This window comes from Pristiophorus japonicus, chromosome 2, assembly GCF_044704955.1.
Source record: "Pristiophorus japonicus isolate sPriJap1 chromosome 2, sPriJap1.hap1, whole genome shotgun sequence".
NCBI classification, from domain to species: Eukaryota; Metazoa; Chordata; class Chondrichthyes; family Pristiophoridae; genus Pristiophorus; species Pristiophorus japonicus.
In genome coordinates, this window is record NC_091978.1 from 98,272,403 (window position 1) to 98,416,581 (window position 144,179).

Below are 144,179 nucleotides of genomic sequence, written 5' to 3' on the forward strand. Positions count from 1 at the left end.
CTATTCAATTCAGATCGCTTTTTAGATTTGAAGTAATCATGCATCTTATCATATGTTAAGGATAATTTATTTTAATTACTTGTTAATATATATAAAGTTGTCTGTTTTATTTTGATCATCTGTAACTCAGTTTCAGTCTGCATATCAATACTCCATTATTGAGATTCGAATTAAATAGTGGCCAATATTGAAGTACTGGAGCTGTATCATCAGTCAATATTCATAAGACCTTGCTGTCTACAATCCCTCTGTAATAAAAACCTGAATATTTGTAACGTAAACTAATACAGTTAAAGAAAAACCAAGAGCAAATTGAACCAGTAAATCAAAACGTTCAATAGCGTTTCGTGAAACAAATTTACCTCGCTGATTGAGTAATATAATTTTCACGATCATTTCAAAAGAATTGTTTCATGTAGCCAATTCTACGCAATAATATGAGTGCCTTAGCTCATTAATTCAAAAGAGAAGATAAATGAATTCTGCCCTGGACTTTGGGGAGGTATGTGATTTCTGTTCCTGCAGGAATTTACCATTACAGAAGTGTTTTTTTACTAAAAATCTTACAAAGCAACCTTAAGATAGTTCTCAATTTGCTACCATCCAATCTAATAATGAGGCTCCGATCAATATTATATTATTAGTTTATAACTATTTCACATGGGTTTCTTACTGTGAGTTTCCCAATGTCCAGGCCATTCTTTCATATTCGATAACTCAAGGGTATCACTCCCGTTTTAGTAGAGGGGACATATATCTCCAGTACTTTACTATGTTTTATTTTAATTATTAACGCGAAGCACAAACATAGACTCAAGTTAACAAATAGATGCTTCACCAATCTGTGTCTAAGAAGTTATTGCCTGAACAATAATTTGAGGAGTTTTATCTCTTTGGGTGTGACATTTATTTGTTAACTTGCCAAGGGCATTCTCCACTCACCCATCTGTCAGAATGAATGAGGTATTGTTGGACTCAGATCAAAACATGCTTTCACATACAGTCTGCTCTATTGAAGTTGTACTGAATAGTATTTTATTGGTATGTTTGAGCTTCTTTTCTTAGATTCGTTTATATAGTGTCCTCTTGAGGATTCTCCTGTGATATATGGTACTGTGAGATATCGACTTAAAATTTCAGCTGGATTAATTTTGGCATGCATCGAGCAAATTGAGTGGGGTTGACATGATGTTGTTTGTGCTGCAAAGTTCCGAATCAGTGCAAAACCATTTATGCAATCTTAAAGAATAATAAGACTCACATTAGACTTGGTCATGTTGTTTTTTTAATGAAATTAATGCTTTACTCTGTGGATTAACCTTGTTGCAGAATGTGTTTACTTTGTGGTAAGTTGAGTTGAATTTTAAGTCTGCTTCTTCAACCTTACTTAATGCAGGGTAGTAAGCTGAAGAGAATGTTTTACGAAAATGCTGTTCTACACAGTAGTACTGCAAAATCAAGTTTGGACAGGGAATTACCATAGAAGTATCGGCTTCTCGAAACAAAGTCTAATAATGTTAAAGTGGCACTGTCCTTGTGAAAAAATGTTTGGCAAATCTTTTCCTATTTGTGTGTAAACATGTGGGAGCAGACAATCAGCAGCTCTTCTGGTACACTCCTGCCATTACACTGGTAGGAAGCCAGAAACTAGGCCAAGTTCCAGACACACCAAATCCCTGCTAGCTTTTGTGGGATCTTGTTTGCGGCAGAGCCTTTGGCCAACTCAAAGGTCACCCTCACCAGACGGGGTAAGGCCAGGAGGAAGAAACTCCCACGCCAGGGGTTTCTTCATCCCTGATCTCCAAAGCCACTGGCGGCTGGTGCTCCCATTAGGGGTCCAGGCCTGTGTCGAGGCCTGAATCGACTGGGAACCTTTGCCTGACCTTGAAGAGTCTGCCATGGTCAGGAGCAGATATTCCCAGTAGCCCAAGCCCAGCACTTACACTGGGCCTATGGATATTTGAGGCTATGATGCAGAGTGAAGGGAAATTATCAATGCATTGCTGTGCATGGAATATTTGGAAGAATATAAGGTATATTTTAAGGTCTTGAAACAGAAACGGAGCGGCAGCATCACAAATATTACAGGGAATGGCCCGATCCCAATGTCGCTGTGGCTGCTGCAATCTTCCCCAACAATAACAACAACTTGTATTTCTATTCCCCAGGGCCTACAGCTCGATGGCTGTAGAACCCGCCTGAACCAGGCAGTCAGCTCCTTTAAAATAACAGACACAGCACCCTGATTGTGATCTTAGAACAGTACTGGGTGGAGCGAAGCATGGCGTAAGCTCCACCCACTTTCAGCTGGTGGCCCAACCGAAGAGGAGCTCAGGAGGTAAGTTTTAATTTATTCAGAGTGAATATTGACATCACTGTGTCAGCCAATGAGTTGGAGGTGGTGCGGGATTTGTGGCTTTACTTAACAGAGTCTCTGGGCTAGATTTTCAGCTTTGATGATTTCGGGGCGGTAATGACAGCGGGGCGGTAATGTTTGCGCCCGGGTACAGTTTGCGCCTCAGTCATCAAAATTGGGCAGCTGGGCCCTGAGTCGGGGATGCAGCGCTAAGGGAGGCGTTGTGCACCTCTCTTGGGCGTTAGCATGGGAAAATCCAGAGCTGAAGAGCCGGGCCGGGAGCACTCCGAGAGATGCCTAGGGAGAAAAAAAACTCCACAAAAATATTCCCAATACATAGCCCACGCCACCACAACATAAATCGCAAAACAAATTAACAGAAGAAACAAACACACTTAGCTTAGGACTGCATTACTTACCTCTCTGCAGTCAGTATAGTGGGACCTACCGATTTCCCAGGGCATTCATTGCAGGCGTGCTGCGGGGCATAATGGCCGGGCGGGAGTCAAAAAGTGCACCGCTGACGCAACTGTGGGTGTTGCACACCGGCGTAGCTCTTCCGGGCAGTGCTGTTCCGCACCGCCGCAAAACCAGCCCCGAAAACCCCCTCAGGCCCCTGGAGGCTGACCACCCACCCAGAAGACCTCATCGCCGCCATTACCGCCGCTCCGGGGCAATAAAAGGAGCGCAATGAACCGGAAAATGTGCCCCTTTGAACTTATCACCAAAACTACAGCAAATAAAGTCTCCAGAGTACAGCAGGGTTATGTCCCCAACAAAATACAGCAGTAGAAGATAGTTACATAATACAAATTATGTGCATAAAATTAATCCCAGTCACTTATAGTAGTGGGGGAGGGGGGAGGGGGATAACATCTACACCTATGATTCACGGCTCTTCTGACTCCTTTCCATCACTAAACAATAACATTTTGGCAAAACCTATCTGTGCCCCTTTAAGAAAGTGAAATTAACATAGATGAGGCAAATCAGAGAAAGTGGCACTTGTAGGGGAGGATGAAAACCCCCTCATTTTACCAGAAGGAAAAGGGCTGTGGGATCAGTCTGTGCTGTGAATTGAAACCGATACGGTTTGACCTTGGCAGAGCAGTGATTGGACGGGGGAGGACACTGGAGGGCCAATGGTGGGACAGAGTCAGCCCGAAGCATGGGGCTTTCAAGCCAATGGGAGAGCACTTGCTCGAAAACTGTGGGACTGACTCACAGCCATTATCGGACTATTGTCTTCCCCATGTTTACACTATGGAAGGAAATTATGCAGACCTTTTGAAAACTAGGGAACCCAAAACAAACCAAGGGTCTACACAATGGCTACAGGAGGCCAACCCAATTAACACCTACTCAAACCTTGAGTAGGTTAGAAAACCTGAATTGGAGAAAAATTATGCAGACCTTCAGAAACCAGGGAACCCAAAACAACCCAATGGCCTACACAATGGCTACAGGAGGCCAACGCAATCAACACCCACTCAAACCTTGAGTAGGTTAACATCAGTGTAAAAAACCCACAATAATCTAAAACTGCTGCATTTTTCAAAATCACAAGGCCCACCAATGGGAAGAATCAATTTCAGCAGGAGAGGCGGACTGGATAATCTGGCTATAAAAAGGGGTTTCTGACGTAGTGTATGTGGTTCCCTGCCCTCGTGATCCAACAACCAGCAAGCCCCTCGACACTGAAGGAAAACCAGTGTCCGAAGACACCGAAGATAGAAGAAACAAACCACCAGACTGCAGAAGGCACAGTAGTGAGTATAACCTCTGGTCCCCAGAACTCCGACCTCAGTTAGGCCAGGAAAGGTGGGAGGTTGGGCATTGTACTGCTAAACTTGTGTGAAGATTTTCGTTGTGTCCGTTTAGTGGGATTTAGGGGGATTGTTTTGTTGGTGAATTGCTGTTTGTTGAGATGCACCTTGTCAAATAAATTGGAAGCTGAAGTTCCTCTTGGAATCACCTTGTCTCAGTTCTATTGTATTACATCTCCTGATCGTGAGTCTTATGTCAGAACAGTGTAAGGGAAGCTAGGAGCGCCTCGAAAATGCTCAACTGTGTGTCACAGGCTAGGGAAGAAGGAGTTAGGAATGTTTGACACTCACAGGCTAGGCATAAGCTGTGGGGACGCACGAGTCTCAAAGCCCCCTTCATAAGCTGTGGACACAGTCTCTCCAGGGGTGCTCTTGCAGCACTCAGGGTACCTCACAGGCCAGGCATAAGCTGTGAGGGCAGAAGCCCAGAGAGAGACACCCAAGGCACAACAACACTCCCTGAGAACCCCTTACAGAACATGGTGACCGCGGCAGGACATAAGCAAACAGGAGATGTTAATATAACAGATGAGGTGATAAGAGAGAAAACTAAAATGGAGGAGAGAATTTCCTCATACATTTTTGGCAAAGTGAATCTCACCAAACCTTGGGTGCAAGCCCTCACACGGGCAGAGCGCCCAGTGGATGCTGCTGCTCAGTGGACAGCAGGGAAGGACCACAACCACAGGGTGGAAAAGGCCATCTGGCTTATCTGCCTCACCCACCAAGTCCGAAAGCTCGACCAGCGGGTGAAGGACTTCGAACAGAGTCTTCAGAAATCAGAGGAGCTCTCTGCTATCTGGGCTGCAGTTGGGGACAACCTGCTGGCCGAAATAGCTGTGGAGCAGCAAGGGAAGAGACAGTTGGAGGAGACCTTCCGAAATAGCCGGGACTATCTTCAGTGTCAGGTCACTGAGGCCAAGGATAGTGAGGGGTCCCTCCGGGAACAGAACTCTCGGTACACCCAGAAAATTTGGGAACGAGAGAATAAATGAAAAGACGTACAGGCAGCCGATAAAGTGGCCAGTAGCAGTGAGTTTGCAGATCACGGTCCCTGCCAGGAGAGGATTAAAATTCTCACCCACGCTCTATCCCAGGCAAAGGGGATGGTCGCCCTGATAGGACCCAGAGGGTCCACAGGGGACAAAGGAGAGTATTGCGGGGTAGAGGAGAATCCAAAGGCAAGAGACGCCCGACCACCTCCTGAGGCACCGGTGGTTTGTCCGGTGGGGTACCAGGAGGAGCGGGGCGCGCAGGTAGTAGCATACCAAGGGCTGGGGGCAGGAGCAATGTATCGCGCTTGGCAGCAGGGATGTGAGGCTCCAGCCGAGGGTCAGTTAAAGGCTGGATCAGGCGACCAGGCACTGTCTGCTGCACCGGGTATGGTGGGACAGCCGGAGGTAGAGGGACCAGCGCAGAAAGATCCTGAACCAGGACAGATGTGCCCGGTCAGGCAGCGCAAGTACGGTCCTCCACAGGCAGGTGGCCAAGGTCGGGGAGCGCTGGAGAGCGACTTTATTATTCCCCATGGAGTTCAATCACTCAGGGCCATGGTGGCCCATTTGGCCAAACTCACTCGCAGCGGGGACCCGTCTATCCATTTCATGGAGGTGGTGCAGGCAGGGGAAATTAATGGGTGCAACGAGGAAGAGACAGCCAAGCTGATGCTCTTCTCTCTGGACAGAAAATTGTACCAGGCCCGACCGGCAGAATGCCGGAGAGGACAGCGTACATTTACTGAGGTCCAGAGGGCCGTCCTTGAGGCTATGGGCTTTGATGACGGCAGTCCTTTCAAACGGGTCGAAAGGACAAGGCAGCTCACAGGGGAAACCTTGCAGACGTTTGCGGACAGGCTGTGGGTGGTATACCACGCAGCCTGTGGGGAGCTCCTCGACCGGGCGAATCTGTCCACGGTACAGACTGGCCACTGGCTGAGGATGCTGGTGGCAAACTGCTTGCCCCAGCTCAAGGCCAGGGCAGAACTGTGGTTCGATTCCCGGGACCACAACCTCACCGAGGAAGCAGTGGTCAGGCAACTGGCACTAGTCCAACGGAATGGAGGCGGGGAGGAGGAGAAAACCTCCAAAGGTCGGGTAAATGAAGTAAAATCCAACTCGATTCCCAAAAGGGAAAGGCACCAGGAGGGTGGCCGCTCGTCTGATAAGGAGGGAGTGTGCTACGGGTGCGGGAAAGCTGGGCATTTTAAAAGGGATTGCAGGAGCCCAGTAAAGAGATATGGGGGGAGAAGTCCTTCAGGAGCCGCCCAGAGTGGGGGAAGTGGAGGGAGCTCCTCACCATCCCTTGACGAGATAGTAGCTGCAGTGAGGACAGCGCTGGAGGGGACTGGGAAGGTAGCCACGGCAACAGACAGGGAAGCACCAGCAACCCTGCCAGTACAGAGGCCGTGACTAGCCCAGACCCAGCCTGCATACCTGTGCCCACTAGAATACGACCCCTGGGGACGACCCTGGGTCAAGATGGAGGTTGAGGGTGTATTGGGTACTTACCTTTTGGACACTGGTGCTTCCAGCACGATAGTCCATTCGGAGGACCTCGCAACCTCACTTCTATCAAACGGGGTGCCATATCAACTAGTTGGGTTCACAGGAAATGAGAAGGCTGGGTTTTTCTCAGTCCCGCTCACAGTTCGTTTAGGAGCACTCCAAACACAATGGAAGTGCGTCCTGATGAACTGGGAGCAGGTGGGAAAAGGGATCTTGGGGGCTGATTTCGTCATCGCTCGCCAGATCCTAGTAGACTTGAGGAATCACTGTCTATGGGGCACAGTGGGCACGGGAGTAGAGGGAGAAGTCATGGTTATTGGTAAGAAACAGGGAAAAGGGACTCTGTGTACAATGAAGCCAAAAGTGGGTTACGACCTGGAGGTTCTGGTCAGTAACACCCTGGCCGAGTACCGGGTCTATGTGCAAGCAAATCTTGCAGCATTTGCCACCCATAAACACAATTGTGGGAGAGTCACAGGAGTGGAGGTTAGAATAGATGGGGATCCCATGTCCCGCCCGCAAAAGCAGTATGGCTTTCCCCGAAAGACAGAAGCAGACTTGGAGACAGCTTTAAGCTCACTTGTCGAGCAGGGTGTTTTGAGACCCATAGCCACCCATGTCAACTCCCCGCTTTGGCCGGTTAGGAAACCGGACAATTCTTGGAGGGCTACGGTGGATTATAGGGTGCTCAATAAAAACATCCCAGCTTGTGCTCCCACAGTAGCGGCGGTTGCGGATCTGATAGGGGAAATCCCTGCATCTGCAACCACGTTCACAGTGTTGGACATATCCAACGGGTTCTGGTCTATCCCTGTACGGAGGGAAGACCAGTACAAGTTTGCCTTCACCTTCCGGGAACAGCAGTATACATGGAGCTGCCTCCCACAGGGCTTTCATAATAGTCCCAGCATCTTTCACCAATGCATGACGAACTGCTTAAAAGGCTTCAGCCAACCACACCAGCTGGTCCAGTATGTGGACGACCTGTTGTTGTTCACAGACAGCAGTGAGGAACACGGTCCACTGCTGGCCGAACTGCTGGTCTTACTGAAGGAAGAGGGTTTTAAAGTTAACCCCAAGAAAGCCCAGATAGGTCTAGGAGAGGTAAAATTCCTGGGCCTGACGATAAGGGCAGGAGAAAGGGCCATTGATGAGGCTAGAAGAAAGACAGTGCAGGAACTCCCTGTCCCTAGGGATGTGTCGGGGGTAAGGTCTTTCCTGGGAATCACTGGCTACTGTAGGGACTACATCGAGGACTATGCAGCCACTGCCGCCCCTCTGCTCAGACTCCTACATAAGGGGGTCGAGTGGGAATGGGACGAGGGCTGTGAGGCAGCATTTGTCCGATTTAAGGGAGACCTGCAGGTAGCACCAGCCCTAGGGGCAATTGATGGTGGGGGAGGAATTCTTCCTGGAGGTGGCAGCCAGTGGTGACAGCTTAAGTGCAGTGTTGCTCCAGGAGCGAAACGGTCAGCAGAGCCCAGTGTTGTACTCCTCCAGGGTCTTCACGGAGGTAGAAAAGGGATACTCCGATTGTGAGAGGCACTTGCTTGCCACCCATTGGGCAGTAAAGAGAGCTCAGATCTTTACCGGAATATCCCCCATTACACTCCTCACCCATCATACCCCGACGCAGATGCTGTTGGACGGGAGGATTAAGGACGGGACAGTGAGCAGTGCTAGAATCACTCGCTGGACCCTCCTCCTCTCCCAAATGACTTTAAAGGTCAAGGGCCTCTGCGAGCCCAGGCTCGCAGCAAATTTAATCTATCTAGGGCAGCTGCATAGATGCTCTGTGGAGGGGGTATGGGACATCAACTTTGGATTTCGGGCAGGGATACACTCCACAGGCCGCGAGATCTACGTTGATGGCTCCAGTTCAGTGTCCGCGGGTACAAGACTCACGGGCTGCGGAGTTTGGGATCCCAAGGCAGGGATTGCCTTGGCTCTTAAACTCCCATGCACCCTGAACGCCCAGCAGGCGGAACTCTCAGCGGTGATGGATGTGGTCACACACCCCGAGGAATTCCCTACCCCATACACAATTTGCTCGGACAGCATGTTCACTTGCAATTCGTGTACAGAGTATCTGGCGACTTGGTCACGCCGGGAGTACACCTCTGCTGGTGGGAAGCCCCTTGTGACCAAACCCCTGCTAGAAAAGATCGTGGCTGTAGTGGGAGAAACCGGGGATGTATATATCCATAAGGTAAAGGCCCACTCCAAAACTGAGCCACGGGGGGAAGGTAAGGGAAGGTGCTCGTACAGGTCGCCCATGGGACCCATACGAGGCAGGCAGGATAGCAGCAGCAAGAAACAAGCCAGGGACACAAGGGAGCGTCGGGGCGGCTGCGGCCCCGGACCTTAAAGTAGTCCAGATGCAGGATCCGATCCTGAAGGCTGCCTTGGCTGCTATCAAAAAGGGGGAAAAGGCGGAGGGCCCATACAGTGCTGCAAATATTGCTGTGCAAGAAGGCATGTTGTTTAAAGGGGACAAATGGGTAGTGCCGCCACAACACCGGAGGGAATTCCTTCAGCTGGCCCATGAGGGTCAAGGTGCGGGACACCCTGGGCCAGAATCTACCTGGCAACGGGTAGAAAAGGCAGGGTGGTGGCCAGGCCTCCAGGAAGACGTCCGCAACTTCTGTGTGGGTTGTCTGGTTTGTGCTGCAAACAACCCAGACCCTCAGAAAAGGAAGGTGTCTATGGGACATGTCAGGCGGGTAGAGGGACCATGGCAGTCGATCCAGATCGACTACATCGGACCCCTACCGGCCGCCCAGGGAGGTTATAAATACTGCCTCGTCCTGGTGGATGTGTTTTCCAAGTGGGTGGAAGCCTTCCCTTGCCGAACAGCTATCGCGGTGGGGACTGCAAAAATCCTGGTGAGGGAGGTGTTCTCTCGGTGGGGTCTACCTCAAATCGTGGAGTCCGACCGGGGAAGCCACTTCACCGGCCAGGTGATGCAGGCCACCCTAAAGGTGCTGGGGATAAGAGCCAAATGGCATGTCGCCTACAACCCTCAGTCCTCAGGCCCCGTAGAACGCCTGAACCGGACCCTAAAGGAAAGGCTGCGCAAGGAGACGGGAGACTCACCGAACAAGTGGATGGAGGTCTTACTGTTGGTCCTCATGGGAATCCGGGCCAGTCAGTCAAAGAGCACAGGGTACTCACCCCATGAGCTGATGACGGGCCAGATCATGAGAACCCCAGTGCATGTGTTGGCGCCGGTTCTCGCCGAAGGGCAGCTTCGAGAGGTGAACCGGGACCGCTTCGTCAGGAATCTGTTTGAACAGCTTCAACAGATTCACTGGCAGGCGGCCAACAACATGGGTAAACAGCACCGTGCCAATCGGCTGCTGCTGGAACCCCGCAGTCACCATAATTGGGAGGTGGGCGACCAGGTGATGGTGAGAAGCTTCGCCCGGGTCGGGGTATTTGAACCACTGTATATGGGACCATACAGCATAGTCGACAAGGCTAGCCCTATGGTCTATGCGGTTCGATTGCCTCGCCGGGTGAAGTGGTATCACATTAATCAGTGTAAATTGTTTGACCCCAAAAGAGGTAAAAAACAGAGGGGATGAGCAAGGGAAGGGAATCAGGCACTGGGGGAAGAACAGGCCCTGGTGGATTTGGAGGCTCTGGGGGAGGCAGCGGGCCCCGAAGGTCTACAGCCAGGGCTGGTTCACTGCTCCTGTAAGGCTATCCCACCACTGGGTAGAGGTTCCCAGCCCACTAACAGAAGTAAGGAGAAAGGCTCTACCATTAGCAAGCTCCGAGGGGAAGTTGAACCTCTCATGGTGGATCAGCTGGGGCTAGCCCAAGAGGTGGAGGAGATAGCATTGCAGCCCATAACGTGGGACTCTGCGCCGACAGTAAGGAGGAGTAACAGAGTGCCACAGCCCAGGGCGCCATGGTCCCCTGTTTACTTAGCTTCCCGCCCCAGACCGAGAAGGCGAAAAACAACAGGGAAGATGCTCTGTTGTGCTAGCAAGGGTCTCCCACCGATTATCCGGGGCTCGGGACGGCCTTGGAGGGCAGCACAAGACTCATTAAGGGGGACTATAAGAGCCCCTCAGCGGAGGGCGTCGACGACGCCTGTACAGTGACAGAATGTAGCCTGGCCACCCGGGGACGGGTAGCGGTGTATATATTTTCCCTTCCTGTTTTGTTACTTTATGTTGTGTGCATATGTGTTTAGGTAAGGCAGTGACGGTTGGGTACAGCATTTTTGTGTTCAGAAATGTTACACGGGCCGAGCCTGGAGAGATCTCTCAAGGCAAGGCCATGTTCTTCTTGCCTTTCAGATGTCAACACCTCCCTACTGGACGTTAGTGATGCTGGTATCGCTAAGGATCTGCACCGGGCACCGAGGGGACACCGAGGACTCCCTGGTTTTCGGATGCTCCGGGGGCAGAGCGCTGACAGTGACCACAGGAGAAGGGACTCCGGCGGTGGATGGCCGGGTCACCTACTCCCACGAGGAGAGATGGCCTGGGTGTTGGGATCGAACTCCACCAAGTACTCCAACCACGAGGGTTTCACCTACGGAGAGGTCTCCATCACCTGCCCGGAGATCACTGTGGCCACTTCCAGAGTGAGAGTGATAGACTTGTATAAACAGTAGGATAGGGCCGAACCGGGCAGGCAGAGGCGTGGCACTTTAAATGACATTTTCACGGGGTTTAACACCGGGGCGTCCGCCATAAACAGTTTGGATAACATGCAGCTGGCCCTCCAGATAAATGGGTTAAAGAATCAGCAGCGCAAAATCCTGGGGGACGAGAATACCGTAGTGGGATCTGCGCTCCACAAAGAGGTGGCAATGACAGTTCACTTAAAGGAGATTATCTCTCAATTGGAGGCACAGGCCAGGGCTGTAAACGCCTTGATTCGGGAGGATAGAAACCCCTCCGATCAAGCCGCCCAAAATGAGGTGTGCGTGCTGTATGGGGCCTGGTTGCTGGGAGAGGGACGGAGTAACCTCGAGGATCTGAGACAGGGACAGGTCCCCTCCTGGATCAGCAACCAGCACTTAGCAGCACTGCACCCTTATGATAATGTTTTGAGTCCTTGCCAACTTCGTGTAGCGTCAGAAGCCTACCCGGTACCGGTGGACTGTGGAAAGTCAAACCATACCATCATGGGTGTGGTGGTCAGGATGCCCGTGATGGGGGCGTCCCCACAACCAGCACCCCTGTACTGAGTGGAGAATGTGGGAGTCATTCGTGGAGGGGTGCATGTTCGATTCCAAGAGGTCCCACCTTATGGCACAATGTGGGAGCACACTGTGACAGGTACAGACCTCTCGGGTTGTCGGAGCAGGGGAGCACAGGTAATCCTGTGCCCCCAGCACTTGAACGCTTTTGCAAGGCCACAATGCGGGTTCAGCACTGCTGGGGCAGAGCCTATCAATTGCACAATGGAGGTAATGGCCCCTAACCACATGCCTCCACAGGTAGCATATGTAGGCGGTGGGACATATTGTGTCACCACAAGTGCCCAATGGTATGAACACGGACCGGGAAGGTGGTGTCCAATACTGTACAGCAGCTTTTGCTTTAAACCAAGGGCAGAGGTTCAAGTGGCACACACGAGAATCACACCCATACCTGAACCTTCTACGATTCACCTCACGGTACAAAACAACCTCAGCCACCTACAACAATATGTCGCCCATTTTGGCTATCCCATTGCCCCACTACCTGAGAAACTTACGGCCTCCTCCAGGCAGTGGATTTGTCTCAAAAACATTTTTACACCATGGAGCAGAAAATTTAAATTCTAGCAGGGGAGATTGCCCAGATTAAACCCCCAGCATGGTGGGATTTGGGGATACGGGCAGACATACCTGCGTGGATCCGGGTGGGATCGCATGCCTTAGTAATCGGCCAACTCCTGATTGTAGCATATCTGCTAGTTACAAGCTGTAAGCTCAGGAGAAAAAGAAAAAGAAAGCAGTTCCTCAGGCTGCTACACAGACAGGAGAGCCGTTGCTAAACACTCAAGGCGTGTAACAAAGCTTGACCGCGACACTTAGGCGGTTTTGTTATTCCCAGGGATGACTGCCTTTTCATACATGGCCCCTGGGGAGTTTGCAGGGCAGGTTTCTTTCTTTTACGGTTAAGACTAAAATGAGACTCAATGTACAATTGCTGTTGTAACCTTAAGAACATATATGTATATTGCTGTCGTATATTGTAACCTGTTGGATTCTGTGTTTTGTACCGCATTAAAAGGAATTACGCTATATATCGACGGGATCAGTTTAGAGTTAAACTGGGGAAAGTTGGGCAATTTGGGAGACCTAGGGTTTTCTCACCACCCTGAACTTTGACACACTCGAGTGGTGTCTGACTGTGTCAGATGGGGGATTATGTAGGGGAGGACGAAAACCCCCTCATTTTACCCAGAAGGAAAAGGGCTGTGGGATCAGTCTGTGCTGTGAATTGAAACCGATACAGTTTGACCTTGGCAGAGCAGTGATTGGACGGGAGAGGACACCGGAGGGCCAATGGTAGGACAGAGTCAGCCCGAAACATAGAAACATAGAAACATAGAAAATAGGTGCAGGAGCAGGCCATTCAGCCCTTCTAGCCTGCACCGCCATTCAATGAGTTCATGGCTGAACATGAAACTTCAGTACCCCCTTCCTGCTTTCTCGCCATAACCCTTGATCCCCCTAGTAGTGAGGACTTCATCTAACTCCCTTTTGAATATATTTAGTGAATTGGCCTCAACTACTTTCTGTGGTAGAGAATTCCACAGGTTCACCACTCTCTGGGTGAAGAAGTTTCTCCTCATCTCGGTCCTAAATGGCTTACCCCTTATCCTCAGACTGTGACCCCTGGTTCTGGACTTCCCCAACATTGGGAACATTCTTTCTGCATCTAACCTGTCTAAACCCGTCAGAATTTTAAACGTTTCTATAAGGTCCCCTCTCATTCTTCTGAACTCCAGTGAATACAAGCCCAGTTGATCCAATCTTTCTTGATAGGTCAGTCCCGCCATCCCGGGAATCAGTCTGGTGAACCTTCGCTGCACTCCCTCAATAGCAAGAATGTCCTTCCTCAAGTTAGGAGACCAAAACTGTACACAATACTCCAGGTGTGGCCTCACCAAGGCCCTGTACAACTGTAGCAACACCTCCCTGCCCCTGTATTCAAATCCCCTCGCTTATGAAGGCCAACATGCCATTTGCTTTCTTAACCGCCTGCTGTACCTGCATGCTAACCTTCAATGACTGATGTACCATGACACCCAGGTCTCGTTGCACCTTCCCTTTTCCTAATCTGTCACCATTCAGATAATAGTCTGTCTCTCTGTTTTTACCACCAAAGTGGATAACCTCACATTTATCCACATTATACTTCATCTGCCATGCATTTGCCCACTCACCTAACCTATCCAAGTCACTCTGCAGCCTAATAGCATCCTCCTCGCAGCTCACACTGCCACCCAACTTAGTATCATCCGCAAATTTGGAGATACTGCATTTAATCCCCTCGTCTAAATCATTAATGTACAATGTAAACAGCTGGGGCCCCAGCACAGAACCTTGCGGCACTCCACTAGTCACTGCCTGCCATTCTGAAAAGTACCCGTTTACTCCTACTCTTTGCTTCCTGTCTGACAACCAGTTCTCAATCCACGTCAGCACACTACCCCCAATCCCATGTGCTTTAACTTTGCACATTAATCTCTTGTGTGGGACCTTGTCGAAAGCCTTCTGAAAGTCCAAATATACCACATCAACTGGTTCTCCTTTGTCCACTTTATTGGAAACATCCTCAAAAAATTCCAGAAGATTTGTCAAGCATGATTTCCCTTTCACAAATCCATGCTGACTTGGACCTATCATGTCACCATTTTCCAGATGCACTGCTATGACATCCTTAATAATTGATTCCATCATTTTACCCACTACTGAGGTCAGGCTGACCAGTCTATAATTCCCTGTTTTCTCTCTCCCTCCTTTTTTAAAAAGTGCGATTACATTGGCTACCCTCCACTCGATAGGAACTGATCCAGAGTCAATGGAATGTTGGAAAATGACTGTCAATGCATCCGCTATTTCCAAGGCCACCTCCTTAAGTACTCTAGGATGCAGTCCATCAGGCCCTGGGGATTTATCGGCCTTCAATCCCATCAATTTCCCCAACACAATTTCCCGACTAATAAAGATTTCCCTCAGTTCCCCCTCCTTACTAGACCCTCTGACCCCTTTTATATCCGGAAGGTTGTTTGTATCCTCCTTAGTGAATACCGAACCAAAGTACTTGTTCAAATGGTCTGCCATTTCTTTGTTCCCCGTTATGACTTCCCCTGATTCTGACTGCAGGGGACCTACGTTTGTCTTCACCAACCTTTTTCTCTTTACATACCGATAGAAACTTTTGCAATCCGCCTTAATGTTCCCTGCAAGCTTCTTCTCGTACTCCATTTTCCCTGCCCAAATCAAACCCTTTGTCCTCCTCTGCTGAGTTCTAAATTTCTCCCAGTCCCCAGGTTCGCTGCTATTTCTGGCCAATTTGTATGCCACTTCCTTGGCTTTAATACTATCCCTGATTTCCCTAGATAGCCACGGTTGAGCCACCTTCCCTTTTTTATTTTTACGCCAGACAGGAATGTACAATTGTTGTAATTCATCCATGCGGTCTCTAAATGTCTGCCATTGCCCATCCACAGTCAACCCCCTAAGTATCATTCGCCAATCTATCCTAGCCAATTCACGCCTCATACCTTCAAAGTTACCCTTCTTTAAGTTCTGGACCATGGTCTCTGAAATTACTGTTTCATTCTCCATCCTAATGCAGAATTCCACCATATTATGGTCACTCTTCCCCAAGGGGCCTCGCACAATCAGAAGCATGGGGCTTTCAAGCCAATGGGAGAGCACTTGCTCGAAAACTGTGGGACTGACCCATAGCCATTATCGGGCTATTGTCTTCCCCATGTTTACACTATGGAAGGAAATTATGCAGACCTTTTGAAAACTAGGGAACCCAAAACAAACCAAGGGTCTACACAATGGCTACAGGAGGCCAACCCAATTAACACCTACTCAAACCTTGAGTAGGTTAGAAAACCTGAATTGGAGGAAAATTATGCAGACCTTCAGAAACCAGGGAACACAAAACAAGCCAAGGGCCTACACAATGGCTACAGGAGGCCAACGCAATCAACACCCACTCAAACCTTGAGTAGGTTAACATCAGTGGAAAAAACCCACAATAATCTAAAACTGCTGCATTTTTCAAAATCACAAAGCCTACCAATGGGAAGAATCAATTTCAGCAGGAGAGGCGGACTGGATAATCTGGCTATAAAAAGAGGTTTCTGACGTAGTGTGTGTGGTTCCCTGCCCTCGTGATCCAACAACCAGCAAGCCTCTTGACACTGAAGGAAAACCAGTGTCCGAAGACACCGAAGATAGAAGAAACAAACCACCAAACTGCAGAAGGCACAGTAGTGAGTACCTCTGGTCCCCACAACTCCCAACTCAGTTAGGTCAGGAAAGGTGGGAGGTTGGGCATTGTACTGCTAAACTTGTGTAAAGATTTTCGTTGTGTCCGTTTAGTGGGATTTAGGGGGATTGTTTTGTTGGTGTATTCCTGTTTGTTGAGATACACCTCGTCAAATAAATTGGAAGCTGAAGTTCCTCTTGGAATCACCTTGTCTCAGTTCTATTGTATTACATCTCCTGATCGTGAGTCTTATGTCAGAACAGTGTAAGGGAAGCTAGGAGCGCCTCGAAAATGCTCAACTGTGTGTCACAGACTAGGGAAGAAGGGATTAGGAGTGTTTGACACTCACAGGTGCCTCACAGGCTAGGCTTAAGCTGTGGGGACGCACGAGTCTCAAATCCCCCTTCATAAGCTGTGGACACAGTCTCTCCAGGGGTGCTCTTGCAGCACTCAGGGTACCTCACAGGCCAGGCATAAGCTGTGAGGGCAGAAGCCCAGAGAGAGACACCCAAGGCACAACAACACTCCCTGAGAACCCCTTACACACTGATACATTAGAGATTATTCCCAAAGCACCCTGGGGCTATTTGTGCCACAATCACGCTGGAGGACCAGGTGTCTGACGGCTGGTGACGAGTACCGTTGACCATGCCAGGAGAAATTTCCTCACTCAGAGGGTGGTGACTCTTTGGAATTCTCTACCCCAGAGGGCTGTGGAGGCTCAGTCGTTGAGTATGTTCAAGATAGAGATCGATAGAATTTTGGATATTAAGGGAACCAAGGGATATGGGGATAGTGCAGGAAAGTGGAGTTGAGGCAGAAGTTTGGCCATGATCTTATTGAATAGCAAGCTCGAGGGGCCAAATGGCCTAATCCTGCTCCTGTTTTTTAGGTTCTTACATGGTGAATGGCGAGCCACAAGCGCAAATCCCATGTGAAATGGGAGTAAAGTGATGGGAAGGAGTTGCAAACATGATTGAAATGCCTGCAGCAAGTTAAAAAGGCAGCAGCTTCCTGGATTGCAAGTGGTTTCTTCTGTGACATTTGTTAAACTACATTGAATTGTTCCCAGGGAATTCCTATGCTTTCCCAAATCAACTTTGATACAGGTATCTGGGCAGAGGAACCAGGAAATGACACTCCCAATACTGTTGCATTATATCCTCTCTGGGTCACATTATAAAGCACGGACCAGGATCCAAACAGCTGAAGTGTTGCTGCAGCATGTCAAATGTCTATGCTGAGTAAGAGTAGCTGTCAGTGTGGCTGATCACTGCTGGTGTATGGGTTTTAGGGAGCTATGGTAGCTCATAACTTTGAGGAGACAACTGATCTTCCTAGGTCCTCCTTAGAAGAACAGTGTGATATTTAAATGCCTCAGAATTAAAGCATTATGAGGTTGATAGTACATGACCTACTCGGAGTGTGCCCAGTTTGTGGAGACCAAATTTGGGGCCCCAGGAGCACTGGCCCCGAAAGCGGAAAGGACCATTTTGGGAGAAGGGTAGGAACACAGCAGTAAAATTTAAATTAATTGATCTTTTAAAGCCCAAAGAATGTAATCTTGGGTGGACCTTATACGTGGCCAGGGCAGACTAGGCCAAATTTATGTTTTAATTTGGGCCTCCCCTACTCAAGTGCTCCAGCTACATTATGGGAAGTAGCCCTAAATGGGGCTTAAATACACTGTTAGTCTGCAAGGTTCCAGCCTACTATGTACTGGCCAGCTTCATTGAGGCACACTAGGCACATCGGGTGAAGTAAACCCTCGGCTTGTCAACTTGATAATATGGGATGCGCTTCATCACAATGGCAGCCAGCCATTGCATTATCAACAACTAGATATATTCCCCAGATAGCATATATTAATTTACATTTTCTGGTGAGGGTTGCATATCATTTGCACATTGATGGAATTGTAAGGGGGTGGTCCCGGGGGTCAAGTTCACCTCTGACCTACTTGAGCGGTTCGAATCACTCCAACTCCCTTGGGTTCTAGACTCTGGGTTTATTTGGGGTAGTGTGACAAAGGGCAAAGGACAACTGGTTTGATGCAAAAGAACATTGACTTTATTACAGACAAGAAAATACAATGTCAAACTTATAATCACTCAAATAAAGAACAACACATTACACATTCAAAGGGGGTTACAGTAAAAATTACACCTCCCACCTCCCAATACCTAATTCTAGACTCCAGGGCAGGCAGGGACTATGTTTACCAATTCTTTCTGGTCAGTTAGCGGTAGTTCACGATTTTGGGGTTCGTTGAGTTCTGTAGGTTCTGCTTGCCGTACCCCGAACATCGGAGAAGACTTCTTACTGCGCAGTCTTCAGTTGGGTTGAATCCACTGATGCAGTAAGGCGCGTTTTGGATCTAGGGGGTAAGTACCCGGTTTTTTTCATTAGAAATAGAGTCAAAGTCTCTTTAGTTAATGTTTTCACCGATTGGTAGTCAGGCCTTAGATTGTAGACTTGAAACTTTCGATTCTTCGGTTTCTTCCTGTTGAAGTTTTGTTTTGAGTTTGGTCCATCGCGGTGGTTTTTCGTTGGTACCATGTTGTCTGTGGTCGGTTGCTGCCGCGATGGTAATGTTCTTCCTTCTTTCAGGACTTCAGGACTTCGAGGCTGGAGAAGTTAGTTTTCAACTGTCGCATTGGTTTCTCTCCCTTCTTGATGGAATAGTCGTAGTAAAGCACGAACAATATGGCATACAGTGTATCCTGAGGTAGTTGCAACCTTGTAGCTACCTAGCAACCTAATCTCTGTTAAAAACAGGGGCAAGTTATATGGTTTGAGCTGTTCTAATCTTGGCGCCAAATCAGTTCAGAATTCTTTGTTTAAATTTAGCAGGCTTGATTTGCTTTGTAATATTTTGGCAGGGTCGTTAAAGTTAATGGGCTAGACTTGCCACTTTCAGGCTCAGGCCGAAAAAAATGGGCCTCGTTCCAGCGATGATGGACCTATCGCCCGTGCTGATCGTCAGCTCAAGGCCCATTTTTATTTGCGATTTTCCACTCGGCCTTAGCCCAGCGATGTCAAATAGGCGATGTCATTTCTCGGCGATCTCCTGATCGCCCAAAGAAAACGGAAGTGAATGGGAAAAAAAAGCTTCCCTAGCAACGCATTACTGCGCATTTGTAGGTTGATTTTTTTTTCAGGTTGATGCTTTCTCCCACGTTTTGAGAGGTCAAGGGTCTTCACACATGCTCAGAAGCTCTGGGTGGGTCTGGAAGAGAGAGAGAGAGAGAGAGGAGAAAGGAAGCAGGTCAGAAAGTCTTATCCAAATTACAGATAAATTTAAAGAATGGAGGGAGGTGCAGGAAAGAGAAGGGCCAAACCCTTCAGTGAAGAGGCAAATGAGACCCTCGTAAATGCTGTCAGCTCCAGCTGGGAGGATCTGACACGGGGTGGGCAGGGGAAACCTCCACCCCGTGCACATCGAAGGAATTGGAGGACAAAGGGTTTGATTAGGGCAGGGAAAATGGAGTACAAGAAGAAGCTTGCAGGGAACATTAAGGCGGATTGCAAAAGTTTCTATAGCTATGTAAAGAGAAAAAGGTTAGTAAAGACAAACGTAGGTCCCCTGCAGTCAGAATCAGGGGAAGTCATAATTGGGAACAAAGAAATGGCAGACCAATTGAACAAGTACTTTGGTTCGGCATTCACTAAGGAGGACACCAAGAACCTTCCGGATATAAAAGGGGTCAGAGGGTCTAGTAAGGAGGAGGAACTGAGGGAAATCTTTATTAGTCGGGAAATTGTGTTGGGGAAATTGATGGGATTGAAGGCCGATAAATCCCCAGGGCCTGATGGACTGCATCCCAGAGTACTTAAGGAGGTCGCCTTGGAAATAGTGGATGCATTGACAGTCATTTTCCAACATTCCATTGACTCTGGATCAGTTCCTATCGAGTGGAGGGTAGCCAATGTAACCCTACTTTTTAAAAAAGGAGGGAGAGAGAAAACAGGGAATTATAGACCGGTCAGCCTGACCTCAGTAGTGGGTAAAATGATGGAATCAATTATTAAGGATGTCATAGCAGTGCATTTGGAAAATGGTGACATGATAGGTCCAAGTCAGCATGGATTTGTGAAAGGGAAATCATGCTTGACAAACCTTCTGGAATTTTTTGAGGATGTTTCCAGTAAAGTGGACAAGGGAGAACCAGTTGATGTGGTATATTTGGACTTTCAGAAGGCTTTCGACAAGGTCCCACACAAGAGATTAATGTGCAAAGTTAAAGCACATGGGATTGGGGGTAGTGTGCTGACGTGGATTGAAAACTGGTTGTCAGACAGGAAGCAAAGAGTAGGAGTAAATGGGTACTTTTCAGAATGGCAGGCAGTGACTAGTGGGGTACCGCAAGGTTCTGTGCTGGGGCCCCAGCTGTTTACATTGTACATTAATGATTTAGACGAGGGGATTAAATGTAGTATCTCCAAATTTGCGGATGACACTAAGTTAGGTGGCAGTGTGAGCTGCGAGGAGGATGCTATGAGGCTGCAGAGTGACTTGGATAGGTTAGGTGAGTGGGCAAATGCATGGCAGATGCAGTATAATGTAAATAAATGTGAGCTTATCCACTTTGGTGGTAAAAACAGAGAGACAGACTATTATCTGAATGGTGACAGATTAGGAAAAGGGGAGGTGCAAAGAGACCTGGGTGTCATGGTACATCAGTCATTGAAGGTTGGCATGCAGGTACAGCAGGCGGTTAAGAAAGCAAATGGCATGTTGGCCTTCATAGTGAGGGGATTTGAGTACAGGGGCAGGGAGGTGTTGCTACAGTTGTACAGGGCCTTGGTGAGGCCACACCTGGAGTATTGTGTACAGTTTTGGTCTCCTAACTTGAGGAAGGACATTCTTGCTATTGAGGGAGTGCAGCGAAGATTCACCAGACTGATTCCCGGGATGGTGGGACTGACCTATCAAGAAAGACTGGATCAACTGGGCTTGTATTCACTGGAGTTCAGAAGAATGAGAGGGGACCTCATAGAAACGTTTAAAATTCTGACGGCTTTAGACAGGTTAGATGCAGGAAGAATGTTCCCAATGTTGGGGAAGACCAGAACCAGGGGTCACAGTCTAAGGATAAGGGGTAAGCCATTTAGGACCGAGATGAGGAGAAACTTCTTCACCCAGAGAGTGGTGAACCTGTGGAATTCTCTACCACAGAAAGTAGTTGAGGCAATTCACTAAATATATTCAAAAGGGAGTTAGATGAAGTCCTTACTACTCGGGGGATCAAGGGGTATGGCGAGAAAGCAGGAAGGGGGTACTGAAGTGCATGTTCAGCCATGAACTCAATGAATGGCGGTGCAGGCTAGAAGGGCTGAATGGCCTACTCTTGCACCTATTTTCTATGTTTCTATGAAATAGCCGATGTAGTCACATCGGCCTCCAATGAAATGCGCACACCGGACCAGTGCCTCCAACGGTGGAACAGCCTACTGGCAGCTGCGAGAGTAGTTGAAATTTATATTTATGTATTATTTAATTATTTTAATTGTAACTAGAATCTGCAATGTTATTGGGTTACATTTAAGCATAACGAAATTTTACACAACCCAGCATAAAGTTAAATGTTCACTTGTTCACTTGTTATCATTATTTAACTGTTCCCTTTCCAATCTTTCTGAAATGGTCACTTGCTGTCATGACTGAAATGGTCACTTGTTATCATGACTGAAATGATCACTCGTTGTCATGACTGAAATGGTCACTTGTTAGCGTGACTGAAATGGTCACTTGTTGGCATGACTGAAATGGCCACTGTTATCATCACTGTAATTGTCACTTGTTATCATCACTGAAATGGTCACTTGTTGGCATGACTGAAATGGTCACTTGTTGTCAGCACTGAAATGTTCACTTGTTGTTATGACTGAAATGGTCACTTGTTATCATCACTGTAATGGTCACTTGTTGTCATCACTGAAATGGTCACTTGTTATCATTACTTAAATGGCCACTTGTTTTATAAAATTTTCATTTCTTCTTCTTGTAACGTTTTGGGGATTTTGAGGGTAGGGTGGGTTGGTGCGGGGGGTGGGGGGTTGGAGGGAGGGTGTTGTTCATTAGTTATTTGTTTGTTAATTTAAAAAAAAGTTTCTACAACTTTTGAACCTTCTCTCTTACTTGCATAAGTTTTACAACGTACAGTTCTTCATGCAGATTTGTTTGTTTATATCATTAAATAACTTCACTATGTAAAAGCTATTTAATAAATAATTCCAATATATGCATAAATAAGGTGATAATACCGATTTATATTCCCTGTTCCAAATTTCTGAGTACAATTTGCATCAATTTTACTCTCTAAATAACTCAGAACAATTCTCTACCCTTCCTCAGAGGCTAAAAATGGCGTCCATAGTGCCCATTCCCCTCTCTAAGGCCCTGAAATAGCAACTATTTTTGAGCAATCTTTTGGGCCTTGCATCAGCCCAGCGAGGTGCATGCTAAGTGCTGAAACTTGGGATGGGCCTTGTGTGGGCGATCATTTGGGCGATCATCTCAGCGATCAAAGTGGAAACTTGGGGGCTTATTTTTCTGGCGATATTTTGGGCCTAGTTTCCACTTTTTGCTCAAAATGGGCGATAGAGGTCCATCTTGGGCCATTGATGGGCCTTAGATGGGCGATGTGAAGTGGAAAGTCTAGCCCAATATGTCTTGGGTGGGTTGCATTTTCTTGATGTTTCTTGATGGAAATATTAGCTTGGTAATCGCAATGTCCTTTTGTGCTTGGTTTATCGCATACAAGCTATAGTGGGCCCTTTGTTCTTATTCATGTTGGAGATGGCTTTTCTCGGTTTGGTTCGATGGCTGGTCATCTCTGAGTTATTGTTGTAATGTAAGTGTCTCTTGTGGAGAAGGGTTTTCGAATGTCCATTCCTCCAGACAAGTTAATTTATTCCCAACACCCAGACAGCTCTAATAATCAAGTGGGCTTCTTTTGTTCCCTAGGCCTGCCCATAGGCTTGAATTTGTCTTGTAAAAATCCAAAATTCGATTAAAGTTTGTAGTTTCTTCCATAAGCATTTTAGGATTTCAAACTTTCCAGTAGATAGTTCCAAATTAAATTTCCTTTCGAATGAGCCCAAACACTGGAGGTGGGGGGGGATTCTCGTGAATTTTGCACCCTTCAGAATAATAGCACTAACTATTGAGGTATGCTATAGGATTGTTAGTCGGCACATGAATGATTAAAGGATACAGTCAATGATGCCCTGCACCTTCGGAAAGCCACCAATGTTGGCAAATGCGTAATTGTCTCTGCTACTGCTATCCCTGCGATTGCTGTTGAGGTGCATGTAAATGGATGTAAGATGATAGAAGGTTTCATTATCTTTCTAAATGCAGTAGTGATATCAAAATAACTGACTCCTGCGGTATTCTCTGTGGCTTCCTAGAAGGAGTCTGTGACTTAAAAGTTCTGGTTCATTCATACGTCTCCCTACACAGTCTCAGGATAGGCCTTTAAAAAGCTCTTTAAAGAGTAAATTTTTTTCTGCTAATTTCCTTTCATGCATTTTTAGATAAGGAGAAAGATTTAGACCAGCGGTAATAACAGACACAATGTCCTTTACCGCTTTCTGCTGCTTGTTTGTTTACTCACGTCTGTTTTTTCGTTAAAATTAACAACCAGAGAAAATAGCTCCCTAGTGGTTAAAGAAACACATTAGGAGGAAATTGTCAGTTGCTGATGATAGATTATTGTGACCAGTGGGGAAACTCACATTATTGAGGAAGCAATCCAACTAATTAATGCGATATGGTGTAAAAACAAGTGTTCATAAAAAAACACAGCAGCTCCTCTTTTATCCGCACTTCAGTTGGCAATAATATCCACCTGTCGAATATAACTCTACAGGGAAAGATTTAATTTAATTGATATTGTTTGTACTGTACTTGGATTCATTCCTGCCCCTAGGGTAGTGCTGTACCATATTATACACAAGACCAAAGGTTCGATTATCTGTCAATTTTCATTACCCACCGGGTGCCCTCCATTATGGTAGGTAATGGAGGTTTCACTGTAAACGGTAGTAGCCAATGGTGAACATGCAGATACTATTGAGGAAGGACTAGCTGGCCTCTAGCTAAACTATTCCAGTGCAATTATGCCACTGGCATCACCTGATAATCTGTATAATTATCCAGGTATATCATATTCACAAAAAGCAGGACAAATATAACATGGCTAATTACCACCCTATCAGCCTTCTCCCAATCATCAACAAAATTAAGGTAGAAATCATCAATAATGCCATTGAGTGATATCAATTCACCAATAGCCTTCTTGCTGATGCTCAGTTTGGTATCTGCCAAAATCACTTGGCTCCAAACCTCATCAGGACTTTGATCCAGAAATGGATAAAAGAGAAGAGGTGGGCATAATTGCCCTCAACAATATCACTGCTTGAGTTAACAAATAGCAAGTAAACTTCACACCACTTAAGTACTGGAGAATGACCATCTCCAATTGAAGGAAGGTCTAACTGTTATATATTCCTCACGACCTCACAAACACACACAAACTCCAAAGATGGTTGTTAACTCAGGAACTTGTCAGTTGACCTGTCACCTGATGTCTTTATTGGATTTACAGCAATGAATGCATTACCACAGTAATCCACGAGATGGAACTATATATTACACTTCTCCCTCCTTAATGAAGAAATAGTTATAACAAACAATCATCATACAAAACTTGCATGGTTACACATAACAAAAGATATGGACCTATTTTGCCATATTTACAAATCAAACTTAACCACTGGTTTTCTGTTTTGAAGAGGATACCTTCATTCTTGAACAGAACCTTCCAAACATGGTGTCGAACTTAGACTCATTCTAGGCTGATCCTGAGGAGAATTTGTCTCCAAGGAATGCCCTTGAGTTATATTTGAACTCTCTATAACTTTAGACTGTTTGTCTGCCCTGACTCGGACTCAGAGTGTGTGACCACCAACATAGGATCCTGGCAGTTGATGCGATATACCCAAGCAGCAGCCATGATTCATTCATGCTGTACCAGACCAATGTACCCGCCCTCTTCACCGGCCCAAATCAGGATTGTGGTTGGCTGCTTGGCGACAAGGGATATCCCCTGTCCACTTGGCTGATTACTCCACTTTGGAACATCAGGACAGCGGCCGAGCATGCCTACAATGACGCTCATTCTGGCACCAGGTGCATCATCGAGCACTGCATTGGGATCCTCAAGCAGAAGTTCTGTTGCCTGGACCAGTCTGGTGGCACCTTGCAGTACTCTCCTGAATGGGTCTCCATATTCGTGGTGGTCTGCTGCATGCTGCACAACTTGTCCCTCATGAGGGGCCAGCTGCAGGAAGTCGAGCCAGCAATACCACCTGATGAGGAGGAGGCACAGAAAGAGAAGGAGGTGCAGGAAGAAAAGGAGGATGAGGATCCCTGTCGCCACCCAGCCAGGAGGCGTCGTCGCTATCGCAACCCTGCAAGGGAGGTGCAGCTATGTCTGATTGCTGCTCAATTCACATAATCTCATCCAGATATGACCCTTCAACTCCTACTTTCCATGGCCATCCCAGTGAGTGCCTTTACACAGAATTGCCCACTCCAAAATGAAACACCTGGCGAGATATTTCTGCAAAAAATAAAAATTTATCAAATGATACAAGTCAGTGCAAAAACACAACAGACCCAATACCACTACCACAAACTAACACAAAGGAACCAACTAGAGGGCTGGCCATCCGTGACTGGGTGATGTGTAATGAGAAAGGACTAATGAACAATCTTGTTGTGCGAGGCCTCTTGGGGAAGAGTGACCATAATATGGTAGAATTCTTTATTAAGATGAAGAGTGACACAGTTAATTCAGAGACTAGGGTCCTGAACTTGGGGAAAGTTAACTTCGATGGTATGAGACGTGAATTGGCTAGGATAGACAGGCAAGTGATACTTGACGGTGGATATGCAATGGCAAACATTTAGCGATCACAAGGATGAACTTCAACAATTGTACATCCCTGTCTGGAGTAAAAATAAAGCGGGAAAGGTGGCTCAACTGTGGCTAACAAGGGAAATTAAGGATAGTGTTAAATCCAAGGAAGAGGCACATAAATTGGCCAGAAAAAGCAGCAAACCTGAGGACTGGGAGAATTTTGTAATACAGCAAAGGAGGACAAAGGGTTTAATTAGGAGGAGGAAAATAGAGTAGGAGAGGAAGCTTGCTGGGAACATAAAAATTGACTGAAAAAGCTTCTATAGATATGTGAAGAGAAAAAGATTAGTGAAAACAAACAGAGGTCCCTTGCAGTCAGATTCAGATGAATTTATAATGGGGAACAAAGAAATGGCGGACCAGTTAAACAAATATTTTGGTTCTGTTTTCACGAAGGAAGACACAAATCACCTTCCAGAAATACTCGGGGACCGAGGGTGTAGTGAGAAGGAGGAACTGAAGGATATACTTATAAAGCGAGAAATTGTGTTCGGGAAATTGATTGAATTGAAGGCCGATAAATCCCCGGGGCCTGATAGTCTGCATCCCAGAGTATTTAAGGAAGTGGCCCTAGAAATAGTGGATGCATTGGTGATCATTTTCCAACAGTCTATCGACACTGGATCAGTTACTATGGACTAGGGGGGGGTGGGTAGCTAATGTAACACCACTTTTTAAGAAAGGAGGGAGAGAGAAAATGGGTAATTATAGACCAGTTAGCCTGACATCAGTTGTGGGGAAAGTGTTGGAATCAATTATTAAAGATGAAATTGCGCGCATTTGGAAAGCAGTGACAGGATCGGTCCAAGTCAGCATGGATTTATGAAAGGGAAATCATGCTTGATAAAACTTCTGGAACTTTTTGAGGATGAAACTAGCAGAATGGACAAGGGAGAACCAGTGGATGTGGTATATTTGGACTTTCAAAAGGCTTTTGACAAGGTCCCACACAAGAGATTGGTGTGCAAAATCAAAGCACATGGTATTGGGGTTAATGTACTGACGTGGATAGAGAACTGGTTGGCAGACAGGAAACAGAGAGTCGGGATAAATGGGTCCTTTTCAGAATGGCAGGCAGTGACTAGTGGAGTGCCACGGGGCTCAGTGCTGGGACCCCAGTTCTTTGCAATATACATTAATGATTTAGATGAAGGAATTGAGTGTAATATCTCCAAGTTTGCAGATGACACTAAACTGGGTGGCGGTGTGAGCTGTGAGGAGGACGCTAAAAGGCTGCAGGGTGACTTGGACAGGTTGGGTGAGTGGGCAAATGCATGGCAGATGCAGTATAATGTGGATAAATGTGAGGTTATCAACTTAGGGGGCAAAAACACGAAGGCAGAATATTATCTGAATGGCGGCAGATTAGGAAAAGAGGAGGTGCAACGAGAACTGGGTGTCATGGTACAACAGTCATTGAAAGTTGGCATGCAGGTACAGCAGGCGGTGAAGAAGGCAAATGGTATGTTGGCCTTCATAGCTAGGGGATTTGAGTATAGGAGCAGGGAGGTCTTACTGCAGTTGTACAGGGCCTTGGTGAGGCCTCACCTGGAATATTGTGTTCAGTTTTGTAATCCTAATCTGAGGAAGGACATTCTTGCTATTGAGGGAGTGCAGCGAAGGCTCACCAGACTGATTCCTGGGATGGTAGGACTAACATATGAGGAGAGACTGGACCAACTGGGCCTTTATACACTGGAGTTTAGAAGGATGAGAGGGGATCTCATAGAAACTTATAAGATTCTGACGGGACTGGACAGGTTAGATGCGGGAAGAATGTTCCCGATGATGGGGAAGTCCAGAACCAGGGACACAGTCTTAGGATAAGGGGTCGGCCATTTAGGACTGAGATGAGGAGAAACTTCTTCACTCAGAGAGTTGTTAACCTGTGGAATTCCCTACCGCAGAGAGTTGTTGATGCCAGTTCATTCGATATATTCAAGATGGAGTTAAATATGGCCCTTACGACTAAAGGGATCAAGGGGTATGGAGTGAAAGCAGGAAAGGGGTACTGAGGGAATGATCAGCCATGATCTTATTGAATGGTGGTGCAGGGTCGAAGGGCCAAATGGCCTACTCCTGCACCTATGTTCTATGTTTCTATGTTTCTAAATACATCATTTTTTTACCCCTGTGCATCTCCTTATAACACCTCTTAGGCATGCCTATCCTAACACTACGCCTAAGTGCCTCACATGTGGCTGCATTATGGGTCTGGGTAGGCTGCTGTAGTTGTTGTGTTGGAACTACAGATTTCCTTGTTGGATGCCCTCAAACACCTCTCGGCCTGGAAGGGCTGGGTGCAGACTGGGCAGCCCCCTCCTGGGAGGGTTCAATCTGGCTTGGCTCAGGTGGAACCATGCATGGAGACACTGGCGAAGTGCCAGGTCTGGGGCCAGGAATGTTGTGATCCTGAGAGAGCACATTATCAGGATCCTGGTCCGAGGAGCCTGAGTCACTCCCTGGGGGCGGCACACTACCACCACCATCAAGCTGAGGGAGGTCAGGTCGGTGGCATGGCGCGACACCAGAAGATCCCCCATGGACTGTGGTGGACCCAGCTGCGAACACAACACTGAGGTGTCAGGTGGCATCAAGCTGAGACTGCATGAGAGCAGCCAGAGTCTCAAAGCCAGCAGGCATGCAGCAGTTTGACACTCCATGGCAACAGCAAGACGCTCTGTGGCCTGTAGCCCAGAGTGAATGAAAGCATTCTGAGCTTCCATGGCCATGGCCATCCTCTCTAATCCAGCACCGATGCGATCGTTCCCTCCCACCTGTGCTGAAATGGCAGCTGCCATATCACCTGCAAGTTCCAGAATCACAGCTCGACCCACGCGGTCTCTCTGGGCGTCCACCATCGCCTGCACACTGGCAATGATGGACTCCATGGTGTGTGCAGAGTTTTCGACTATGCGGGAGGCGGACTCCTCCACACTTCTGACCACTTCTGACAGCTTCTCTGGCACCCTTGTCAGTGCCCCCAACATCTTTCATAAGCCGCTACATCGATGGCATCATCTGAGTCCTCGTCGGCAGAATTCCAGTGCGGACTCGCCCGCTGGAGAGATGACACATGAGGTTGCCTAGCCCCATCACCATGCTGCAGCCCGCTAGGCTCCGGTGCAGCACCCAGTGCAGACCTCTGTACTACCTCAACTAGATCAGATCACGCACTCCCAGTATCTGAGCTGGCGCGTGTGGGTGGAAGCAGTGACGTGTTGGTGCCATCAGTGTACTTCTCTTCCTCTTTCTTCTCAGTGGCATCCCCAAACGATAGAGTGCTGTGGATGCTCTCAGCAGGGCTTGACCCCTCAATGTCCTCACTGCTGCGCTTATGTGGAGAAGGGTCTCATGCAGGCCTCCAGCTGGTCTGCAACATCTCTCATGAGCGACTGTGCTGGGTGTGCTGCCACTCGGTCTGCCATCTACAAGCATAAATGCGAGAAGGACTGCCATGAAGGGGAGGTGGGGGATTGAAGCATTGCACCTACAAAGAGCAGACTTCCAGAAGGAACGGCACAGTAGGAGCTGGCGCATTCAGGTTGAGAGCACATTAAAGGACATCCTCATTTACCCATGCTGCCTGAAGCCTCCTCTGCAACTCCCCCTGCTGGATTAGCGAATGTCTCATGACTCTCCGGCTCACCCTATCCTGAAACCAGTGCGCCACAGTTATCAGTGCATCGGCCCCAACACTCAACGCAACAGATGAGACCAAAGAGGTATTCTACTCCATCCCATTCAAACTCGAACAATCCCTGTCCTGAGTCCTGACAGATGACAAACTGATCCTCCTCGGCGACTTCAATGCCAGAGTCGGTAAGGACTCAGACCTCTGGGGAGGCGTGATCAGCAGAGAGAGTGTAGGGAAAACCAACTCCAGCAGTACCCTGCTCCTGCCAAAATGCCTAGAACATGACCTTGTCATCACCACCACATTGTTCCATCAGAGGGACAAGTACAAGACATCATGGCAACACTCTCGCTCCAACTACTGGCACCTGCTCGACTACGTCATCGTCCGAGCAAGGGACCGTAAGTATGTGCACATCACCTGCGCCATGACAGGAGCCGACGACTGCTGGACGGACCACCGCCTAATCTGCTCTGTCATTAACTTCAATATAGCCCCAAAGCAACGATGGCAACAGAAACAATGCCGCAGAAAAATCAATGGCGGGACACTCTAAGACCCAGTTAAGAAAGCCCTATACAGCCAGCGCCCATTGCCAAACTGGCGACCCTTGATGACCCCAAGACGCAGAGTGCCCACAGCACCTGGTCTGCCCTGAAAGCCACCATAACCAATGCCTGCGAAGAGATGCTCGGTCACTCAACCAGGAACCACCAAGACTGGGTTGACGAGAATGACCAGGAGATCCAGGAGCTAATAAGCCACAAGTGCAAGGCACTTCTGAAATTAAAGCAGCAACCCAATTCGGGAGCAGTAAAGCAGCTCTACAGGTGGCTGAAGGCCGCGGTCCAACAAAAAACCCGTGATCTAAAGAATAGATGGTGGGTGGAGAAAGCACAGGAGATCCAGCAGTTGGATGACAACCACAATTTGCAAGGTTTCTACACCGCAATTAAGACCATCTACAGCCGAAGCACCCAAGGCCCCACCCCACTGCTGGCCAAGAATGGAGAGGCACTCATTAAGGACACCAAGGTAGTCAGGCACCTGGCTGAGGGCATGCATTGGAATGGCCAGAGGTCCACTTCGTGGAAGGAGGAGAGGTCAGAGTGACCACTGCCATTGTGCGCACCACATGCTCGCCAGGGGCTCCGCAGTTGAGTGGGACCATGGCCCGGCATATCCTTCACTCTATCATTACCATCAAGACAGGGGACCAACCCTGGTTCAATTAGGAGTACAGAAAAGCATGCCAGGAGCAGCACCAGGTGTACCTATAAATGAGGTGCCAACCTGGGGAAGCTGCAGCACAGGACTACATACATTCCAAACAGTGGAAGCAGCATGCTATAGACAGGGCTAAGCGATCCCACAATCAATGGATCAGATCATTGCTCTGCAGTCCTGACACATCCAGTCGTGAATAGTGGTGGGCCAGTAAACAACTAACGAGAGGAGGAGGATCCATGAATATCCCCATCTTCAAAGATGGCAGAGCCCAGCACATGAGTGGAAAAGACAAGACTGAAGCATTTGCAACCATCTTCAGCCAGAGGTGCCAAGTGGATGATCTATACCTGCCTCTGCTGACAACCCCACCATCATAGAAGCCAGTCTTTAGCCAATTTGATTCACTCTACCTGATATCAAGATACGGCTGAGTGCACTGGAAACAGCAAACATCCCAGCTGTCATGCTGAAGACTTGTGCTCCAGAACTAGCCCTGCCTCTAGCCAAGCTGTTCCAGTACAGATATAACATTGGCAGCTATCGGAGAATGTGGTATACTGCCCAGATATGTCCTGCCAACAAAAAGCAGGAAAAATCCAACGTGGCAATTTGCTGCCCCATCAGTCTACTCTGAATCATCAGCAAAGTGATGGAAGGTGTTGTCGACAGTGCTATGAAGCATCACTTACTCACCAATAACCTGCTCACGGATGCTCAGTTTGTGTTCTGCCAGGACCATTCGGCTCCAGGCCTCATTACAGCCTTGGTTCAAACATGGATGAAAAAGCTAAATTCCAGAGGTGAGGTGAGAGTGACTGCCCTTGACATCATGGCAGCATTTGACTGAGAATGGCATCAAGGAGCCCAAGTAAAACTGAAGTCAATGGGAATCAGCGGGGAAACTCTCCACTGGCTGGAGTCATACCTAGCACAAAGGAAGATGGGTGTGGTTGTTGGACTCCAACCAGCTCAGCCCCAAGACATCACTGCAGGAGTTCCCCAGAGCAATGTCTTAGGCCCAACTACCATCAGCTGCTTCATCAATGACCTTCCATCCATCATAAGGTCAAAAGTGGGGATGTTTGCTGATGGTTGCACTGTGTTCAGTTACATTTGCAACTCCTCAGATAATGAAGCAGTCCATGCCCACATGCAGGAAGACCTGGACAACATTCAGGCTTGGGCTGATAAGTGGCAAGTAACATTTGCACCATACAAGTGCCAGGCAATGACTATCTCCAACAAACGAGAGTTTAACCACCTCCCATTGATATTCAACGGCATTACCATCACTGAATCCCCCACCAACCATTGACCAGAAACTTAACTGGACCAGCCACATAAATACTGTAGCTACAAGAGCAGGTCAGAGTCTGGGTATTCTGTGGCGAGTGACTCACCTCCTGACTTTCCAAAGCCTTTAGACCATTCACAAGGCACAAGTCAGGAGTGTGATGGAATACTTTCCACTTGCCTGGATGAGTGCAGCTCCAACAACACTCAAGAAAATGAACACCATCCACGACAAAGCAGCCCACTTGATTGGCACCCCATCCACCACCTTCAACATTCACTCCCTGCACCATCGGCGCACTGTGGCTGCAGTATGTACCATCTACAAGATGCACTGCAGCAACTCGCCAAGGCTTCTTCGGCAGCACATTTCAAACCCTTGACCTCTACCACCTAGAAGGACAAGGACAGCAGGTGCATGGGAGCACCGTCACCTGCAAGTTCCCCTCCAATTTACACATCATCGCTAGGTCCAAAACCTAAACTCCCTCCCTATTAGCATTGTGGGAGTACCTTCACCACAAGGACAGCAGTGGTTCAAGAGAGCAGCTCACCCCCACCACCTCCTCAAGTGCAATTATGGATGGGCAATAAATACTGGCCTTGCCAGCAATGCCCACATCCCAGGAACAAATAAATAAAGATGTAAAAACTTGGTACCATCCAGGTTAAAGCAGTGCTATTGATTGCTTCCCCTACACTGAACTGAATATCTACCTTCTCCATGATTGGTTCACTGTGGCTGAAGTATGTAAGATCTGCAATTTACCAAGCTTACTTCAACATCACCTCAGACCAAGAAAGACAAGAGCAATATTAAGATATAATTCCTCCAAGTCGCACATCATCCTTACTTAGACATATATTACCATTCATTGATCGTCCCTTGAATTGCCTACGTAACACCATCATGGAGTACTACCACCACAAGGCTGCAGCATGCAAACAGAATTTCTACCACCACCAGGCCAACCAGGAATGGGCAATAAATGCGGCCTTGTCAGCATCACCCACGTCTCAAGAATAAAATTTAAAACATTTTTTATATAAACTTTTGCAACATTCCACAGCTGCACAATCAAAGTGAAAAGTGAGTCTAGGTCAGACTTCCATAGAACATAGGAACATAAGAGATAGCAGCAGGACTAGGCCATTTGAACCCTCGAGCCTGCTCCGCCATTTAATAAGATCATGGCTGATCTGGAGTTAGTTAGTTGAACAAACAAGAAAATTTGGAATTATCAGCATATCTGTGACAGAAAAAAATAGTGCACAGAGGGTTTTCTTTTGTTGGAGAGCATGGCCATCGGAGCGACAATCGGAAATGCCACCCTGCCAAAAATCCACCCCAAAGAGGAAAGCCCAGGTTAAAGTCTCAGTGCAATATCCAGGGAAGGTGCTCTTTCTCCAGTGATACTTTAAACCAAGACACTGTTCACCAATTCAAGATGCTATAAAAGAACCCACAACACTTTTTGAAGCAGAACAGGGAATTTTCTTGGGGCTAGACTTTCCACTTTGCTGGCCATCGCCCAAAAAATGGGTGATGTTCCAGCGATGTACAAAGTCTCAGCCTTACAGATCGCTGGAACGTCGCCCATTTTTTTGGAGCAATTTTCCACTCAGCGATAGTCCAGCGATGTGAAATGGCCAATCCGAAATGTACGCGATGTGACATTTGCCCACCGAACAGCCAGCGATGTGGAAGGCAAAAGCTCCCCTAGCAACGGGCTTCTGCGCATGTGTGGGGTTTTTTTCGGCCGACTAGCTTTTCCCGCGTTTCGGGAAGTCAGGGGTCAGAGAGGATAGAGAGAGAGGAGGAAGGCAGAGACAGAGAGGAGAGAGGAGAGATCATTGTTCATTGTATGTTAAATTGTTTAAAATGTTTATTCATAGTTGGGGTTGGATGGGTGGGGAGGAGGGTGTTTGAAAAGAATTCTGTTTGCAATAAATTTTGTTAATGATTTTAACAATTGTTGTGCATTCTTTGATAAGGTTAGTTAAATTAGGCATTTTGAATAATTTAACATCTTTATTCTCTTGTGATAACATTACTTAAGTTAAGCATGAATGCAAATGCTGCACTACAAAGGCCAGGCCAGTGCAGGCAAGGCTAAAACGTAACTCAATGTAACTCAACGCAAATGCAACTTTTGTATAAACGTAATTGTTAATCTAAATGTAAATGTGATGATCCCCAATGTAAGTTCATGCAAAGCGTTCCTTGATCAGCTGCTGACTCAACAGCTTTGCAGCTGCGTAACTCCCACGGGTGGGGGGGGGGGTGATGTGGTAGGACCATGGCTACATCGCTAGGCTGATCCTCCCCGATATCCTCACCGGCCTCCTCTTCCTCCTGCTCCTCCTCCTCCTCGCCGGCTGGCTCTTCCATCTCCCCTCCTTCTGGAGGTGGACATGCAGCCCCATCAGACATTTGCTGTCCTCTCCTTATTGCTAGGTTATGTATCATGCAACACACCACAATAAACTCAGCGATCTGGTCAGGGTAGTACTGTAGGCTGCTACCAGAGTGGTCCAGTCATCTGAAGCACTGCTATAAGACTCCAATTGTCTTCTCGACGATGTCCCATGTCGCAATGTGGCTTTCGTTGTAAGGTTTCTCTGCTTCAGTGACAGGATTACGTAGTGGGGACATCAGCCACCTGGCAAGGCCATATCCCTTATCCCCCAGCATCCAACCGTGACCTTCTGGCTGATTGACAAACAGGTCAGGGATCGCACTCTCACGTAGGATGTGCGCATCATGGATGCTGCCAGGAAATTGAAACATAGAAACATAGAAAATAGATGCAGGAGTAGGCCATGGCTGATCATTCACCTCAGTACCCCTTTCCTACTTTCTCTCCATACCCCTTGATCCCTTTAGCCGTAAGGGCCACATCTAACACCCTCTTGAATATATCCAATGAACTGGCATCAACAACTCTCTGCGGTAGGGAATTCCACAGGTTAACAACTCTCTGAGTGAAGAAGTTTCTCCTCATCTCAGTCCTAAATGGCTTACCCCTTATCCTTAGACTGTGTCCCCTGGTTCTGGACTTCCCCAACATCTGAAACCTTCTTCCTGCATCTAACCTGTCTAATTCCGTCAGAATTTTATATGTTTCCAAGAGATCCCCTCTCATCCTTCTAAACTCCAGTGAATACAGGCCCAGTCGATCCAGTCTCTCCTCATATATCAGTCCTGCCATCCCTGGAATCAGTCTGGTGAACCTTCGCTGCAATCCCTCAATAGCAAGACTGTCCTTCCTCATATTAGGAGACCAAAACTGAACACAATATTCCAGGTGAGGCCTCACCAAGGCCCTGTACAACTGCAGTAAGACCTCCCTGCTCCTATACTCAAATCCTCTCGCTATGAAGGCCAACATACCATTTGCCTTCTTCACCGCCTGCTGTACCTGCATGCCAACTTTCAATAACTGATGTACCATGGCACCCAGGTCTCGTTGCACCTCCCGTTTTCCTAATCTGCCGCCATTCAGATAATATTCTGTCTGCGTGTTTTTTCCACCAAAGTGGATAACCTCACATTTATCCACATTATACTGCATCTGCCATGCATTTGCCCACTCACTTAACAACAACAAGCTGCACATTTAGGTAGTGGGATCCCTTTCTGTTACGAAACACCGCATTCTGTGAAGGCGCTTTCAGGGCAATGTGCGTGCAGTCTATTGCTCCCTGCACTTTGGGAAAGTTTGCTATTCTGGAGAAACCCAAAGCCTTCCTGATCTGTGCCTCCCTGGTCATAGGGAAGCTTATAAAGTTCATTCTGTGAGCGTAAAGGGCTTCAGTCACCTGCCGAATGCAGCAGTGTGTGACGTGCTGAGAGATACGACAGATGTCGCCAGCTGAAGCCTGAAAGGATCCCGATGCATAGAAGGCTAGTGCTGCAGTAACCTTTATCTCAACGGACAGTGCGGTTCTGATGGTGCTGGAAGGCTGCAAATCCCCCTTGACGAGCTCGCAAATCTCATCGATTACCTCCTTCCAGAGCCTCCTAAGACATGTGTTTTCAGACAAGTTGAGGTAAGATTGCTTTTCCAAGCACTTTTGTTGGTTGTATGCTCGCCTCCTCTGTCTCCTCTGTCTCTGTCTCCATATTACTCTGCCACCTGTTCGATTGATCCTTTCAGAAACCAGCGTGTGAACAGTTACGAGTAATGGCATAGAAAGCATAGGCCCCAACACTAACAATAATTTTTTTCACTTGTTATAAATGCACTTTTCAGTTAAAAAATGCCTAATGTACAAAGCTACAATTGTACAATGAAATATAAGTATAAATCTGAGTCGATCTATCTGTAAAATAGCCATAAATGACTAGCAAATATCTCAGCTGAAGTTTTTTTGCTGCCACCTCCCTTCCTCTGAAATTCAAATTAGCGTCTGTAGTGCCCATTTCGATGAGGAAGGCCCAGGAAAAGCAACTATTATCTAGCAATGTTCTCGGCGAACGATGAGCCCAGCGAAATGCCGGCGATGTGCCGAAAGTTGGGATGGATGATGTGCGGGCGATCACCTCAGTGATCAGTTCGGCGAAGTGAGCCGAAACTTGAGGGCTTAATTTTCCGACGATGTTTCTGGCCTAGTTTCCACTTTTTGGTCAAAATGGGCGCTAGACGTCCATTTTAGGTGATATATGGGTGCCATATGGGCACCAAGTGGAAAGTCTAGCCCTTGGTATTCTGGCCAGCACCATGCCTCAACCAATGTCACCAAAACTGATAAACTGGTCATTCATCTCTTCTGTTTGTGCATAAATTCCTTGCCACATTTGCTGGCTTAATGATGACTACATTTCAAAAATAATTCTTTGTCTGTGAAGGTGTCATTGTAGCCATAGCTATGGCTACTCAGAAATTTCTATTGCACAACATTGACAGAAATGTATCATCATAGGCAGTCCCTCGGAATCGAGGAAGACTTGCTTCTACTCCCAAAGTGAGTTCTTTGATGGCTGAACAGTCCGACACAAGAGCCACAGACCCTGTTACAGGTGGGACAGACATTCGTCGAGGGAAGGAGTCAGTGGAGTCAGTTTGCCGCACGCTCCTTCCGCTGCCTGCGCTTGGCCTCCTCACGCTCTTTGCATTGAGACTTGAAGAGCTCAATGACTTCCCGGATGTACTTTTTCCACCTTGGGTGGTCTTCGGCCAGGGTCTCCCAGGTGTCTGTGGTAATGTCGCATCTTACCAGGGAGGCTTTGAGGGTGTCCTTATAACGCTTCCGCTGTCCTCCTTTGGCTTGATTACCATGAAGGGGCTCCGCATAAAGCATTTGCTTAGGGAGTCTCATACCTGGCCTGCGAACTATGTGGCTTGCCCAATGAAGCTGATCGAATGTAGTCAGTGCTTCAATACTGGGGATGTTGGCCTGGTCGAGGACACTGATGTTGGTGCGCCTGTCCTCCCAGGGGATTTGCAGGATCTTGCGGAGACATCGTTGGTGATATATCTCCAGCGACTTGAGGTGCCTTCTATACATCGTCCATGCCTCAGATCCATACAGGAGGGCGGGTATTACTGCAGCCCTGTCTTGGTGGTAGATTTGAGGGCCTGGTCTACGAACGCTCTTTTCCTCAGATGGCCGAAGGCTGCTCTGGCGCACTGGAGATGATGTTGAATCTCCACATCAATGTCTGCCTTTGTTGATAAGAGGCTCCCGAGATATGGGAAATGGTCCACGTTGTCCAGGGCCACACCGTGGATCTTGATGATTGGGGGGCAGTGCTGAGCGGCGGTGGCAGGCTGGTGGAGAACCTTTGTCTTATGGATGTTAAACATAAGGCCCATGCTTTCATATGCCTCAGTGAATACATTGACTATATCCTGGAGTTCAGCCTCTGAATGTGCGCAGACGCAGGTGTCGTCCGCATACTGCAGCTCAACGACAGAGGTCGGGGTGATCTTGGATCTGACCTGGAGATGGTGTGGGTTAAACAGCTTCCCACTGGTTCTGTAGTTTAGTTTCACTCCGCTTGTTGATTGTGATGTGGGGCATGGCGGCGAGGAAGATTGCGAAGAGGGTTGGAGCGATGATGCAGCCCTGTTTGACCCCGGTCCGGACGTGAATTGGGTCTGTAATGGATCCGTTGGTAAAGATCACGGCCTGCATGTCATCGTGAAGCAGGCGAAGGATGTTGACAAACTTTTGGGAGTATCCGAAACAGAGGAGGACGTTCCATAGACCCTCACGGTTGACAGTGTCAAAGGGCTTTGTAAGATCGAAAAAGACCATATATAAGGGCTGGCGCTGCTCCCTGCATTTTCCTGCAATCGTCGTGCTGCAAAGATCATGTCTGTTGTACCCCGTAGAGGACGAAATCCGCATTGTGATTCCGGGAGGAGCTCCTCGGCCACAGGGAGAAGGTGACGGAGGAGAACTCTAGCGACAACTTTCCCAGCGGCTGATAGCAGGGAGATTCCCCTGTAATTGCCGCAGTCAGACTTGTCCCCTTTTTAAAAAATGGTCACAATCATTGCATCTCTGAGATCTCCCGGCATGCTCTCCTCCCTCCAGATGAAAGAGATGAGGTCATGTATCCGCACCATCAATGCCTCTCCGCCATACTTTAGCGCCTCAACAGCGATTCCATCCGCACCTGTAGCCTTGTTATTCTTGAGCTTTGCCTACCTCATGCAACGTTGGAGTTTCACTGAGTTGTTGGTGGGTCGCGTGCTGCGGGATAGAGTCGAGAACACTTGAGTCAAAGGCAGAGTCTCGATTGAGGAGATCTTCAAAGTGCTCCTTCCATCGGGCCCTGACAGCTTCAGTGTCCTTGATGAGTGTTTCCCCGTTCTTGGCCAGGAGTGGGGTGGGGCCTTGGGAGTTTGTACCGTAGGTGGCCTTGACTGCAGCGAAGAATCCTCGCATATCGTGGCTGTCAGCCAGTTGTTGTATCGCCCGTGCTTTCTCCATCCACCACCTGTTCTTTAGGTCCCGGGTTTTTTGTTGGACCCGAGCCTTGAGCCCTCTGTAATGGTGTTTTGCAGCTCCTGAGTTGGGTTGTTGCTTGAGGCTCAGAAATGCTTTGCGCTTTTGATCTATTAGTTCTTCGATCTCCTGATCATTTTCATCAAACCAGTCCTGATGTTTCCTGGTTGAGTGACCAAGTGTCTCTTCACAGGCACTGGTTATAGAGGCCTGGAGAGCAGACTAAGCGCGATGGGCATTCAGCATCTCAGGGTCATCAAGGCACACCAGATTGGCTGTGAGGCGCTGGCTGTATAGGGCTCTCTTAGCTGGGTCTCTAAGTGCCCCGGCATTAACTTTTTTGCGGAACTGCTTCTGCTGTCCCCTCTGCTTTGGGGCAATGTTAACGTTGATGATGGATCGGATTAGGCGGTGGTCCGTCCAGCAGTCGTTAGCTCCTGTCATGGCGCGGGCGATGCGCATATCCTTGCGATCCCTGGCTCGGACGATGACATAGTCAAGCAGGTGCCAGTGTTTGGAGCGAGGGTGTTGCCATGATGCCTTGTATTTGTCCCTCTGGCGGAACAGGGTGTTGGTGATGAGGAGATCATGGTCGAGACATTTAGTCAGGAGTAGGGTACCGCTGGAGTTGGCTTTCCTAACCCCCTCTCTCCCAATCACGCCTCCCCAGAGGGCTGTGTCTTTGCCGACCCTGGCATTAAAGTCACCCAGGAGAATCAGTTTGTTGCCCGTGGGGACGCAGGACAGGGATGTCTCGAGGTTGGAATAAAAATCCTCTTTAGCCTCATTCATTGCATCGAGTGTGGGGGCGTACACACTGATGACTGTGGCACATTGGTTCCGGGATAGGGTAATACGAAGAGTCATGAGGCGTTCGTTAACCCCTCAGGAGTAGTCTTTGAGGCAGTCAACCAGCTCATTCTTGACAGCAAAGCCGACTCCATGAAGACGGCATTCTGCCTCTCTTTCCCTTTCCAGAAGAAGGTGTAACCTCCAACATGTTCCTTCAACTGGCCTTCCCCTGCCCGCCGGGTCTCACTTAGGGCGGCGATGTAAATGTCAAAGCGTCTGAGTTCCCGGGCAACTATGGCGGTGCGGCATTCCGGCCTGTTGCTGTTGGGATTGTCCATGAGGGTCCTGACATTCCAGGTCCCGAACTTCATACTGACGAAGTGGAAGATGCCTATGCATGAGTTCTTTTAACAGGGGGGTGGCCGCTGCACACCGGCAACCACACGGGCTTAGCTGAACAAGGTCTAAGGCAACTGGCAAGGGGGTCTAAGACAACTGGAGACAAGACATAAATGTAAATGTTGTGAATCTGTAAAGCATGCACTCTCATGTTCCGCCACCAGGGAGCTCATCCCCTGAAGTCCCAAGGGATCCCAGCATCCCTTGGGAACACTGTATATAAGCTGGCCCCTAAGGCCTGTTCCTCACTCTGGAGTGTCTTATTAAAGACTGAGGTCACTGTTTCTTTAACCTCCCTGTGTGCAGCCTCATCTGTGTTAGGAACACAATAACTGGCGACGAGAATACGAATCCAACGCAAAGATGCAGCAAACTGTGGGCATCCTGGAGAAGTTCTTGGAGGGTGAGGACTGGGAAGCCTATATCGAACGGCTAGACCAGTACTTTGTAGCCAACGAGCTGGACGGAGAAGGAAGCGCTGCAAAAAGGAGAGCGATCCTCCTCACGGTCTGCGGGGCACCGACCTACAGCCTGATGAAGAATCTTCTGGCTCCAGTGAAACCCACAGATAAGTCGTATGAGGAGCTGTGTACACTGGTTCGGGGGCATCTTAACCCGAGGGAGAGCGTGCTGATGGCGAGGTATCGGTTCTACACGTGCCAGCGATCTGAAGGTCAGGAAGTGGCGAGCTACGTCGCCAAGCTAAGGCGACTTGCAGAACAATGTGAGTTTGATGGCTACCTGGAGCAAATGCTCAGAGACTTTTTTGTACTGAGCATTGGCCACGAGACTATCCTACGAAAACATTTGACTGTAGAGACACCGACCCTCAGTAAGGCCATTGCGATAGCACAGGCGTTTATGTCCACCAGTGATAACACCAAACAAATCTCTCAGCACACAAGTGCCAGCAATGTTCATAAATTAACTGGAACTGTGTTTGCAAACAGAAATGTACAGGGCAGAACCCACGAGTCTGCAACTGCCAGCAGACCTCAGGTGACCCAGATGACTCAGAGTCCCCAACAAAGGATAAATGCAAGGCAATTCACACCTTGTTGGCGTTGTGGAGGCTTCCATTCAGTCTATTCATGCCGCTTCAAAGGGTATGTTTGCAAGAGCAGTGGAACAATGGGGCACCTCCAACGAGCTTGCAAACAAGCAGCAAGCTCTGCAAAACCTGCTAACCACCATGTGGCAGAGGAAGATCGGTCCATGGTCGATCAAAGCAATTTCGAGCATCAGAGAGAGGAGGCTGATGCTGAAGTACACGGGGTGCACATATTTTCAACGAAATGTCCACCTATAATGCTTAATGTAAAATTGAATGGCTTACCCGTAGCGATGAAACTGGACACTGGCGCTAGCCAATCCATCATGAGTAAAAAGATGTTTGAGAGACTGTGGTGCAACAAGGCATTCAGACCAGCCCTGAGCCCCATTCACACGAAACTGAAAACGTACACCAAAGAGCTTATCACTGTCCTGGGCAGCGCCATGGTCAAGGTCACCTACGAGGGCGTGGTGCACGAACTGCCACTCTGGGTTGACCCGGGCGATGGCCCCACACTGCTTGGAAGGAGCTGGCTGGGCAAAATCCTCTGGAACTGGGATGACATCCGAGCACTATCACATGTCGATGAGGCCTCATGTACCCAGGTTCTTCACAAATTTCCTTTCCTCTTTGAGCCAGGCATTGGAAACTTTTCCGGGGTGAAGGTGCAGATCCACTTGGTCCCAGAGGCATGACCCATTCACCACAAGGTGCGAGCGGTACCTCACATGATGAGGGAGAGAGTGGAAATCGAGCTGGACAGGCTGCAACTCAGGGGCATCATCTCCCCAGTGGAATTCAGTGAGTGGGCCAGCCCGATTGTTCCAATATTCAAAAGTGATGGCACGGTCAGGATTTGCGGCAATTATAAAGTAACTATTAATCGTTTCTCGCTGCAGGACCAATACCCGCTACCTAAGGCAGGCAACCTATTCGTGACGCTGGCAGGAGGCAAGACGTTCACCAAGCTTGACCTGACTTCGGCCTACATGACGCAGGAGCTGGAGGAGTCTTTGAAGGGCCTCACCTGCATCAACCCGCACAAGGGACTGTTCATCTAAAACAGATGCCCGTTTGGAATTCGGTCGGCTGCAGCGATCTTCCAGAGAAACATGGAGAGCCTACTCAAGTCGGTACCACACACGGTGGTCTTTCAGGACGACATATTGGTCATAGAAACATAGAAACATAGAAAATAGGTGCAGGAGTAGGCCAAACGGCCCTTCTAGCCTGCACCGCCATTCAATGAGTTCATGGCTGAACATTCAACTTCAGTACCCCATTCCTGCTTTCTCGCCATACCCCTTGATCCCCCTAGTAGTAAGGACCTCATCTAACTCCTTTTTGAATATATTTAGTGAATTGGCCTCGACAACTTTCTGTGGTAGAGAATTCCACAGGTTCACCACTCTCTGGGTGAAGAAGTTCCTCCGCATCTCGGTCCTAAATGGCTTACCCCTTATCCTTAGACTGTGACCTCTGGTTCTGGACTTCCCCAACATTGGGAACATTCTTCCTGCATCTAACCTGTCTAACCCCGTCAGAATTTTAAATGTTTCTATGAAGTCCCCTCTCATTCTTCTGAACTCCAGTGAATACAAGCCCAGTTGATCCAGTCTTTCTTGATAGGTCAGTCCCGCCATCCCGGGAATCAGTCTGGTGAACCTTCGCTGCACTCCCTCAATAGCAAGAATGTCCTTCCTCAGGTTAGGAGACCAAAACTGTACACAATACTCCAGGTGTGGCCTCACCAATGCCCTGTACAACTGTAGCAACACCTCCCTGCCCCTGTACTCAAATCCCCTTGCTATGAAGGCCAACATGCCATTTGCTTTCTTAACCGCCTGCTGCACCTGCATGCCAACCTTCAATGACTGATGTACCACGACACCCGGGTCTCTTTGCACCTCCCCTTTTCCTAATCTGTCACCATTCAGATAATAGCCTGTCTCTCTGTTTTTACCACCAAAGTGGATAACCTCACATTTATCCACATTATACTTCATCTGCCATGCATTTGCCCACTCACCTAACCTATCCAAGTCACTCTGCAGCCTCACAGCATCCTCCTCGCAGCTCACACTGCCACCCAACTTAGTGTCATCCGCAAATTTGGAGATACTACATTTAATTCCCTCATCTAAATCATTAATGTACAGTGTAAACAGCTGGGGCCCCAGCACAGAACCTTGCGGTACCCCACTAGTCACTGCCTGCCATTCTGAAAAGTACCCATTTACTCCTACACTTTGCTTCCTGTCTGACAACCAGTTCTCAATCCATGTCAGCACACTACCCCCAATCCCATGTGCTCTAACTTTGCACATCAATCTCTTGTGTGGGACCTTGTCGAACGCCTTCTGAAAGTCCAAATATACCACATCAACTGGTTCTCCCTTGTCCACGCGACTGGAAACATCCTCAAAAAATTCCAGAAGATTTGTCAAGCATGATTTCCCTTTCACAAATCCATGCTGACTTGGACCTATCATGTCACCTCTTTCCAAATGCACTGCTATGACATCCTTAATAATTGATTCCATCATTTTACCCACTACCGATGTCAGGCTGACCGGTCTATAATTCCCTGTTTTCTCTCTCCCTCCTTTTTTAAAAAGTGGGGTTACATTGGCTACCCTCCACTCTATAGGAACTGATCCAGAGTCAATGGAATGTTGGAAAATGACTGTCAATGCATCCACTATTTCCAAGGCCACCTCCTTAAGTACTCTGGGATGCAGTCCATCAGGCCCTGGGGATTTATCGGCCTTCAATCCCATCAATTTCCCCAACACAATTTCCCGGCTAATAAGGATTTCCCTCAGTTCCTCCTCCTTACTAGACCCCCCGATCCCTTTTATAACCGGAAGGTTGTTTGTGTCCTCCTTCGTGAATACCAAACCAAAGTACTTGTTCAATTGGTCCGCCATTTCTTTGTTCCCCGTTATGACTTCCCCTGATTCTGACTGCAGGGGACCTACGTTTGTCTTTACTAATCTTTTTCTCTTTACATATCTATAGAAAGTTTTGCAATCCGTCTTAATGTTCCCTGCAAGCTTCTTCTCATACTCCATTTTCCCTGCCCTAATCAAACCCTTTGTCCTCCTCTGCTGAGTTCTAAATTTCTCCCAGTCCCCAGGTTCGCTGCTATTTCTGGCCAATTTGTATGCCACTTCCTTGGCTTTAATACTATCCCTGATTTCCCTTGATAGCCACGGTTGAGCCACCTTCCCTTTTTTTATTTTTATGCCAGACAGGAATGTACAATTGTTGTACTTCATCCATGCGGTCTCTAAATGTCTGCCATTGCCCATCCACAGTCAACCCCTTAAGTATCATTCGCCAATCCATCCCAGCCAATTCACGCCTCATACCTTCAAAGTTACCCTTCTTTAAGTTCTGGACCATGGTCTCTGAATTAACTGTTTCATTCTCCATCCTAATGCAGAATTCCACCATATTATGGTCACTCTTCCCCAAGGGGCCTCGCACAACGAGATTGCTAATTAATCCTCTCTCATTACATAACACCCACTCTAAGATGGCCTCCTACCTAGTTGGTTCCTCGACATATTGGTCTAAAAAACCATCCCTTATGCACTCCAGGAAATCCTCCTCCACCTTATTGCTTCCAGTTTGGTTCGCCCAATCTATGTGCATATTAAAGTCACCCATTATAACTGCTGCACCTTTATTGCATGCACCCCTAATTTCCTGTTTGATGCCCTCCCGAACATCACTACTACTGTTTGGAGGTCTGTACACAACTCCCATTAACGTTTTTTGCCCTTTGGTGTTCTGTAGCTCTACCCATATAGATTCCACATCATCCAAGCTAATGTCCTTCCTAACTATTGCATTAATCTCCTCCTTAACCATCAATGCTACCCCACCTCCTTTTCCTTTTATTCTATCCTTCCTGAATGTTGAATACCCCTGGATGTTGAGTTCCCAGCCCTGATCATCCTGGGGCCACGTCTCCGTAATCCCAATCACATCATATTTGTTAACATCTATTTGCACAGTTAAGTCATGGGTCAAGACACCGCAGAGCACCTACAAAACATGGAGGAGGTCCTCCAGCGACTGGATCGCGTAGGGCTGCGGCTGAAGAGGTCGAAATGCGTCTTCGTGGCAACAGAAGTGGAGTTTTTGGGGAGAAAGATCGCGGCGGATGGTATTCGGCCCACAGACGCCAAGACAGAGGCTATCAGGAACGCGCTCAGGCCACAGAATGTCACGGAGCTACGGTCATTCCTGGAACTCCTCAACTATTTTGGTAGCTTCCTACCGGGGTTAAGCACCTTTTTAAAGCCCCTGCATGTGTTATTGCGCAAAGGTGTGAACTGGGTATGGGGAAAAAAACAAGTAATCGCTTTTGAGAAAGCCAGAAACATTTTATACTCCAACAAGCTGCTTGTATTGTAAAACCAGTGTAAAAGTCTTGTGCTAGCATGTGACGCATCGTCGTACAGAGTCGGGTGTGTATTATAACAAGGTAACTTTGTGGGGAAGTTGCAACCTGTCGCCTATGCTTCCAGGAGCTTGTCTAAGGCCGAGAGGGCCTACAGCATGATTGAGAAAGAAGCATTAGCGTGTGTGTTCGGGGTAAAGAAAATGCATCAGTGCCTGTTTGACCTCAAATTTGAGCTGGAAACAGATTACAAGCCCCTCACATCCCGGTTCACTGAAAACAAGGGGATAAATACTAATGCCTCACACCGCATACAAAGGTGGACACATGCACTATCAGCATATAACTATACCATCCACCACAGGCCAGGCACCAAGAACTGTGCGGATGCTCTCAGTCGGCTACCATTGCCCACCACGGGGGCTGGAAATGGTGCAGCCTGCAAACTTGTTGATGGTGCCGTAGCCCGCAGACTTTTTGATGGTCATGGAAGCGTTTAAAAATGATAAATCACCTGTCACGGCCCGCCAGATTAGGACTTTGACCAGCCAAGATCCTTTGCTGTCCCTAGTAAAAAACTGTGTACTGCATGGGAGCTGGGCCAGCATCACCATTGAAATGCAAGAGCCAATCAAGCCGTTCCAGCGGCAAAAGGACGAGCTCTCCATTCAGGCAGACTGCCTGTTGTGGGGTAACCGCATAGTACTACCAAAAAAGGGCAGGGAGACATTCATCTCGGATCTCCACAGCACACACCCAGGTCGAGTAATGATGAAAGTGATAGCCAGATCCCATGTGTGGTGGCCCGGTGTCGACTCTGACTTAGCGTCCTGTGTACGGCAATGCAGCGTATGTGCTCAGTTGAGCAACACGCCCAGAGAGGCACCACTAAGTTTGTGGTCCTGGCCCTCCAGACCATGGTCGAGGATCCATGTCAACTATGCAGGCCCGTTTCTCGGTAAAATGTTCCTGGTGGTGGTGGATGCTTTTTCAAAATGGATTGAATGTGAAATAATATCGGGAAGCACTGCCACCGCCACCATTGAAAGCCTGAGGGCCATGTTTGCTACCCACAGCCTGCCTGACATACTGGTCAGTGACAACGGGCCATGTTTCACCAGTGCCGAATTTAAAGGATTCATGACCCGCAATGGGATCAAACATGTTACCTCGGAACCATTTAAACCAGCCTCCAATGGGCAGGCAGAGCGGGCAGTACAAACCATCAAACAGAGCCTTAAACGAGTCACAGAAGGCTCACTCCAAATCCACCTGTCCCGAGTACTGCTCAGCTACTGCACAAGACTCCATTCACTCACAGGGGTGCCCCTGGCTGGGCTATGCATGAAAAGGACACTTAAAACCAGACTCTCGCTGGTTCACCCCATGATCAGGTAGAGAGCAGACGGCAGCAACAAAATGTAAACGATGGTCGCGCCACTGTATCACGGGAAATTGATCTGAATGTCCCTGTATATGTGCTAAACTATGGACATAGTCCCAAGTGGATCGCAGGCACGGTGATAGCTAAAGAAGGGAATAGGGTGTTTGCAGTTGAACTAGACAATGGACAAATTTGCAGAAAGCACCTGGACCAAACGAGGCTGCGGTTCACAGACTGCCCTGAACAACCCACAGCAGACACCACCTTTTTCGAGCCCACAACACACACCCCAAAGAATCAACGACACCAAGCCGGATCAGGAAATTGAACCCATCATGCCCAACAGCCCAGCAAGGCCAGGCTCACCTAACAGCCCTGCAGGGCCAACAACACGCCAGCCCAGCGAGGGCACAGCCAACACAACAGAACAGACATTTGTAACGAGGTGGTCCACCAGGGAAAGTAATGCTCCCGACCGCCTCACCTTGTAAATAATTTTCACTTTGGCTTTGAAGGGGGAGTGATGTTGTGTATCTGTAAAGCATGCACTCCCATGTTCCGCCACCAGGGAGCTCATCCCTTGAAGTCCCAAGTGATCACAGCATCCCTTGCGAGCACTGTATATAAGCCGGCCCCTAAGGCCTGTTCCTCAATCTGGAGTACCTTATTAAAGACTGAGGTCACTGTTACTTTAACCTCCCTGTGTGCAGCCTCATCTGTGTTAGGAACACAATAGTAAGTCTTTCTTTATATATCTTTAACAAATATAAATTTCCTTCATTTGCACTTACGTCCAACGCTGCTACTTTACAATAATGTTTTTATCTTACCTTTGTGCTATTTTTAAATTGTACATATTTTTCAAAACCTTTTGCCTGGTACTTTGAGTCACTGACATGAAATGTATTCTATCTGCGGCTTCCTGTGTGCTTCTTGCCTTCTTGCTCAGAGCACATCCTTCCCAACAAGAAATTTGCTCACATCAATCCTTTACAGAGGTGACAGGTGCTAGTCTGTAAAATGGGTTTCTAATAATTGACATTAATCCATTTCTCACAAAACACGAAGGCAGAATATTATCTGAATGGCGGCAGATTAGGAAAAGAGGAGGTGCAACGAGACCTGGGTGTCATGGTACATCAGTCATTGAAAGTTGCCATGCAGGTGCAGCAGGCAGTGAAGAAGGCAAATGGTATGTTGGCCTTTATAGCGAGAGGATTTGAGTATAGGAGCAGGGAGTCTTACTGCAGTTGTACAGGGCCTTGGTGAGGCCTCACCTGGAATATTGTGTTTAGTTTTGGTCTCCTAATATGAGGAAGGACAGTCTTGCTATTGAGGGAGTGCAGCGAAGGTTCACCAGACTGATTCCAGGGATGGCAGGACTGATATATGAGGAGAGACTGGATCGACTGGGCCTGTATTCACTGGAGTTTAGAAGGATGAGAGGGGATCTCATAGAAACATATAAAATTCTGACGGGACTGGACAGGTTAGATGCAGGAAGAATGTTCCCGATGTTGGGGAAGTCCAGAACCAGGGGACATAATCTAAGGATAAGGGGTAAGCCATTTAGGACTGAGATGAGGAGAAACTTCTTCACTCAGAGAGTTGTTAACCTGTGGAATTCCCTACTGCAAAGAGTTGTGATGCCAGTTGATTGGATATATTCAAGAGGGAGTTAAATATGGCCCTTATGGCTAAGGATAAGGGGGAAAGGGGTACTGAGGTGAATGATCAGCCATGATCTTATTGAATGGTGGTGCAGGCTCGAAGGGCCGAATGGCCTACTCCTGCACCTATTTTCTTTGTTTCTATGTTTCTACCCTGCAATCAATATTTATGCTTCCAAAATGCTAATAGGTCTTTATTGCATGGGCATTGCCATTGGCTGTTTGTTATGCCTTGCTGTGAAATTGCAGTCTCAGGAATTGTGCATCTCTACACCATGTATTGTCACAATTGTGTTCGTGAGTCATATGTTTCCACTAACAACAGCCATCGCTGCTGCTTTTTCTCAAGAGGAAAACTTAGCCCATCATTTTTTGCTATATTTTGGTTTGGACATAAATATGCCTTTTAATGGTATATGTTGTGAATATGGATGAGATCACAGATCAAATTAGATAAAAATATGTTCTTCATAAGTGAAGGCCTGCTCTTGCACTGTCCCAATTATATCTACTGGACTTACTTGTGAGCTTTGGCAGCAGCTAAATCGGTTAGGCCTTGGCAGGTGAGATGTGTCATGGTGCTTTATTGGCGCCTGCAATTTGCCTGAATTATGATGATGAAGTCGGAGGACGAACTTCAGATGGTCCTTGCGCTTTTCCGTTGCTGCATGCTGCCGAATCACACATGGCTTCGAACACTAATTTTGGCCCCATTTACTTTAGCCCGTGTCCTCAGTTGGAAGGATAGCAGGTAGCAGCACTCTCCCTTTATATGGTTTCTTTACTAGCTTCCTTACACTCTTCCTTCTCACATTGCTCCTCCCGTTGGCGGGTAAACATAGTGCAAAAGGCCAGCAAGTTTTCATGAGAAGCCACACAAAAATCGCTCCTGCCAAACCTCTTCACAGAGTGCAGAAAAACAAAGCTCAAAATATACATGGTGAGAATACCATGGCCTTTTCAATATATTTTAAATTTGAAATATCTTTCTTCCATCTGCAAATGCCTAAGTTTTATGTGTGTAATAAGGAACTCGGGCAATCACGGTGCAAATAACATAAAATCGTGCTGACATTACTTTCTGCTAATTATAATATGCTTCTGAAGCCCCCACCCATTTCAGACAAGAGCTTCCGAACCCCACTCCAAACTCCAGCAGTAAATCCCAAAAGCACAAGGATTGGACAGAGTTCAGGCGGGAATGATCTGCCAAATTTAATGTTCCATTACATCCCATCTGCATCCGGTTCCAGGATATAATGAAGATTATATTAGTCCCATTCCATGTAAAAACATGGCTTGTCCAATAAAGGTTTTTTATCTGTCTGAATAAACTGAAACAGGGACAGAAGCCACCAACGAGTGAGAAAGCACTTCAATCTGCTTCTTCTCTAAACATGTGACCACTTTGCCCTTTCTATTACAAAGACTGCATTGTTCCTGCATGAACTTTTAGTGACACGTCCTGTTACCTGTGCCTGTTCCTTTCTCAGGTTTCATCAAGTTTCTTTCTCCAAGAATGGAATGAAAATTTAAATACCATCCAAAACCTTTCATACGACACAATAACACATTACCTTGGTAAAAAATGTCTTCTCTTTTTTTCCTTCTTCAAGAGGAACCAGCCACCAGTGCTGAAGACACTCCTTGTATTGTATAATGATTTTTTTCTGTTTATTTTAAAAAATATTTCTCAGCTGTTTCTTGTTTCTCAAGTCTGATGTCATACATGCAAAACCATAAAACTAATAAAAGCTGACTGTTACAAATTCAGGTCGTATGTACCTTCTCGGTTTCAGTGGTGACAGAAATTTCCATAAAGGGTGTAAGCACCTCAATTTTTTGGGAGCTGGTTCACACTGACCTATATCTACTTGCATGATAGAGTAACCCAGGGACATAACACTCGCATCTTCTTGTGATCGGCACTGGATGCTTGTGCCTTTTGCACGTGTGGACCAAGGCGGACTGAGTAGACGGGTAGGCCCTGATATTGGTGGCCTCACCACCCACTGCCGGCAACTGCCGCCGAGTTTTGCTACTGTTTTCCTCTCCTTGCCATTTTCCACTTGGGCTGGAGCAGGCGGGAGGGGAGTACTGACGGGAACCACCCGCTGAAGTCCTCCAGCGGCCAATTCACGTAAGTGGCATCTCGCCCACCGAGCTGCCAGATTGGTGCGGGCGGGAGTCAGCGCCAGCAGGGGAAAGGACTGCTGCAGGGAGGCTGGTCTAACCCTGACAGTAGGTATGAAGACCTGCAAGAAAAGGTTAGTGAACATCTTTAAAAACATTTTTTACAGTGACTTACCTGGATGGGGGTCCCCTGAGGTGTTCCGGTGTTTTTTTGGTAATGTTTTTTACTTTTACGGTCTTCCACCCTCCCTGGGCCCGACTCTATTCTCGGCGGCACTTGGGCAGCAAGCTCATTTGCGGCCAAGATTGAGAGCTCCCGCCTGCTGTTGCCCAGATTGATGGTGTAAGCCATTATTTAGCTGCCGAGCGGTACTGCTACCTCTTTTGGAGGAATCTCTCAGGCAATGTACCGCCTGGTCTCTCAGCGGCCATCAGCGATCCTTTGGTAGAAATGGGTGGGCCTTGCAGCTCATGAAAACCGGGGCCTTTGTGAGGCACTTAGTGAGGCTTGACACAAATCGTTAAGCTGCTTTATTTCACAGCGGGCAAATGACCAGAGCAACTGTTGTGATCAGATTCACTTCATTTACTTGGAACAGCTAGGGGTCGATATCAACCCTACCTGCCTGTCGGAAGCTAGGTGGGAATGAACCTCACATCAACCTGGTGACTTACCCACCGATGTCCCACCAGTATCTCACCATTTTGATCTTAACCTGCTACTTTTGAGCAAGCGGTAAAGGTACCTATTTGAAGCCAGTCCAACTTTAAATATACATTGGAAAATTGCAAATGTCTCGATTGTTTAAGAAAGGAGGAAGAAACCAGGTAATCACAGACCCATCAGTTGTGGGGAAGTTACGAAAATATATCATCAGAGAGAGAGTGACTGAGTACTTTGACAAGTATGATCTGATCAAGGAGAGTCAGCATAGATTTGTGAAGGGTAGTTCCGAGTAGAGCGTTTGCTTGGGGAGTCTCGTGTCAGACAGGCAGACGATGTGGCCCGCCTAACGGAGCTGGTAGAGCGTGGTCAGGGCAATCAAGCCCCAGGTGGGCAGAGGAAACGTTTCAAGGACACCCACAAAGCATCCTTGATAAAGTACAACATCCCCACCGACACCTGGGAATCCCTGGCCCAAGACCGCCCAAATTGGAAGAAGAGCATCTGTGAGGGCGTTGAGCACCTTGAGTCTCGTCGCCAAGAGCTTGCAGAAATCAAGCGCAGACAGCGGATGGGGCGTGCGGCAAACCAGGCTCCCCACCACCCTTTCCTTCAATCACTATCTGCCCCATCTGTGACAGAGACTGTAATTCCCACATTGGACTGTACAGCCACCTGAGAATTCACTTTTGGAGTGGAAGCAAGTCTTCCTCGATTCCGAGGGACTGCCTATGAGGATGATGTGAAGGGTAGATCATGTCTGACGAATCTACTTGATTTTTTTGAGGAGGCCTTTGCAATGATGGAAAGGAGGGTGTCTATGCATGTTGTCTTTCAGAAGCATCTGGACTTTCAGAAAGCATTCGAAAAGTTTCCGCACAAGAGATTTTTATCAAAAAAGAAAGCACACGAAATTGGAGGTAAACTTGTGACATGTGTTAGTAATTGGTTGGGAGATAGGAGACAGATATTATGGATAAAGGGAACAGTCTTTGATTGGTGGGACATGACAAGTGGTGTCCCCTGGCATCTCAGCTTTTCACCATATATGTTAATGATTTGGACGAAGGAATAGAGAGCTGTATATCCAAGGTTGCAGACAGCACTAAGTCAGGAGGCATAGTAAGTTGTGTAGATCGGAGCAGGAAGTTACTGAGGGACAAAGACAGACTAAGTGAGTAGGCAAAACTGTGGTAGATGGAAATCAATGAGGGAAGTGTGAGGTCATCCACTTTGGATTCAAGAAAGAAAAATTAGAATATCTTCACAATGAGAAGAGACTAAGAGCTGTGGAAAAGCAAAGGGATTTAGGTGTCCATGTGCACAGCTACAAAAAGCAACAAAAAAGGCGAATGGAATATTGGCCTTTACTCAAGGGAGTTGGAATACAAAGTGGAGGAAATGATGCTTCGGTTGTACAGAGCACTGGTCAGATCTCATCTGGAGTACTGTGTTCAGTTTTGAGCAATGCACCTCAGGAAATAAGAATTGGCCTTAAAGAGGGTACAGCGTACTTTCACCTGACTCATACCAGGGCTTAAAGGGTTAAGTTATGAGGACCGGTCGTATAATCTTGGATTGTATTCCTTTGAGTTTAGATGGTTGAGGGGCGATTTAATTGAGTTCTTTAAAATGATAAAGGGATTAATTAGGGTAGATACAGAGAAACTATTTCCTCTTGTAAGGAATCCAAACAAGGGGTCGCAATCTTAAAATTAGAGCTAGGCCTGTTAGCAGTGAATTCAGGAAGAACTTTCTCACAGAAAGTGTCATGTATCCTACATGGTTACTGATTATACTATTACAAGATGTGCCACCTGAGGGCACTGCAGTGGGAGACTTGTAGGTTATTTGTACAGGTGTGCCAAGCCTAGTATAAAAGGCAGGCCACCATCTGTGATCCTCACTCTGGAGTTACATTAAATGGACTAAGGTCACTACAGTTCAAGCACAACACATTGTCTCGTGGAGTCATTATTAGAGCATCTGAAGACATAACAATTGGCGACGAGATTACAGACCTTCACACAATAATGGCTAACTTTGGTGCATTGCAGCAGTTCACCGATGACGATGATTGGGAAGCCTTTGTGGAGTGGCTCGACCATTTCTTCACAGCAAACAATCTAGCAGGCGACAATCCGGCCACACTGGCTGATAAGCGCAGAGCTATCCTGCTCACCAGTTGTGGGCCCACCGTCTATGGCCTCGTCAGGGACTTGCTGGCACCAGCAAAGACAACGCCCAAGACGTACGAGGAGCTTGTAACGCTGATTCAGGAACAACTCAAGCCCAAAGAGAGCATCCTCACAGCCAGACACCGGTTTTATACACACCGACGGCCCGAAGGCCAGGAGATCGCAAAATATGCTGCAGACCTCAGGAGGCTGGCAGCACCGTGTGATTTCGGCGACCACCTCACCGAAGCGCTGCGGGATATCTTTGTCATCGGAATCGGCCATGAGGTCCTTCTTCATAAGCTACTATCTGTGATACCACAGTCACATTGCAGAAGGCCATCTCCGTGAGTCAAGCATTCATGACCTCGACCTGCTGCTCTAGGCGGATGACTCAATCTCAGGACTCAAACCCGACAAGTACTGTGCACAGAGTGGCGCCTTTCAGAGGCTGGACTGCAGAACGTGAATCTTCTCAGGGGAGAGAGAACAGGCCTCTGAGTCCATTAACTCAGAGTCGGCCGAGGGGGGTTAATCGAGTAGCACCATCCTGGTGTTGCGGAGGGACTCACAGGGCTCACCAGTGCCGTTTTAAAGACTATGTATGTAAAGGCTGCAGCACCAAGGGCCACCTCCAGCGAATGTGTAAGAGAAATATGACTCATTGTGTTGATGAAGGGTCTGCAGATGGCCATGAATCCAGCGTGGATTATGAAACAATAGTCAGAGAGGCAGCTCAGCCCCACGATGAGGTGCATGGCATGTTTACCTGCACCACCAAATGTTCTCCGTTGAGGATGGAAGTCAAGATAAATGGCGGTCCAGTCTTCACGGAAGTGGACATGGGGGCGAGCCAGCCAGTAATGAATCAAGAAGCCTTTGAGAGGCTATGGGACAATCAGGCTCAATGACCCAAGTTGGTCCCGGTTCAGGCAAAGCTGCGCACCTACACCAATTAACTTATCCCAGTCATTGGTAATGCTGATGTAAAGGTACTCCATGATGGCGTGGTGCACAAGTTACCCCTGTGGATTGTTGCAGGGGATGGACCAACGCTAGTCGGAAGAAGGTGGATGGAGAAGATCCATTGGAGCTGGGAAGATTTCATCCCTCCTGCAATCGATGTCCCCCGCGCTCAGAGGCAAAGCAAAACCCACTTGAGGTTGGATCCGGCACCAGAGAGCAGCACTCGAGGCACAGACCGCTCAGCACGACTGCGTGGAGATGATCCAGCTGAGACGACCCGAACACACCTTCCTGGCTCCAGTGGCAGGACTGCGGAGAAAGAAAATCAGACCCAGAGGCGACTTCCCAACTTCGGTGGCAGAACCCGGGGAGAAGAGGATCACCGCAGTCGACATCGTGGATGGAAGAAAGATGGCGCCCAAACCACGAGGTGTGGCGCTGAAGAAAAAGATGGTGGCGGCCGGACCACGAGGTGCAGTGCTGATGGAGCAACACGTGGCACCAAGCGAAGAAGAGGATTGGGGTAAAGATAGCAAGGCTCTCTTAAAGGAGGCCCACAACTCACCACACTTAAAGGGACAGTTCCACACTCTCAATCAATGTAACAGCAACTGTGAGTTAGATGTAAAATGTGTAATTGATGATCAGAGTTGTGTACATGTAATAAGCAAGGTAAAGTCGCGCGATTGCGATCGGAGCTACAGGTTATTTAAATAAGTAATGAAACGTTGTGCAATGTAGGATTTCAACTGCATACTGTCAATGCAGCGGGCAAACACCCATCGGGAGCACACAGGTCCAGTGAGCTATCCAATGTAGTAGCCTGCATCCCTGGGAGCAGAGTGATGCACCACGGAGTGTGGCCACAAGCAGCTAATATATAAAAGCTGCAGAGCAAGCGATCTCAGGAGGGCAACGGCAACGGTATCGATACCCTGTCCCCGATCGGCTCCACCTCTCAAGCACCCGATGGCACCAACCGCCACGAGCCTGGAGCAAACCACACTAAGGCGCAGCCCCCAGACCCTACCGCCACCAAGGCTACATCCGTGAACGAAGGATCACCCGCAACGTTTCTCCCAAATGGGACTGGGACCAGCCAGGATCCCAAACCAAATAATGCCCAGGTAAGCGAGTCAGCAGTTCCCTGTGCACTGCTGGACGACTGTTCCTCAGGGAGCAGCAGTGACCCGGGGCGCAAGGAGAGGACAGGGAAGTCACAGGCATCTGTGAACCTGCCCGATGCTAGAAGCAACGGCAAAAGCCCTGAGAGCAGGCAACTCGAGCCAACCGGGTTCCCACTGCCAGCACTGGGCACCGCGCCACCAGACTCCTGGACACCATCCAGCAGTTCTGGCACTAGTTTGTCCTCATGCATCAGTGCTGACCCCAGCACTGACTCCAAGTATATTCCAAGCATGTACCTCGCCATTCTAATGTACTTACCTCACCACGGTACCACGAATGCAATACTGTAAATGCTATTTTTTGGGGGACTTGAATGTATATGAATGTAATGAGCCAATGGCACAATCTGTATGTGGGGGGATGGGGGAGAATGGAGTGGCCATGGACACACAAATAGAAACCACCAGCAACTCTACTGCCAACGAAACACTGCCTACTCACCCGAGATGGAAACAACCCTCCAAGGGTTAACCAGATAGAGCTAAGCCCAGAGCACAGTCAATGCAAAGGCAATTTGCACTAAGGACTTGGGGGGGAGTGACTTCATGTATCCTACATGGTTACTACTTGTACTATTACAAGGTGTGCCACCAGATGGCACTGCAGTAGGAGACCTGTAGGTTACCTGTACAGGTGTGCCAGGCCTACTATAAAAGGCAGGTCACCATGTATGATCCTCACTCTGGAGTTACATTAAATGGACTAAGGTCACTGCAGTTCAAGCACAATACATTGTCTCGTGGAGTCATTATTAGAGCATCTGAAGACATAACAGAAAGGATAGTGGAAATCTGAAACATGCTCCCTCAAAAGGCTGTGGATACTGAGTCAATTGACATTGTCAAGAGAGCGATCATTAGGATATCGAGGGATATGGAGAAAAGTTGGGTAAATAGAGGTGAGGTACAGATCAAATAAAATGGCAGAACAAGCTCGAGAGGATTAATGGCCTACTCATGTTCCTATGTTCCCATGCAAATGGATCTCATTGGGCCCCAACCACTATTTTAACTCTGACCTGAGTTGGGATTCCCGCCTGGTCAACTGCAGTCAGAAGAGGATTGGAAGAAGAAGAGGCAAGTCAAGGCAAGGTTTTTATTTTCATTTGCGCGGCGGGAAATCGCTGGCAGCATCCTATTGAGATGTGGCAATTAAAATCGCTATGGCCTCATTCCGTTGCAGGCGGACAGGAAACCTGTTGGTTGTTAAACCTCCCCCCTTTTTCGTCTTCGCAGAATAATACTACAATAATGAACATGCTACTCTTCCATAAATTAGAGGGTTGTTTGCTTGACTTAAACAAAATCATTTCTCGCTTTCTCTGCATTATATCCTTTCCTACATTACAATAATGACTACACTTCAAAAAACACTTCATTGGCTGTAAAGTGCTTTGGGACGTCCTGAACTCATGAAAGGTGCTATATAAATGCAAGTCTTCCTTTCTTTTTCTCAACCTTTTCCTAGGCCTCACATGGCTTTGTGTTTAAAAAAGCCGAACTGCCTGTAGAGCAAGCTTATTTCAACAACAATTTGCATTTATATTATATAGCGCCTTTGACATAGTAAATTTAAAAGGCCTTCCTGCCAGTCTGTGTCCCTAACTTTATCTTATTTTCCTCTGCTCATAGCCAAAAAATGGATTAAATATTTTCCAATGCAATTTATCGAAAATAAAAATAGAAAATGCTTGCAACACTCAGCAGGTCAGGCAGCATCTGTGGAGAGTTAGAAAGGTAGGGTTAATGTTTCGTCAGTGTGAGTGAAATGCTTTTTGATTGTCGAGACAGTCTAATAAATTGCTTATTTACAGTTTATGGGAAAACAATTTCAAAACTAGCTCATTAACATCGTAGCTATCTATCATTCCATCTTTTTTAAGATTGTTTGAATACACTTTGCTTCTAAAAACCCAACATTAAAAATGACTCATATTCAAATCAATCCTGTGGGAAAGAATGGTCAATAACTCAAGACATGGCACTGACCAACAGCTCAGAAATGCTTACACAGCTCCTAAAATGTTGACAGCTCTGAATATAAGGCTATGATGTGTGTGAAAAACAATAATTACATGCTTTATAACTTCAACTGTAGGTATACTCAATATTCCTTCACGTGGTGTAAAAGGAATATAAGTACATGAATGCCTGAGGGGAAACTTCAAATGTTGAAAGCACACAATTGGTGATGCATTGCTATGGGGGAGGTGAGGAGTCCAAAAGCATGGTCCCTGGAAAATATAGAATTTCTGTGTTAGAAATGGTGCACTCTGATTCATTTTAACTGCTTTTACAACAAAAATTGCTAACTTTTTAAGTTGAAATAAAGGAAAAACAAAGTGACATTTGAATTCTCAACAAATTCACCTCCTTAGAGTTTCATCATCATAGGCGGTCCCTCGAACGAGGATGGCTTGCTTCCACAAGAGTTCACAGATGTTTCAATGAAGGACCCGATGTTACAGTCCTGAACTCCAATTGAGGGAATGGAAGATGCCTGTGCGTGGATTTTTTTTTAACATGTGGTGAGCATTGCACATCAGCCACCACACAGGTTCAATAGGGCTAGGCCTTTATCCAGTGGCAAGGGTTGAACCAGGACGACTGGAGACCTGCTCTGCTGCACGGACCTAGTGCGCACACATATCGCAGTGTGGGCAGGCCCGTGCTGCCCCTGGGCCCTCGGCTCTTCTGGGCCCCGTACCCTCATTCGCCGCACCTTCGCCCATGATGTTCCAGGGCCCGGCGCTCCAGCTCTATTTATAGCCCCGACTTGCGGTGGTGTTCTCACACAGGTCGGGGTGGCACACAATGTTCCAGGGCCCGGCACTCCAGCTCTTTATACTCCCGACCTGAGGTGGTGTCCTCACACAGGTCGGGTGGCCCACAATGTTTGGGCGTGTTTACGTAAACTCAGAGTTTACGTCAACAGTCACACTCTCGTGTAGGTGCACAATAACCAGACTAACCATAAAAATGGCCAATTCTTCTGAAGCATTTAAATCATTTAATGTCATACTTTCTGCATGAAAGAAGTATGTCAAGGTAATCAAAGTCAGTATAGCCTGAATGAACATATCCATCATGATACCTGCAGAAATTCGTGCACCTGCGTGACAATAACCACGGGGACCTGTCTTCCACGGCTACAAGTCAGCAGAGCTGTGGCATCTGCTGCAAACACATCTGCTGCTAACATGTAACATAGGACTATCGGAGTGAATAAGAGTCAGCTACAGCCTTCAACCTGTCTCCAGCTCACTTCAGGCATATTGCAATGCTTACCTATGGGGATGGCACCATGGAGTGGAAAACAGGGTCACCATCCTTTCAACCATCTCATGCACCATCACTTCCACTTCAGCAGACATCAAAGACAGGATCAGGTGTTGGCCTGCTCCATAACTAGTGTCCACACTCATGCCTGGATATTGGGTTTCATTTTCCTTGATGATTGCCGAACACTTCTCAGTCACCTACCCCTTCAAACGTGGCAAAGGCTGCCAATAGTTGCAATGCTTTTCAAAAGCTGTAATAAATATTGTCCACCTATGCTGCCACTTTCCTTGAATTGTCTGTAACCCTTTACATTTCATCTGCAGACACATCCCACTCCCAGCAATAGTCCTAACATCCACCTGGAGCTACGAAAAATGATGCCCATGAACTGACCCACAGAAATGGAGTGCTATTAATTACTGCCATAATAAAAACAGAGAATGCTGGAAATCTCAGTGGGTCAGGCAGCATCTGTGGAGAGAAAAACAGAGTTAACGTTTTGGGTCGATGACCCTTCGTCAGAACTGCCAAATGTTTCAAAAAAGAGCACATTCTTAAGCACTGAAAGGGGGAGGGGAGGAAAGAACAAAATGGAAGGTCTGTGATCGGGTGGAAGGCAGGACAGATCAGAGAGACAAAGTGCTTAAGAATGTGCTCTTTTCAAACATTCGCCAGTTCTGACAAAGGTTCATCGACCCGAAACGTTAACTCTGTTTTTCTCTTTACAAATGCTGCCTGACCCACTGAGATTGCCAGCATTCTCTGTTTTTAGTTCAGATTCCAGCATCCGCAGTATTTTGCTTTTGTATTAATTACTACCATTCTGGCAGGATTAAAACCAGTTTTTAACTATTTAGAACTGATTGACAGCAATACACAAAATCTGAGGCCCATGTCCTGTGCGTCCAACAAATGAAAAGGCATGCAAATAATACTTAAAGCACTGGAAAACAGCAGAGAAAATGCTTCACACCAAAGAATACAACTTAAAAATGGCAACAAGTAGGAAGGACATGTTCGGAAAAGAATTTTACACTGATTACAAGCTGGATTTCCTCATAAAGAAAATCATTAAAAGCAAAAATGGGACAGTCTCCAAGCTATCCAAAGCAGCTGAAAGTGCCAAGTCAAAAATTATAACAGAAATTCATTCTGACCACAAAGTTAAGAGCACAGTCCAACAGTCCAATGCTGCCACATAAGTTGGAGAGCCATGAAAAGAACAAAGTAATGAACGGATAGATCAAAAAGTAGATGACGTCCGCAATACTATGCCAATTAATGCAAAGAAACTGAGAACCATGAACTATTTAAGTAATTACACAGAGAAGGAGAAAAGCCTGGAAGCCACCAACACTTTTTAGGATAAATCAAATCGGCCTTCACCAATCCAAACCAAAGCCATAATATTATGAGGGAAAGAAAGTGAAAAAGGCTGTCGGAATCCAGCCTGCTAGTCCACAGTCAGCATTCAATGTAAATGATAAAGCATTAGCAATGTCCAGGAGATAAATTAATACACATGCAGAAAGAGTAACACACTTCTCCAGGGAGCCAGAACCTTTAACTAACCAGTGCTATGATGATCTGGGTGAGCCATACTATACACGTTTTTCATGAAAATATTTTACTTTATGCTACTTGTTTGGACTATAAACTGGTTGGGTATTCTCATTAATATAGCACTACCATGGTCTGCAACCACTCCAATTTCCAACACCAATCTGCATTACTACATCTCCAGGCCTTCCTCCCCAATAGTGCATCTGCTCTGAATTACTAAAGAATTGCCGTTTCAAACACAGTAATAATGATGTGAAAGTACTACACAGATGTGTGGTGAAATGCACATTTTGTGAGAACTACAGTATGAAAAACACACCAATCATTATGTGAGTCTAAAGCCCTCTAATTCCTGTGGTGTTTGTGGTTTCATAGGCACAATGACAATTGATGGTATTTCTTTGATATGGTATGGTTTTCCTTTATATATCCTGTATGTATAGTGTGAGAGAAAAAAGAACTTGCATTTGTATAGTGTCTTATCAGTTTCTCAAAAACATCCCAGCCTTTTTTTAATGTGGGCAAAAGTAGTCACTTATGACTTACGAGTGACATGCAGAGTTTGTCTGCAGAGTATAGAACTTAAATCGACTTGGAGCACAGCCAAAAGGATAAGCACATGAAAGGCTAAGATGAAGTACTGTGCTTAATGTTTATTTACCTCCATTTCTCATGTGCATCCAGCCCGTTGGCAGAACAGGGTTCTCCTTATTTACTCTAGGTTACATTTTGTCCTCAAGTTGAGTGACAGTGGATCAGCAGAGTTGAATATTATACCACACTTATAGCACTTCCAATAGTGAGTTAAGTTTGAAAATTAGCAAATCTTCCCTGTCACTGCTATTAAAATTATTCTAAGATATTTGCGTGCCTTTTCCTTTTAACAGTGCATTCTTATCTGCCATTTTTTATCCATCAGTCTCTTGTCTGACTTTTCTCTTTTTTATGATCTTTCTGTGCCTGACAATTATCCATCTCAAAGTCTACTTTTTTCAACTTGCTATCCCTCTAAGGCCTTGTATTTCTCATTATTCTCGCTCTCCTCTTATTACTCCCTTTCTAGATGTTCTTCATCTGTCTCTCGCAATCTCAGGCGTCAGCCTTGACTCAGTGGCAGCACTCTTGCTTCTGAGTCAGAGGTTGTGGGTTCAAGTCCAACTCCAGTGACTTGAACATGAAATCTAAGCTGATGCTCCAGTGTAGTACTGTGGGAGTGCTGTACTGTCAGAGGTGCTGTCGTTTGGGTGAGATCTTAAACCAAGGTCTTCTCAGGTGCATGCAAAAGGTCTAATGGCACCATTTCGAAGAATGGAAGAGGCGTTTTCACTGGAGTCCTGGCCAATTTTTCTTCCTTAACCAACATCTCTAAAACAGATTTTCTGGTCATTCATCATCATCATAGGCAGTCCCTCGGAATCGAGGAAGACTTGCTTCCACTCCTGAAGTGAGTTCTTTGGTGGCTGAACAGTCCAATACAAGAGCCACAGACTCTGTCACAGGTGGGACAGATAGTTGTTGAGGGAGGGGTGGGTGGGACTGGTTTCCCGCACGCTCTTTGCGCTGCCTGTGGTTGATTTCTGCATGCTCTCGGCATTGAGACTCGAGGTGCTCGGCACCGTCCCGGATGCACTTTCTCCACTTAGAGAGGTCTTTGGCCAGGGGCTCCCAGGTGTCAGTGGGGATGTCGCACTTTATCATGGAGGCTTTGAGGGTGTCCTTGTAACGTTTCCACTGCTCACCTTTGGCTCGTTTGCCGTGAAGGAGCACCGCAGAAAGCACTTGCTTTGGGAGTTTCGTGTCTGTCATGTGAACTATGTGGCCTGTCCAGCGTAGCTGATCGAGTGTGATCAGTGCTTCAATGCTGGGGATGTTAGCCTGGACGAGGACGCTGATGTTGGTGCACCTGTCCTCCCAGGGGATTTGTCGGATCTTGCAGAGACATTGTTGGTGATATATCTCTAGCAACTTGAGGTATCTACTGTACATGGTCTATGCCTCTGAGCCGTCTGCCATCTGGTCATTATCGCACTGCTGTCAGATCTTTGCTGTGCGTATATTGTCTGCTGCATTTCCAAGTGACTACACTTCAAAAGGTGACTATAAATGGAACGTCCTGAGTTTGTGAAAAGTGCTACCTAAATGAAAGTATTTATTTTTTTAAATAGTTCTCTGTTACTGATAGAGAATTCAAACAGGCTGCATTTAGACAGGCTGTGAAAATTCACAGACAACAAGTCAGAGATGCTATGTGAGTGGTAGCATGTTGCATTAAGGCATCAATCAACTTGACATTTTAGGACCCTTGGGTAGCGAGCTAATTAAAAGGTTAAAAGACTATTAATTGAGCCAATAAGGTCAAAGAAGGCGAGTTATTTTCTGTAAATTGATCCAGGTATAAGTACAATCATTTTGACCATGTGGTGCCAGAAGAACAAAGACCTGGCTTAAAGCCAAGAACTTGTTATTGCTCTCTGCCAAGATTAAAAAGTTAAAACTACAATCAGAGTTCGTATTTCATTGGAAATTAAGAGATCTAACAATTTTGGCATTGTTACAATCGCTGAGGAAAGAAACTGAATTTTGGACATCGGACCTACATACGGAGGTAAGGACACCTCTTTTTAAAAGTCCTCGGTCAAAAGTCTAAATTCGCCTCTCCTTCGACATGATTCTGAAAGCCTCCGGTTTGCGAACCCTCCGGTTGGTAGTCGGCTCGAGATCCCATAGACGTCTAAACTTCGGCGGTGTGTTAGTTAATTAATCACCGACCTATTGATCGGCTAGAAAGCCTACGACTTGAGACCCCAGTAAAGAAATCAGTATTATGGCAGCAGGAGATAAGAGCAAAGAATTGCCTACAACTGTTAAAGGTGGGCAAGCACCAGCTGAAGTTTCGCTACATTTAATTCTCCAACAGTTGAAAGAATACATAGAGCAACAATTCAACTTATCTAAAACCTGTATTAAGATCGAACAAAAGTACGGAACCTCCAAAGGACAATGGTCCTTGGACGAGATTAAAAGGGTCTGGGGAAAAACGACCCATATGAAAAATAAAGAACGAACTAGATGGTCCCTAGCCGTTATGGGCCAGATTCGAAAGCGGAATGAAATTATAATGCGTTCCCAACATGATCGAGAACTGACCAGTACAAAGGATCAATTGCAAGCAGTTTGTGCGCAGCTGCGACAGAAAAAGCTTGAACTTGAAAAGCTGGAAGCGGAAGTTAAAGATCTTAAAGATGAAATTAAAGAATGGAAAAAATCATTAGGTCAAGAGACAGTAATAGGAAAAGGAAAATGTATTGGTCAATTCCCAGGGTACCCATGTTTGGATAAATTAAAAGCGCAAACCCGAAGACACGACCGAGGAATAGATACGGATTCTGAATCCTCCAACAATACAGTGTCGGAGGATGAAGAATTAGGGGTGCGCTTTGCCCCATTTAAAAAAAGACGAGTTGCAGTCAAATCAGAAGAGACTGCGGATGAGGGCGGAACCAAAAAAACAAAGAAAAGGCTGTATGAGAAATACTTAGTTCATGATCCGGCAGACCCAGAGAAAATTGATAAATGATCCAAGGAATTGCCCAATCCAAAGAAAGGGGGAGTAAAAACGTGGGACCAATTGAACCGCGTAAGAAATATATATCAACTTCATCCCTGGGACGGAGTGCAAATTTTGACCATAATGGTGCCAAAAACACAGGGAAGAAAATTGCACGACAAGGTAGAAGAAGCTTTGGGACAGGATGAGCAAGAATTAGATGCAGGATAGAAGGCGATGAAACACTGGCTGCAAGCCTTCAGTCCAGCTAAGACAGACTGGGGAAAAATTGCAGCCTGCCAACAGAAAGGAACAGAGGAGGTCCTGGAGTATGACGAGCGGTTTAGATGCACGTGGCTAGAACATTCGGGTATGAATAATACGGATGAGGAAATGGATGAACAAGTGTTTGGACCCCTGAAAGCAGCTTTCATGGCAGGTCTAAAGCCAGAACTGTCCAAAATGCTTAAGGTAGTGTTACCGGACTGGGAAGATAGAGGAACTACCTTTGCAGCATTGGTGGATCGATGTAACCAATTAGATCGGGATATGGGAGCTAAAGTCCGAGCTGTACAGGCTATGGGATGGAAATCCCAGGATTCCGAAAAACATTTACTAGGAAAATTACCCAGAAAATGTCATTATTGTGGGAAAGAAGGTCACTGGGCCAAGACGTGCAGGGCAAAACAGCAAGGTCGTGGCTGGGGAAGAGGACGCAGCCAGGGATACAATTCAGCCAACAAACCAGGCTTGTCACAAGATAACGACCTCACAGAAGCATTTAAGCGACTGACAATACAACAACAGAAGGAGTTACTTGGAATAGCAAAAAACGATTAGAGCCCACCCTGGCCCACCTCCTCGCACTAATACAACCGAGGGGAGATGGGCTATATATAACTGTGAGGGTGGGCAATAAGGATGTGGACTGTCTTTTAGACACAGGGGCGGAATTAACATGCTTACCCCTACAATATAGAGACTTTTTGCCGTTGGATGGTAGGGCACGTACAGCCTATGGAGTTGGGGGCCATAAAATGGAAATTAAAAGGACAACACTGGTACTTATCGGGCTGGGTCCACATGAACTAACCACGCCGGTCTGGATAGGCCCAGTAGATCAACCCCTTTTGGGAATGGACGTTCTAATCAAAGTAGATTCATCGTTGCATTTTGAGGATGGTCGGGTGACATGGTCAATTAAAACTTTGAAGAAAGAAGAATTTAAGGAACACCCGATATGGGCTAAAGATAAGAACGATTGTGGCCTACTCCAGATGGAGCCTGCGTCATTTACAGGGACCAAGCCTCCATGTACTAAAGAGTATCCCATCAATCCAACTGACATCGCGGGAATCTTACCGGTTATTCAGCAATTGGAGAACAAGGGGTGCTTATTAAAACGCATCGCTCCTCCAATAGCCCCGTGTGGCCGGTACAGAAATCTAATGAGACTTGGCGTTTGACTGTCGATTATAGGAAAGCTAACCAGTGTATTGATCAAAAAGCTCCTTTGGTCGCAGATCCCTCCACCATTTTTAATGCCCTCAAACCGGAACATAAATATTTTTCGGTTATAGATATGGCCAACGGATTTTGGTCGGTGCCTCTGGCACCAGAGGTTCGACAGTGGTTTGCTTTCACTGTCCAAGGACAACAGTATACTTGGACCCGGTTACTGCAGGGTTTCCACAACAGCCCTACGGTATTCCACATGGCTTTACAAAGCCACTTGCGAGAATTACCTCCCCTGTCATCCACAGTCATCCAATATGTAGACGATATCCTGCTAGCTTCAAACACGGAAGAACAGCATGAACAAGATTTACGAGCTTTGCTGGATCACCTTCGGCTGAAAGGACATAAAGCCAGCATCGACAAAGCACAAATATCCCAAGAAGAGGTTGTATACCTGGGACAAAAGATTTCACAAGGAAAGAGAAAACTTACCCAGGATAGAACTGCAGCCATTCGGGCTGCTAAAAAACCCACCACTATTCAGGAACTAAGGTCTTTTTTGGGATTGTGTAACTTTAACAGAAATTGGATTGACTTCTTCACCCAGCTGGCTCAGCCATTGAATGATATTTTAAAGGGGAAACGTGCCTCTAAAGAAGCCATCACCCTCACTAAAGAACAGCAAGTGGCCTTCCTGAGTTTGAAAAAGGCTTTGTGGTAAGCCATTTACCCTGTTTGTCCATGAGAAAGAAGGATATATGACAGCTATACTGACACAAGAACATGGGGATCGGCAAAGACCTATTGGCTATTATTCAGCAAAACTGGATGCGGTAGCCCTCGGATGGGGAAGTTGCCTAAGGGCCATGGAAGCTACATGTCGAGCGGTAATGATCACTGCGGGTCTTGTCCTCGACCAAAAGCTGATTGTCAAGTGTCCCCACACCGTACATGCTTTGCTGTCCATGAATAGAATGTCTCAGGTGACGGCAGCAAGATGGACCCGCTGGACAGCAGTTTTGGAAGCTCCTAATCTCCATATCGTCCGGGCCAGCCCGGTTAATCCCGCAACTATGCTCCCGATGTCAGAATCGAGGGAGCAAGAAGGAGGAGAATGTGAAGAGCATGACTGCGTGGAGATTTTAAAAGAAACAGAAGAAGCAGCCTTAGCAGCAGAGGAGCCTCGACACAACCCAGACCTCATCCTGTTTACAGATGGTTCCTCCTTTGTTGACAATGGTACCAGAAAAGCAGGATGGGCAGTTACAACCTTATATGAGGTAGTGGCAAAAGGATGTTTACCCTCAGGAACGTCAGCACAACAGGCCAAGTTACGGGCCCTGTCAGAAGCATGTCGAATAGCAGAAGGACAGACAGCTAATGTCTACACAGATTCGCGTTATGCTTTTGGAGTCGCTCACGACTTTGGTCTGTTATGGCGGAAAAGAGTATTCCTCACTGCTGCTGGTACACCTATCCGAAATGGAAAAGACGTCAGAGACTTACTGGAGGCAATACAATTACCTCAGGAAGTGTCCATCCTGAAGTGTAAGGCCCATACCAAGGAAAATACCACAGAAGCACAGGGAAATGCCCGAGCCGACCAGGCAGCTAAAGGTGCCGCCTCACAAGGCGTTCCTCCAGAAGAACCAACACAGATGTGCAGATTGAAAGCACTCAGGACTCTGACACGAGACCTTCAAACAATGCAAGGCGAGTGCTCCCGAGAGGAAAAATGGACATGGATTGAGGCAGGAATTAAGCTTTGTGAAGATGGTGTCTGGAGACAAAGAGTTACCGACAAGCCAGTCGCGCCACAAGCGCTTATGCCGTTTTTAGCCCAACAGATCCACTCGTGGGGACACTTGGCCTCACAACAGATGACGGCATGGTTCCAGGAAAGCTGGTGGGGTCGGGGATTTAAAAAACATGCCCAGCTGGTAACAGACCGCAGTGTGGTCTGCCAGAAAAATAATTCTGGACCCATCACGGTAATGTCCCAACTGAGGCCCCCTGCCCCTGTCGGACCATTCCAGCATCTGCAGGTTGATTATATATCTCTCCCTCCATGCCAAGGATACACTAACATTCTTGTCATGGTCGACAGATTCTCTTGATGGGTAGAAGCTGTCCCAACTAAAAGAGCCACAGTCAATCACACTGCAAAGATCTTGTGTAAGGATTACATTCCCCGATGGGGAGTCCCGAGTAGCATTGACTCAGATCAGGGAACACACTTCACAGGTCCTGTCTGCTAAGAAGTCTGTAGGTTACTGATCATTACGTGGGATTTACACTGTCCTTATCATCCACAATCATCAGGACAAGTAGAACGAATGAATCGAACTCTGAAACAACGGCTTACCAAATATCACCAAGAAGGAACACCATGGCCCCAGGCACTACCAATAGTGCTATGTAGCATTAGGGCAACCCCGAACGGAACTACAGGTCTAAGCCCATTTGAAATTATAACAGGAAGACCCATGTCGCTGCCAGGAACTATCCATTTACGGAAAGCTGACGTTCACTTAATGAGTGACACTTTGTTATCATACTGTCAGAACTTAACCAATGCTATTAGTTCTGTTTCCCGACAGATATCGGCAGCTTGGGGTAATCCACCCGAAGGAGGACACGACATCATCCCGGGAGTCTCGGTGTATGTGAAAAAGTTGCATAAAGAACCTTTGGGTGCCAAATGGGAGGGACCTTATCAAGTGTTATTGACCACCCAGGCAGTTGTTAAAGTCCAAGGAAAGAAAGCCTGGATCCACGCTTCACACGTTAAACGAGCACCCGTAACTGAAGCTGAAATCTAATAAGGACAATTACTTTTTGCGAAAATGTATAAATTTACGGTATTATTGATTGCAGGTATCCTAGGCATAGGCCTACTTCTTACTAGCCGACCTTCTGCACCAAAGGGAAATAGTAGGGTAGCAAGGGAATTACATGTAAATACCTTTTTATATAGGTAACATTTCTAGTTGTTGGGTGTGTGCGCATATTCCTATTCACTCAAAGGGAGGGATTCCCTTGAGGCTAGTTCCCTTGAATATCTCGGAAATGGCTGAGTGGATAATTAATCAAAACAAAACAGGCAATGCATTTCAGGATACGGAAAACTGAGCACGTAAATGGAAGTCAGCAGGTTACAATCTGACTACCTTTGAAGGGGGATACCAACCGTGCTACAATAATTCCAAACGGCCTCCATTTTTTGTTATCACTAATACAACGGGAATAGGAAGACCGGGGGAATCGGTCTGTCTGATTAGAAACATCAAAGAAGGCCAAAATATGGGATATAGTAACTGCTCCCAGAATTATAATATAATCAAGCCACGGAAGCGTCCAAACTGGGCCGATGTGGGAATTTTTAACGTAACCGGGATTCTGAATAAAACAGATGGAAAAGCCTGGACAGGCCCCGGAGTGCTGCTGACAAAGAAACAGCTAACATTCATTGCATATAATGGCACCTATTGGGTGTGTGGCCACAAGGCCTACCCTTGGCTGCCCCAGAATTGGATGGGATCCTGCTATTTAGCCTACATTGTGCCTTATATGTATCATATAAAGTCACTGTCGGAACATTTACACCGTCCTAAGAGAGCTATCACAGAAACAGAGAGGTTCTTTGCCATTCTGATCCATGGGTATGGGACCGCCAAACCGGCAAGGGAATCCATTCACATGGCATCCGTTGTGGAACGAGTAGCCAATGACACCTCAGAGGCCCTAGTTAAAATCAATGCAGAAATGGTAGCAATCCGCACAGTAGCCCTACAGAATAGACTGGCCCTTGTCTACATCCTGGCTGAAAAGGGAGGTACTTGCACCCTACTCGGAACTGAGTGTTGCACATATATCCCAGATAGCTCTGAAGAAATTACCCAATTAGCGGAGCATATCCAAAAGGAGGTAGAAAAACTTAAGCAACCCCCATCATTCACTTTGTGGAGTGGAGCAACTGAATGGCTAGGTTCAATAGGAACTCCATTGGTGGAAGGTTTAATTCTATTTGTTGTAATTGTTTTACTTTTATATTGTTTGTTTATGTTGATTAAATGTTGTTGCGACCAGGCGGCTGTAGCTGCTGTCCCGCAAGTGAGACACCTTGCAGGTCCCAGCAGACCGTCTGTACGTGGCACAGGGGTATGTTATGCTTAAGGGAAGGTTGGTTACTAGTTGAATTAAGATATTGATTTGGATTAAATTGGAATAAGGTTAATTAACCTACTAAAACCAGACTTCCATTGTGGCCACGATGGAATTCGGGTTGGTGTAAATTTGTGTGGAAGCTACGAGTCCGGACATGTGGCAAAACACATCAACAAATTTTAGAAGGAAACTCTATTAACATGTATGAAATTATTTTGTAGAATGTTTAACCAGTGATACCTGATGTTTTATGATTCAGTTTGTGAAAGAATCAAAGGGGGGATTGAAAGAGAATTCAAACAGGTTGCATTTAGACAGGCTGTGAAATTTCACAGACAACAAGTCAGAGATGCTACGTGAGTGGTAGCATGTTGCATTAAGGCATCAATCAACTTGACATTTTAGGACCCTTGGGTAGCGAGCCAATTAAAAGGTTAAAAGACTATTAATTGAGCCAATAAGGTCAAAGAAGGTGTGTTCTTTTCTGTAAATTGTTCCAGGTATAAGTACAACCATTTTGACCATGTGGTGCCAGAAGAACAAAGACCTGGCTTAAAGCCAAGAACTTGTTATTGCTCTCTGCCAAGATTAAAAAGTTAAAACTACAATCGGAGTTCGTATTTCATTGGCAATTAAGAGATCTAACAGTAACTAATTTTATTGATCTTTCTCATACCTATGGAGTTCTTTGACCATATACTGATTATGAACCATTTCAACTTGGCAAAGCCAAGAACCATAAACATCACAGACTTGAATATGAAAATACATGAAATCACTGATTGTATTTATAACTGACCAGCTTTACATGATTGGAGTAGGATCCATACCTAATGCACTGAAGGAACAGCAAAAATTCAAGAAAGGTTTAATAAAACTGAAGAATACAATTGGTAGCAACAAAAAGACCAATAAAACACAACAGAGACCAAAGAAAGACATAAAACAATTAACTTCTCATTTATTTCACAGTATTCCTCTTGAGCATTACCATGGGAGATCCACAAGCTGAAAATAAACACAGGATATTTTGGAATTAGCCAGCAAATCAATCAGCATCTGAAAGAGAAAGGTTATTTTGTACAGCCTTTGTCAAACCCAGTAAAGGAAGGCAGAAGAGTCATTTTATAGAATGGACAAATATGGCAACAGCCTTGATTTAAAACATATTTGACCACATAGTGAAAATGTAGCATTCTGATTGACTGAATTCTAAACATTCAAGCTCTGTCAGGGCTCGTCAGGCCTGTTTCAAATGGCCTCATAGGGTCGTGTGATTATCTTCTTCAGTAAATCAACCATTAAAATCCCAGGCAGCAGTTGCAAAGGAATTGAAAAGCAAAGAAAATCGATTAACCAGTAACAATGGCTGACATAAACCTTTACTGTACCAAGAATTCAGGACTCATTGACGGACAAAATTACAGGCCAAACCCTCAATTTCAATAGTACAGTATGTCATGTTTTACCTATTTATTTTCCATATGAGATGATCACAAGTTAACTATAGATAAGGAAGGCATTTAATCTATTTTAATATAACCATCTACAGAAATTGAAACATCCACCCATTGTATTTCTCAGGAAGTTTAATCCATATTTTTCTTCATGAGCAGAAGAATTTATTGATATCAGTCCTAGAAGTAGCCATCTCTAATTTGAACATGTGTGCCCTAGTTTTACTCCCACAGTTTAAAGTAATGTTCTGAATTTCTGTTGCTATCTTCTCTTTCTCCATCATAACCATCACCTTAAATTCAACCTAATATTGTTTGTAAATGGTAGGCTAACTGTAACCTCATCTGAAAAACCTTGGTCACTACATACTATCGATTCTGGTGCTGCCCCTCCCTGCATGGGTCCCTTAAGCAGAGGGTTGGCGCTAGGATCCTGCAACCGCAGAGAGCCCCGAGCTAGTCAGGGTCACGAGCTAGTCAGGGTAACGAGCTAGTCAGGGGCACGAGCTAGTCAGGACCCAGAGCTAGTCAGGCGCACGAGCTAGTAAGGGGCACGAGCTAGTCACGGATATGAGCTAGTCACGGGGCATGAGTTAGTCAGAGGTACGAGCTAGTTAGGGGCGTGAGTTAGTCAGGGGCACGAGCTAGTCAGGGGCACAAGCTAGTTGTTATGTATTGTCCGTAAATCTGAGTTTGGTTTGGTCCAAATGTTTCCTGCAGGTGAGTCTATTTGAGAGTTTGACCACAAACTCTCGACTCCCCTCTTTGGCCACGACAGTGCCAGGAAGCCACTTGGGACCTTATCCATAGTTCAACACAAATACAGGATCATTGATCTCAATTTTGCGTGACACATTTGCGCAAACATGATATGTATTCTGTTGAAGCCGCCTGCTCTCTACCTGTTCATGTAGATCAAGGTGGACTAACGAGAGCCTTGTCTTAAGTGGCCTTTTCATGAGCAGTTCAGTGGGAGGGACCCCAGTGAGCAAGTGGGGTCTTGTGCGGTAACTAAGCAGGACTCGGGACAAGCGAGTCTGCAGTGAGCCTTCAGTTACCCTCTTCAAGCTCTGCTTGATTGTTTGAACTGCTCGTTCTGCCTGACTGTTGGAGGCTGGTTTAAATGGGGCAGATGTGACATGTTTGTTCCCATTGCGGGTCATGAACTCCTTGAACTTGGTTCTGGTAAAGCACGGCCCATTGTCACTTACAAGGGCATCAGGCAGGCCGTGCATGGCAAACATGGCCAATAGGCTTTCAATGGTGGCAGCGGACGTGCTTGCCAACATTATCACACATTTGATCCATTTGGAGTACTCATCTACAACCACTAAGAACATTTTTCCCAAGAATGGGCCTGCATAGTCGACATGGACCCTGGACCGTGGTTTGGAGTGCCAAGACCATAAACTTAGTGGCGCCTCCCTGGGTGCATTGCTTAACTGTGAACATGTATTACAATTGTGTACGCAGGACTCTAAGTCTGCATCAATACCGGACCACCACACGTGGGATCTGGCTATCGCTTTCATCATTACAATGCCTGGGTGGGTACTGTGGAGATCACTAATGAAAGTGTCCCTGCCCTTTTTTGGCACAACTACCCGATTACCCCATTGGAGGCAGTCTTCCTGTATAGACATTTCATCTTTGCGCCGCTGGTACGGCTTTATTTCTTCCTGCATCTCTAACGGGACACTCGACCAACTCCCGTGGAGCACACAGTTTTTTACTAAGGACAGTAAGGGGTCCTGGCTCATCCAGGTTCTAATCTGTCGGGCGGTAATGGGTGATTGCTCACTCTTGAATGCTTCCATTACCATGACTAAATCTGCAGGCTGTGCCATCTCCACCCCTGTGGTGGGCAATGGCAGCCTAATGAGAGCATCGGCACAGTTTTCTGTGCCTGGCCTGTGGTGGATGGCGTAGTTGTATGCGGACAATGTGAGCGCCCATCTCTGGATGCGGGCCGATGCATGCGTATTTATCCGCTTGCTTTCAGAAAAGAAGGATATAAGCGGCTTATGGTCAGTTTCCAATTCAAATTTGAGCCCGAACAGATATTGATGCATTTTCTTTACCCCGCAAACACACACTAACGCTTCTTTTCCGATCATAATGTAGGCCCTTTCAGCCTTAGACAGACTTCTGGATACATAAGTAACCGGTTGCAATTTCCCAAATTCATTAGCTTGTTGCAATACACACCCGACCCTATACGACGATGCATCACATGCTAGTACCAAACGTTTACATGGATCGTACAACACAAGCAATTTGTTTGAACATAACAGCTTGCTAGCTTTCTGAAAGGCATTTTCTTGGCTTTTACCCCATACCCATTCATCTCCTTTACGCAATAAAAAGTGCAGGGGTTCTAACAATGTGCTAAGGCCCGGTAAGAAGTTACCAAAATAGTTCAGGAGTCCGAACAACTCCGTCACGTTCTGTGGTCTCGGTGCGTTCTTGAGTGTCTCCGTCTTCGAATCGGTGGGCCTGATGCCATCCGCCGCGATTCTTCTCCCCAGGAACTCCACTTCAGGTGCCAGGAAAACACACTTTGAGCATTTTAGCCTGAGCCCCACACGATTAAGCCGAATAAGAACCTCCTCCAGGTTCTGCAGGTGCTCGACTGTGTCCCGACCTGTAACCAAGATGTCATCCTGGAAGACCACGGTGCGCGGGACCAACTTGAGCAAGTTTTCCATGTTCCTCTGGAATATCGCCGCGGTCAATCGAATCCCAAATGGGCATCTGTTGTAAATGAAAAGACCATTGTGCATGTTGATGCGGGTGAGGCCTTTCAATGATTCCTCCAGCTTTTGTGTCATGTAGGATGAGGTCAATTCCAGCTTCGTGAATGTTTTCCCTCCCACCAGCATCGCAAATAGGTCGTCTGCCTTTGGTAGCGGGTATTGATCCTGCAGGGAGAAACTTTGTAATCACCACAGATTCTGACGGTGCCGTCAACCTTGAGGACTGGAACAATCGGACTGGCCCACTCATTGAAGTCGATCGGCGAAATGATGCCCTCTCATTGCAGCCTGTCCAGCTCGATCTCCACCCTCTCTCTCATCATGTAAGGTATCGCTCTCGTCTTGTGATGGATGGGTCGCGCCCCCGGAATTAGGTGGATCTGCACTTTTGCTCCTTGGAACTTCCCAATGCCTGGTTCGAACAGCAAGGGGAACTTGTTTAGGATCTGGGCACATGAGGTGTCATCGACGGACGAAAGCGCTAGGACGTCATCACAGTTCCAGCGTAATTTTCCCAGCCAGCTTCTGCCGAACAGCGTGGGCAATCGCCCGGCACCACCCAGAGTGGTAACTCGTGCACCACTCCATCATAGGAGACCTTTACAGTAGCATGCCGATTACGGGAATCCGTTCCTTTGTGTATGTTCTCAGTTCAGTACGAATGGGAGTCAGGACTGGCCTTGAGGTCTTGCTGCACCACAATTTATCAAAAGTCTTTTCGCTCATTATGGACTGGCTTGCGCCGTGTCCTGCTCTATGGGCACCGGGAGTCCATTTAATTCAACCTTCAGCATTATCGGGGGACACTTTGTGGTAAATGTGTGCACCCCATATACCTCTGTCTCCTCGGTCTGAGGCTCTGGTTCGTCATGATCCACTGTGGATCGATTCTCCTCTGCAACATTGTGGTTTACAGGATTAGCAGGGTTTGCAGCTCACCTGCACATACGTTGGAGATGTCCCATTATTCCACAGCCCTTGCAAACATATCCTTTTGAAGCGGCATGAATGGAAACAATGATCACCCTCGCAGCGCCAACAAGGTATTAATGGCCTTGTATTCACCAACCTTGTTGGTGGACTCTGAGTCATCTGTGGACATGCACTGCAGGTGTGTAAGTCCTGCCCTGTACATTTCGATTTGAAAATAATGTTACTTTGTTCACAGTACTTGCAGCAGCGCTAGTGTGCTGAGAAATTTGTTTGGTATTGTCACTGGGCTATCACTGTGGCTTTATTTAAGGTTGGGGTCTCTACAGTCAAAAGTTTGTGAAGTATTACTTCATGGCCAATGCCAAGTACAAAGAAGTCCCTGAGCATGTGTTCCAAGTGTCCTTCAAATTTGCAATGTCCTGCAAGGCGCCTTAGCTCAGCGACGTAGCTCGCCACTTCTTGGCCTTCAGACCTCTTGTACGTGTAGCACAGACAACTTGCCATCAGAAAGCTTTCCTTCGGGTTTAGATGCTCCCGGACTAGTGTGCACAACTCATCGTATGACTTGTCTGTGGGTTTCGCTGGAGCGAGCAGATTTTTCATGAGGCCATACGTTGGTGCCCCGCAAACGTTGAGGAGGATCGCCCTTCGTTTGGCAGCGTTCACTTCTCCTTCCAGCTCGTTGGCCACGAAGTATTGGTCAAGTCGCTCCACGAAGGTTTCTCAATCATCTCCCTCCGAAAATTTCTCCAGGATGCCCACGGTTCTCTGCATTGCTGCGGTGGGGTTCGTCATCTGTATCTCGTCGCCAGTTGTTCTGTCTTGAATAGAGTCAGGCTAGATGCTGCAACCTCAAAGTAAGGTGTGACCATAGTCCTTTATTAGGATGAGAGGGGATCTCATAGAAACATTTAAAATTCTGATGAGACTGGACAGGTTACATGCAGGAAGAATGTTCCCGATGTTGGGGAAGTCCAGAACCAGGGGACACAGTCTAAGGATAAGGGGTAAGCCATTTAGAACTGAGATGAGAAGAGACTTCTTCACTCAGAGAGTTGTTCACCTGTGGAATTCTCTCCCACAGAGAGTTGTTGATACCAGTTCGTTGGATATATTCAAGAGGGAGTTCGATATGGCCCTTACGGCTAAAGGGATCAAGAGGTATGGAGAGAAAGCAGGAAAGGAGTACTGAGGTGAATGATCAGCCATGATCTTATTGAATGGTGATGCAGGCTCGAAGGGCCAAATGGCCTACTCTTGCACCTATTTTCTATGTTTCTATGTTTCTGTATTACAGATTTCAAAGTGCCTCTCCAGCCTATGAGGCCTCCTTATAGTAAGGTGCTCCCAAGGGATTGTGGGATCCCTTCGGACTCGAGGGGATGAGCCCTCTCGTGGTTAGACATGGTATTTACAGGTTTACATACATAACAATCCAGAACAACTCACAATAGACTCCATTTTTTTTCGACACTCCAACACACACACAACCGACCCAGTGGTTGACCATGAAGCAGAACCCATCACCCGCAACAGCCCAACAGGACTCACCACCCCCAGCAGCCCAGCAAGGCCAGCTGCACAACAGCCCAGCGAGGGCCCAACAAATGACTCTCCAAAACCAGCATTTGCACCGAGACGATCAACCAGGGAAAGGAAGGCCACAGATCGACTAACATTGTAAATAGTTACGCTAGTGACTTTGCAGGGGAGTGTTGTTATGTATGTAAACTTGTAAATACCATGTCTAACCACCAGAGGGCTCATCCCTTGGAGTCCCAAGGGATCCCACAATCCCTTGGGAGCACCTGTATATAAGGAGGCATCACATGCTGGAGAGGCACTCTGAGATCTGTAATAAAGGACTATGGTCACACCTTACTTTGAGCTTGCAGTATCTAGTTTGACTCTTTATTCAAGACATAACACTAGTCAGAGGCATGAGCTAGTCAGAGCCCAGAGTTAGTCAGGGCCCAGAGCTAGTCAGGGGCATGAGCTAGTCAGAGGCATGAGCTCGTCAGGGCCCAGAGCTAGTCAGCGATATGAGCTAGACAGAGGCATGAGCTAGTCAGGGCCCAGAGCTAGTCAGGGATATGAGCTAGTCAGGGATATGAGCTAGTCAGGGATATGAGCTTGTCAGGGGCATGAGCTAGTCAGGGTCCCTGAGCGGATCGAGTGATAAGTTTAACAATCTCGAGTTTATTGATGTAGAGGCCCCAAACCAAAACTTAGCATGGGGTTCTGATTAACCTTTTGAGAAATACAGAAGTTCAGTGTTATATCCAGCAATATCCTTTCATTCCTCTTATTACCATTGTAGACGTTTCAATTTATACTTGGTAAACTGAACATAGCCATAATAATAGTGTTTGATCACTCTTGCTGTCCTTATTTGAGTAAAATGTCAGTTCTTGTCTCTTTTCTTTGTCTAATACCCTATAACAGATCCCAAGGGCTATACTTTCCATTTACATTGATATGGCCCAAAAATGGTTTCATTATTTTTCGGGAACCGGAATATCGCACATTTTAAAAACTGCTTGTTTCGCTTTTATAATTTCGGCAATAGCCGTAGCGATGTGAAAAGGGCGATAGAGATTTATTCCGTTGTGCAAGGACGGCGTTTATAGCAATGACTGTTCTGCGCGCGTGTATTTTTTTTTAAGGTGATTAACTTTTCCCGCGATTCATCAGGTCAGGGGTCATCTGCACATGCTCAGAAGACTTGAATGAGGGAGCGAGTGGGAGAGAGAGAGAGAGATTAGAGGAAGCAGAGAAAGCAGTTGTTTGAAAAACAGATTATAAAAATTTGAATGGATTACCTGGAGTCAGGAGTGAGTGAGTGATGTTGGTGAGGTGGCGGAGGTGGGTGAGGAGAGTGATGTGGCAGAGATTGGTGTGAGAAGGAGAACAAAAAGGTTTTCGGAGGAAGCAAACACTGCCCTGATCCCCGAGGTGGAAACTCGTTGGGCCCAATTAACCCGGGGTGGTCATGGGAAACCCTGCCCCCACCTCCCCACCCCATGTATACCAGAGGATATGGGCGGAGATCGCCGAGGTAGTTTCATCGGCATCCCACAATGTCAATGAGCCAAACCAGTGCCGCAAGCGCTGGAATGACCTGTTTGGTTCTGGAAGAGTAAGTATGAAATTATTAAATTGTTAATTGTAATGATGCAACGACTAATTAATTAAAATGTAGATCTACCAGATTGTAATTAAGCTGGTAATCTTGGTGTCATCTGTTAGTTTCTAACCATGATCTTATTAAATTTATTCTCCGAACATAGATATAACCATGCATTCAATTGCATATAACGTTAATGATGAATAGCATGGGCAATATCTAATAGAAACATAGCAACATAGGAAATTGGTGCAGAAGTAGGCCATTCGGCCCTTCGAGCCTGCACCGCCATTCAATGAGTTCATGGCTGAACATGCAACTTCAGTACCCCATTCCTGCTTTCTCGCCATACCTTTTGATCCCCCTAGTAGTAAGGACCACATCTAAATCATTTTTGAATATATTTAGTGAATTGGCCTCAACAACTTTCTGTGGTAGAGAATTCCACAGGTTCACCACTCTCTGGATGAAGAAGTTTCTCCTCATCTCGGTCCTAAATGGCTTACCCTGTATGCTTAGACTGTGACCCCTGGTTCTGGACATCCCCAACATTGGAAACATTTTTCCTGCATCTAACCTGTCTAAACCCGTCAGAATTTTAAATGTTTATATGAGATCCCCTCTTATTCTTCTGAACTCCAGTGAATACAAGCCCAGTTGATCCAGTCTTTCTTGATATGTCAGTCCCGCCATCCTGGGAATCAGTCTGGTGAACCTTCGCTGCACTCCCTCAATAGCAAGAATGTCCTTCTTCAAGTTAGGATACCAAAACTGTACACAATACTCCAGGTGTGGCCTCACCAAGGCCCTGTACAACTGTAGCAACACCTCCCTGCCCCTGTACTCGAATCCCCTCGCTATGAAGGCCAACATGCCATTTGCTTTCTTAACTGCCTGCTGTACCTGCATGCCAACCTTCAATGGCTGATGTACCATGACACCCAGGTCTCGTTGCACCTCCCCTTTTCCTAATCTGTCACCATTCAGATAATAGTCTGTCTCTCTGTTTTTACCACCAAAGTGGATAACCTCACATTTATCCACATTATGCTGCATCTGCCATGCATTTGCCCACTCACCTAACCTATCCAAGTCACTCTGCAGCCTCATAGCATCCTCCTCGCAGCTCACACTGCCACCCAACTTAGTGTCATCCGCAAATTTGGAGATACTACATTTAATCCCCTCGTCTAAATCATTAATGTACAATGTAAACAGCTGGGGCCCCAGCACAGAACCTTGCAGTACCCCACTAGTCACAGCCTGCCATTCCAAAAAGTACCCATTTACTCCTACTCTTTGCTTCCTGTCTGCCAACCAGTTCTCAATCCACGTCAGCACACTACCCCCAATCCCATGTGCTTTAATCTCTTGTGTGGGACCTTGTCGAAAGACTTCTGAAAGTCCAAATACACCACATCAACTGGTTCTCCCTTGTCCACTCTACTGGAAACATCGTCAAACAATTCCAGATGATTTTTCAAGAATGATTTCCCTTTCACAAATCCATGCTGACTTGGACCTATCATGTCACCTCTTTCCAAACGCGCTGCTATGACATCCTTAATAATTGATTCCATCATTTTACCCACTACCGATGTCAGGTTGACCGGTCTATAATTCCCTGTTTTCTCTCTCCCTCCTTTTTTAAAAAGTGGGGTTTACATTGGCTACCCTCCAATCCATAGGAACTGATCCAGAGTCTATGGAATGTTGGAAAATGTCTGTCAATGCATCCGCTATTTCCGAGGCCACCTCCTTAAGTACTCTGGGATGCAGGCCATCAGGCCCTGGGGATTTATCGGCCTTCAATCCCATCAATTTCCCCAACACAATTTCCTGACTAATAAGGATTTCCCTCAGTTCCTCTTTCTTACTAGACCCTCTGATCCCATTTATATCCGGAAGGTCGTTTGTGTCCTCCTTAGTGAATATCGAATCAAAGTACTTGTTCAATTGGTCCGCCATTTCTTTGTCCCCCGTTATGACTTCCCCTGATTCTGACTGCAGGGGACCTACGTTTGTCTTTACTAACCTTTTTCTCTTTACATATCTATAGAAGCTTTTGCAGTCCGTTTTAATGTTCCCTGCAAGCTTCCTCTTGTATTCCATTTTCCCTGCTCTAATCAAACCTTTTGTCCTCCTCTGCTGAGTTCTAAATTTCTCCCAGTCCCCGGTTTCGTTGCTATTTCTGGCCAATTTGTATGCTACTTCCTTGGCTTTAATACTATCCCTGATTTCCCTTGATAGCCACGGTTGAGCCACCTTCCCTTTTTTATTTCATAATTGTGGAGTATCTGTGTGTTCTGTGTGTTGTGTAATATTAATAGCATCGAGTAATATCTGTAATGTCTGTAATAGTACTGAGGCAATTAGCTTGTGCCATGATCTTGTCACATTTGCAGAGGAAGATTTCCAAAAACAAAGCCGAGCAGAGGCGGACAGGAGGAGGACCTGCAGAACTGTGCCAGCTCACAGATTTGGAGGAGCGGGCCTTGGCACTAGTTGGGGTGCATAATCGTTCGGCCACCCGTGGTGGTGCAGAACCCATTGTTGCACCACGTGAGTAATGTATAAACTATTGGTGATTTAAAATAATTTAATGCCATTTCTGTATAATATATGATTGATGTAATGTTATGAAATTAATGATGGGATCATGAAATATCATTGTAATGCCATGCAGACTCTGTACTATCATGATGTTAATTATATGTGACGTCTGTCAGTGATACTTATAGCAGTAGTGTGGCTCCTCATACATATGCCTGCATAATGTAAGCATTCTTATGTCACCCTAGCCTCCCCTTCTCTTCTACTAACCTCAATGATGTTTTCTAGGTTCCCAGGTTCTCAGACACCCAGACTCCCCAGACTCCCCAGGCTCCCCAGACTCCCCAGGCTCCCCAGACTCCCCAGACTTCCCAGACTCCCCAGGCTCCCCAGACTCCCCAGACTCCCCAGACTTCCCAGACTCCCCAGGCTCCCCAGACTCCCCAGGCTCCCCAGACTCCCCAGGCTCCCCAGGCTCCCAAGACTCCCCAGGCTCCCCAGGCTCCCCAGACTCCCCAGGCTCCCCAGACTCCCCAGACTCCCAGACTCCCCAGGCTCCCCAGACTCCCCAGGCTCCCCAGACTCCCCAGACTCCCAGACTCCCCAGACTTCCAGCCTCCCCAGCCTCCCCAGCCTCCCCAGCCTCCCCAGACTCCCAGACTCCCCAGGCTCCCCAGGCTCCCCAGACTCCCCAGACTTCCAGCCTCCCCAGCCTCCCCAGCCTCCCCAGACTCCCCAGGCTCCCCAGACTTCCAGCCTCCCCAGACTCCCCAGACTCCCCAGGTTCCCCAGACTCCCCAGGCTCCCCAGACTCCCCAGACTGGAATCGGCGGGGCCAAACCCCTTGCAGCAGGGCACCTCGAGAGGTCCAATGCCCACGGCGACCCCACGGAGGTTGATTCGGCGAGGTGGGATTGCTCAATGACAGGCAGATGTCAACCTGGACATGGTTGAACTGTCAAGGATGAGCGTCGACATTGGTTGAGAGCTCCTTCAGGCAATGGATGGATTAACCAGTCACATTGCCGGACTGACTGCACGAACTTTGGAGGACATGGCGCAGATGGTTGCGGCAATGCAGAGAATGGCCGATTCCATCGATGTCATGCGACAGGTGGTGGTCTCGGGATACGGCACTGCACCCCAAGATGCCATACCGCCCATGTTGACAGATGCGAGTCAGGAGGAAGCAGTTGCTTCTGACTCGGAAGATGTTTCTTTGGAAACATTTTCTCCAGCTTCTCCAGTTTCTATTGTGAGTCTGCCACCGTCAGCCCCCACACAGCAGCAGCGCTCAAGGTGCTCTGTTGCAAGGCGGCTTGGTGTGAATGCGGGTAGAAAGTGGGGTGTAAGTGGAAAAGGGGGTTTCAGACTGGAAGCACTAGAGGAAAAGGGAAGCGTGGCCGCAGGTAGGGGAGGAGAGGACATTATTCTTGTTTTTGTATTGTTATTGTTATTGTTATTATAAATTTGTTGACTGTTGAGGGTTGGGTGGGTGTGTGGGTGGGTGTTTGTGTCATGTTAAATTATAATTGCTGTTGAAAAATTGTTGTTAAATATTGTTGTTGTTAAAAAAAATTCAATGTTGGGGTGGGGCTGGAGGGACATGGGTGTTTATATTCATGTACATATGTTTATTTTTTTCACTTCAATTTGTTTAAAAAAATAGTAATTTTGTAACTATTAAATATTTTTATTAAACTTAACATTGTTGTGCACTGTCTCCCAATAACAGAAAGGTTAAACATCAATACAAGGGTTGCAAACAATAGCGAAGCCAGGCCAGGCAAGGATGAAATGTAAAGTAACGCAACTATAACTGTCACCAATGTAACTTCATGCAACTCGAAGAGGTGGAGCAGCAGCGTTGGTGAGGCCTATAAAGGCCCAGCGGGAGTCCGGGGATCGGCGACAGTCGGAGAGGCGGAGCAGCAGCGTTGCTGAGGCCTACAAAGGCCCGGCCAGTGCAGCTGCAGCAGGGGCAGAAGGCAAAAAAAAGTAGAAAGAAATCAAAAAGTGACGTCACAGCCAAGGGGGTAAGTGATTGGCTGGTGATTGGTGAGTAGTTTTTCTTTTTCTTTTCTATATCAGTAAGTAACCTTTAGCATTGTTGTTGCCAATTTAAGTTTATCTAGGGGTTAAGTCATGGTAGGACAGCTCGGACACGTGTTATGCTCCTCCTGTACTAAGTGGGAAATCAGGGACGCTTCCGGTGTCCCTGACGACTATATGTGCGGGAAGTGTATCTGGCTGCAGCTCCTGATGGACCACATTGCGGCACTGGAGCTGCAGGTGGATTCACTCTGCAGCATCCACGATGCTGAGAATGACGAGAATAGCATGTTTAGTAAGTTGGTCTTACCGAAGGAAAAGGTTGCTCAGGCAGATAGGGAATGGATGACCAACAGGAAGAGCAGTGGAAGGAAGGTAGTGCAGGGGTCCCCTGTGGTCATCCCCCTGAAAAACAGATACACCGCTTGTTGGGTACTGTTGATGGGGATGAATCATCAGGGGAGAGCAGCAGCAGCCAAGTTGATGGCACTGTGGGTGGCTCTGCTGCACAGGAGGGCAGGAAAAAGAGTGGGAGAGCTAAAGTGATAGGGGAATCAATTGTAAGGGGAATAGATAGACGTTTCTGCGGCCGCAACCGAGACTCCAGGATGGTATGTTGCTTCCCTGGCGCAAGGGTCAAGGATGTCTCGGAGCAGGTGCAGGGCATTCTGAAAAGGGAGGTTGAACAGCCAGTTGTCGTGGTGCATATAGGTACCAACGATATAGGGAAAAAAAGGGATGAGGTCCTATAAGATGAAATTAGGGAGCTATGAGCTAAATTAAAAAGTAGTATCTCAAAAGTAGTAATTTCAGGATTGCTACCAGTGCCATGTGCTAGTCAGAGTAGGAATCGCAGGATAGCTCAGATGAATACGTGGCTTGAGGAGTGGTGCAGCAGGGAGCGATTCAAATTACTGGGACATTGGAACCGGTTCTGGGGGAGGTGGGACCAGTACAAACCGGACGGTCTGCACCTGGGCAGGACCAGAACCAATGTCCTAGGGGGAGTGTTTGCTAGTGCTGTTGGGGAGGAGCTAAACTAATACGGCAGGGGGATGGAAACCTATGCAGAGTGGCAGAGGAAAGTAGAATGGGGGCAGAAGCAAAAGATAGAAAGAAGAAAAGGAAAAGTGGAGGGCAGAGAAACCCAAGGCAAAAAGCAAAAAGGGCCACATTACAGCCAAATTCTAAAGGGGCAAAGTGTGTTAAAAAGACAAGCCTTAATGCGAGGAGTATTCGTAATAAGGTGGATGAATTAACTGCGCAGATAGCAGTTAACGGGTGTGATGTAATTAGCATCACGGAGACATGGCTCCAGGGTGACCAAGGCTGGGAACTCAACATCCAGGGGAATTCAACATTTAGGAAGGAGAGACAGAAATGAAAAGGAGGCAGGGTGGCATTGCAGGTTAAAGAGGAAATTAATGCAAAAGTAAGAAAGGACATTAGCTTGGATGATGTGGAATCAGTACAGGTGGAGCTGCGGAATACCAAAGGGCATAAAGCGCTAGTGGGAGTTGTGTACAGACCACCAAACAGCAGTAATAAGGTTGGGGACAGCATCAAACAAGAAATAAGGGATGCATGCAATAAAGGTACAGCAGTTATCATGGGTGACTTTAATCTACATATAGATTGGGCTAACCAAACTGGTAGCAATGCGGTGGAGGAGGATTAACTGGAGTGTTTTAGGGATGATTTTCTAGACCAATATGTCGAGGAACCAACCAGGGAGCTGGCCATCCTAGACTGGGTGATGTGTAATGAGAAAGGACTAATTAGCAATCTTGTTGTGCGAGACCCTTTGGGGAAGAGTGACCATAACATGATAGAATTCTTTATTTGGATGGAGAGTGACACAGTTAATTCGGAAACTAGGGTCCTGAACTTAAGGAAAGGTAACTTCGATAGTTTGAGCTGTGAATTGGCTAGATGGACTGGCAAATGATACTTAAAGGGTTGATGGTGGATAGGCAATGGCACACATTTAAAGATCACATGGATGAACTTCAGCAGTTGTACATCCCTGTCTGGAGTAAAAATAAAACGGGGAAGGTGGCTCAACCGTGGCTAACAAGGGAATTTAAGGATAGTGTTAAATCCAAGGAAGAGGCATATAGATTGGCCAAAAAAAGCAGCAAACCTGAGGTCTGGGAGAAATTTAGAATTCAGCAGAGGAGGACAAAGGGTTTAATTAAGAGGGGGGAAATAGAGTATGAGAGGAAGCTTGCCAGGAACATAAAAACTAACTGCTAAAGTTTCTATGGATATGTGAAGAGAAAAAGATTAGTGAACACAAACGTAGGTCCCTTGCAGTCAGATTTATAATGGGAAACAAAGAAATGGCAGACCAATTGAACAAATACTTTGGTTCTGTCTTCACATAGGAAGACACAAATAACCTTCCGAAAGTACTAGGGGACCGAGGGTCTAGTGAGAAGGAGGAACTGAAGGATATCCTTATTAGGCGGGAAATGTGTTCGGGAAATTGATGGGATTGAAGGCCGATAAAATCCTGGGGCCTGATAGTCTGCATCCCAGAGTACTTAAGGAATTGGCCATAGAAATAATGGATGCATTGCTGATCATTTTCGAATAGTCTATCGACTCGGGATCATTTCCTATGGACTGGAGAGTAGCTAATGTAACACCACTTTTGAAAAAGGGAGGGAGAGAGAAAGCGGATAATTATCAACCGGTTAGCCTGACATCAGTGGTGGGGAAAATGTTGGAACCAATTATTAAGGATGAAATAGCAGCGCATTTGGAAAGCAGTGACAGGATCAGTCCAAGTCAGCATAGATTTATGAAGGGAAAATCATGCTTGACAAATCTTCTGGAATTTTTTGAGGATGTAACTAGTGGAGTGGACAAGGGAGAACCAGTTGATAAGGTGTATTTGGACTTACAAAAGGCTTTTGACAAGGTCCCGCACAAGTGATTGGTGTGCAAAATCAAAGCACATGGTATTGGGGGTAATATACTGATGTGGATAGAGAACTGGTTGGCAGACAGGAAGCAGAGAGTCGGGATAAACGGGTCCTTTTCAGAATGGCAGGCAGTGACTAGTGGAGTGCCGCAGGGCTCAGTGCTGGGACCTCAGCTCTTTACAATATACATCAATGATTTGGATGAAGGAATTGAGTGTAATATCTCCAAGTTTACAGATGACACTAAACTGGGTGGCGGTGTGAGCTATGAGGAGGACAGTAAGAGGCTGCAGGGTGACCTGGACAGGTTTGGCGAGTGGGCAAATGCATGGCAGATGCAGTATAATGTGGATTAATGTGAGGTTATCCACTTTGCGGGCAAAAACGAGAAGATAGAATATGATCTGAATGGTGGCAGATTAGGAAAAGGGGAGATGCAACGAGACCTGGGTGTCATGGTTCATCAGTCATTGAAAGTTGGCATAAAGGTACAGCAGATGGTAGAGAAGGAAAATGGTATGCTGGCTTTCATAGCTAGGGGATTTGAGTGTAGGAGCAGGGAGGTCTTCCTGCAGTTGCACAGGGCCTTGGTGAGGCCTCACCTGGAATATTGTGTTCAATTTAGGTTTCCTAATCTGAGGAAGGGCATTCTTGCTGTTGAGGGAGTGCAGCGAAGTTTCACCAGACTGGTTCCCGGGATGGCCGGACTAACACATGAGGAGAGACTGGATCAAATGTGGCTTTATTCATTGGAGTTTAGAAGGATGAGAGGGGATCTCATAAAAACATACAAGATTCTGATGGGACGGGACAGGTTAGATGCAAGTAGATTGTTCCCGATGTTGGGGAAGTCCAAAACCAGGGGACACAGTCTTAGGATAAGGGATAGGCCATTTAGAACTGAGATGAGGAGAAACTTCTTCAATCAGAGAGTTGTTAAAATGTGGAATTCCCTGCCGCAGAGAGTTGTTGATGTCAGTTCATTGAATATATTCAAGAGGGAGTTGGATATGGCCCTTACGGCTAAAGGGATCAAGTGGTATGGAGAGAAAGCAGGAAAGGGGTACTGAGGGAATGATCAGCCATGATCTTATCGAATGGTGGTGCAGGCTCGAAGGGCCAAATGGCCTACCCCTGCAGCTATTTTCTATGTTTCTATGTTTATCCTGTGGTCGAAGGTGGGGTGGAGGCATGGCTTCAATACCAGCCTGATTGTCCGCTCCGAGGTCCTCGTCCTCCTCCTCATCCTCCTCTTCCACCTCCCCTGTCTCCTGAGGTATAACCGGCAGTCCCATCTGGCAATTCTTGTCCCCTCCTGATAGCTAAGTTATGCAAATTGCAGCACACCATAATGAACTCAGTGACCTGTTCAGGGTTGTATTGTAAGTCACCTCCTGAGTGGTCCAGGCATCTGAAGCCCTGTTTAAGCACTCCAATTGTCTTTTCAACGATATTGCGTGTGGCTATGTGGCTTTCATTGATGCGCTTCTCGGCTTCCATCTGGGGCTTACGCAGGAGGGTCATGAACCAGCTGTCAAGGCCATTTCCTTTATCCCCCAGCATCCAACCGTAACCTTGTAGCTGACTCTTAAACAGGTTAGAGACAGTGCTCTCAAGCAAGATGTGCGTATCATGGTTGCTCCCTGGAAAATTTGCATTTACTGTCATGATTATTTGCTTGTGGTTGACAACGACCTGCACATTCAGGGAGTGCAATCCCTTTCGTTTCCGAAACATCTCTGCATCTTGTAAAGGTGTTCGCAGGGCGATGTGCGTACAGTCTATTGCTCCTTGCACCTTGGGGAAGTTTGCTATTCTCGAGAAACCCAAAGCCCTCTCAGTGTGTGTCTCCCTGGTCATAGGGAAGTTTATAAAGTCCATCCTGCGTGCATAAAGGGCTTCAGTCACCTGTCAAATGCCACAATGTGTGGTGTGCTGAGAGATACCGCAAATGTCGCCAGCTGAGGCCCGAAAGGAGACCGACGCGTAGAAGAAAAGCGCCACAGTAACCTTGACCTCAACGGACAGTGCAGTCCTGATGGTACTGGTAGGCTGCAGATCTCCCTTAATTAGCTGGCATATCTCACTGATGACCTCCTTTCGGAATCGCAGCCTTCTAACGCACGTGTTATCGGACAAGTTCAAGTATGGTCGCTTATCCCTGTAAATGCGTTGGATGTAACATCTCCTCCTCCTCAGCAGCCTGCCACCTCTTTGATTGGGCACATAATGCTCTTCAATATACCTTCTCCCATCTCTAGTCTGCAGAATGTGATTAGTCATCAATACTGGTTGAGAAATTATAGGCCACATCACTATAAATGTCCTTAATTTGTCCTCAACAAATACAAGTGTGATTAATGATTGGCAAGAGTCAAAAACGCCTTTAAAATCATTCACAAATTGCTTCTCCTGACAAGCACTTCAAGCAACCTTTTATTAAAGATTCTCCGAGTTACAAAATGGTGTCCATAGTGCCGAGTTAAGGTCAGATGATTGCAGCTTTTCTTCAGCGGCTTTTTGGGCCAGCGATCATTTGGGCGAATTATGGGCAAAATGTTGAAAGTAGCGCTCGCCGATCATCTGGGCGATAATAACCAGTATTCTCGGCCTTGCATGTCATTTTTTTTTAAATAGGCCGGGCTCATTCCTATGTGGCGGAAGTTGCGTTGGCAATAAATGGGTTACATTCGGGCGCTAGTTTCCATTTTTCATCAAAAATGAGCGATTGCCTGAATCTCAGCACTTATATGGGCGCTAAATGGCTGATGATGTGCCGAAAGTCTAGCCCATATATGTGTATTGTTTTTGCTGATTTTGTAGAATTATACAATTGACATTTGTGGGTCCCAAAAATAATTCAATTTGTAAATTGAAACATTTATTGCTATACTACACACATTCTAAACAACACTTCAGTATTTTTCTCATCTTAATTGTGTTGGCACTGAGAGCTACCCTTACTTTCGTAATGATTTGACAGAAACAAACTTGTATTTGAACAGCTGTACATACTGAACAATGAATCATTCCAACCTAATTACTGCTTTGGTCAATTTGGTGCATATCATTCGATAGATGTGTGATTGTTTTTTTTACGTACAGTGCTGAGAAATGGGAACGAGCAGAAGGTGGGTCAGTTGTCTGTCAAGCTGGCAGCAAAAGTTAAATTACACTGGTATTTCAGATAAAGGAGAATATTACACTTAAACTATTGAAATGTTTCACAAAAGTCATGCAAGTTATGATGCAAAGACCCCTGAACAATTTCCTGAAGTATTTCTAAATCTGACAGTTTAAAAGTAAAGATAAATCCCTGCGCATGTTCCATTATGTATCAGAATGTGGTACTCATGGAGCTGGCTTGTGACTGTTGTTCTTCTGCAAATGGAAGTGTTGTTGATTGTCAGTGGAGTCAATCATCTTTACTGGTGAATATTTAAGCAGACTTTCAGTTGTGACACATCAGTGTAGTAGTAGAGACTCCATTTCATAGGTTTTGCTTCTTCAGAATGATCTGGAAAAAATAGAAATTATGTTTTGAATATTTTATGGAAATTTCCAATTAAGGTGTTTTTTTCACACACATCAGCAAATCATTATTATAATTATACCACGCCGTGGTCTGAGGACTTTGGAATTACTTTTAAAAGCATAAGAACTTAAGAAATAGGAGCAAGGGTAGGCCATTTGACCTCTCGAGCTGGCTCCGCCATTCAATAAGATCATGACTGATCTGATCATGGACTCAGTTCCACTTCCCTGCCTGCTACCCATAACCCTTTATTCCGTTATCACTCAAAAATCTGGCTATCTGCACGTTTAATATATTCAATAACCCAGCCTCCACAGCTCTCAGGCGCCGAGAATTCCACAGATTTACAACCTTCTGAGAGAAGAAATTCCTCCTCATCTCAGTTTTAAATGGGTGGCCCCTTATTCTGAGACGATGCCGCCTAGTTCTAGTTTCCCCTATGAGTGGAAATATCCTCTCTGCATCGACCTTGTCGAGATCCTTCATTATCTTATACGTTTCGATAAGATCACCTCTCATCCTTCTGAACTCCAATGAATACAGGCCCAATCTATCATCACAAGTCAACCTCCTCGTCTCTGGACTCAACCTAGTGAATCTTCTCAGAACTGCCTCCAATGCAAGTATATCCTTCCTTAAATACGGAGACCAAAACTCAACGCAGTACTCTAAGTGTGACCTCACCAATACCCTGTACAGTTGTAGCAGGACTTCTCTGCTTTTCTACTCCATCCCCCTTGTAGTGTCCCTGCACCTTGCTACAAACTCACACGAGGCATGGATATATCAGACGCGGTCACTCTATAACCTTCACCTTTATTGCCAGGACCAAGGAGTGGTGACCCTGGGTGGGACCTCCCCTTTTATACCTGGAAACCCAGGTGAGGAGTGTCTCCCACAAGTTCACCCCCTGTGGTCAGGGTGTGCATTTCTAGGGTACAGGTACAGTGTACATGAGTTACAGTTACATAACTATGTCATTGCAAGATGGTTAAATACATGACATCATCTCCCTCCTTAAGTCTTTTTGTTTCAGAAGTTAAGTCTGTCAGGTGGTCGACGCTCTCTCGTGGAGCGCTGCAGTTGTGGCTCTGGTGGCTGAGCCTCAGCACGCGTCTCTGTCACTTGAGGTGATTCTGGCCTGTCCAGGCTGGCCGCAGGGACTGTGCATGCTGAGGACTGTCTTTGTTGCTTATCCACTGGCATTGGTGTGGGTGACATCTCATGCTCTTCTTCAGGATCCTCTGTGTCTATGCTGAACCTTTTCTTTACTTGGTCCAAGTGTTTGCGACATATCTGCCCATTGTTTAGTCGGACTACCATGACTCTATTCCCTTCTTTGCCAATTACGGTGCCCTCAAGCCACTTGGGTCCCAAAGCATGGTTAAGAACAAATACCGGGTCATCTATTTCTATACACCTCCCCCTTGAGCCTCGATCATGGAGCTCGGTTTGGGACTGGCCCTCAACAATGTCTGCCAGGGCTGGGTGAATGAGGGACAGCCGCATCTTGAGCGTGCGTTTCATGAGGAGTTCCACTGGCGGGACTCCCGTGAGTGAGTGCGGGCGGGACCTGTAGGCCAGCAGGAGGCGCAATAGGTGGTACTGAAATGAGGGTCCTTGGATGCGTAGCATGCCCTGTTTTATGACTTGGACCGCCCGTTCCGCCTGGCCAATGGAAGCCGGCTTGAACGGCGCTGTCCAGATGTGCTTGATACCATTGCCCGACATAAACTCCTGGAATTCATGGCTGGTGAAACATGGGCCATTGTCGCTGACCAGGATGTCTGGCAATCCATGGGTCGCGAAAACCATACGCAGACTCTCCACGGTGATGGATGTCGTGCACGAGTTCAATATGATGCACGCGATCCACTTCGAGTATGCATCGACAACGATCAGGAACATTTTCCCCATGAATAGGCCCACATAGTCTACGTGAATACGTAACCATGGTCTGGTGGGCCAGGGCCACGAGCTGAGTGGGGCCTCCCTGGGGGCATTGCCCAGCTGGGCACATGTCATGCACCTGCGAACCCAGTGTTCCAGGTCTGAGTCAATCCCCGGCCACCATACATGTGACCGGGCAATGGCCTTCATTAACACAATGCCAGGGTGCTCGCTGTGGAGTTCCCTTCCTTTCTGGGGCATGACTACCTGGCTGCCCCATAACAGGCAGTCGGCTTGGATGGAGAGCTCATCCATCCGTCTCTGAAACGGTCTGACTTACTCGGGGCATGCCCTGTGTGCGGCCGCCCAATCCCCAGTCAGGACACATTTCTTTATCATGGATAGGAGGGGGTCCCTGTTGGTCCAGAGTATGATCTGGCGGGCTGTGATGGGGGAGCCCGCAGTGTCAAAAGCCTCAACGGCCATGACCATCTCGGCGCTCTGCTCCGATGGCCCCTCGGTGGTGGCCAGTGGGAGTCTGCTGAGCGCATCAGTGCAATTTTCGGTGCCTGGCCGGTGCTGTATGGTGTAGTCATACACAGCCAGCGTGAGGGCCCAGCGCTATATGCGAGCTGACGCATTGGCGTTGACAGCCTTGCTGTCGGACAACAAGGATGTTAATGGCTTGTGGTCCGTCTCTAGCTCGAACTGTCTACCAAAAAGGTACTGGTGCATCTTTTTCACACCGTAAACACAAGCGAGTGCTTCCTTTTCGACCATGCCGTATCCATACTCTGCCTGGGAGAGTGACCTAGAGGCGTAAGCCACCGGTGGGAGTCGGCCATCATCGTTACCCTGCTGGAACACACACCCAACCCCGTAGGATTAAGCATTGCATGTTAAGACCAGTTATTTACATGGGTCATACAAAATCAACAGTTTGTTGGAACACAGCAGGTTCCTCGCCTTATTGAAAGCCCGTTCTTGACAGTCTCCCCAAAACCATTCACAACCTTTATGAAGGAGCATGTGTAACGGCTCCAGTAGTGTGCTTAAGTTCGGCAGAAAGTTCCCAAAATAGTTCAAAAGTCCCAGGAATGATCGCAACTCTGACGTGTTGCCGGGCCTGGGCGCCTGGCAGATCGCTTCCGTTTTTGATTCAGTGGGCCGGATCCCGTCTGCGGCAACCCCCCTGCCCAAAAACTCGACCTCTGGGGCCAAAAACACACACTTGGTTTTTTTCAGCCGTAAGCCTACTCGATCGAATCGGCGTAGTACCTCCTCCAGGTTGTGGAGGTGTTCTTCGGTGTTTCGACCCGTTATGAGAATGTCGTCTTGGAATACAATAGTTCCACGAATGGATTTGAGCAAGCTTTCCATGTTTCTCTGAACGGCTGCTGCCGAACGAATGCCAAACGGACACCTGTCGTAGACAAATCCCTTGTGTGTCGTGATGGTGGTCAGAAGCTTGTATTCTTCAGCCAGTTCCTGAGTCATGTAGGCCGAAGTGAGGTCCAACTTCATGAACAGCTTGCCACTTGCCAGCGTGGCAAAAAAGTCCTCCACTCTCGGAAGTGGGTATTGGTCTTGCAGTGACACTCGGTTGATGGTGGCTTTGTAGTCGCCACAAATCCTAACCGAGCCATCTGCTTTGAGGATGGGAACGATGGGACTTGCCCAGTCGCTGAATTCAATGGCCAAAATTATGCCCTCTCTGAGCAGCCTGTCCAGTTCACATTCAATTTTTTCACGCATCACATACGGCACCGCTCTGGCTTTGTGGTGCACTGGTCTGGTGTCCGGAGTGATGCGTATCACTACTTTAGTGCCCTTGAACATTCTGACACCGGGTTGAAACAGTGACCCGAATTTTTGCAGGACCTGTGAGCATGAACTTCACTCTACGGATGAAATGGTGTGCACAACCCCCCATTCCCAATTCATCTCAGCTAGCCAACTCCTCCCCAAGAACGCAGGGCCATTTCCCGGAACGATCCAGGGTGGCAGCCGGTTCTGTGATCCACCAAGTTTGCACTGCCCAGCACTGCGATGATCTCTTTGGTGTACGTCCGTAGCTGCGTCTCAATGCATTCCAGTTTGGGCCTGCTAGCTCTGTGTGGCCATAGTCTCTCAAATTGTTGGGCGCTCATGAGTGACTGGCTAACTCCCGTATCCAGCTCCATGTGCCATTCAGTAAGACTTTCATCATCATGGGTGGCGTTTTAGTGTATGAGCTGTGGACGTCAGCCACATGAACCCGCTTCAGCAGCTATGGCTTTACCCCAGGCCTCATTCTGCATTGCAGACCCCTCGTCTGGTTCCTCTGTCTCACAGACTAGCCTCGCTACTGCCTTTTTGCACATCCTGGCCAAGTGTCCACTGACATTACAAATCCTACAGGTATATTGCTGGAACCTGCAGCTTCTCGCAGTGTGTCTACCCCCACACCTCCAGCATGAGCTGAGATTGAGATTGCTGTTAACAAAGGGACTATTACCAGGCATTCCTCTTTGATTGCACATTTGGCTGTTTCTAAGCACTCCGATGGTGGGTGTTAATGATCCCATCGCGGGACGCATTGTTCCTCGAGATGGCGTGAATTGCCGATCCCCTTTCCATTGTCCTTGTTGCAGGTCCACCCTTGAGCCTGTTGCTGCTTGGGCGGTTTCGAAATGTCCTTGCCTACCTGCGGGGTTCCGAGCTGCGTCCACCATGTTAACTCCCTGGTCCATCGCCACGTGCGTAAATTAGCTTGGTCTCCTCTTCCCCTGCCATAAAGGTCTGAGCTATCAATGCCGCCTCTTCTAAAGTCAAGTCCTTAGTCTTTATGAGCTTCCTGAAAATGCCGGCATGATTAATGCCCTCGATGAAAAAGTCCCTTAAACCCCCCCGCCCCCCCGCAGGCATCGGAGAACTTACAGAGACTGGCCAAGCGCCACAGTTCTGCCACGAAGTCCGAGACGTTTTGTCCCTCCCGATGCCGGTGAGAGTAGAACCGGTGCCAGGCCATGTGTACACTACTCACTGGCTTGAGATGCTCACCGATCAGCTGGCTGAGCTCTTCAAAGGACTTGTCCGCTAGTTTTTGGGGTGCGAGCAGGTCTTTCATCAACGCATACGTCTGTGGTCCGCAGCTGGTCAGTAGATGCGCCCTCTGCTTGTCAACCGCTGTCTCTTCCAGCCAGTCCTTTGTGACAAAACTCTGCTGGAGTCTTTCCACGAAGTCATCCCAGTCCTCACCCACACTGTAACATTCCTCTGTGCCACCGGTGGCCACCCTCGTGGTTCGGTGATTCCCGTTTCTCGACGCCAAATGTAGTGTCCCTGCACCTTACTATAAACTCACACGAGACATGGATATATCAGACACGGTCAATCTGTGACCTTCACCTTTATTGCCAGGACCAAGGAGTGTTGATCCTGGGTGAGACCTTCCCTGTTATAACTGGAAACCCAGGTGAGGAGTGTCTCCCGCAAGTTCATCACCTGTGGTCAGGGTGTGCATTTCTAGGGTACAGGTACAGTGTACATGAGTTACAGTTACATGACTATGTCATTGCAAGATGGTTAAATACATGACACCCCTTGCAATAAATTCAAACATTCCATTTGCCTTCCTGATTACATGCTGTACCTGCATACCAACATTTTGTGTTTCATGCACAAGGACCCCCAGGTCTCTCTGTACTGCAGCACTTTGCAATTTTTCTCTATTTAAATTATAATTTGCTTTCTATTATTTCTGCCTAAGTGGATAACCTCACCTTTTCCCACATTATACTCCATCTGCCAAATTTTTGCCCGCTCATTTATCCTGTCGATATCCCTTTGCAGATTTTTTGTGTCCTCCTCACAATTTGCTTTCCCACCCATCTTTGTATCATTAGCAAACTTGGCTACATTACACTCGGTCCCTTCATCCAATTCATTAATATAGATTGTAAATAGTTGAGGTCCTAGCATCGATCCCTGCGGCACCCCACTAGTTACTGTTTGCCAAACGGAAAATTACTCATTTATCCCGACTCTCTGTTTTCTGTTAGCCAATCCTCTATCCATGCTAATATATTGCCCCCAGCCCCGTGAACTTTTATCTTGTGCAGTAACCTTTATGTGGCACCTTATCGAATGCCTTCTGGAAATTCAAATACACCACATCCACTGGTTCCTCAAAGAACTCCGGCAAATTTGTCAAACATGATTTCCCTTTTATAAAACCATGCTGACTCTGCTTGACTGAATTATACTTTTCCAAATGTCCTGCTGCTGCTTCCTTAATAATGGACTCCAGTATTTTCCCAACGACAGATGTTAGGCTAACTGGTCTACAGTTTCTTGCTTTCTGTCTGCCTCCTTTTTTAAATATCTCTTATCTCCACACCATGCAATGTCATAAAAATGTATGTAATTCACATTCATGGTATAAATAAAATATGTCATGGAGAAGTGAGTCACAATAAATATTTCACATCTGAGATTATTCATGTTGTCACTGGCTTAGTCATTGGGGAGTTATCCAATCAGCCTCATTTGTGTAAATATTTGTCACAGCTCAATGCTGCCTGTGGCATATCCTCTCTCTGTAATGTGATTTGAGTGGGCCAGAGTGACTGATGGTCAGTGGGTAGATAGGGTTATTAATAAGGTCCTTGTTTATACCACCATTAGATAACCAAAAGAAACTTTATCTTGGATGCTTTTGAATTTGAACAAAATTCAACATTGAAAAGTTTTTGAAATAACACATACATGATGGCAAATGTGCTAAGTTTCTACCATAGTCAGCTAAGATAATAAAATAGGCTAACAGATGAAAATTAATTTGTAAGTTTGATAGCTTTCAAGATGCTCATTTTAAAAAGCAAGCTAAAGTCTTCTCAAAGAATGCAAACTCAATAAAGCATGTTTTAGCTATGAGAATGGCAGTAGTACAGCTGTATTCAGAAAAATGCACAAAAGACAACAGCTACTTGGCTCCCAGAGAACTCATTTTTGAAGAAAAAGAAACAAAAGTAAGAACGTAAGTTCTAAAGTTTAGTGGATGGACATATAAATGGCACAAGAGCTTGGAATCCTCCACTTCTCCCGAGATGGGAGAAATGCACAGTCCCGTGTGTCAACTTACTGAGCATTAAGTAAAAAATATACTTCAGAGTCTTGTGACAATATGCAGAACAGTAGCAAATAAGGATGAGTGAGATGAACAGATCTGATCGGCCCATTTAAAAAGAAATTCCTTGTACAGTTGTTCAGTTTTGGAACACATTATCAGAAACAGTTTTCATGGATCTCACAAGGAAGACAAGTAAATTGAATTTAATGGAGGCTGACATTCAAAGCCAGTTAACAGACTAAGTAAAGCAGCAAACATTACTGCCCCCCACAATGTAAATAAATAAACATGCTTCATTGTCCAACAGAAAACAAATGTCCTGCCGGTTTCTAACTCTGTTTTCTTTCAGTAATAATTTCCTTATATATTCATTTCTTTTTAAAAGTTGTTTCAAATATATCAGTCGCAGAAAATTGATTTTCATTCTGTGCTACATAACTTTCCTTTCCATATCTCACTATTTTAATTCACTCTTGCAGATTGCTACTTTCCATGAGGGAATTGTACTGCATTCTTACATTGGTGTGAAGGAGTTTCAAGTTGCATAAGAATATAATAACACAAGAACAGGAGTAGGCAATTCAGACCCTTGAGTCTACACCACCATTCAATTTGATCATAGCTGATCTGTACCTCAACTTCATTTGCCCGCCTTTGATTCATATCCCTTGATATCAATACCTAATAAAAATATGTCGCTCTCAGTCTTGAAAATTTCATTTGACGCTACTATCCACAGCCTTTTGGGGGAGAAAGTTCCAGATTTCAACTCATCTTTGTGTGAAAAACTGCTTCCTGATTTCATTCCTAAATGGCCTCTAATTTAAGATTATGCCCCCTGGCTATATATTCCACCACCAGAGGAAATAGTTTATCTGTATCTACCCTATCGAATCCTTCTATTATTTTTAAGCACCTCGATTCGATCACCCCAAAATATTCTATACTCAAGGGAATACACACAGAGTTTATGCAACCTGTCCTCATAATATAACCCTTTTGCCCCAGTATCATTCTGGTGAACCTGCACTACCTACCTCCAAGCCTTCCTAAGATGTGATGCCCAGAACTGAATGCAGTACTCCAGATGGGGTTTGACCAAGGCTCTGTACAACTGAGGCACCACTTCCTCCCCTTTGTATTCAGCCCTCTTGACATAAAGGTCAACATTCCATTCACCCTTTTTAAAATTACTTTTTGTATCTGCCCACCAGTTTTTATTGATTTGTGTACATGGACACCCAAATCGTTTTGCTCCTCCACAGTTCCAAGTTTTTCACTATTTAGAAAATACTCCGAGTTGTCTTTTTTGGATCCAAAGTCGATGACCTCAAACTTCCCATCATTGAACTCCATTTGTGATCACTCTTACATTCATTCATGCAGGGCAATTGCAACCCCACACATAAGTAAGAACATAAGAAATGTGAAGGATGATAAAAGTCCATTCATTCTATCAAAACTCTCCCATTATAATATCGAGCTGCATTTTGAATGACCCTAATATTTAGGCTTCCAGCATTCAACCTGGCAGGTTATTCTCAATAGTTATCACTCTCTGAGTAAGGAAGTACCTCCTAATATCTGTGTTGAATTAATTTTCACTAACATAAATTTGTGTTCTCAGGTCATAGGTTCTTGGCTTCATTTGAAATAAAAGTCCTAGTTTACCTTATCTAAGTATATAATTCACAGTGTTGCATCTAGTGTACGTCCAGCAAAGGCGTAATCAAAGACGTAACACTTGAGGGTGTCATATTTCAACATTTCACATGTCCATAAGGCAAAAACTTAGTGATGTGGAGGGCTCTCAATGAGTCAGAACAACAGGGCTGTGAAAGATTCTGAGTAAGTTAGGGACGTCTAAGTTGTGACGGTCACCTGCCCGTCCACCACAAGAGCTTGGCTGCTTGAGATCTTCTCAGCCAACCTGCTTGCCCACCTGTTTAACCAGAACATTTCTTGATCGATTCCCAATGCTTCTGATTCTTACCACCAAGCTGATTCTTCATGCTCCCGTATGATACCGCCATGTACTCCTGGCAACCACTATGATCCATTTCTGAATCTGGTCACGCTCAGCCTATACGCAGCGTCTAACCACACGGATCTCAGTGCTCCCAGTCTCCATTTTCTATAGTTCTCCCTGCTCCATCTTGAGAACACTCATAGCCCAATCCCCCAAATATTCCCAGGAATATCCCATTCCCCAAGAGTGCCCAGGCCTCACACCCCACTCAGCCAAAACTACCAAACCCTCGACCCACTCTTCAGGAGCACTACTGAGCCCAAACACCCCTGAAGTTCTCCCAGTCTGACTGTAATGCTCCCACAGACCATCTCCATTATGACTCTTAGGTTCATTCCTCCCTCCATTCCCTCGAAGACTGTGACCCCTCTTCCCATTCTCTTACAAACTCCAACCCAACTCTTTGTTCCATCCCGGTCGCAGCTCCTCCTGGGCTTCAGCCCCGCCTTCTTTCTCAGTTGCTCATGTTCCAGGAGCTTTCAAACTTCCTCTACCCATGGCCAACTTGGTATAAGTTTCCTTCCATTTTCCTGTCTACAGAATGTTTTCAAAACATTGAGATAGATATTGAGTACTTTGGGAAAGGAATGGATTTTAGACCCACAGAGAGACATTGAAGACATACAAAAGAGACAATGAAAGAAGGAAGGAGAGATTAATAGAAAGAGGGCTACAGAAGCAATGAGAAAAAGAGTTATATAGTGTGATACAGAATTCACAGTGACAAAAATATAAAAGCTACAGATAGGGAGAGAGGGACAGAGATTGAGAGAAATGGTGGGCAGAAATTTGATAAGTTCACTTTTCATAGAAACATAGAAACATAGAAAATAGGGACAGGAGTAGGCAATTTGGCACTTCGAGCCTGCACCACCATTCAATGAGTTCATGGCTGAACATGCAACTTCAGTACCCCCTTCCTCCTTTCTCGCCATACCCCTTGATCCCTCTAGTAGTAAGGACTTCATCTAACTCCTTTTTGAATATATTTAGTGAATTGGCCTCAATAACTTTCAGTGGTAGAGAATTCCACAGGTTCACCACTCTCTGGGTGAAGAAGTTTCTCCTCATCTCGGTCCTAAATGGCTTACCCGTATGCTTAGAATGTGACCCCTGGTTCTGGACTTCCCCAAGATTGGGAACATTCTTCCTGCATCTAATCTGTCTAAACCCGTCAGAATTTTAAACATTTCAATGAAATCCTCTCTCATTCTTCTGAACTCCAGTGAATACAAGCCCAGTTGATCCAGTCTTTCTTGATATTTCAGTCCCGCCATCCCGGGAATCAGTCTGGTGAACCTTCGCTGCACTCCCTCAATGGCAAGAATGTCCTTCCTCAAGTTAGGAGACCAAAACTGTACACAATACTCCAGGTGTGGCCACACCAAGGCCCTGTACAACTGTAGTAACACCTCCCTGCCCCTATACACAAATCCCCTCGCTATGAAGGCCAACATGTAATTTGCTTTCTTAACCGCCTGCTGTACCTGAATGCCAACCTTCAATGACTGATGTACCATGACACCCAGGTCTCGTTGCACCTCCACTTTTCCTAATCTGTCACCATTCAGATAATAGTCTGTCTCTCTGTTTTTACCACCAAAGTGGATAACCTCACATTTATCCACATTATACTGCATCTGCCATGCATTTGCTCACTCACCTAACCTATCCAAGTCACTCTGCAGCCTCATAGCATCCTCCTCGCAGCTCACACTGCCACCCAACTTAGTGTCATCCGCAAATTTGGAGATACTACATTTAATCCCCTCGTCTAAATCATTAATGTACAATGTAAACAGCTGGGGCCCCAGCACAGAACCTTGCGGTACCCCACAAGTCACTGTCTGCCATTCTGAAAAGTACCCATTTACTCCTACTCTTTGCTTCCTGTCTGCCAACCAGTTCTCAATCCACGTCAGCACACTACCCCCAATCCCATGTGCTTTAACTTTGCACATTAATCTCCTGTGTGGGACCTTGTCGAAAGCCTTCTGAAAGTCCAAATACACCACATCAACTGGTTCTCCCTTGTCCACTCTGCTGGAAACATCCTCAAAAAATTCCAGAAGATTTGTAAAGCATGATTTCCCTTTCACAAATCCATGCTGACTTGGACCTATCATGTCACCTCTTTCCAAATGCGCTGCTATGACATCCTTAATAATTGATTCCATCATTTTACCCACTACTGATGTCAGGCTGACCGGTCTATAATTCCCTGTTTTCTCTCTCCCTCCTTTTCTAAAAAGTGGGGTTACATTGGCTACCCTCCACTCCATAGGAACTGATCCAGAGTCTGTGCAATGTTGGAAAATGACTGCCAATGCATCCACTATTTCCAAGGCCACCTCCTTAAGTACTCTGGGATGCAGACCATCAGACCCTGGGGATTTATCGGCCTTCAATTCCATCAATTTACCCAACACAATTTCCCGACTAATAAGGATTTCCCTCAGTTCCTCCTTCTTACCAGACCCTCTGACCCCTTTTATATCCGGAAGGTTGTTTTTTTGTTCTCCTTAGTGAGTACCGAACCAAAGTACTTGTCCAATTGGTCTGCCATTTCTTTGTTCCCCGTTATGACTTCCCCTGATTCTGACTGCAGGGGACCTACGTTTGTCTTTACTAACCTTTTTCTCTTTAGAAACTTTTGCAATCCGTCTTAATGTTCCCTGCAAGCTTCTTCTCGTACTCCATTTTCCCTGCCCGAATCAAACCCTTTGTCCTCCTCTGCTGAGTTCTAAATTTCTCCCAGTCCTCAGGTTCGCTGCTATTTCTGGCCAATTTGTATGCCACTTCCTTGGCTTTAATACTATCCCTGATTTCCCTTGATAGCTACGGTTGAGCCACCTGCCCTTTTTTATTTTTATGCCAGACAGGGATTTACAATTGTGGTAGTTCATCCATGCCATCTCTAAATGTCTGCCATTGCCCATCCACTGTCAACCCCTTAAGTATCATTCGCCAATCTATCCTAACCAATTCACGCCTCATACCTTCAAAGTTACCCTTCTTTAAGTTCTAGACCGTGGTCTCTGAATTAACTGTTTCATTCTCCATCCTAATGTAGAATTCCACCATATTATGGTCACTCTTTCCCCAAGGGGCCTCGCACAATGAGATTGCTAATTAATCCTCTCTCATTGCACAACACCCAGTCTAAGATGGCTTCCCCCCTAGTTGGTTCCTCGACATATTGATCTAGAAAACCATCCCTTATGCACTCCAGGAAACCCTCCTCCACCGTATTGCTTCCAGTTTGGTTCGCCCAATCTATATGCATATTAAAGTCACCCATGATAACTGCTGCACCTTTATTGCATGCACCCCTAATTTCCTGTTTGATGCCCTCCCCAACATCACTGCTACTGTTTGGAGGTCTGTACACAACTCCCACTAACGTTTTTTGCCCTTTGGTATTCTGCAGCTCTACCCATATAGATTCCACATCATCCAAACTAATGTCCTTCCTAACTATTGCATTAATCTCCTCTTTAACCAGCAATGCTACCCCACCTCCTTTTCCGTTTATTCAGCCATGAACTCATTGAATGGCGGTGCAGGCTCGAAGGGCCGAATGGCCTACTCCTGCACCTATTTTCTATGTTTCTATGTTTCTATTCTATCCTTCCTGAATGTTGAATACCCTTGGATGTTGAGTTCCCAGCCCTGATCATCCGAGAGCCACATCTCTGTAATCCCAATCACATCATATCTGTTAACATCTATTTGCAGTTAATTCATCCACCTTATAACGGATTCAGGCTCAAAATGATCAGCGCGCTCAGAGTGTGCACCAAAAGCCCAAGGTCCATCCAAAATTGGACTTCACGCCTCAACAGCATCATTCTGGCGAGCTGGAGACACCAATCGGATATCCAGAGGCAACTCGGAGGTTTCCTGAAGACCATTTGGGCCAGCTGCAATGCCGGCAATGGCATCAGATAGATCTTGGGAAGGGGCAGTGGAGAACAAGAAGGGGGCAAGCTCAGGCCAACAGAAGCCCACAGTCCTGACTCCACGGTAAGGTGGAATTGGAAAACTTAAAATTGAAAAACTAGGGCTAGATTTTCCACTTCACATCGCCCATCTAAGGCCCATCTATCGCACAAAATGGACCTCTATTGCCCATTTTGAGCAAAAAGTGGAAACTAGGCCCAAAACATTGCTGGAAAAATAGGCCCCAAGTTTCCACTTTGATCGCCGAGATGATCGCCCAAATGATCGCCCACACAAGGCCCATCCCAAGTTTCGGAACCCAGCATGCACTTCGCTGGGCCGATGCAAGGCCCAAAAGATTGCTGAAAAATAGTTGCTTTTTCAGAGCCGAAGGGAAGGAAATGGGCACTATGGACGCCATTTTTAACTTTGGAGGAAGGGTGGAGAATTAGTTGTGAGTCATTTAGAGAGTAAAATTGAAGAAAATTGTACTCAGATATTTGGGACAGGGAATAGAAATAGGTATTAGCAACTTATTTATGCTAAATAGATCTCATATATTGGAATTATTTAGTAAATAGCTTTCACATAGTGAACTTATTTAATGATATTGTTGGGGCCTATCAAACTGACTGGTATACAGCTTCGAGAGTACAGAGAGGGCAGACTACAGTGATTGGAGAGTATAGAATACAGAGGTTATTAAAATTAGTGAAAGTAATTATTGATAATGATTATGGGGCCGATGCTTTCCCTGCCTTTAATTGCAACTGCTCACACACTGGTTACTGAAAGGATCAATCGAAGAGGTGACACAGTAATGCGTAGACGGAGACGAAGATAGAGTAGGAGACCGTATAACCAACGAAGGTACTTGGAGAAGCAATCCGACCTGAACTTGTCTGAAAATGCTTGTCTTAGGAGGTTGCAATTCCAGAAGGAGGTCATCGATGAGATATGTCAACTCGTCAAGGATGATCTGCAGCCTTCCAGCACCATCAGAACCACACTGTCTGTTGAGGTGAAGGTTACTGCTGCCCTAAGCCTTTTACGCATCGGGATCTTTTCAGGCTTCAGCTGGCGACATCTGCCATATCTCTCATTACGCTACACACTGCTGCATTCGACAGGTGACTGAAGCCCTTTACGTTCGCAGGATGGACTTCATAAACTTCCCAATGACCAGGGAGGCACAGACCGAGAGGGCTTTGGGTTTCTCGAGAACAGCAGACTTCCCCAAGGTGCAGGGAGCAATAGACTGCACGCACATTGCCCTGAAAGCACCCTTAAAGAACGCGAGGTGTTTCATAACAGAAAAGGGTTCCACTCACTAAATGTGCAGCTTGTTGTCGACCACAATCAAACAATTATGACAGTAAATGCTACATTTCCTGACAGCATCCATGATGCGCACATCTTACGTGAAAGTGCTATCCCGGACCTGTTTGTCAATCAGCCAGAAGGTCACGGTTGGATGCTGGGGGATAAATGATATGGCCTTGCCAGTTGGCTCATGACCCCTCTGCGTAATCCTGTCACTGAAGCACAGAAACAGTATAATGAAAGTCACATAACGACTTGTAACATCGTTGAAAAGACAATTGGAGTCCTAAAGCAGCGCTTCAGATGCCTGGATCATTCCGGAGGCAGCCTCCAGTACGACCCTGATCAGGTAGCAGAGTTTATTGTGGTGTGTTGCATGCTGCATAACCCAGCTATAAAGAGAGGACAACTAATGCCAGATCATGCTGCAGGTCCACCTCCAGAAGGAGATGAGACAGAAGAGGCAGCCGGCGAAGATGAAGAGGAGGAACAGACGGGAGAGGACGCGGGCGAGGACATAGGGGAGTTTAATCAGCATGGTGATCTAACACCGGTACCACCACACCTTTCCCGAAGACCAGTAGCCAGTGGCAGTTACACGGCCGCTAAGCTTTTGTGTCAGCAGCTCATTAATGAACGCTTCGCATGAACTATTATTGTTGATATTCAAACGTTCAATTACAGTTACGGTTAATCAAAAGTTTCATTTCCGTGGGGAAACAGAATAAACAAACAAATATACATAAAAACTGTACATTGTAAAACTTATGTAACTAAGAGAGAAAGTACAAAAGTTGTAGAAAAATCTTTTTTTATTAAGAAACAAAATTTTTTTTAAGAACTAATGAACAATACCCTCCCTCCAACTCCCCACCCACCGCAGCAACCTACCCTTCCCTCAAAATCCCCAAAACGTTAGAAGAAGAAGAAATTGAACATTTAAGTTTTAAAGAACAAGTGGCCATTTCAGTCATGACAACAAGTGACCATTTCAGTAACGATAACAAGTGACCATTTCAGTAACGATAACAAGTGACCATTTCAGTAACGATAACAAGTGACCATTTCAGTAACGATAACAAGTGACCATTTCAGTAACGATAACAAGTGACCATTTCAGTCATGACAACAAGTGACCATTTCAGTCATGACAACAAGTGACCATTTCAGTAACGATAACAAGTGACCATTTCAGTAACGATAACAAGTGACCATTTCAGTAACGATAACAAGTGACCATTTCAGAAAGAATGGAAAGTGAACAGTTCAGTAATGATAACAAGTGAACATTTAAGTATTCAATATAAGTGCCCAATTTAGCAACAATAACAAGAGAATAATAAAGTGATAATAAAAAGTGAACATTTTAGAAACAAGTGAACTATAGAGAAGCACTCCACCCTCCCGACCTGTGGCCACGTTTCCCCTCAGATCCTGTCCCACCCCGTGTTCGCACCCCACCCGCCCGTTTTGGTCTCGGCAGACCGACAGCAAGACGTCGTGCAGAGTGGGATGGCAAGACTTCCTGCCGTGGTGGAGGCAACGGAACGGAAGCAGAAGTCTCAGGCCCTACTTCCGAGTCAGGAGGAACTGTGTCCTCCGTACTCGCTTGTGTGCTTGGGGTCTCGCTGTGAGTGGACATCACAACTTGGGGTGCAGCGCCATGTCCAGCCAGCAACGCGTGACGTAGGGCATTTGTTGCGGCTGTCTGTTCCCTGATCGCCTCCAACGTCTCCCGAGCTGTCTGTGACTGCTCAGAAGACCAGCTGGAGAAGCGCGAGCAGAACTCGCTCTAGGTTGTGGAGAGCTGGCTCCAATTGGCTGAGAAACCCGCGAACCCCTGGATAAGGTCGCGACCGATCACGACCGTCTCCCTGCACAGGGAAAGTAAGCTCTCCGTCTGGTCCTCCGTGGCAGGCGAGTGCATATCACGCTGACCGGACCGCCGTGGGATCGGCGTCTGCAATGTTACGCGCCTTGGCGTCACCACATGCACACCGCTTGGTCCCGGTGCCTCACCTGTCTCAAAAGAGATGGCCGCAGGTTGATCCCCCCCCCCCCCGCACAAAAAAATCCTGTTCTTCCTCCCCCTCCTCCTCCTCCTCCTCCTCCTCGTGCTAACGCACAAACCGCAGCAGGAGTCTGCACTGGCTCCTCCTCTGGCTCTTCCTCCTGGGAGTTTCCTGATTGGTCAATGGACGTGTCCGTTGACGGGTTATGACCGAACGGCTTTCTGGCCCCACCAAGGCCACTGCAAGCTCCTCGTAGGCACAGCCCCTGCCCGTCCTGCGTTGCTCTCGCTGGTTGATGGATACCTTCTTCTGTAATAGATAAGGTAACATTGCACGGCATAAACAGATGGATTTGGCAATAGACATTTAGGACTGACAAATTTATAAGTTCAATTTCAAGTTTGCAATACATTGCATAGGAATAAGATATTTCATACTGTAACATTCAAATTTATGTTGCGGTGCATAAATGTAATCATAATTTTATCCTAATTTAGTTTCTTAGTCATGCTTAAAGATTACGATATAACATTGCAGATTCTAATTAGATTTTCCATACAACATTAAATAATAAATATGGATGATTTCAAATTTAAATTTCAACTTACTCTTGCAGCCGCCAGTAGACTGTTCCATCTTTTGCGGCACTGGTCCGGTGTCCGGGCTTCATTAGATGCCAACGTGACCACGTTGGCAATCTCTGCCCAAATCCTCTGATATGCACAGGGTGAAAGTTTCCCATGCCCACCCCGTGTCAGATCTTCCCACCTCGCGCTGTTCACTAGGGCCTCATTGGCCTCCTCGCTGAAGGGCTTGGCCCTTCACTTTCCTGCAGCTCCCTCCATTCTTTAAATGTATCTGTTTTTACAGTTGCTCAAAATACTGCTTGCTTTCTCCTCTCTCTTTCAGTCTCTCTCTCCCAGACCCACACAGAGCTTCTAAGCATGTGTGAAGACCCTTGACCTCTCAAAACGTGGGAAGGAGCATCAACCTGAAAAAAAAGCAAACTGCACATGTGCAGTAATGCGTTGCTAGGGAAGCTTTTTTTTTCGTTCGCTTCTGTTTTCTTTGGGCGTTCGTGAGAGCGCCGAGAAATCACATCGTCCATTTCACATCGCTGGGCTGAGGCCGAGCGGAAAATCGCAAAAAAAAAATGGGCCTTGAGCCAGCTGTCATGTATATAACCACAATGTAACACCACTGTATACACTCAACCTAGATGCACACCTTGACCACAAGGGGTGAACTTGTGGGAGACGCTCCTTACCTGATCACACAGGTATAAAAAGGGAGGTCCTACGCAGGGTTATCGTCTTTGGAGTCCTTTGAATAAAGCGTTAAGGTCACAGAGTGACCTTGTCCCCAGAATGTGCCTCGTGTGGTTTCGCACTGCAGAGTAAGGACTTTACTTTGGCGCTGAGAAATGGGAAATCACGACCCACGAGAATGGTCACCGGTAGCACAGAGGAACGGTACTGTGTTGGGGAAGACTGGGACAATTTTGTTGAGAGGCTTCAGCAAAGCTTCGTTACAATGGAATGGCTGGGGGATGCAGCGGCCGACAAGCGAAGGGCTCATCTTTTGACCAGCTGCGGACCAAAGACTTATGCGCTCATGAAGGACTTACTCGCACCCGAAAAGCCGGCGGACGAAACCTTTGAAGAACTTAGCAAATTGATCAGGGAGCACCTCAAATCGGCGCGTAGCATACATATGGCCCGACACAGATTCTACACCCACCGACGTCGTGAAGGACAGAGCATACCAGACTTCGTAGCGGTCCTCCGGCGTTTGGCCAGCCTCTGTAAGTTCACAGACGCCTGCAGGGGGAAGATGCTAAAGGACTTCTTTATCGAGGGCATCGGTCATGCGGGAATTTTCCGCAAATTAATTGAGACCAAGGATTTGACTTTGGAAGCGGCGGCGTTGATAGCTCAAACGTTCATGGCGGGGGAGGAAGAGACGAAAATAATATACGCGCGCAATTCTGCTTCTAACGCGGCGATGGATCAGGGAGTCAACATCATCAATGCGGCTCAGAGCCCCGCAGGCAGGCAGGGGCAGTCCAATACTCCCCCAGGCAGCAATAGACCCCAGAGTAGGATTTCAACAGAGACAATGGCAGGCTGAACGCACATTCACGCCATCACAGTGGACAATGCGGCCCGGGATAGGGCCATTGACACCCACTAATAGGGTACTTCAGAGCAGTCAAAGGGACAGTCAGCACGGAATGCCTGACCATAGTCCCTTTGTTCCCAACAATGGAAACTTTAACTCATGCTGGAGGTGTGGGGGAAAACACTCAGCTCGATCTTGCAGATTTCAACAGTTTGGCCACTTAGCTCAAATGTGCAGGAAGTCTGCAACCAGACTAATATATGAGGTGGATGGACCAGAAGAGGGTTCTTTGAGGCAGGATGAATTTTGGGGCAAATCGATGGACGCCGAGGTTCAACGGATCCATGTGGTGAATATTCACAGTTCATACTCCAGAACGCCACCAAGGATGATGAGGGTTTTATTAAACTGTATCGCTGTTCACATGGAGCTGGACACTGGGGCCACCAGTCACTTATGGGCATTCAGCAATTTGAGAAACTATGGCCATTTAAAGCAAGTAGACCCAAATTAGCACGTGTTGAGACACAATTACAGACTTACACTAAAGAAATCATTCCGGTGCTTGAAAGTGCAATGTTGGCTGTCACACACAATGGGTTAGTGAATCGGCTGCCACTCTGGATTGTCCCGGGCAATGGTCCCGCACTGTTGGGGAGAAGCTGGTTAGCCGAGGTCAACTGGAAATGGGGGGATGTTCACGCAATGTCATCTGTGGAGCGAAGTTCGTGCTCACAAGTCTTACAACAATTCGATTCACTATTCCAACCTGGTGTCGGGACTTTCAAAGGCACTAAACTAGTGATACACATCACCCCGGATGCCAGGCCAGTGCACCACAAAGCCAGAGCGATGCCGTATGTGATGCGGGAAAAGATCGAGAGCGAATTGGACCGGCTGTTGAGAGAGGGCATCATCTCGCCTGTTGAATTCAGCAACTGGGCGAGCCCCATCGTTCCCGTCCTAAAAGCGGATGTCTTCCACAGGATCTGAGGCCACCATCAATCGGGTGTCCCTACAAGATCAATACCCGCTCCCGAGAGTGGAGGACCTCTTCGCCACGCTGGCAGGCAGCAAGCTGTTCACCAAGTTGGCCCTCACTTCAGCCTATATTACCCAGGAACTGGCCGACGAATCTAAACTACTGACCACCATCACCATGCACAAGGGACTGTTCATTTATAACAGGTGCCCGTTTGGCATTCGATCAGCGGCCACGATTTTTCAACGGCACATGGAAAGCCTGCTTAAATCCATTCTTGGAATGATCGTATTCCAGGAAAGCATCCTCATGACACCAAGGAACACCTCCACAACCTGGAGGAGGTGCTACGCCGACTGGACCAGGTAGGCTTGCGACTCAAGAAGTCTAAATGTGTGTTCTTCGCTCCTGTGGTTGAGTTTCTGGGCAGGAGGGTTGCTGTAGATGGGATTCGGCCCACCGAATCCAAAACAGAGGCGATTCGATGAGCAGCCAGGCCCTGCAGTACATCGGAGTTGCATTCATTCCTGGGACTGTTGAACTATTTCGGGAACTTTCTGCCGAACTTGAGCACATTGTTGGAGCCGCTACACGTGCTCCTGCGTAAGGGTTGCGATTGGTTTTGGGGGGACTGTCAGGAACGGGCTTTTGATCGGGCGCGAAACCTACTTTGTTCAAACAACTTGTTGACTCTGTACAACCCCTGTAAAAAATTGGTTCTGACATGTAATGCATCGTCCTATGGGGTTGGGTGCGTGTTGCAGCAGGGCAATGCTGAGGGTCAACTACAACCTGTGGCTTATGCCTCCAGATCGCTCTCTCAAGCAGAACGGGGATATGGGATGGTCGAGAAGGGAGCGCATGCGTGTGCCTATGGTTTAAAAAAAAATGCATCAGTACCTCTTTGGTAGGAAGTTTGAATTAGAGACGGACCACAAGCCATTAACATCCCTGTTGTCAGACAGCAAGGCTATCAATATCAACACATCAGCTCGCATACAGTGATAGGCTCTCATGTTGGCTGCTTATGACTACTCCATCCGGCACCGGCCCAGCACTGAAAATTGCGCTGACACGCTCAGCAGGCTTCCACTGGTCACCATTGAGGGGTCAGCGGAGCAAAGCGCCGAGATGGTCATGGCTGTCGATGCCTTTCACAGCACAGGCTCCCCTATCACAACCAGCCAGATCAAAATCTGGACAAACAGAGATCCCCTACTATCCCTGATTAAGCAATGTGTCCTGACTGGGGATTGGGCGCCCGCACACGGAGCATGCCCTGAGGAGGTCAGACCGTTCCACAGACGGATGGATGAGCTCTCCATCCAAGCCGACTGCCTACTATGGGGCAGCTGGGTAGTTATGTCCCAGAAGGGCAGGGAGGCATTCATCAGGAAACTCCACAACGAGCACCCAGGCATTGTGCTGATGAAAGCTATTGCCCGGTCACATGTTTTGTGGCCTGAAATTGATTCAGACCTGGAACACTGTGTTCGCAGGTGCACGATGTGTGCCCAGCTGGGTAATGCCCCCAAGGAGGCCCCGCTCAGCTCGTGGCCCAGGCCCACCAGGCCATGGTCACGCATTCATGTTGACTACGCAGGCCCGTTCATGGGTAAGATGTTCCTTATTGTGGTAGATGCGTACTCGAAATGGATCGAGTGCATCATTCTGAATTCATGCATGTCATCCACCACCGTGGAAAGCCTACATGCGATCTTTGCAACCCATGGCTTGCCGGACATCCTGGTGAGTGATAATGGCCCATGTTTCACAAGCTGCGAATTCCGAGAGTTTATGTCGGGCAATGGCATCAACCACGTCAGGACTGCGCCGTTCAAGCCAGCCTCCAATGGCCAGGCGGAACGTGCAGTCCAAATCATTAAGCAAGGTATGCTCAGGATTCAAGGACCCTCCCTACAATGCCGCCTATCGCGTCTCCTGATGGCCTATAGATCTCAACCGCACTCGCTCACGGGAGTCCCGCCCGCAGAGCTACTAATGAAATGGACACTCAAAACTCGGTTGTCCCTCATTCACTCAGTCCTGACCGACATAGTTGAGTGCAAGCGCAAGTCACAAAACGAGTACCATGACCGTAATGCGAGGGGGAGATGCATAGAAATAAATGATACTGTATTCGTCCTCAATCACGCCATGGGGCCCAAATGGCTTGAGGGCACTGCAATTGATAAAGAGGGGAATAGGGTCATCATGGTCAAACTCAACAATGGTCAGATATGCCGTAAGCATCTGGACCAAGTAAAAAAAAGGTTCAGCATCGACATGGAGGAACCTGAAGAAGACCATGAGATGGAGCTCACAACACCGCCAGTGAACGAGCAACAAGAGCAATCAGAAGAATGCACAGTCCGTGCGGTCAGCCCGGACAGGCCGGAATCACCACAGGTGTTAGACACTCACGTCAGTGTCCAACAACCAGAGCCCCAACTGCGGCGCTCCACGAGGGAGCGTAGACCACCTGAAAGACTAAACCTATGATCCCAATAAGACTTTGGGGGGGGGGAAGTGATGTCATGTATGTTACCACAATGTATTACTGTATACACTCAACCTAGATGCACACATTGACCACAAGGGGTGAACTTGTGGGAGACACTCCTTACCTGATCACACAGATAAAAAAGGGAGGTCCCACACAGGGTCATCGTCTTTGGAGTCCTGTGAATAAAGAGCTAAGGTCACAGAGTGACCTTGTCCCCAGAATGTGCCTCATGTGGTTTCATACTGTAGAGTAAGGACTTTACACCAGTGATCAGCACGGGCGATACATCCCGCTGGAACAAGGCCCATTTTTTTCAGCCTTAGCCACCAAGTGGAAAGCCTAGCCCTTACTCTTTTGCTGGCAGCCTCTGGCAGTCCCGCAGTGCTGACAAATTTCTGAGGCTATGAAACAGGTGTTAGGCATCCCATTAGAATGAGCAAGGGTGAGACAAGGTCTGATCTCGCCCCCATGCCCCCATCCCCAAGGCTAAAATAATTCAACAAAGAGGTAGAAAAGAAGTAGAGACATATGGGCTGGATTTTCGACTTGGATAATTTCGGGGCGGTAATGGCGGTGGGGCGGTAAAGTTTGCGCCCGGGAATAGTTTGTGCCTCAGTCATGAAAATTGGGCAACTGGGCCCTGAGTCTGGGGCACAGCAATAAGGGAGGTGTTGTATACCTCTCTTGAGTGTTAGCATGGGAAAATCCCAAGCTAAAGAGCCGGATCGAGATCACTCCGAGAGACGCCTGTGGAGAAAGAAAATCTTGAAAAAAAAACCACAATAACATGTCCAATACATAGTCCACGCCATCACAACATAAATCACCAAAAAAATTAAAAGGAAAAACAATCACACTTACCTTAGGACTGCATTACTTACCTCTCTGCTGTCGGTATAGGTTGGACCTCACGATTTCCCAAGTATTCACTGCGGGGCGTATGGGAGTCAAAAAGCACGCTGGTGCCGCAACCAGGGGCGTTGCACACCGGTGCAGCTCTTCCGGACGGAGCTGCTCCATGCCGCCGCGAAACCGGCCCCGAAACCCCATGGGTTACTGGAGGCTGACCACCCACCCAGGAGACCTCATCGCTGCCATTGTCGCTCCAGGGCGAAAAACGGAGTGCAAAGGACCAGAAAATCTGCCCCATAGTTAATGGAAAAGAAGTTTAAGGGCTGATTTTCCAAAATTATGTTCACAGCAGGAGTAATGGCCACTAAGAATGCATAATAAACAATAGAACTATAGAGCAGACAGCACAGAAGGACATTCAGTCCATGCCAGCTGTTTGCTGGAGCACCCAAAACTAATCCCATTACATTCTCCCTGTAACCCTGCTCCTTTTTCTGATTCAAATGTTTATGCAATCTTTCCTTAAAAGTTGCACTAGTCTTTGTCTCAGCCACTTAGTGTGACAAAACACTCATTTTACAGTCGTGACCATTTGACATTTGCTCCCTAATCAAAGGAATTTCCATAGGGGATCTCCCAATCATCCACAGAAGATCTACAGAAAATGTGAAGTTATGGCGGACGATTGAGAGAAATTCTGATTGCTCTATCAAAACTCTACTGAATCCTAAAAACACCTCTATTAAATCTCCTCTTCGCATTCTCTGTGCCAGTGTAAATTACCCTACTATCTCAAATAAAAACAGAAAATGCTGGAAATATTCAGCAGGTCAGGCAGCATCTGTGGAGAGAGAAACAGAGTTAACGTTTCAGGTCGATGACCCTTCATCAGAACTCTCCTCAGAAGTATAGGGATGAATTTTAGCACACAAAAATTGATGGTTTAGGTCCGGGCCAGATATTAAAATTTTAAAATCAGAACCCCGACTTCAACCATCACTAACTTACCCACCACTGGGTTTTACGGAAGCAGGACAAGGTGTGGGCAAGCAACTTGTTTGGCAACTTAAATATTTGAATGAGGCTGGCAGCCTCTGATTTAACGTGTTTTGCATGTTTTACAGTGGGTGGCCGGGTTTCCCAGGATTCAGGAAACCCGACAATTGAAGTGATGTGAGGATAGCTTTGGGGAGAAGGTAAATGCCTTCACAGCACTGCTTGTGGGTCAGGAGGAGCAGGAGTACTTCCGCCCGGTCCCCCCAAGCTCGCTCCCCATCAGACTCCACCCCGATGCAAAACCCCCTGGGGTCGGGGATCAGACCAACTCCCATCCCCTGGGACCACGGCCACCATCCCCTGGGATCAGGGATCAAACACCCACCTCTTGGGGTTTGGGAACAGACTCCCCCCCCTCAGAGTCGTGGATCAGACCTACCTGGTCCGGTGCCCTGCTCAGGGGAACCTGTCAGGGTCAAAAGACGCAGACTGGAGTTAAGACCTGGACTTTGGGGACCTGTTTGAAATCCACCCCCCCACCATGCCTATGTAACCCATCAATGTTTCCCATCCCTGTAATCATCCTGGTCAATCTACTATGAATGCTTTCTATAACTTTAAGGCCATTAGTGTCAAAATCTGCATATATTACTCCAACTGGTGCCTAACCTATATCTTGTATAAATTCATCTTTACTTCATTACGCTAATATTTTATGCTCCTATTTATAAAACCCAACATTATATTGGCCTTTGTTATGGCTTTACCGACCTGCATTCACATTTTCATTGAATGAATATTCGAATTCCATGTTTCATCTCAAAGTGTATTACCTCACACTTATCTCCATATGAAATTCCATTCTGCCAATTTGTCTATGGGCTAGATTTTCCATTATTTTGCATGCATAATGCGCACTTAATGTCCATTTTACCGCTCAAATGAGGTGTAACGCCCAGATATCGCCCATTTATCCACAAAATGGAAACTGACGCCCATTTTTCGGAGACTTATCGGCGAGTATTAATTTCGGCATTTACGTAATGCCGGGAAAAAATAATACTGCCCGCCCACTTTTTTGGGGCGGAATCATCAGAATGGGTGAAACCAACGCCCATACTATTATCCAGCGTTATTTTCGGCACGTAATTAACGCCGAGATTCAATAATACCAACCATCCACTTTTTTTTGTCGTAAAGATTAAATGTGTCAAAACTAACACCCGGGAGATTGCCCAGTGTTACTTTCACCACCTCGCACACATCTCGCCCACTATATCTCTCACCCAAAACACCGCTCTGAAAAAGTGGAACTGTTCTGAACTAATCACAGTGGTGTGGGCGCCATTTTTCAAATCGCAGGTCGCTTCATTGAACTTCGGGAGAGTTTGGATTGACTCTGGAGTTCTTCTCAGGTGAAGTGACCATCTCAACAAAGATCTTTTCAGACTCTGGATGATTGGGTTTTACTGTAGGTGTCTTTTAGTGTGGAAATTATTGCTTCTGAACAATCGCTATTATACTTCCATTGGAATGGGGCGAGCCATTTCTCAGCCTGCATTGAATAATACGCAGATGCTGCAGAGTGCAAATGGCACAACGTCTAATGCACATCATTATGTGCCCAATCTATGATGTGCCAGAATAAGAACATAAGAACATAAGAAATAGCAACAGTAATAGGCCATATGGCCCCTCGAGCCTACTCCGCCATTCAATAAGATCATGGCTGATCTGATCATGGACTCAGCTCCATCTGCATCCACCTTGTCAAGCCCCCTCATAATCTTATAGGCCCAACCTATTCAATCTTTCCTCACAAGTCAACCCCCTCATTCCTGGAATCAACCAAGTGAACCTTCTCTGAACTGCCTCCAAGGCAAGTATATCCTTTCATAAATATGGAAACCAAAACAGCACGTGAGGAGGAGGTCCAGACCTTACACATCCCGTACTTACAGGAAGAAGAGGTCTTACCTCGACGTGTCCGAGAACACCTGCCTTCGGAGATTGCGTTTCCACAAGGTGGTGATCACTGAAATATGCGAGCTCGTCAGGCCAGATATGCAGCCTGCCATTAGGACATTACTGTCCGTCGAGGTCAATGTCACGGCGGCACTGTCGTTCTATGCATCCAGTTTCTTTCGGGCCTCCGCGGTCGACATTTCCCCTCTGTCTCATGATGCCACACATTGCTGCATTGGACAGGCCATGGAGGCCCTGTACACACATAGGATGGACTTTATAAGCTTCCCCATGACCATGGAGGCTCAGACTGACAGAACTGGAGCATTCTACCGCCTTGCTAAGTTCTCCAGGCTGCAGGGAGCAATACAATGTACTCATATTGCCATGCGGGCACCTTCTCAGGACCCAGAGCTTTTTCATAACAGAAAAGAATTTCACTCCCTGAAGGTCCAACTAGTTGTCGACCACAACCAGATAATAATGGCAGTGAATGCCAAATGTCCGGGCAGCTTCGATGAGGTTCACATCCTATGTCTTTAAGAGCCACAAGGACAATGCTGGATGCTTGGTGATAACTGATATGGCCTCGCCACCTGGCTGATGACCCACCTGCGTGTCACCCACACCGAGGCCAAGAAGCGATACAACCAGAGCCACAGAGAAACACACAATGTGGTCCAGAAAACAATAACTGTGCTTAAGCAGCGCTTTAGATGCCTGGAGCACTCAGGAGGGGAGCTACACTACCACCTTGAGCAAGTAACTAAATTTGTGGTTGTGTGCTCCATGCTGCACAATTTGGCTATTAGGAGGGGACAAGAATTGCCAGGAGGGACTGATGGTTCACCTCAGGAGAGAGAGGAACAGGAGGACAAGGGACTGGACGCTGACCTAGGGCCAGACAATCAGGCTGGCTATGCAACCATGCCCACGCCCCCCTCCAGATCGCAGGAAAGAGCCCGTGGTGGCTACATAGCTGCAAGACTCTTACGTCAGGAGCTCATAAATGAGCGATTTGCCTGAAGAACGTTGTTGTCATTGACAAAGCTGACACACTGCTGTGTGTGTGCAGCTCAGACATCAATGGTGGGTATCACCTTGGTGCCAGTTAAAGTGTAAGTTGATTCAAGTTAAGTTTAATTATACCCTTTCATGTTAAGGAATCACCAGTGTGTAATGGTCCAGCTATCTGAGACAATGCGCAACAAGATTATATTGAATAAAAAACATTTTCTACGGCCATTGGTCTGAAATCATAAGTATCACGGGCAAAGACATCCCACCCCATTTTTTGGACCATTGACATCAATCAAATGGTCAACATGTCCAGCAACACAGAATACAAATGCAAAGCAGGAAGGTGGCCCTCTCCCCACATATTTACAACAAATTGCATACACCCAGATGGAGATATAACACAGCCATCACCTGATGAAATGCACCTCACTTTCCTTCACTCCTCCCCTTCTTCTCCCCACCTCTACCCATTCCCCTCCTCGCTCCACGGCGCCTGGCCAAGGAGCTCCTCAGGTGGTGCCTCATAGAGGGGGGATGAAGACAGAGGCAGTGGTTGCATGGGTACGGGAGTGGGGGGTGCTGAGGTGGGAACATTCTCGGATCCAGAAGCAGGATCTTGGTCCTGCCTCTCATCTGTCGTTCGCAGTGGTGGTGCGGAACCTGAGGGTGGAGTGCCACGCTCTGGGACCACTGGGAGGCCTGTGCCAGTAGTGTTCCAGGCTATCGCCTCCACAGCTTCCGCCATCCATGGAACGTACTCCGTCATGGTGCCGGAGATGGTGGCCAGCAGTCGGGATATGCCCCCCAAAGCATCGAGGATCTGGTCACCAATGTCTACAGTTCTCCTGGACAACTTAACCATCTCTCCACTCTCATCTGGCACTTGTGGACCAGACCTGCCGCGTCCACGAAACCTCCGCGGGGTAGGCGCCATCCTGGGGACAAATGGGGTGCCCTGTGGCGAGGTATTTTGGCCTGGTACCTCCAGAGTGGAGGCGGTAAAGGCCGGAGGAGCACTAGATGGCCTTGGGGTGGAATGCCTTCTGGAGCCTGGCAATGCAGGTTCCCCGAAGTCGGCGCTCTCATCCGTAGAGAACAGACCCAGCGGATTGACGGGCGAGAATCGGACGTCCTCAGCAGCAGATGTAGGACCGTCTGCCGAGTCCAGCCCCACGCTACCACCTTCTGGACTCTGTGGTCTTGCCTGGGGCCGCACTGCTGGCTGAGCTGCAAAACACAAATGAGGTTATTCGAGGAGAAGGGGGTGCTAGATCACAAGGTGAGTCCAGCGCTACACACACATATGCACGACAAAAGCACCACCGCTATCAAAATCATCACAGACATCACATTTCATGACCATCAACATATTGTGCATTGCAATGATTTTCATTAGGCCAGCATTATTTATAGGACAATTTTAGAATGCATCTATCATATATTATTGTTCGGAAATGAGTGGGTGTGGCATCAATTGACCTTACATCACGCAATGGTGTATACTTAACTCACGTGGCATCATTTCAGGGTCTGCAGCTGCTTGTGTGGCCATCCGAGTGTGCTTCCCAACGAGTGTGAGCACCCGCTCCTCCATGTCAGTGATGTCACTGATGACTGGTGGCCCCCCACCCATTCGCCTCTGCATGGACCTCACCGTCGATAGCTTCTTCTGTAAAAGGTAACAGGTTGACATGGCATGAGATCATTGCGTGATATCATTGCTAGGTATTGTCACAGAGACTGATACAACACATAACTGACAGATGTAATCATGATTGTTATAATAATTATCAGTCTTTACCTAAAGACGTACACCGTGAACGCAGGCTTTGAGTACAACATTCTCGGTAAAAGTGAAAGACCTCACATCTGATTATAGTCACTCATGATTCTTACAAGTCAAATTATATAAATATATAAGTTGATGTAAATAAATGTAATAATTACTCTTGCGGCTCCAACGAGGTCGTTCCATCGCTTGCGGCATTGGTTGCCCTCATGCACCTCATTCATCGCCGATGAGACCACCTCTGCTATCTCAGCCCATATCATCTGGTAGGCCTTTGGGGTGGCCTTCCCACGCCCTCCCTGGGTCAAACCACCCCAGCATAACTCGACCTCCTGCAGGAGGGAGGTAACTTTTCCGAGAACCTCCTCGCTCTTTTGCGCCCTCCAATGTGCTCCTCTCCCAGCTCACTGCTCTCGCCAGCATCAGTCTCCACAGCGTGCTGTGTCGCCTCTTCCTCTCCCTTCATTGTAGGCACCAAATCTGGGCAAATATCTGGCTGGTAACAGCTCATTTTTTTTCCCCAATTTGCTAGAAAGCTCGAAACTCTCCCTCCTTCCTCCCAAAGCAGCCACACCACACCCACACCTTCATTCCCTCTCAGCTCCCTCTCTCTCTGTCTCCTCTTATGCACGGGAATCGAGCATTGCCATGCCATTGCTAAGGATGGCGACACTTTACGTCAGAAGGTCAGAGAGATTTAACACTAACACCCATTTCATATCGTTCGCGGTAACGCCCAGTTTCAAAAATGAAGACTAGGGGCTTTGAGAATGGGGGACAAGCCAGCAATCTGAAAACCCATTTTTACTGCCCACGCTGGAAATAACGCCCATTTTTGGGCGATCTGCACAAAAGTTTAAAACCTAGCCCTATGTCTTTTTGCAGTCTTTAACAGTCCTCCACGCAGTTTGGTTCTTACTTTTGTATCCTTTGAGATGATGTTCCCTGTACCAAAATCAAAATTATCTATATTATCAATACCAAGAGCAAAAGTGGACCCTGCACTGACCCCTTTTCCAGTCCATGCAGCATCCATTTACTCTAACTCTTTGACCAGCAATCAAATTTCTATCCATGCTGCTGCATTTTCTCTTATGTTATCTGCATGAATTATTCTAACAAATCCTTCAATTTACACAGCCACCCCAAACCCCCCTTTGTTCCTGCTTAAAATGTTTTCAACAGGAATATTAAGTCCCAAATTCTGATGGATCTCCTTGTGTGTCTGGCTCCCTGCCTGGAAGATGATGCATAAAATCAACACTTTCTCCATGTCCATGTATAATACCATAGGATTTCTGTGCTATAGTACATTGAGCATTACATAGTATAACGCTGGTATCATTATAAAATAGTGTCTCCTCTGCCTTACTGTGAGAAAATCCACTGGAGATTGGCTGGTGCCATTTAATATTTCATTTGTTTAAGACAATTATGATTTTTTTAGAAGTTAAGATGATGATCCAAAAACATTTCAACCCACAGTTAATCATGGTGACAAGGATATTTCTTCCATTTCAAAGTCCCTTACTCAGAAGACAAGAAAGCTGTTGTTAGCTGACAGGAGGACAAGGTAACTGTCCAACATGAAGAATCTGCATGAAGTGATTGATGAAGTGTGGAGATCAATGAGTTGCAACAAAATCCATGCAGAGAACACATCCAGAAAGACTTTCGAGCAAATTGTCACATGGAGTCACAGGTAAGAAGGACACACCAATTTGTGGGTGCTGTCCGTACTTAAAATGGAGGCTGCACCTTCACTGAGCACAAAATGGAATATATAAAATATTTTATCTGTGGAAACAAGCAGGATTGGTGTTCACAAATTAGCAAATAGCAATCCTCTTTGTGAGAAATGTTAATCTATACAGTATATATATGTTCAGTAGACTACTAAGTAATCTCTGACTGTTTCCATGAGCTAAATATGTCTCGTGGAAATGCAGAAGGCCCCGGGAACAGAAATATAACTGTACAGGCCATTATCTCATTCATGTGAAAACTGTTATCATTGTATTTGTCTCACTGTAATGTATTTGCTTCATGGGTTCTTTGCTTAAGAATTCATAGCAACACATTGCTTAGTTGGTTTATCAACAAAGGTTTAACAATCACACTACACATTACCAGTTCATCCACCAGGCTCACAACTGCATACCTCATCGTGGATGACCTAGACCCAAGTGACTGGGGTTTTATTGAGTCTTGTGAACATCATGTGACTGGCTAAGCCACTCACAATGCTACAGCTCTACAAACCTGTGAGCATGCTCACAGGTGCATACATTACACTCACCTCTTCAAAGTAATTGCTTGAACTTCAAAGGGAAAATATCCTTACAACTTGAGAACCTTCCGGCATCCAGCAGTTTTCTGTTCATTTGTGTTGTTATGCACAGAGTTCTGTAAATGACACTTACATATTTACCGTCGGAGATATATCTTTTAATAGCTCACCAAGCAGAGAGGATTCTTTTCAATAGTCATTTAAGTTGTGTGTTGCAAATGATCAATTGTGCCATGTAATATTTTGACTCTCCAGGATCATTTTATTTGTCAATAAATCTGGACATTAGTTTAGCATGTCTAGTGTTAAAAATATTTATCGGCTTCTGAATTGACAAGAGATGCAATAAGCCTTTTACATATTCCAGTAAACATTTTACATTGATCAAAATAAATTGTTAGATCGGCAGTATATCAACTTGATGCAGCAGAAACTGAAAGGTGTATATTTCAGTGTGTAAAGGATTGATCTGCTTTTAGAAATTGTTGTCAAGCTGTTTTCATGAGGAAAAGGTGCTGGAAAATGCCTGAGCTGCAGTAGTGCTATTCATGCATCCATAGAGTCAGCTCAAGACAATCTTGAGCAAAATGTTGCGTCATTATCCAACATTGAATTGATGTGCCATCCAATGGTTCTCAGACAATGACATGCAAAATGTATAATAAGCCAACAATTGTACATAGTTTTGTGGCAATCTGCCTTTCAGAAAGCTGTCACTTATCTACCTTACAGCTGTTACACTTTTTAATTTAAGGTTGCATATTTTAAATGTTATTGTTGTACTGGTTGATACAGTAGTACTTTAGTGCTTAAAATAAATGGGAACAAAAATCTGTGATCTTTTGATGCCGGCATTAGTGTTGAGATCAGCCCACCAGCAAACGCCAGGGACAACCCCACCAGAGTACGTTTGGGCAGAGGAAGGTTTCTGAATTGTAATATACTGGACAGACAGCTGTGTCACTAAGATTACCAGTTATATAATGAAAACAACTTTCACTGTTCATGTTCAGAATCTATTTTTTCCATGTTTTCTATGTTGTTTGGAATAAACATTATGGGGTTTGATTTCCACGGGGGTTCATCAATCTGCCACTAAACATTCAGCGGGATCCTTGGAGAAATAGCACAAATGGAATTTCGGCGGGGGATCTGAATAACCTCCATGGAAATTCTAAGGGCTAGAAATTCGGGTTTTAGTGATTTCGCCTGTTTTGGGGGCAATAATCGTGGTGGTATATTTTTTTTAGCGGCAGGGTAGCTATCACTGGACGTTGCAACATTTGCCAAACAGTGGCCAGCGATAGCGGTAGTGCTAAATCCAGCCTTGCACAATTGAATTTGTGCGCCAGAGCCAAAATTTGCAATAAAAAAAGGGGGAAAACGGAGCTTTTGCGCATGTGCAAATTTTCTTTTTGCCGATTTTTTTTCCCTTCCCATTTTTTTCTTCTTCCTGCAATTCTGCTCAGCTGCCAGGATGCACCTATGCATGTGCAGTACATCCTGGGCTGAATCAGCTATTTTTCACAGACCAAGCAGCCACGATGGAAGGGGACTCCAGCAAGCAGAGAGACCAAAAGTTTAGTTATGAGGCAAACGAGGCCCTGATTGTACCTGTGCAAAGCAGATGGGGGGAATTTAATGGGAGGTGTGCTGGTAAACCCCTCCCGGCTGTGCGAAGGCATCTGTGGACCAGCGTAGCCGCGGAGGTTTCCTCAGTTGATAATATCAAGAGGGACCATCAACAATGTAGGACATTTTTTTTCCCTTCCCATTTTTTTCTTCTTCCTGCAATTCTGCTCAGCTGCCAGGATGCACCTATGCATGTGCAGTACATCCTGGGCTGAATCAGCTATTTTTCACAGACCAAGCAGCCACGATGGAAGGGGACTCCAGCATTGCAGGGTCGTAAGAGTAAGCAATATTTTAATTCATACACTCGTTCATTACTTAAATTGTAAATCTGACACATGTTAGTATAGGTAGGCTAAGTGTTGCACCTGATTTGCTATGAATGATCGTTACACATGAGTAAGATTGCTTTTTGACATCTTAAAAGATGTTTCTGCACTTCGATGTCTTCCTCATAAACCACGTGCAACTACCAGGGCCATTAAACAGAGGTCTGTATTAAATGCACATAGTATGGTATAAGTGCTTTGAAGGCCAACTGTGTGTTCCACAAGAGCAGAAGGGCCTTCTGATAACCATTCCAATTGTCATCTTTGCTGGGAAAGTTGTCGGATGCAGCGGCGCACAGGCGGTGGTCTACCTGACACTGCCGATAACGGACCTGGAGGAGCTCATTGCGGCTCTGATCAGTGCCTCAGGGAGATCAACTACTCCTGGGGGTGCTGATCCCCTGTTCGAAACTGAAGGTAAGTCCCGCAAAATCCTTGGACTGGATTGGGGCAATGTGATGTATTGTCTGTGGGCTAGGGTTGTGGCAATGTGATATAGCCTCTGTGGGCTAGGGTTGGGTCAATGTGATGTAGTGTCTGTAGGCTAGGGTTGGAGCAATGTGATGTAGTGTGTGTGGACTAGGGTTGGGGCAATGTGATGTAGTGTCTGTAGGCTAGGGTTGGAGCAATGTGATGTAGTGTGTGTGGACTAGGGTTGGGGCAATGTGATGCAGTGTCTGTGGGCTAAGGTTGGGGCAATGTGATGCAGTGTCTGTGGACTAGGGTTGGGGCAATGTGATGCAGTGTCTGTGGGCTAAGGTTGGGGCAATGTGATGCAGTGTCTGTGGACTAGGGTTGGGGCAATGTGATGCAGTGTCTGTGGTCTAGGGTTGGGGCAATGTGATGCAGTGTCTGTGGGCGAGGGTTGGGGCAATGTGATGCAGTGTCTGTGGTCTAGGGTTGGGGCAATGTGATGTAGTGTCTGTGGACTAGGGTTGGGGCAATGTGATGCAGTGCCTGTGGGCTAGGGTTGGGGCAATCTGATGCAGTGTCTGTGGGCTACATAAAATGCAGCAGCACCGGTCCTTCAAATGAGCCTGTGTTATGTGTCTTTCCTCATGTCACCCGGTATCTTCGTGGTCCCCTCCCCTGCTGCTAACCACTCATCTGTTGTTTTCTATTTCTAGATGAGGAGGTGTTGCATTAGCCAATGAAAGCCTTCACTTCAGCCCATCATGTGGGGGAGCAGGAGGTGGACCACGAAGACACCAAGGACGAAGAACCTCCACGGGAGCCGGAAACTCATGCAGCTATTCTGGGGGGTAGCGGGGGAGGGGGTGGGGGTGGCGGGGGTATGGTGGGGCCGGTGCAATCGACACCTCTTTTAGTAGCTCAGTAGCTCTGACCAGGAAGACACATTCTCGAACTTTGGCCAATCCGAGACCCCGGGTCCAAGTGGCGTGCAGCCATTTACTCCCAGGGTTGAATCGCATATGCCGTTTCTCTGGAGGGTGAGTCGGTAAAGCCGGTCTTCTGACAGACAGGCAGACGCACACCTAGACATTGTGGGACTGTCCTGGGAGAGCATCCAGTTCAGCTGACAGCTCCTGGAGGTTTTGGGTGCTTTTCCCGCATGCATTGCGGCAGTATCGGCGGATACGATAGAGGGCATGTTGCAGATTGTCGCGGCTGTCAATGACCATGCCCAATTGACGGTCTCGACTTTTGACATTGCAGTCCCCAGTGTTACACAGCACCCAGACCACATCACCAGTAGTGGTGAGGCTGAGCAAGAGCCTTGCCACTCAGAAGCCAGGCCTTCCATACCCCGAGCTTCTCCAGGGGATCCACACATGCCATTGTCTCGCCCCCTTTTGTAGCAGGATTCTGGCCGCGTTGCTGCATGATGTGTTGGTGCCACCTTGGGTACGGTCATGGCGCGAGGAAGGGGGGTTAAGATGAGGGGGAGGAGGGAGGTAGGAGGAGGGGCCGCAGGTAAAAGACATTTGGTGCAGGGTTTGATTGTTCTTTTAATGTTCTTTCATTGTTTTGTTGTTGTTTTGTTGTTGTTATTTTATAAAAGTTTTAAAAATGTTTCCCAATTCTGTTACGTTATTAAAAGTTCACAATAATGTTTAATAAATGTTATTCCAGTTTCCAAATTATGTTCACAATGTTCAATAAATCTTATTCAAGTTATTTTATGTTTAATAAATTATTTTGTTCACCTTAACCATTCCTGTGTAATGTCTCCTTTGCAGAATAAGAGGGGGAATAGTCAACATGGTGGGATAGAGTGGGCAGGCAACGGTGAAACGTGCCATTCACTGTTCAAGCAAAGTGATGAATTATGAGCTACTGACGTAAGGCTTTTGCAGCAGCGAAAGCTCCACAAGGCCTCCCCTGTGTTGGTGGTGGGGCCATGGGTTCATTGGCATGCTCCTCATTCTCCTCCTCCTCGTGGTCCTCCGCCTCCCCACACCCCTCCCCCTCTCTCCTGAGGTGGTCCGACAGTCCCAAGTGGCAATTCCTGTCCTCTCATGATGGCCAAGTTGTGTAGCATGCAGCACACCAAAATGAACTCAGAGACATGCTGAGGGGTATATTGCAGGGAACCTGCAGAGTGGTCCATGCATCGAAGCGTTGCTTGAGCACTCCAATTGCCCTTTCGATGATGTTGCGTGTGGCTATATGGCTACCATTATGGCGATGCTCGGCTTGAGTCTAAGGGTTCCAGAGAGGGGTCATGAGCCAGGTGGCAATGTCGTAACCTTTGTCCCCCCAGCATCCAGCTCTGGCCTTGTGGCTGATGCTCGAACAGGCATGAGACAGTGCTCTCACACAAGATAAAAGCATCATGGATGCTCCCTGAAAATTGGGCATTTACTGCCATGATGCGCTGAGTATGGTCGCAGATGATCTGTGACAGAGTATTCAAATAGGCTCATTTAGACAGGCTTTGAAAATTCACAGACCCCCAAGTCAAAGCTACTACGTGCTGCTCATCATGTTGCATTAACTCATCAATCAACTTGACATTTTAGGACCTTGGGTAGCGAGCCAATTAAAAGGTTAAAAGACTATTAATTGAGCCAATAAGGTCAAAGAAGGCGAGTGCTTTTCTGTAAATTGAACCCGGTATAAATACAGCCATTTTGACCATGTGGTCCCAGTAAGACAAAGGAACTGGCAATCAGTCAGCAGCTTCTTGCTCTCTGCCAAAAATAAAAAAGTTAAAACTACCATTGGAGTTTGTATTTCATTGGAAATTAAGAGATCTAACAATTTTGGCGTCACAAACACGATCGCTGAGGAAAGAAACTGAATTTTGGACATCGGACCTACATATTGAGGTAAGGACACCTCTTTTTAAAAGTCCTCGGTCAAAAGTCTAAATTCGCCTCTCCTTCTACATGATTCCGAAAGCCTCCGGTTTGCGAACCCTCTGGTTGGTAGTCGGCTCGAGATCCCATAGACATCTAAACTTCGGTGGTGTGTTAGTTAATTAATCACCGACCTATTGATCGGCTAGAAAGCCTATGACTTGAGACCCCAGTAAAGAAATTATGGCAGCAGGAGATAAGAGCAAAGAATTGCCTACAACTGTTAAAGGTGGGCAAGCACCAGCTGAAGTTTCGCTAGATTTAATTCTCGAACAGTTGAAAGAATACATAGAGCAACAATTCAACTTATCTAAAACCTGTATTAAGATCGAACAAAAGTACGGAACCTCCAAAGGACAATGGTCCTTGGACGAGATTAAAAGGGTCTGGGAAAAATGACCCGTATGAAAAATAAAGAGCGAACTAGATGGTCCCTAGCGGTTATGGGCCACATTCGAAAGCGGAATGAAATTATAATGCGTTCCCAACATGATCGAGAACTGACCAGTACAAAGGATCAATTGCAAGCAGTTTGTGCGCAGCTGCGATAGAAAAAGCTTGAACTTGAAAAGCTGGAAGCGGAAGTTAAAGATCTTAAAGGTGAAATTAAAGAATGGAAAAAGTCATTAGGTCAAGAGAGAGTAATAGGAAAAGGAAAATGTATTGGTCAATTCCCAGGGTACCCATGTTTGGATAAATTAAAAGCGCAAACCCGAAGACACGACCGAGGAATAGATACGGATTCTGAATCCTCCAACAATACAGTGTCGGAGGATGAAGAATTAGGGGTGCGCTTTGCCCCATTTAAAAAAAGACGAGTTGTAGTCAAATCAGAAGAGACTGCGGATGAGGGCGGAACCAAAAAAACAAAGAAAAGGCTGTATGAGAAATACTTAATTCATGATCCGGCAGACCCAGAGAAAATTGATAAATAGTCCAAGGAATTGCCCAATCCAAAGAAAGGGGGAGTAAAAACGTGGGACCAATTGGACCGCTTAAGAAATATATATCAACTTCATCCCTGGGACGGAGTGCAAATTTTGACCATAATGGTGCCAAAAACACAGGGAATAAAAATTGCACGACAAGGTAGATGAAGCTTTGGGGCAGAATGAGCAAGAATTAGACGCAGGATGGGAGGCGATGAAACACTGGCTGCAAGCCTTCAGTCCAGCTAAGACAGACTGGGGAAAAATTGCAGCCTGCCAACAGAAAGGAACAGAGGAGGTCCTGGAGTATGACGAGCGGTTTAGATGCACGTGGCTAGAACATTCGGGTATAAATAATACGGATGAGGAAATGGATGAACAAGTGTTTGGACCCCTGAAAGCAGCTTTCGTAGCAGGTCTAAAGCCAGAACTGTCCCAAATGCTTAAGGTAGTATTACCGGACTGGGAAGGTAGAGGAACTACCTTTGCAGCATTGGTGGATCGATGTAACCAATTAGATCGGGATATGGGAGCTAAAGTCCGAGCTGTACAGGCTATGGGATGGAAATCCCAGGATTCCCAGTTATTAGGAAAATTACCCGGAAAATGTCATTATTGTGGGAAAGAAGGTCACTGGGCCAAGACGTGCAGGGCAAAACAGAAAGGTCGTGGCTGGGGAAGAGGATGCAGCCAGGGATACAATTCAGCCAACAAACCAGGCTTGTCACAAGATAACGACCTCATAGAAGCATTTAAGCAACTGACAATACAACAACAGAAGGAGTTACTTGGGATAGCAAAAAACGATTAGAGCCCACCCTGGCCCACCTCCTCGCACTAATACAACAAAGGGGAGATGGGCTATATATAACTGTGAGGGTGGGCGATAAGGATGTGGACTGTCTTTTAGACACAGGGGCGGAATTAACATGCTTACCCCTACAATATAGAGACTTTTTGCCGTACAGCCTATGGAGTTGGGGGCCTTAAAATGGAAATTAAAAGGACAACACCGGTACTTATAGGGCTGGGTCCACATGAACTAACTACGCCGGTCTGGATAGGCCCAGTAGATCAACCCCTTTTGGAAATGGACGTTCTAATCCAAGTAGATTCATCGTTGAATTTTGAGCATGGTCGGGTGACATGGTCAATTAGAACTTTGAAGAAAGAAGAATTTAAGGAACACTCGATATGGGCTAAAGATAAGAACAATTGTGGCCTACTCCAGATGGAGCCTGCGTCATTTACAGGGACCAAGCCTCCATCTACTAAACAGTATCCCATCAGTCCAACTGACATCGCGGGAATCTTACCAGTTATTCAGCAATTGGAGAAACAAGGGGTGCTTATTAAAACGCATAGCTCCTCCAATAGCCCCGTGTGGCCGGTACAGAAATCTAATGAGACTTGGCGTTTGACTGTCGATTATAGGAAAGCTAACCAGTGTATTGATCAAAAAGCTCCTTTGGTCGCAGATCCCTCCACCATTTTTAATGCCCTCAAACCGGAACATAAATATTTCTCGGTTATAGATATGGCCAACGGATTTTGATCGGTGCCTCTGGCACCGGAGGTTCGACAGTGGTTTGCTTTCACTGTCCAAGGACAACAGTATACTTGGACCCGGTTACTGCAGGGTTTCCACAACAGCCCTATGGTATTCCACATGGCTTTACAAAGCCATTTGCGAGAATTACCTCCCCTGTCGTCCACAGTCATCCAATATGTAGACGATATCCTGCTAGCTTCAAACACGGAAGAACAGCATGAACAAGATTTATGAGCTTTGCTGGATCACCTTCGGCTGAAAGGACATAAAGCCAGCATCGACAAAGCACAAATATCCCAAGAAGAGGTTGTATACCTGGGACAAAAGATTTCACAAGGAAAGAGAGAACTTACCCAGGATAGAACTGCAGCCATTCGGGCTGCTAAAAAACCCACCACTATTCAGGAACTAAGGTCTTTTTTGGGATTGTGTAACTTTAACAGAAATTGGATTGACTTCTTCACCCAGCTGGCTCAGCCATTGAATGATATTTTAAAGGGGAAATGTGCCTCTAAAGAAGCCATCACCCTCACTAAAGAACAGCAAGAGGCCTTCCTGAATTTGAAAAAGGCTTTGTGTTCGGCACCGGCTCTGGGAATCCCCGACAGTGGGAAGCCATTTACCCTGTTTGTCCATGAGAAAGAAGGATATATGGCAGCTATACTGACACAAGAACATGGGGATCGGCAAAGACCTATTGGCTATTATTCGGCAAAACTGGATGCGGTAGCCCTCGGATGGGGAAGTTGCCTAAGGGCCATGGAAGCTACATGTCGAGCGGTAATGATCACTGCGGGTCTAGTCCTCGACCAAAAGCTGATTGTCAAGTGTCCCCACACTGTACATGCTTTGCTGTCTATGAATAGAATGTCTCAGGTGACGGCAGCAAGATGGACCCGCTGGACAGCAGTTTTGGAAGCTCCTAATCTCCATATCGTCCGGGCCAGCCCGGTTAATCCCGCAACTATGCTCCCGATGTCAGAATCAAAGGAACAAGAAGGGGGAGAATGTGAAGTGCATGACTGCGTGGAGATTTTAAAAGAAACAGAAGAAGCAGCCTTAGCAGCAAAGGAGCCTCTACACAACCCAGACCTCATCCTGTTTACAGATGGTTCCTCCTTTGTTGACAATGGTACCAGAAAAGCAGGATGGGCAGTTACAACCTTATATGAGGTAGTGGCAAAAGGATGTTTACCCTCAGGAACGTCAGCACAACAGGCCGAGTTACGGGCCCTGTCAGAAGCATGTCGAATAGCAGAAGGACAGACAGCTAATGTTTACACAGATTCGCGTTATGCTTTTGGAGTCGCTCACGACTTTGGTCTGTTATGGCGGAAAAGAGTATTCCTCACTGCTGCTGGTACACCTATCCGAAATGGAAAAGAAGTCCGAGACTTACTGGAGGCCATACAATTACCTCAGGAAGTGTCCATCCTGAAGTGTAAGGCCCATACCAAGGAAAATACCACACAAGCTCAGGGAAATGCCCTAGCCGACCAGGCAGCTAAAGATGCCGCCTCACAAGGCGTTCCTCCAGAAGAACCAACACAGATGTGCAGATTGAAAGCATTCAGGACTCTGACACGAGACCTTCAAACAATGCAAGGCGAGTGCTCCCGAGAGGAAAAATGGACATGGATTGAGGCAGGAATGAAGCTATGTGAAGATGGTGTCTGGAGACAAAGAGTTACCGACAAGCCAGTCGCGCCACAAGCGCTTATGCCTTTTTTAGCCCAACAGATCCACTCGTGGGGACACTTGGCCTCACAACAGATGACGGCACGGTTCCAGAAAAGCTGGTGGGGTCGGGGATTTAAAAAACATGCCCAGCTGGTAACAGACCGCTGTGTGGTCTGCCAGAAAAAAAATTCTGGACCCATCACGGTAATGCCCCAACTGAGGCCCCCTGCCCCTGTCGGACCATTCCAGCATCTGCAGGTTGATTATATATCTCTTCCTTCATGCCAAGGATACACTAACATTCTTGTCATGGTCGACAGAGTCTCTTGATGGGTAGAAGCTGTCCCAACTAAAAGAGCCACAGCCAATCACACTGCAAAGGTCTTGTGTAAGGATTAAATTCCCCGATGTGGAGTCCCGAGTAGCATTGACTCAGATCAGGGAACACACTTCACAGGTCCTGTCTGCCAAGAAGTCTGTAGGTTACTGAACATTACGTGGGATTTACACTGTCCTTATCATCCACAATCATCAGGACAAGTAGAACCAATGAATCGAACTCTGAAACAACGGCTTACCAAATATCACCAAGAAGGAACACCATGGCCCCAGGCACTACCAATAGTGCTATGTAGCATTAGGGCAACCCTGAACAGAACTACAGGTCTAAGCCCATTTGAAATTATAACAGGAAGACCCATGTCGCTGCCAGGAACTATCGATTTACGGAAAGCTGATGTTCATTTAATGAGTAACACTTTGTTATCATACTGTCAGAACTTAACCAATGCTATTTGTTCTGTTTCCCGACAGGTATCGGCAGCTTGGGGTAATCCACCCGAAGGAGGACACGACATCATCCTGGGAGTCTGGGTGTATGTGAAAAAGTTGCATAAAGAACCTTTGGATGCCAAATGGGAGGGACCTTATCAAGTGTTATTGACCACCCAGGCAGTTGTTAAAGTCCAAGGAAAGAAAGCCTGGATCCACGCTTCACACGTTAAATGAGCACCCCTCACTGAAGCTGAAATCTAATAAGGACAATTACTTTTTGCGAAAATGTATAAATTTACTGTATTATTGATTGTAGGTATCCTAGGCATAGGCCTACTTCTTATTAGCCGACCTTCTGCACCAAAGGGAAATAGTAGGGTAGCAAGGGAATTACATGTAAATACCTTTTTATATAGGTAACATTTCTAGTTGTTGGGTGTGTGTGCATATTCCTATTCACTCAAAGGGAGGGATTCCCTTGAGGCCAGTTCCCTTGAATATCTCGGAAATGGCTGAGTGGATAATTAATCAAAATAAAACAGGCAATGCGTTTCAGGATACGGAAAACTGGGCACGTAAATGGAAGTCAGCCGGTTACAATCTGACTACCTTTGAAGGGGGATACCAACCGTGCTACAATAATTCCAAACGGCCCCCATTTTTTGTTATCACTAAAACAATGGGAATAGGAAGACCGGGGGAATCGGTCTGTCTGATTAGAAACATCAAAGAAGGCCAAAATATGGGATATAGTAACTGCTCCCAGAATTATAATATAATCAAGCCACGGAACCGTCCAAACTGGGCCGATGTGGGAATTTTTAACGTAACGGGGATTCTGAATAAAACAGATGGAAAAGCCTGGACAGGCCCCGGAGTGTTGCTGACAAACAAACAGCTAACATTCATTGCATATAATGGCACCTATTGGATGTGTGGCCACAAGGCCTACCCTTGGCTGCCCCAGAATTGGATGGGATCCTGCTATTTAGCCTACATTGTGCCTTATATGTATCATATAAAGTCACTGTCGAAACATTTACACCGGCCCAAGAGAGCTATCACAGAAACAGAGAGGTTCTTTGCCATTCTGATCCCCGGGTATGGGACCGCCAAACTGGCAAGGGAATCCATTAACATGGCATCCGTTGTGGAACGAGTAGCCAATGATACCTCAGAGGCCCTAGTTAAAATCAATGCAGAAATGGTAGCAATCCGCACAGTAGTCCTACAGAATAGACTGGCCCTTGATTACATCCTGGCTGAAAAGGGAGGTACTTGCACCCTACTCGGAACTGAGTGTTGCACATATATCCCAGATAGCTCTGAAGAAATTACCCACTTAGCGGAGCATATCCAAAAGGAGGTAGAAAATCTTAAGCAACCCCCATCATTCACTTTGTGGAGCGGAGCCACTGAATGGCTAGGTTCAATAGGAACTTCATTGGTGGAAGGTTTAATTCTATTTGTTGTAATTGTTTTACTTTTATATTGTTTGTTTATGTTGATTAAATGTTGTTGCGACCAGGCAGCTGTAGCTGCTGTCCCGCAGGTGAGACACCTTGCAGGTCCCAGCAGACCGTCTGTACGTGGCACAGGGGTATGTTATGCTTAAGGAAAGGTTGTTCACTGGTTGAATTAAGATATTGATTTGGATTAAATTGGAATAAGGTTAATTAACCTACTAAAACCAGACTTCCATTGTGGCCATGATGGAACTCGGGTTGGTGTAAATTTGTGTGGAAGCTACTAGTCCGGACATGTGGCGAAACACATCAACAAATTTTAGAAGGAAACTCTATTAACATGTATGAAATTATTTTGTAGAATGTTTAACCAGTGATACCTGAAGTTTTATGATTCAGTTTGTGAAAGAATCAAAGGGGGGACTGATAGAGTATTCAAACAGGCTCATTTAGACAGGCTTTGAAAATTCACAGACCCCCAAGTCAAAGCTACTACGTGCTGCTCAGCATGTTGCATTAACTCATCAATCAACTTGACATTTTAGGACCTTGGGTAGCGAGCCAATTAAAAGGTTAAAAGACTATTAATTGAGCCAATAAGGTCAAAGAAGGCGAGTGCTTTTCTGTAAATTGAACCCGGTATAAATACAGCCATTTTGACCATGTGGTCCCAGTAAGACACTGGCAATCAGTCAGCAGCTTCTTGCTCTCTGCCAAAAATAAAAAAGTTAAAACTACCATTGGAGTTTGTATTTCATTGGAAATTAAGAGATCTAACAATTTTGGCGTCACGAACACGATCGCTGAGGAAAGAAACTGAATTTTGGACATCGGACCTACATATTGAGGTAAGGACACCTCTTTTTAAAAGTCCTCGGTCAAAAGTCTAAATTCGCCTCTCCTTCTACATGATTCCGAAAGCCTCCGGTTTGCGAACCCTCTGGTTGGTAGTCGGCTCGAGATCCCATAGACGTCTAAACTTCGGTGGTGTGTTAGTTAATTAATCACCGACCTATTGATTGGCTGGAAAGCCTACGACTCGAGACCCCAGTAAAGAAATCAGTATTATGGCAGCAGGAGATAAGAGCAAAGAATTGCCTACAACTGTTAAAGGTGGGCAAGCACCAGCTGAAGTTTCGCTAGATTTAATTCTCGAACAGTTGAAAGAATACATAGAGCAACAATTCAACTTATCTAAAACCTGTATTAAGATCGAACAAAAGTACGGAACCTCCAAAGGACAATGGTCCTTGGACAAGATTAAAAGGGTCTGGGAAAAATGACCCGCATGAAAAATAAAGAGCGAACTAGATGGTCCCTAGCGGTTATGGGCCACATTCGAAAGCGGAATGAAATTATAATGCGTTCCCAACATGATCGAGAACTGACCAGTACAAAGGATCAATTGCAAGCAGTTTGTGCGCAGCTGCGACAGAAAAAGCTTGAACTTGAAAAGCTGGAAGCGGAAGTTAAAGATCTTAAAGGTGAAATTAAAGAATGGAAAAAGTCATTAGGTCAAGAGAGAGTAATAGGAAAAGGAAAATGTATTGGTCAATTCCCAGGGTACCCATGTTTGGATAAATTAAAAGCGCAAACCCGAAGACACGACCGAGGAATAGATACGGATTCTGAATCCTCCAACAATACAGTGTCGGAGGATGAAGAATTAGGGGTGCGCTTTGCCCCATTTAAAAAAGGACGAGTTGTAGTCAAATCAGAAGAGACTGCGGATGAGGGCGGAACCGATTGACGTCATAAAAATGGCTAAACAATGGGCTGGCGATAATTTTTAGTGACGGTACAAAACCGCTGCCGAATTTTACGCCCGGGTGCTAAATTTTTTGCGATTCATTTAGTGCTAAAAAAAATTACTTTTTCAGCTTCGCCATGGTGATAAATGGGCACAAATCTACCAAATTTCTAACCCCTGGCAGATGTTTTCTGTCTTGTGACTCTTGTTCAGCCACGTCAGTTTTTCCTCACATTTCACTTAAGCATTGCATGTGAACAGTAAGGTGACAGTGCAATTCACAGTGTTTCTTGAATCATCTGCTCCATGTGGCCTCCTCTTATTCTATAGTCCTTTTGGTATGTGGTCTGAAGTGTACCATTTCACAAATACCTTCTCATGTATGCATTACTTCACATATCATTTATTTTCATAAGCCAATTTGTAAAGATGCTCTTTCCATCAAATGCAGGGATACAACAGTTCTGGAATGGTTTCTGTTATAAAAATGTTATCACCAAACAATGAATGGTTGACACTACAAGAACAGTAGAGTGCCCCACATTATTAAATGGATATATATCTGGGAATTTATAGAGATGGACTCCGCCTCCCCCACCACCTGTCCAAGTGTCAAAGAATTTCTGGGTTCAGATCATTAACCTAGGCCCAATGTACCCCAAAAATAGGCTTGTTCCTTGGCATCGCATTGCATTTGTAAACAGGGGTGAAAATCCATCCTCTCTGTTGGCCTGAATGCACACACTTAAATCTGCTGCTACTGGCACTTGGACTGGAATTTCTATCCGAGAATGTGCTATGTTTAGTTCTTACCAATGTGCATATTAGGATCATGTTTTGTCTTTAGCACTCCCAGCATACTATTTCACGTGCATAATGCACATATCAGGATTTCAGGTGTACATCTGATTCGCAGCCCCAGCAATTTTCCATGCATTGAAATTAAAGGATGGAAAATTGTGGAGCCGCACATCCAAATTCCCAATACAATGTCTTGCTCGCGAAACACGGTTAAGAATGCTAAAAAGGAAAATTACCCTGTGTTGAATTGTCTTTCATCTCTAAACCCAATTATCATGATATACTGTGTATAATCCACATTCATATGTATTCCCATTCCCATTATATACTACTCTTTGTGCTTGTTCATATCTACTCCATACTTTCATGGTATAAAATGTTTCCCTTTCATAATCTTATTTATTTTTATTGCATGTGGACATAAAATCCATCCCATTAATAAATAGTATTATGAATGATTTATGGCACATCAATGGATTTATCCTCACACTTTTGCTTAAATTGGCATCTGGTAACAAACATGTTCTGAGCATATGTTTGCTGCAACCATTCAAAATGGACCTGGATGAGGTTCTGCAAATGAAAGACATCTCAAGTTATAGAAAGCAGGTGGATTGATAGGAATATTAGTACCAGTATCTATGGTCTCCTGGAGCTTGCTTGAGCATCTCTGGGGATCAGGGAAGAATTTCCTAGAGTTTTCTTCACAAATTAGCTCAACGTATTTTCTCTGTTTTTCTAATTCTTGCAGGAGATTGCATGGCTGCTGGGAGGAATTGCATTAAGTGGTATGAGCAAGTTGCACTACATTGAATGGAAAATGCTTAATGGATCAGCTCGTCTATTTCCACCTTTAGGCATAAAGGCTCTCATTCAGGGTGTGTGCAGATGAAAGTTTATGGCATTACTCAGTGAATTCATTGATCTACTTTTACTTTTGATCAAACCACAGAATTTGAAGAATTGTATCTTAATGAGTGGGCAGGTATAGTTGATGCGCTCATTCACCTTCTGATAAAGATCGGAAGATTCTGTGGCAGTTACTATGATGAAGAGCCGTTTTTATATTGTTGTCTTATCAGTGAATTGTCTCTGAGATCAATACTTAGAAATTACTTTTGGGAATATTAGTGGATGGATGATTAATGAATTCATATGATATTCCTTTCTCTGCTATTTTAATGGCAGTCTTAATCCATCAAATAACAACTTCTATTTATATAGCACCTTTAACATAGCAAATGTCCCAAGGCACTTCACAGGAGCATTGTAAAACAAAATTTGACACCGAGCCACATAAGGAGATATTCAGGCAGATGACCAAAAGCTTGGTCAGAGAGTTAGATTATAAGGAGCGGCTTAAAGGAGGAAAGAGAGGTAGAGAGGTGGAGAGCTTTAAGAATGGAATTCCAGAGCTTGGCAGCTGAAAGCATGGCCACCAATGGTGGAGCAATTAAAATCTTGGATGCGCAAGAGACCAGTATTGTTGGAGCACAGATATCTCGGAGGGTTGTAGGGCTGGAGGAGGTTACAGAGATAGGGTGGGGCGAGGCCATGGAGGGGTTTGAAAACAAGGATAAAAATTTTAAAACTGAGGCATTGCTTAACCGGGAGTCAATGTAGGTCAGCAAGCCCAGGGGTGATGGGTGAACGGGACTTAGTGCGAGTTAGGACACGGGCAACTGAGTTTTGAATGACCTTATGTTTATGGAGGGTAGAATGTGGGAGGCCAGCCAGGAGTGCATTAGAATAGTCAAGTCTAGAGGTAACAAGGTTTCAGCATCAGATGAACTGAGGCAGGGGCGGGGTTAGGTGATATTATGGAGGTGGAATTAGGCAGTCCTAGTGATGGTGCAGATATGTGGTCGGAAGCTCAAGCTCAATGCGGTTCACTCTCAGACAGTGCCAGGAAGATGGAGGGAGTCGGTGGATAGACAGCGGAGTTCATGGCAGGGACCAAAAACAATGGTTTTGATCTTCCCAATATTTAGTAGGAGGAAATTTATGCTCATCCAGTATTGGATGTCGGACCAGTAGTCAGACAATTTAGAGATGGTCGAGGTGGGAGAGGTGGTGATGGGGTAGAGCTGGATGTCATCAGCGTACATGTGTAAACTGATGCTGTGTTTTCGGATGATGTCACTGAGGGGCAACACATCGGTGAGAAATAGGAGAGGACCAAGGATAGATCCTTGGGGGACACCAAAGGTTAATGGTACGGGAGCGGGAAGAGAAGCCACTGCCAGTGATTCTCTGGCTATGAGTGGATAGATAAGAATGGAACCAGGCGAGTGCAGTCCCACCCAGCTGGATGACGGAGGAAACGTGTTGGGGGAGGATGGTGTGGTCAGCAGGGTTAAAGACTGCAGAAAGGTCAAGAAGGACAAAGAGGGATAGTTTACCACTGTCACAGTCACACACAATATAATTTGTGATTTTGATAAGGACTGTTTCGGTACAGCGGCAGGGGCGGAATCCTGATTGGAGAGATTCAAACATGGAGTTCCGGGAAAGATGGACGCAGATTTGTGCGGCGTTAGCACATTCAAGGACTTGATGAAAGAAAGTGTGGTTGGAAATGGGATGGTAATTTTCCAGGACAGAGGGGTCAAGGGTTGTTTTTTGAGGAGAAGGGTGATGGCGGTAGATTTAAAGGAGAGGGGGACAGTACCTGAGGGGAGAGAACTGTTAACAATATCAGCTAACATGGAGACCAGGAAGGGAGGTTGGGTGGTCATCAATTTAATGGGAATAGGGTCAAGGGAGCAGGAGGTTGGTCTCATGGACAAGGTGAGCTCGGAGAGGGCATGAGGGGAGATAAAATAGAAACTAGAGAAAGATGCAAGTTCAGGGCTAGGACAGGGGGAAACCTTGGAGGAAGTTTGGCCCAGTGGGCTAGGGGAAGCAGCAGAGGCAGCTAAATGTATTGCTTCAATCTTCGTGACAAAGTCCATGAGCTCCATTGTTGTTGGAGGTGAGGGTGAAGGAGGCAGGGGAGAGGTGTTTAAGAAGACGGTTTGCAATAGAGAAAAAAAACCGAGGGTTATCTTTGCATTCCAGCATAATCCTGGAATAGTGAGCAGTTTTGGCAGAGGAGAGCAGGATAGTGCTTTATGTGCTCCAGCCAAACCTGGCGATGAATGGGTAAACCTGCATTGGACTACTATTCTGAGAGAGGCGGCAGTCAGTGCCATTGTCTAGCACCCTCCACATAGCTTGCAAAACACTTCTTTGAGGGTTCTTTCTCTCTTTTGCTGCACTTGGGTGGCTAAGCCAGTTGTTTGCCATATACGTTCAAGTCTGCATTTTGTTAAGTGGGATAATGCTGCACTAAAATAGTGGACAAAGGAATACCGTACTAAAATCATAAACAGAAGCTTCTATTCTCAAAGGAGAATAATAATACAACAAAAAATAACAGGTCCTCGAAAATCCACGATTTCAACCACTCTGGCATAGATGGGACTTCTGCCCGGCAAAGATTTCCAGCAATTTAATTATCCATTGTTATTCCAGGTCACAACTCCCTTGTAATACCAGAATATTGTGTTGGGAAACGGATGGGTGTTGAGGGGGGAGTGGAAGGGTGAAAATTTGATCAGCTGCCTTTAAAATGCAGTAGTGACTAAGGCTAGCGCCAGCAGACCATGGAAGCAGCAGGTCAGTACTAATACTTTTACCCAAGTGCAGTGACCGTCATCTTGTGCTCATAGATGTATCACCAGAGATTTTTTGCAATTTTATAGGAATAGCTTCAACTGGAGGAGCAGGTAGAAGGACCCAAAGAATGGAGCAGTCCGCTGAAGGGAGGCAGCAAAGACGAGCGCAAAACTTCACTGAATCTAATCTTCTGACCCTCCAAAGTGAAGCAAAAAAGAGAAAGACTGAAAAACAAAGAAGTGTTTTGCAAGCCATGTGGAGGGAGGTTGACAATGGCACTGACTGATGCCTCTTTCAGAATTGCGTGCAATGCAGGAAAAGTTCTCTAAGCTGATAAGGGCAGGCAAGGAAAGTGAACTGCCAATGTCTTTTATAACTTGGGACCATGGGAACCCATCCACTCATCATTTTCTATCATTCCTTGGAGCAAAAATCCTCCTTCCACTGCATATTAGTTTGTTGGATCCCCAAATATTCATCTTGAAGGGTGGGGGTGGGTGCTCAGAATGGGGGGGAGGGTCTGAAATCGCAAGGGGCTCGAGATTGGAGGAAGTGAGGGGGAATGGGGTCTGGGGAGAGGGAGTTTGAGGGCTTGGAGGAGACTAGGGGAGAGATGGAGTCTGGAGAATGGGGGCTCGGCGAGACATGGAGACTTGGATAAGAGGTATCAGGGAAGTGATGGAGCTCAGGAATGGGAGCTCGAGCAGTGAGGGAGATAGGGTTGCCAGCTCAGTGGAGAGAAGGAGATTGGGGAATGGAGAGAGAAGGGGGTTGGGGCTCAAGCAGGGGGCAGACAATGAGGTGGGCAGACATAAGAAATAGGAGCAGAAGTAGGCCATTTGACCCCTCATACCTGCTCTGCCATTTAATATCATGGCTGATCTGATCATGTACTCAGTTCCACTTCCCTGTCCGCTCCCCATAACCCTTTATTCCCTTATCGCTCAAAAATCTGTCTATCTCCACTGTGGTGTATGAAATGATACAATGAACTCCGTACTGTGAGCCAGTGACTAGGTGTAACCTGGTTAGTTTTTAATGGCTTCCAGAAGTGAAGATACAAAGGTGAAGTTCAGGTTATATACCGGGCCCAACATGAGTGTATCCTCGGACCTCTGATGGTAGTTCCCCTTGGTGGTGGGCAGACCTTATGTACGTACATTACATCAATCCCCCCACCAGTTCTTGGCACAAGTCCATATTACAAGTTCAGACGGTCCGAAGCCCTTCTCTTCCTGGTTGACCATCTCAGTACAATCCCAGTGCTTTCTGAGTCTCTCACGACTTGGGGCTGGGCATTGACCACAGTGCGTTCTTCTGATGGCTGGACGTGAGTTGGTTGGTCGTCTAAGTTCGCGGTGTCTTCTTCCAACTGTTCCGGTTCATCAGTGTGTCTTAGCCTGATTTGATCAATGTGTTTCCTGCACATCTGCCCATTCTTGAGCTTAACCATATATACCCTCCTTATCCGTAACATTGTCTGGGAGCCACTTGGGCCCTTGATCATGGTTAAGTACAGACACTGGGTCATTTACAGATATGTCGTGGGACACTGCGGCGCGGTCGTGATACCACTGCTGGTGTTGACGTCGGGTTTCGACATGATCGTTAAGATCAGGATGGACTAGAGAGAGCCTGTTGATGAGGCGTCTCTTCATCAATAGTTCCGCAGTCATGACCCCGGTGAACGTGTGTGGCCTTGTCCTGTAACTGAGCAGTATGCGTGACAGGCGTGTCTGCAAGGAACCGGGAGTTACGCATTTCAGGCTCTGCCTGATGGTTTGAACTACCCGCTCCGCTTGACCATTGGACATGGGTTTGAACGGGGCTGACCTCATGTGCTTTATGCCATTGCGTTTCATGAACTCTTGAAACTCCAGGCTCGTGAAACACCGGTCCGTTGTCGCTGCCAATGATGTCTGGCAGACCATGTGTGGCAAACAGGGCTTTCAGGTTCTCAATGGTGGCAGTGGAAGTGTTGATGACATGATCACACATTCTATCCATTTGGAGTATGCATCCACCACCACAAAAAACATTTTACCGAGGAAGGGACCCACAAAGTCGATGCGAATTCTAGACCACGGTTTGGATGGCCATGACCACAGACTGAGTGGAGCTTCCTTTGGGGCATTGCTTAACTGCATGCAAGTGCTGCACTGATGCATGCATGACTCTAAGTCCGAGTCAATGCCAGGTCACCAAACATGGGACCTGACGATGGCCTTCATCATGACAATACCGGGATGCTTACTATGTAACTCCCGTATAAATCTTGCCCTGTCTTTCTTGGGCATTACAATACGATTACCCTACAGTAAACAGTCGGACTGGATGGAAAGCTCATCTTTGCGACGGCTGTACGGTTTGGTATCATCATCCATTTCCATGGGGATGGTCGACCAGTCCCCGTTAAGAACACAATATTTTACAACCAATAGAGTCGGATCCTGGTTGGTCCAGGTCTTAACTTGTTGATCAGTGGCTGGTGATCCTTCACTCTCAAAGGCATCCATGACCATCATTAGCTCTGTGGGCATTGGCGTTTCCACCTCCAATGTGGGCAACGGTAACCGGCTCAAAGCATCAGCGCAGTTGTCGGTACCTGGTCTATGGCAAATGACATAATCATAGGCAGATAATGTCAGCGCCCACCTCTGGATGCAGGACGACGCATTGGTATTGATACCTGTATGTTCTGAGAACAACGATATAAACGGCTTGTGATTGATTTCCAGCTCGAAACGAAGCCCAATCAGGTACTGGTGCATTTTTTTTAGCCCATAAACATATGCTAAAGCCTCTTTCTCTACCATGCCATAGGTTCTTTCCGCCTTCCGCCTTGGACCGGCTTCGAGACGAGTATGCAACTGGTTGTAGTTTGCCTGACTCATTGGCTTGCTGGAGTACGCAGCCGACCCCATAGGACGACACATCACGGGTCAAAACTAGACACTTGCATGGGTCATACAATACCAGTAGCTTGTGGGAACACAACAGATTCCTAGCCTTCTCAAAAGCTCTGTCTGGAAGTTCATCCCACAACAAGTCATCTCCTTTCCTGAACAGCTTGTGCAAAGACTCCAATACTGTGCTCAATTTGGGTAAGAAGTTACCGAAGTAGTTGAGAAGACCCAGGAACAAACACAGTTCCGTCACATTCTGGAACCTGGGCGCATCTTTGATGGCCTCGGTCTTTGCACCTGTAGGCCTGAATCCGTCTGCAGCAATCTTTCGTCCAAGGAATTCGACCTCTGGTGCCATGAAAACCCTCTTCCAACGTTTCAGCCTGAGTCCCACTTTGTCCAGATGACGCAGAACTTCTTCCATATTGTGCAGGTACTCGACGGTGTCGCGACCTGTGACTAGGATGTCATCTTGGAATACCACTGTCCTGGGGACGGATTTCAATAGGCTCTCCATTTTTCTCTGAAATATGGCTGCCGCCGAATGAATGCCAAAAGGGCACCTGTTGTAAATAAAGTCCTTTGTGCGTGTTGATGCACGTAAGTTTCTTTGATGATTCAACCAGCTCCTATGTCATGTAGGCCGACGTTAGATCCAATTTGGTGAACGATTTTCCCCCGGCTAATGTTGCAAACAGGTCATCAGCTTTCGGTAGTGGGTACTGATCTTGTTTCGAAACTCGGTTGATCGTGACCATGTAGTCTCCACAAATCCTGACAGTGCCATCCCTCTTTAACACCGGAAAAATAGGACTGGCCCATTCATTAAATTCAACTGGTGAGATGACCCCCTCGCATTGTAACCTGTCCAATTCGAGCTCGACCTTTTCTCTCATCATGTGCAGGACCACCATTGTGATGGATGGGCCTTGCATCTGGGCCTAGGTGAATCTGAACCTTGGCTCCCTTGAAGCTGCCAATTCCCGGTTCAAACAGTGAGGGAAATTTGCTCAGCACTTGAGCACACAAATCATCATCCGCTGATGACAAAGCTTTGATATCGTACCATTTCCATTTTATTTTCTCAAGCCAACTCCTGCCGAATAACGATGGGCCGCTGACCGGGATAATCCATAACAGTAGATCACGAACCACTCCTTCGTTCGACACTCTTACTGCTGCACTACCGATCACTTGTATGAGCTCTTTGGTTTAGGTACACAACTTCGCATTGATCGGACTTCGCTTGGGTCTCCCTGCCTTGGTCTCCCACAGCTGTTCGAAAGTCCTCTGGCTCATTATCAATTGACTCGCACCCGTGTCTAATTCCATGGATACCGGCACGCCGTTTAATTTTACCTCCATCATTATCGGTTGGCTCTTAGTTAGGAACACACGTACACTACACACTCTCTCCTCAGAGCTCTCAAATGTCTCGGGCTGCATCGCCAGATCCACGCTGAATTGATCATCATCCATGTAGTGTGTCGCAGCTCGCTTGCTCCGCTGCGGACATGTCCACTGAAGATGCCCCATCTTCGCACACCCTCTTCATACATACCCTCTTCATACACAATGCCAACACGTTGAGCTTGGTTTGCGCCTGATGGAGGGCTTTGAACGGCTCCCGTTCTCGCATACGCAGTCGAGTAGGCCCTCGATGGCAAACTTTAAGCGGCTCCCAGTTTTGCAGATGCAGTCGAGTAGGCCCTGCCATGTGCAGCTCTGCTGGCCGTCGATACAATTTTGTACACAGTACTTGCCGTGAAGTTCCTGTTTTGTTGTGATATCTGCTTCATGCTTTTCTGCATGGAGTGGGCAAATGCATGGCAGATGCAGTATGTGGATAAATATGAGGTTTTCCACTTTGGTGGCAAAAACACGAAGGCAGAATATTATCTGAATGGTGGCAGATTAGGAAAAGGGGAGGTGCAACGAGACTTGGGTGTCATGGTTCATCAGTCATTGAAAGTTGGCATGCAGGTTCAGCAGGCGGTGAAGAAGGCAAATGGTATGTTGGCCTTCATAGCTAGGGGATTTGAGTATAGGAGCAGGGAAGTCTTACTGCAGTTGTACAGGGCCTTGGTGAGGCCTCACCTGGAATACTGTGTTCAGTTTTGGTCTCCTAATCTGAGGAAGGACATCCTTGCTATTGAGGGAGTGCAGCGAAGGTTCACCAGACTAATTCCCGGGATGGCGGGACTGACATATGAGGAGAGACTGGACCAACTGGGCCTTTATACACTGGAGTTTAGAAGGATGAGAGGGGATCTCATAGAAACTTACAAGATTCTGATGGGACTGGACAGGTTAGATGCAGGAAGAATTTTCCCGATGATAGGGAAGTCCAGAACCAGAGGACACAGTCTTAGGATTTAGGACTGAGATGAGGAGAAACTTCTTCACTCAGAGAGTTGTTAACCTGTGGAATTCCCTACCGCAGAGAGTTGTTGATGCCAATTCATTGGATATATTCAAGAGAGAGTTAGTTATGGCCCTTAAGGCTAAAGGGATCAAGGGGTATGGAGAGAAAGCAGAAAAGGGGTACTGAGGGAATGATCAGCCATGATCTTATTGAATGGTGGTACAGGCTCGAAGGGCCGAATGGCCTACTCCTGCACCTATTTTCCATGTTTCTATGTTTCTATGTACATACATTACATCCGCCTTAAATACATTCAATGACCCAGCCTCCGCAGCTCTCTAGGCAAGAATTCCACAGATTTACAACCCTCTGAGAGAAGAAATTCCTCCTCATCTCAGTTTTAAATGCGTGGCCCCTTATTCTGAGACTATGTCCCCTAGTTTTAGATTCCCCTATGAATGGAAATATCCTCTCTGCATCCAACCCTCTTGAGCCCTCTCATTATCTTATATGTTTTGATCAGATCACCTCTCATTCTTCTGAACTCCAATGAGTATAGTCCCAACCTACTCCACCTATCTTCATAAGTCAACCCCCTCATCTCCGGAATCAACCTGGTGAACCTTCTCTGAACAGCCTCCAATTCAAGTATATCCTTCCTTAAATACGGAGACCAAAACTGAACGCAGTACTCCAGGTGTGGCTTCACCAATA